Source organism: Schistocerca nitens, chromosome 6, assembly GCF_023898315.1.
Source record: "Schistocerca nitens isolate TAMUIC-IGC-003100 chromosome 6, iqSchNite1.1, whole genome shotgun sequence".
NCBI classification, from domain to species: Eukaryota; Metazoa; Arthropoda; class Insecta; order Orthoptera; family Acrididae; genus Schistocerca; species Schistocerca nitens.
Window position 1 is genome coordinate 742,428,212 of NC_064619.1, and position 121,896 is coordinate 742,550,107.

Consider the following 121,896-nt stretch of genomic DNA (forward strand, 5'->3'; position numbering starts at 1 on the left):
TTGTCAATTCTTCACCATGAATTACTGTTAATCTATCAATTAATTGATGAACATCATTCATCCAAATAAATTCAACCTGTTTTTTGAATATTATTTTACTAAACATAATCAACATTTTCAAATCGATCATCAAAATTTCTTTCTCAAAAATTTGGAAAATGTTCCTCAACAATTGTTTTTATTAAATAATTACATTTATGTAATTAATTTGATCTCATTTTATTTGAATTACTGTCAGAATATTCAGCATTTGAGCTGAACAAAATTCGAAAATTATTTTCTAAATCAAGAGAATAAAATTCTTTACTTAAATCATCCATAGGTAGTTTTTTTTGTTAAAAGATTCATTAATCCGTCAGTACCTTCATATTCTTTTTCACCAATTTCTAATTTATCACCACTGTATCCAACTGGATAGTTACTAACACGTTTGAATGTACCAACAGATCTTAATCCAGAAACAATGAGTTCACTATGATTGATAAAGTGTAACATTCTTTCACTCATATTTATTTTTTAATATATTTTTTAAATTTTCTTTCTTTTTCATAATTTGCTAACAAATTACTTATTTCTGATTCACTTAACCACCCTGGAGCTAGAATATAATTTTCAGTCTTTAATGATATTTGTCCACAAGCACACCTAGATCTACATATATAGTCCGCTAGCTACCATTTGGTGTGTGGCGGAGGGTACTACTTGCGCCAAAGTCATATTTTCCCCCATCTGTTCTACTCGCAGATTGTGTGAGGGAAAAACGACTGTCTGAATGCCTCTATACGAGCTCTTATTTCCCTTATCTTTGAATGGTGATCATTGCGTGATTTCAAAGTTGGTGGTAATAATATATACTCTACATCCTCGGCGTAGATCGGATTTTGGAATTTAGTGAGCAGCCCCTTCCGTTTAGCGGGTCATCTGTCTGCAAGTGCGTCCCACTTCAAACTTTCTATGACATTTGTAACGCTCTCGCGATGGGTAAATGTACCAGTCATGATTCTTGCCACTTTTCTTTGAACCTTCTCAATCTCTTGAATCAGACCCAAGTGGTAAGGGTCCCATACAGACGAACAATAATCTAAGACTAGACTAAAGAATTGTAAGCAATTTCCTTTGTTGAAGAACTGCATTGCTTCAGGATTCTACCAATAAACCACAATTTAAAGTTCACCTTACCCGTGACTTGTGTCATAAGATCGTTGCATTTGAGATCATTTCGAATAGTGACACCCAGATAATTAATGGATGTTACTACTTCCAAAGACTGGGCATTTATTTTGTACTCGTACCTTAATGGGGATTTTCGCCTTGTTATACGCAGTAGGTTACACTTACTAATACTGAGAGATAACTGCCAGTCCTTACACCACGCATTTTTTTTTTTTTTTTTTGCAAATCCTCCTTAATTTGTTCACAACTTTCGTGTGATACTACTTTGCTGCAGACTACAGCATCATCGGCAAACAGTCCAATGCCACTGTCAATACCATCAACCAGATCGTTTATGTAAATCGTAAAAAGCAGCGGACCTATTACGTTGCCGTGGGGCACACCTGATGTTACACTTGTTTCTGTTGAAGTCTGCCCATTCAGGACGACATACTGCTCTCTGTCTGTTAGAAAACATTTTATCCAACCGCATATGCCATCGGATAGACCGCAAGCGCACACTTTTAGCAGCAAGCGACAGTGCGGAACTGAGTCGAACGCCTTTCTAAAGTCGAGGAATATGGGATCCACCTGGGAGCCGGTATCTAGAGCGTGTTGTATATGATGTACAAAGAGGGCCAGCTGTGTCTCGCATGACCGCTGTTTCCTAAAACCGTGTTGGTTTCTGCAGATGAGCTTCTCAGAGTCTAGAAAGGTCATTATGCCAGAACACAAAATATGTTCCATGATTCTATAACAAATCAAGGTCAGTGCATCCGATTTTCTACCCTTCTTATAGATTTCTATGACGTGGGCCTTCTTCCAGTCCCGTGGAACTTTCCGCTGTTCCAGTTATCTCTGATAGATGATGGATAAGAATGATGCTGTATTTGTAGGATAGTCAACATAAAAACTTACTGGGATACCATCTGGGCCAGATGCCTTCCTGGTGTCTAAGGATCTTAACTGTTTTACAGTCCCCAGGTGCACTAAACACTATGTCAGCCATCCTTGCGTTTGTTCGATAATTGAAAGGGGGAATTGTGCTGCAGTCCTCTACCGTAAACTAGTTTTTGAAAGGTAGGTTTAGAATTTCGGTCTGCTGTTTAACATCATCCGTTACATTACCCATACTGTCAGCAAGAGAAGGTACTGAATTATTTGTAGTGTTGATAGATATTACATACAACCAAACTTTTTGGTAAGAATCTACAGATAAAATATTGCTTTCAAATTCGTTAAATAATCTCTCATTGACCTTTTGACAGCTGCTTTCATTTTGCATAATTTGTGTTTGTCAGCAGGACAGGGACTATGTGTAAAACGACTGTACAAAATTCTCTGCCTTCTCAGGAACTTCCCAATATGTTTGTTGAACCAAGGTCGCTAATACCTTCTTCTAGATTAAACGCTCAAAAAGATTAGGTCTGTTTGTCACCATAATATCTAATATGTTCCAATTTGGGGTTGGTTTTCTAACCATTTGCTCAAGGTTGTATGTTGAGAGCGCTCCTACGATCACTTCACACGAGTCTTTGCTTCTGCCGCCTGTGATAAACGTGTTTTCGCAATCAATGGACGCCAGATTAAAGTCTCCACTTATAACTAATGGATAATTTGGGTATTTATTTCCTATGTACTTAAGACTTTCCCTGAAACGTTCTGCGACGTTTGTTGCGGATGTTGGTGGTCTATAAAAACATCGTATAACAATGGTCACTCCTTGTATGGTTGACAGCTTTATCCTATTTCACAGTCTGACCCAGTATCGATCTCAACTGCGTTTAAACAGCTTTTAACTGCAATGAACACACCACCTCCCATACCATCAGTCCCATCCTCACTAAACACTGTCCACTCCGAGTTCCAAATTTCACTGCTGTTTATGTCTGGTTTCAAGCAGCTTTCAGTACCTAATACAATCTTGGAATTACTGATGTTTATTTCGGTGAGTAACTGGGCGATCTTGCTACAGACACTTCGACAATTTACTGACATCAGATTTAGCATATTTAAATCCTCTGGAATGACCTGTTTAGGCGAACTAACAATTTTTACAGTTGGCACACCCACATCAGTGTCATGAACTGGTAATTTTTCAATCCAACACTTTGTTTCCCGTTCGGAGGAACTTAATGTAATAAAAACCCATGTGCACACCACAAGTCTTGTGCTACCGATGTAGCTGCTTCCTGTGTGTAGTGCACCCCTGATCTATCGAGGGGCGCCCTACAACCTTCCACCCCATAGCCTGGGTCGAGGAATTTGCAACCATTTTCATCAAAGAGTCGATGTAGCCTCTGGTTTAGATTGTCCACTCGACTCCAGACCAGAGGACCTCGGTCCACCCTGGGTACGATGCTGCCAATTGTCAGCTTGGCAGCAATCGTCAGCTTGGCCGTCTTCGCCAATTTAGCCAGCTGTCGGACGGACCCAAGTATTACCTTGGAACCCCGATGACTGGCATCGTTGGTGCTGACATAATCTCAGCTGCCTGCGCCTAGCAGAAAAAGATTAACTCATCCAATAAAAGAAACCCATAAATGTGTTTCATTAGTTGCTTTCATTCAACTTCTCTAACTTCAAATATTACAACAAGAATAATAAATTATATACTAACGCCGAAACAATCGACACTCCTCTTCGTCAATACAGTTTGAAAAATGTAGCAAATTTTATGCAGTCGAAGAAACCTAATATACAGATTAAAGAAGATAAAGTGAAAAAGCATTTGCTAATAATGTTCCTAAACTTATCCCATTAGAGCTCATAAATATTAATTTCAATCTAGCTGATGGAATGTTTGTTAGACATAATGATCATTTTTATAGAGAAACTAATATTATTTCTTCATTTAAACAAAATGCTGAATTTGGAGGACCAATTTATCCAATAAATATTCAAATTTTTCATATCTTTCAAAATTGCTGCGTTTCAGTGACAGCATGGTGGACATGAATGACCAGTTACAATATTTGTGAGACTGCTTTCCTAAGGAGAGGAGACAACCGAATCAGATCTTGCTTCCAGGCGAAAGAGGGAGCAACGTTATACTGATGAGTAGATTGTACAGCCAAGTACATTTGCAGATTTGAATCGGTTTTGTACTCACTGAAACAAAATTACATACCCTCTCAGTCCCTGAAATTTCGTTTTGTTCCCTCCTCCTTCTCCAGTTGCCTGACTTCCTGTGTCATGCAGCGTATTTCAGGTGAGTATTAATTACTTCTACCAGTTTCTATTTTGTATTCTATTTCTCTTCGTCATCGTGGGTTATTTTGCTCTCAGATGACAAAAAATAAGTATTTTCCTAGTACCATATTCATTTCCTAATCTAATAACGTCACCGTTACGTAATATAATTTGTTTGCACCTTACTTCCGTAGTATTGCATTTGTTGATGTTAATATCGTAGGCTATTTCGAGGACACACTTAATTCTCTTATAAACTGACCTTCCAAGTCCTTTGCTACCTGCGAAGGAATTACAGTATCGTCGGAAGACGTCGAAGTTTTTATTTCTTCCTTAAAGTTTCGCTTTCCCTTTCCCCCTTTCCCTCTCCCCTTAGCTTCTTCATTGCTTGCACCATGTACAGATTAAACAACACGGGGGTTGACTGAACCGATATTCCCTTCTCTACTACGGCTTCCCTTTCATGTGCTACGACTCTTAAAACTGCAGCCTGCTTTGGCTTGTAGATGCTCTATGACTCTCTGTATTTTATCCCTGGTAACTTCAGGTGTTTAATTGGTGTCCGGACATTTGCCACACCGGACATTTGCCACGGTTTTACCTGCTCCGAAGGGTCGGGTCCCTTGTCCCCCCCCCCCCCCCCCCCCTGCTCCTCCTCCTCCTACTCCTCACCCGGCCGCCCAGTTTGCTTTCGAAGTTCCGAACATGACATCAGTATGGAAGATATTACAACAAACAAGGCAGACCTCCTGCTCATTACAAAGGTTACGCGTATCTTAAACAGAGGGAATCTAAAGAAGGTGTTGTTACACGGATGTGTTTACCCCGAAAAGCGGATCATTGCACGGGAAAGCTGCTTTCGAGGAACGCAGAAGTGTTGAGCGTATTAGAACATCTCTGTGGACCACCTGACGACGCAGCTCTGAAAGTGAGAAAGTAAGTGGAAAGGGCGAAGGTCTCGAGAAGAAACTACACAGTTATCGAAGATATACGCGGATGAAATGGGAAATCTACATAATACAGTTTGTGACTTTGTTACAGTGATGCCTAATTCAGAATCTATGAAGAGAACCATGCGTCGTCGACGGAGTCAAGATTCGTTTGATTTGTCACTCACCACAATTGGCTGAACACACAGAACTGAACACGTCCCGTTTTCCTTCTACGGACGCACACACGTTCCTTCGCCCCTCTAACTACGCAGACACAAAAACCTGTTCCCGGCCCTGACAAGCGCCACCGGTCGTGGTCGCCCAGATAGCGGCAGCCCCGCAGAAGGCGACGGCGCCCACTGTGCAGACAGGGGGCCCCTCACTGCACCAGCTCCCGCCTCACCCGCTGTCAACTCACCGTGACTACTGCGTTCCAAGTCCTTCCCCGTCACCTCCAGACACTTGTTACTGCTTCAACTAGTTATGGGACTTTTATAGAGTCCCAGGGTCTTACAGCACTCCGGACAGTTTACTTGAGGTTCCACTACAGTGCTTAGTTATACGATTAATACGACGTCACTACTTGGATTACGCTGCAGTGTCTGCATAGTAGCCTATCCTTGTCTGCGAGTGCTGAAATCGCAGCATGATCACAAATATCTGCACACCAATGTGTAATGCGGGAGTCACCACTACACGTCACGGGAGGCGGACCCGCCAGTATTAAAGGAGGCGGGCAGTACTGGGTTGTTAGTGGAGCAGCTGCAGCTCCAGAACGGGTCTGTCAAGAGATCTTATCGACTTCAAATGTGGACTAGGAATTCGGTGTCAGGCGAGTAACAGCTCCACCAGGGGCATCTCAACTCTTCTAAAGCTACCAAAGTCCACTCTTGGCGATACTGTTGTGAACTGGAAAAGCGTTTGAACAACCATCGTTCTGCCACCACCATCTCATGTACAGATGAGCAGGAACCGTAGAGGATAGGGGAAGCTGGCTAAAAAGAAATCTCATGAAATCAACAGAAAGATAATGTACATTCTTCGGGGCCTCCAGCGTGAAATGTGTAGCTGGTGACTTTACACATATATGAATCCAGGTCCGCTGCTTCAGTCGTATTTCCTTATTCTAATTGGCCTATTATGCCAACAGCTACCACCGTCAGTATATAGAATTGTATCATTAGTCCCTTCACATTTTTTAGTTATGTGTTATGGTTATGTATTGTGTGTATACGTTTGCCTTCATCTAGTTATTCTGGACTTCCATTTCACATCGGTGGGCGTTGTCGCTTGTTAAATTGCTATGATTTGGTGATCTATGTTTTTGACAACTTGTTTGTCATTTTTCACATCAATGGCTTCTGTCAAAAGTACTTTAGTTTATAGTTATATGTTAACAAATTCCTGACAACTGAACAAGAGATGATATTGGTTCACAAACTTGCTTTATATAGGCAAAGAACTAAGTTGGTTAATCGTTTAATCTTTGCTGCTAAATTTGTCTTTGACTATGAAGTGTCCGTGTTTATCCTACTTTAAGATTTCAATAAAATATTCTATACAGTTGTTACTTTTAAAATTTGTTTCTCGTTTTAGTACAGTCTATGGTTACTTAATGGTGGGCATATATATCACCATTTCTTTAAGAACGTTCACCATTAATCCCTTCCGTATTACGTAGAGGATTTTCGTCGCTTGTTCTATACGTTCTGCTTTGTGGTTCTCAGTCTGTAATGAGAAGGAAAAAATGGATACATTACGGTCGTAATTTCTCACGCACTCTCAATATATAATGTCAATATTTCCTCCTGTTCGACATATGTAACTATTTTTTACAAATTTTACATTCGATTTTATATATGTATGGGTTGTTGTGAACTCGTAAATGCGTTTTCCCTAAATAGATTCATTGTAATTTTTCGCTGGTTTCTTAAGAGATTTTTGCTGTTGTATTGTTTAGTAATGCATTCAATATATTAGATATGTTTCCTAGATATATAATTTTATGTGTGGGGTTTCCGTTTCGTTGGTGATTCTCTTACAAATTTTATGTTGTTATGGATTTCGTTGTGTGTGGTTTAGTGTTATTTCATAGATTTGAACTACTGTGTTTGGTATGAAATCGTTCTGTCGGGCAACATATTGGAGTACAGCAATTTCTTTGTGTATGGTTGATTTTTTGGCGGTAAATTGATCATTCTATTAATCATTGTGTGGAAATATGCATATTTATGCGCCTTATGACGACAGGATTTTGCATCTACTAATAGATAGTATCTTCTGCTCTCAAAATCCTTCATCAATAGTATCTTATGCTCCTGTTCTCCATTCGTAGTTCCAAGATCGGATTCCATATCTTCAGGTAGACGTGACAAAGCATCTGCTATTTGGTTGTGCTTGACCTTGAACATATACTACTGTGAAGTTTTACACTTGAAGTGCTAAGGTCCATCGAGAGAGTCTCGCATGAAGTAACTTGCATTGTTGAAGAAAGGACAACGCTTGGTGGTCGCAGTAAACAGTCGTTCTCCCTCTGTTGATGGTAGTGGAATTTACGGAATGCCTGCACCACCGCCGGTGCTTCTAATTCCGTTGTAATGTACGATCTCTCCCAACACGATGAAACTCTACTCGCAAACGCGATGGGGCAAGAGATTGGTTGTTCATCAATATTCTTGATACTGAACAAGCACGCTCCCAGTCCAGTGGTGGACGAGTCAGACAACAATCCAAATTCAAGGTTCATACCAGGGTGATGCAGTAGTCTTGCATTTACAAGAGCATTCTTGGCATTCTAAAAAGCAGTTTGACATTCTTGCGTCCATCTCCACGGTCCATTCTTCTTCAATAACTGATGCAGCACCTCCGCATTCATAGACTGATCTTCAGTGAAACGGCGAAAGAATGACGTCACACCGAGATAAGATTTCAGCTGTTTCATATTGCATGGAGCCGGAAAATTCTTTATTGCACTGATCTTAGCTGCGTCGGGTAATATTTCTTTGTCGTCAATCATGTGTCCGAGGAACTTGATCCAATCGAGTGCGAAGAGAGTTTTTTGTAGGTTCGCAGTGATTCTTGAGCTTTCAAAAGTTGTAAGGACTCTGGATAAGGGTTCTTTGTGGTCTTACCATGACGATGTAGCTATTAAAATATCATCAACAAAACAATGTCAGCTCACTTCCAGTTCCGGACCTAAAACAGCAGCTAATGATTGAATAAATACGCCGGAGCTGACATCCCGTCCAAAAGGTAAAACTTTGAAGTGACAGCTTCGTCCAGCATATACGAATGCAGTATATTGTCTTGAATCGGGATTTAGTTTGAGCTGCCAATTGGACATTTGGAGATCGATGGTGGTGAAGAACCTTTTCCTGTCAAACTTCTGAATGAGTTCGTCAATGTTTTCCGAATGGGTCCTAACTACCAATAATAAAAGGGAATAAAAGCTGGTAATAAGTTGAAGTAGACGACATTACAAATCTATATTGGATAGAGTCATAACTTATCCAAACAATCACGTGAAAGAGTATCTAGAAAATGATAGTCCTTAAATAATTCAGTTTAAATAATACAGACCTAATATTCAATTGCAACGAAGATCACGTAAATCTGCGTAATCACAATGGTAGAGGCATCCCTGAAATTGATAAATCATTTCTGTTTGTCAAAATAACAAAGTCCTGTGCTTTTAACAAGGCACAAATAGCCCCGGGACAGCAGGAATTCACGTCAAAGTTCCCTGAAGCCATTCTTATGGTGATCGCTCACAGGTATAGTTCGTACCAACTCAATGAGTCAAAGTCCCACTTCCCTCAGAAATCCATTAAATATGTAAAGTATTCGCGACCTTACACCTTTGCAATATCAACTCTCTCCTCTGTCACGTCTCGAAACGAAGCTCACTCTATAACCTCTCAACACCATTTCAACACTCTATTTCTTACAGAAAACCCACCTTGCTCCCAAGAGCCATTCCTAAAATCCTAATGTTCCAGAGCCACACCGATCGAGCCAATAACAAACATTCGCTCCCCTTCAAATAGCATGATCTGCTAAAAGCCGTCATGGACTGTGCGGCTGGTCCTGGTGGAGGTTCGAGTCCTCCCTCGGGCATGGGTGTGTGTTTGTCCTTAGGATATTTAAGGTTAAGTAGTGTGTAAGCTTAGGGACTGATGATCTTAGCACTTAAGTCCCATAAGATTTCAAACACATTTTCTACAGACAAGAGTACACATATAACCAAAACACATCTATTATTCACGGTGTAAGGAGAAGACTATAGTAAGAAGACTGAGTGTCACAGAGCCGGACTGGTTGCAGTTGCTTGCCTGTATTCCGTAGAGTTGACTGCAGTTTTCATTAATGGTATTAGTGAGCATATAGATTGGCCTCTCTGCATACAGTTGGCCGCACAACTCGTCCAGTAAATATGCATACAACAGAAGAAATACACAAAATGTTACAGTACAGATCACATAAATACAATACATACATTCATATTATCAAGGATATCCTGATAAGTTGGTCGCCAATTTTTCCCCCCGGGCCACTAGAACAAATATTAAGCATTCCTGATAAGAGTAAATGGAAAAGACAGGCAGCCTCGAAACTTTCTGCTGAAAAATTAATTGTAACTACTGTTCTCTACTATTACCTGCTCCTCTTTCCTTCCTAGTATTAAATGATTTAAATAAATCTGTCCTTTGTCGTTACGTTTTAGTGTGAAAATTGAAATTGACCTTTTCATGAAAAATAAAATATTTAATGCTGTGGATCTTAATTACTGTCTTCTTGGCTGAAAAAGAGAAAATTATCAATCTGTTCAGCAATGCGTGGCGTCTCCGGTGCAACCGAGCGCACTCAAGGTTAAAGTTTTTCTTAACAGTCGGAGTAAGAAACAGCTTTTCAAGATCTGCGTCGTAATGTAGCTCTGAAAAATTCTTGACGTTGTTATTGAAGAGCAATTCAGACAGATACCATTCTGAACAAATATGATTGTGTCGGTAGGGCAAGTTCCACAATTTTTCGCTTTTCACAAAAGAGAATCTGTTCATTCCAAAAGCCCGTGATATTAAACAGGGGTTGCACAGTACTACCTAGCATTCAAAATCCTAAGTCTGCTGCTTGCTTGCACTTTATATCGTAATTATTAGGAGAGGAAAGATGAGCATAATATTCACTTTTAAACTCAGAAAAATTTTACCTTTTAAGATAACAATTATTATATCATAAAACGTTCTTCTCAATGCACAGCTACCACGAGATTAATTTTCTTACAAAATCTTATACTGACAAAAATTAATATTATCTTATATCGCGCAGCAATGGCGGCTGTCCTTTCCTTTTTAACAAATAGAAGTACACCTCCTTTTAAAATACTTTCTTCTGTAGTCAGGTCTCAGCTTAGAGAAGAAAATCTTTAGTAAAATCACGGAATACACAAATGTGTTAAAAATCACGGAACGCTAACAAGCCAGCGCTATTATTTACAATGCTGCGCTCTCGCTAGCGAAAGCGATAATTCATTTTATGAACTGATACTATAGTCTTTGTTTGCTCGTCTAACTCTTCCATAACTTCCGTCGCCTCCTCAATAATACGAGCAAAATAGCCATCAGCATTAGCCCTCATGCCGTCGTACACCCTGAGCGTCGAATCTAATTTTGCTTTTGCCACCGTGACGTCCAAATGTTCAAATGTATGTGAAATCTTATGGGACTTGAGTGCCAAGGTCATCAATCCCTAAGCTTACACACTGCTTAACCAAAATTATCCTAAGGGCAAACACACACACCCATGCCCGAGGGAGGACTCGAACCTCCGCCGGGACCAGCCGCACAGTCCACGACTGCAGCGCCTTACACCACTCGGCTAATCCAGCGCGGTCGTGACGTCCAAGCAGTGGTCTTGTAAAATTTTGCTGACTGGGTGTGTTATAAAGTCACTCACTGTAAACAGAGTGATAACATACTCGCAATTAGAGAGAGAGCTCGAAGGAGAATATTGGCTTTGGCAGCCGTTGACTATCCCTCCAACACTGTATTTCTTTAAGAACTATGAAAACTGTCCCGAGATCAGCTGCGAATTGAGGAACAGAATCATGTCGCTCAACGCACCTCGTTTGACAATATGACTGCAGCGAGTGTTTTAGGTGGCTCTTCAGAGTTGCGAAACGCTTGCTGGACGCTGTAAAGTACGATACTACTTCTCCAGTAGTACCAGGTGAGTTATAACTTTGCAACTGCGAGACACAGCGAGGTTGAGCTGATGACTTCGACACGGTGCTACTTGCGCGTTGATGGTTTTCTTTTTTGTTGTAGCCACAGCTCCTTTCAATTCTGACATATTAACTGAGCAACCATCACAGCCTATACCCACACAGGGGTCCAGTGACACTGAAAGGCTTTCCATTCTCCTTAGAATCGTAGTACCTAATACTTCACCAGTAACGGTACGCTCTTCATCTTGACTCTCTTGAGGTTCATCGTCAATGTTTCCACTACAGTTATTGTCTTTATGGATGTCAACGAAACCCAAAAATCTTTCTTGTAATTTGCCGTGACCATCAACAGCTAAACTCAGTTGGGCGATGTGCTCTATTTCCGTAGTCTCATCGAAGATTATGCTGTAATAATATCTTTCATTTCCTCCAGTATTCTCGATAACATCACTGTTTGACAGTATAATTAGGTTCGTTACACGTTGTTTTACTTATATAAGTGGCGTTCGCTTTAGTGGTCTCAAGGTGATGTTTTAGTTTCGATCTCCAGCGTCAGTTCTAAATCTTAGAAGAACTCTGAAGTTTCCTCGTTACTCACTATACATTCACGATCATTTTCATTTTCTAATAGATTCCCATCATCTCTATGCCTCCGCAGAGGAATATTTTGCTTTCCATGAAGTATGATTGTTTTTATTATAGGTACAAGACGATTTCTGTTTTCCTTATGCTTTCCGTTCACAGTCTTGACAGTTGATTTACGACCTCAAGTTCGCGGTTGTCTCCCGTCGCCAAAAATAATTTTGCATCTGTTGACGAGGTACTTGAGCTGGAAGTGGGTCTCAAGGTCGCTATCTTTACCAGTAAGTCTGGCAAACTTTGTTAGTGGTTCAGTCACAAGTTTCTTGGCGACAACAGATTTCCTCCAATCGTTTTATTATTCACAAAAATTGAACAGTTAGTGCAAAGAAGTACCTGTTTAACTTGTGAGAACACTAGCTATGGAGACTGTTCAAAGTGATTATGGTGCACTTGTCTGCGTTCAACCCGTCCTCTCTTGTTGTGCTCGGAAGTAGGAAAGATATAACCTTTTTCAGGTTTCCTGTTTTATACCAACACTAATATTTCCTGACGCTAATATATCCAAATAATTGCCAATATCCGTGAGATTAAAGGAATTAGTCGATGAACTTTGTTGTGGATGTTTCGACGAAGTGCTAGGTACTGCCTGTACATCTGGTGGTGTTCTTGCGGCTAAATGGTGACCGGAATCTTCAGATATTTCTACTTTTCTTTTTCTTATTACATAACGATTTATTTCATTATATTGTTACGACGTAGGTAAATTAGATGCAAGTTATTCTCGAATGAACACTTTATTCGCACTGAAAAATGCAACAATAGCACTACTAGCACTAAAACACACACGGTCATATTCCGCGTATTTCTAACATCGCTAAGCACAACGCTGACTGAAGTCCGTGGTAATAGCCAATAGTTGCAGTTGTTTACCTTTTATCACTTCCAAGTTATCGCGACGATTGTAGCTTTCTAACTGACTACCTGGCAGCGACTCTGCTTCCCTTGTACAAAGGGCGTTCAAAAAGTTTTGCACAGTCGTCTCTGATTTTTTATTTTTTGCAGGAGGAGAATGAAATTTTTTGTGAACATACTTGGAACATTCAGCTATAAGTTGGTGTATAAAAGTATTTTCTTTTACTTACAGGTGAGCCATAATGGACCGTGAAGTAGATGTCAGCTTGCGATAACTGTCGGTGATGGAGTTCCAGACCGGTAATGACTCTGCCACCGATTCAGAGGAAGTTGCTCCCTGTTTATGGGTTGCAGAGGTTTAAAGAAGGTGATTTCTCTCTACTGGACAATTCACGACGCGGTAGACCATCGACGGCAGTGAGAGATCATCCAGTGGATTAGATCATCCAAAATCACAGATGAGTGATGACACGATCGCTTGCTGAAATGATTCGTTTGTCACTGGGTAGTGTGGTGTCACTGGTATAGTCAGTAGGGTACAGAAAAATCTGTGCAGGTTAGGTGCCTAGATTATTGAAAAGAGAAATGAAAACGGTGAGGAAGAATGCGTGCGATGGTCTTATAAGGACCTTTACTGAAGAGTGGAAACAGTGTTTTGACGGCGTCATTGCCCAGGATGGAACATGCTTTTTTTTTCCGAACATGAGAGCAAAACCCAAATCATGTCGTGGCGTCATACGGGTTCCCTCGGAAGAAGAAACCAAGACTTTCACGAACAGCAGGCCGAAAGCTGATGGCCTTCTTCCTCTGGGATCAGTGTGGCGTTATTTTCATTGACTTTTTGGAACCTGGCTCCACAGTTATCTGGGACCATTACTGTCTGTCTTTGGACAAGCTGCGACGTGCCATCAAGACCCACAGACCACAACTTCAGGGTCACCTCATCAGACTACACCATGAAAATACCAAATCCCATGAAGTATTCATGACGCAGGAGAAAATCAGGAAAATGGGTTTGAAAATTGTTCGTCATCCTCCCTACATTCCGGACTTGGTTCAAATGGCTCTGAGCACTATGGGACTTAACTTCTGAGGTCATTAGAGCCCTAGAACTTAGAACTACTTAAACCTAACTAACCTAAGGACATCACAAACATCCATGCCCGAGGCAGAATTCGAACCTGCAACCGTAGCGGTCGCGCGGTTCCAGACTGTAGCGCCTAGAACCGCTCGGCCACCCCGGCCGGCTTCCGGACTTGGCTCCATCTGATTTTTACCTCTTTGGTCGTCTGAAGACCCACCTGCGCGATAAATCATTTGATAGTGAGAAATACCTTATTTCTTGTGTCAAGCAATGGTGTAAAAGTCAATCCCCAGAATTTTACCAAAGTGCATTTGCATCATGGAAAGAACGTTGGGCCAGATGCGTCACAGCTGATGGAGGCTACATTGAGGACGCTCAACGTATAGCTAAATGTTCCAAGTATGTTCACAAAAAATTTCATTCTCCTCCTGCAAAAAATAAAAAAAATAGAGACGTCTGTGCAAAAGTTTCTGAACGCCCTTTGTATATACCGGGTGATCAAACAGTCAGTATAAATTTGAAAGCTGAATAAATCACGGAATTATGTAGATAGAGAGGTACAAATTGACACACATGCTTGGAATGACATGGGGTTTTGTTAGAACCAAAAAAATGCAAAAGTTCAAAAAATGTCCGACAGATGGCGCTTCATCTGATCAGAATAGCAATAATTAGCATAACAAAGAAAGACAAAGCAAAGATGATGTTCTTTACAGGAAATGCTCAATATGTCCACCATCATTCCTCAACAATAGCTGTAGTCGAGGAATAATGTTGTGAACAGCACTGTAAAGCATGTCCGGAGTTATGGTGAGGCATTGGCGTCGGATGTTGCCTTTCCACATCCCTAGAGATGTCGGTCGATCACGATACACTTGCGACTTCAAGTAACCCCAAAGCCAATAATCGCACGGTCTGAGATCTGGGGACCTGGGAGGCCAAGCGTGACGAAAGCGGCGGCTGAGCACACGATCATCACCAAACGACGCGCGCAAGAGATCTTTCATGCGTCTAGCAATATGGGGTGGTTCTAATAAAACTCCATGTCATTCCAAGCATGTGTGTCAGTTTTTACCTCTCTGTCTATATTATTCCGTGGTTTATTAAGTTTTCAAATTTACACTGACTTTTTGATCACCCGGTATGTCTTGATACTTTCGAGAACATTCGCTTCCAGAATGCTGCCATGCAGTCTTTTATGGAGTGTGAGTAAATACCTACTGTGAAAGCGACAAGCCAATATGTACCTTACGACGTTTTAATACAAGAGCGAGTTTCCACTGAGGACGTCATTCGGCAATTTAAATGTATGGAACTTTCATTGTCGATTCCGTTCCTTTCTACTGCATTCGACAGAGGGCATTAATAGTAACATTGCGCTTTTAGGAATCTTCTCGAAAGTCACTATTACCGGAGATATACGCATCAATGGTTTCCCATACCTAAGTCGTATTACGAATTAGGTATGGCTAAGTATTGTTACATTATTAGTAAAAATATTGTTACGAGTCCGTAACAATATTCTTGTACAGAGAACCTTCTTGTACAGAGAACCTTCGATACGTAGTGTTACTAAATACGGACTATTCGCCGTAGGAAGTTGGCTTACATTCAGAAGCAGAAATATGAAGACTGAAGAATGAATAAGTAAAATCTTCTAATTGTAGCAAGTGCAAGTGTGTAGTGTAGTCAAGAGTGTGATTGATCAGTTGATTGTGAAGTATTAATAACAGTAGTTCGCAGTAATTTCTCAGTAAAAATATTGTTACGAGTCTCGTAAGAAGACTACTGTTATTAATACTTCACAATCAACTGATCAATCACACTCTTGACTACACTACACACTTGCACTTGCTACAATTAGAAGATTTTACTTATTCATTCTTCAGTCTTCATATTTCTGCTTCTGAATGTAAGCCAACTTCCTACGGCGAATAGTCCGTATTTAGTAACACTACGCATCGAAGGTTCTCTGTACAAGAAAACAGCAGAATATTCGCGATTTTTCTCGAACAAACGCCAGACAGAATAACGTATTAATATCACTAGAATGGCCGCGACTTTTATCGTAGGTATGTGTTAGGTATCTGTGTGCCAGACAGAAACGTAGAAAATACGATGACGCGGACGTTCGTGCTACATAGGAAAGTACAACTACTCGATAACTCGATCCAGTCGAGTCGACTGAATAAAGAAACGAACGAATGGTGTGTAGGCTGAATGGCGGGGGCGGCGCGGGTGGCATAGCAGGCGGCCCCGCAAGGGTGGTCGCCCCCCCCCCCCCAAGTCTATCCGCCACTGCATAGTGTAAATAATTGTTTCCCTTTTAAACGTCCATCGACAGCAGAAAATGTTTTGACGTTTGAGAGACCAGTAATTGGGTATCTCCCGATGTTGACGACTTACCTCGTTGTTCTCTCGCAGACCCTATATCGTGCCTAAGCAATATCCTCCTTCCTGTTTTCGACGTGCTCAGCCATCGAAGCGTTACGAAGATAACGGGTTGCGTTGTTTACTGTCTCATATCTCACTACACGTCAGCATAGCGCATTTACAACGAGCAATTACGTCGCTTTCGCCTGACGTCAGCTGAGATAGGGCGGAATGAAGTTTCCATAAATGTAGCGTTAAAATTCACCACCTTCGCTGCTCTGAACTTCCGTGCATTTTACGACCAACATTCACATACTCCATTTCTTATTTGTTTTAGTCACAATTACGGAACAGTGATCGTTAATGTGTGTTAAATTGGAAAAAAGCTTGTAATGTGTCATTCACTTTTCTCTGGGCATTGAAGGTCAATTTTTCAAAAAATTTACTATGACAAACGTACACGGAAGTTCGTATTAATCTGCGAGTAAAATTAGGACATTGGTGTATGGATAACACTAATAAGAATTATTTTAACATTAATGACTAAGTATGCCAACGGCCTTGCGCCAGTGATAGCACCTGTTCCCGTCAGATCACCGAAGTTATGCACTTTCGGACTGGGCTAGTACTTAGATGGGTGACTATCCGGTCTGTGGAGCGCTGTTGGCAAGCAGGGTGCACTCAGCCCTTGTGACGCAAACTGAAGAGCTACTTAATTGAGAAATAGCGGCTATGGTCTCGTAAACTGACATACGGCCGGGAGAGCAGTGTGCTGACCACAAGACCTTCCATATCCACATCCAGTGAGGCCTGTTTGCAGAGAGTAACACGGTGGCTGGTGGGTACCGTTGGGCCTTCCCAGGACTGTTCGGTCGGAGTTTAGTTTTAATGACTAAGAATGAAAAGCTGTTGCTGTTAGTGTTCAGTCTAAAGATAGTAGGCTACCACGTGCAAGTCCATTCATTTTCCTATAGCTATTGCAGCCTACATCCATTTATTAACCTTCGGTGCTTCCAAATGTTACCAGATTGACTATTCCTTCATGCCCTAGCATGTGCATTATTGACTGAATTCTTTTTGTAGTTCAACTATTTACTTTTTTCCAACTCGGTGCAACACCTCCTCATCAGATATTAGACCTACCACTTAAGCCTTCTCTAGCATCACATTTCAGAACCTTCTATTTGTTTCGTGTCTGAACTGTTTTTTGAACAAATTCTACTTGGGCGTACAAGAGTATATTCCTTATAAATACTTAAAGACAAAAACTTCCTCATATTTAAACGTATTTTAATGTAAAAGTAGATCCTCTTTTTCAGAAAAGCTTTTCTTAATATTACCAGCCCATATTTTAAATCCTCTCTACTTCGACCATTATTACTTATTTGCTGTCAAAATAGTAAAATTCCTCTAAACTCATGAGTGATTCATCCCCAAAGCTAATTGCCTCAGCATTACGTCATTGGATTAGACTACGTTTCACTAACCTTCTTTCAGTTTTCTTGGTGGACATCTTCTAATCCCGTTCCTCTTCCCTGAACTTCATTTCCTTTCCAAAAATATCACTGGTTTCGGTTACCACTTTCTCAGTGTACACACTGAAGAACATAAGGGTAAGTTACAACCCGGACTGACTCTCTTCTCGACTTTTGCCTCCCTTTCATATTCAGCGACCTACAGCCGCAGGCTGGTTTCTATGCAAGTTGCAGATAACCTTCACTTTCCTATATTTTATCGCTCCTACCTTCAGGAAGAACTCCAACGAGTATCGTTCAGTAAACATTGTCAAAAAATTTCCCTATATCTATAAATACTATAACTTAAGTTTGCATTTTAGGAACCTATCTGTTAAGATGTGTCGTAGCGTCAGTATTGATTCTCATGTTCCTATGTTTCGCCAGAATCCAAACTAATGCTCCCCATCGTTGGCCTCTATTTATTTTGCTATTTTTCTGTAAACATTTCATGCCTTATTATGGAGCCATAACTTACTGAACTGATAGTTCAGTAATATTCACAGCTATCAACACCCTTTCTTGGCAATTTTAGTTATTTCATACTTCTTTATGTCGGAAGATGTTATACGTGTCCCATATCTCGCACAAAAGATGGAATATTTTTGTCACCACTGTGTCTCGTAACGATCTCAATATTTCTGAGGGCATATCTTCTGAGCCAGGGGCCTTGTTTGTGAAATATAAGATAGATTACCTGTGATTCGTGTCTAATACAATTGAAAGAAATGTGTAATATCCTTCACTTTCATCAATAGACAGGATGTCGTTTGCTGTAAAGAGTCAGTTCAACCATTCGGTTATAGCTTACACCTTTGACCACAGGGCTGATTTGTGCCAGGGAGAGAATAAATGATGTAATTATTTCATTTAAAAATTACTATGTTCTTACTTTTATTTCCTGGGTTTGAGAATGGTGGAGTTTAGTAAAGCATTGGTTTGTAATCACTTCTAAGTTGTGCAAATTATATTGTGACTCATCTATGTATGGCATCTCTGAAAACCAGCTGGCACATAACTGGACTGTTTAACACGTTGGCGCCTGGTGTCAATTCCGTACATAAATACCTGTGAAATTGTCTGCACCAAGAAGGATACACCAGAGAGGAATGAACTGCGTATTACAGAGTGCCTAAATGAGGGGAGTGGGGTTACAGATTCATACATATCGAACTCTAAGAATTAGATTCTGCTTGCAGCCACAACATCCTGCGCCCAGGGCTTCAAATCATTGTGTGGTGTGATCAGAGAGCACACAGGTACAATTCTGGAAAGTGATCGTCCATATTGTTCCCATAACAGTCTGAGGAGCGTCAACAGCTACTTGAGGACTCTAATAAAGTAGTTTCTGGCGAACCATTTCCATGACATGGCCCATAAACGATATGTTACGCAAACATTCTTGCCAGGGAAGTGATGATTCTTTTTAAAAGCGTCGGATGTACGTCACCATATGAGGACAGTAATTGGTCAGCTGAAATATGGTGTGCAAAAATACCTCAAGGACTGCTCAGTCATAAGCCTTCCTCGCGTTTCGACTGCTGTTGACATCGTCCTGAATATGTAGGAGTTGAGATAACATATTGTATTCCAGAGCGCCTCAAACCAGCACAGTAATGTACACGTTTGTTCACTTGTATTCTTTATCAACGCTGCATGCAGCATTACAGTCGTCATGGCAGCTCTATACGTGTCATAGGAACTGCATAGCTTCGATAATATAATTGGTAAGCGTTGCCCAGCAGCATTGACATCCGCACAACTTGCAGCCACATGCTCAGAAACACTGCTGGCAATGTTGGAGCAGTACACCTCTGAGCCAGAAGTTCTCACACAGGACACGGTATGATATCGAGCTGGACGTAACTGAGGTAGCAGAAGTAAGTGCAGCTCCCCAGCATTTGCATTCCACAGGGAAGAACGTTAGCAAGAAAAAGAGAACAACTGCTTTGTGGATGCTTTGTTTTTTGTGTAAGAGAATCGCTTCCGAAAATCTGGCTCATGAATTAATAGCCGATGCATACTTATTCCACAATTTGGTAAAATGATTTGAGTATTTCGTAAAAACAATACGTCCTACAAACTGCAAGGCCAATACCAATATGAAAAAAATGTATACCAGTTACAATCGGATAGGCGACAACCCTTTGGAGTTTGGCTACTGGTGATTCATAGAGAAGTTTGGTGTACATCTTTACTAGGCGTTTGCAGTTTCCGTTGGAAGGACTATAGAAAGTTATTAAGGTAATATAAACTAATAATAAGTAGTAAACGGGTATGTTGAACAAACTAGGGGATTATTTAATAAGCAAATCCACCCAACCTGCAAAAATAAATATAAAAATTAAATAAATAAAAATTTACTCAGATAATGAACTCCAGATTGTGAAATTCGTATCATTCCTTTATATTACTATCTTTAAAAAATTGGAAACCCCGTAAAATTTTTAATCTATGTAAATATGAGTAATGTGAGTGGTGAATTAAAATTAGTCATCTTTGTTGTTAGAAATTATAAACCAAGAGAGAGGCTAGTTGAATGTAATATTTGCAAAAAATGTTTCAAACCATCTTTAATTATAGAAAATTTGAGAAGTCAGGATCATAATGACAGTATTAATGTATTTAAGCAAATTTATAAATAAGAATACAAAATGAGATTCAGTAATTATGCTAACACAGATATAGAAATATGGGAGGATATAGGAAACTCAGATTCCCTCTTTTTTATGACTGTAAAAAAGCAGCAAATTATAATTTACTAATAAATAATTTACGAAAAATAATACAAAATTATATTAAAGCCTATTCCTTATTATTAATAGTTCCTCAGTCAATAATTAGAGAGTTAAAAGATAGAGAATGCAATCAAAATCAACCAATAAATGTACATCAGTGGTACAAAAATTACAATATGAATTTTATTCTTATATTAAAAGATATAGAAAAATTATTTTAATCTTATTAAAATACATTAAATAATAAATAATTTTTAATATCCACAAGACAGTGTATCATAATTTTCTAGAACTAATGTTTTATGATACTAAAATGTGAACTCTTTCTTAGCCTGATTGTTGACTAGATTTTTAATATCAACATCTCTACTGATTTGATTGTATTCTAATTCTGTCTTTTCCTTTATTTCACTTTCGATTACTCTTATCAAAGATGTGTCATTCAGCTTTATAATATTCTTATAATTTAAGATGACTCCCTTTACTATTATCCACGTTTTTTATCATTTATCTCATCATAATAACCTTTTGGGCCATTTGAAGTCCATTTCGTAACTCAGTTATTTCCTAATTCATCAGTTCACCTACCTAACATACAATCGGTTTACACAATATTTTCACCATTATCAAAATATACTACACTATCCATACCATAATATATAACAGATCCTCTTAGTTTATCTAAAGTATCACACAATCTAAGCCTTGCATTTGATGTAGTGAATGAAGCTATAAAAATATTTGCAGCTGTATTGTTTTCCACATAATAATTCCTGAAACTGGCTTTATCTAAACTATATCATTATTAATGAAAGTATCTATATTATCTAAACGATCATCCAATGATATCTTATAAAATGGCTGTAAATTTGTTATGTATTCTTTTTGACTCATACTTTGCCTTTTCCCAAATTTCCTATGTAATGAATTAAGACATATCTTAGCAACAGCTCATTTTCCTGGACTTTCCGTTATTCTACTTGGATCTAAGTCAATATCTAATTTCTCTTTAACTTTTTCGATATACTCACCATCAGTTTCAAAATCATGTGGACTGGTTTCTAATTTTATTTTCATAGAATTTTTCACGTAACTTTTAAACATGTTGCTTTTATTTCTGAAATCCCATACTTCATAGTCACCTGAAATTTTGTATCCTTTTTCTACAGCTTTTTTTATCAGTTGTCCAAATTCCAATAGAACTTCTTTCATCATCATTGTGATTGCATTTATTTATTTTTTCTTGAGTATATATGACACAGAGAGGAAGCTACAGCTTTCCATTTATGGTTACTCGTAAAACAGGATGATAAGAATCTTTTAGATGGCACTACATTACATTTTATTAAACCATACAAATTTTTACAATAATATCTTGGTCTATATGTTTTTCTTGGTTGCTGTTCAGGATAAAAATCACAAAATTGCACAGTAGGATAAAGACTGCAACGTCAATATATTTTATTTTGGTGTTAACACTGTCTGCTTTAGCTCTTAATTTTACTGCATTTGTTTGACCACCATAAAAAGTATCTCTTGGATTCAATGGTTGGATAACTTTTGGTAACTGTTTTTTTAAGCATCTTATACTCTGGAGAGATAAGCCAGTCACTTTCCCACATTTACACTAAATTATATCCTTCATTTTGTATTTCTGCACATCTTGTTAAAGTCTTTTGATAAAGATCATCCATTGTTTCTTTATTTCTATTGCAAATCGTCTCACTTTTCGAACATTTTTTACAAACATGTCAAAACCAACCATGGTATTGATAAAAAGTATTATTTTCTTCTTGAAATCTATGTATGTTTGCCCTGATTATTTTTACTCCCCCACCATTAAGACCATGCGATATATTATCATTATTGAAACCTGTTTAACCACCATATGGATTCTATACTATAATTTTCTTTTTGTTTTTAGCCAATACAGTGATTGTATTTTCAGGTAATTATGAGATCTGTAAATAGCTATACAAACACCTGAAATCGTCAAATAATGGAATGGACCAACATTAGTTATCTCTAGAAATTATTTTCATAATTCTGAACAACCTCTTCCCAATATATCTATTGCAGAATTACAGTACTCATTAATTTCTTTCTTCATATTTAATGCATAATTTTCTTAAATTCTGGACCTATGCCACTTCAGAAATGTTTCTCTATCTTTCGGTTTCATTATGTCAACACAATAATGTTGAGTACGTGGAATTGGTCGTATGTAATTTTCATTTGCTTGTGTATTGAATAAATGTGGAAAATATCCTTTCTTCAGTTCATGCAAATCAAATGTTTTTGGAAACTACTAATTGAATCTTGTCTAAAATTACTGCTGTCTATAATTTTTAGACCTAAGTGTTTTATCTCTAATAACATCAGGATAGTTCACATGTACATGGTATACGGTTTTATTGTATTTTCAACGCAGTAAAAAGTGTTCAAATGTGTGTGAATTCCTAAGGAACCAAACTGCTGAGGTTATTGGTCTCTAGACTTACACACCACTAGCTTAAACTAACTTATACTAAGAACGAAACACACACACACACATACACATGCATGCACACACACACACACACACATAGACATGCATGCACACACACACACACACACACACACACACACACACACACACACACACACCTATGCTTGAGGGAGGACCTGAACCTCTGGCAGGAGGGGCCACGCATTCCATGACATGGCGCCTCAAGCTGCATGACCACTCTACATGGCTTCAGTACTTGGCAATGAATTGTGAATCGTATTTTTAGCATAGTGAGCTATGGATGTATAATACTTGTTTTTTCAGATATTACCCATTTACAGAATTCACCACTTGTCTTAAATTTATAAACAGTATTTCTTTTAAAATTGTAAACTATTATGAGATTTAGAATATGTATACCAGTCATAATCAAACCACATATATCTTTCTGTATACGTATAATTCAATCTCTTAGAGAATCCATCTTCACAACACTTAAGCTATTTACCAGCAACCATTTTTTCACATTCCCAGCTTGGCAAACAAAAAAGTCTTTAAATTCTCCATTAATATAACAACCATCCTTATTACAACTTCGACAACCTTGTACTATAAAATCCTCATCGAATTTTCTTTCGCAAATACCACCTTTTTGCAATCTGTTTTGCATGCAACATACACGATTTTCAGTTCTTTACTACTTGATTACAGTTTCTGCAAAGTTATGATCATGTTCTTTAGATCTCAAAAAATCTTTTTACATCCTTCACATTTATGAGTGATATCACAAACTTCCTAGTGATTTTTAAGCGTTCTTCATTGTAACCGTATCTATTGCAAGTTTTTGTAGCTTATCTTGTTTTCCACAGTTTTGTGTTCTGGGCCATTGCATGGTATACAGATTTTTCATTCTATTTTGCAGTTATGTTTTACTTGTTGTTATATGGCTTATTACATTTACCACAGAACTTAGTGATCCAAAGAAAGCCTTAATGCTACTAATTTCATCAAACTGGTTGACATCTTTATACTGATAAGTCTTTATTTCTTTCTCAGGGCCATTATAGAAAGCTAATTGAAATTCCCAGCATGTGCAATATTTAGTTCAATATCCAATAATTCTTCAACATTATCTCCTTCTCTAATTTGTGTAGTTAGTTCTCAACCCCAAATATTATTTTATGGTATGTTAATGACACTATTATTGCTCTAGGACAGCACAAATTATCACTAATATTAATTCTTGTGCTACATATTTTAGTGCCTTCGTCTTCAACTAGATTATTATTTTTTTACCTCTACCACCTCTGCCTCTAGGACTTGCGATCATCTGAATAACAAATGAAGTACCTGCTATATCAATAGTCTCTGATTTTATCACACAAAACGTGACCAGCTTCTCAAGTATTATTTGATGTCTTATATACTAAGAAATTGTATAAGACATTTATGGATTTTCTGATGTTATATTCAGCTTATCTCCATTTCTAAAATTAATTAAGTTTTTTGCTACTTCAAATATAGAATCGAGTGCTTTCGTTATATAATCTTTTTTTCACTAACAGTATTGAGTTTAGCAATATCAGCATCAAAAACACAGTTTTATAATCAATAGCTTGAAATTTTTCATTACTTCTCGATTTTATTTCTTTAATCTCAAATAAATGCTTTTCAGTCTCTTTTATTAGCTCGGATAGTTTGCTACTCAGTGGATAAATTTGATCTAGTCTCACTATTTTTTGTTCTCTAGGTGGTCGAGTTTTTCCAATAACATCATGAAATTTGTAAAAATAATTTGTATTAGGTACACATTTTGTTCTTTACCTGGTCTTTCCGAATATTTCTGGATGAAAATGAAACTCCAGTAGCCCAATAGTACTAACTAACTCTGATTTCTTTAATGATATACTCATTTGCATCATTTATATAATCATTTATATTCATAATTCTTTTAACTTTAAAAACATTATAACTTCTAATTACTTTAAAAATGATCTTCAATTCCTTATGAATATTTTAATTACCTTAATTGTTTTTGAGTCTACAGATTATTGAATAGTTTTGATAAATGAAATAAATTCATTATCAGTTTTTGGTTCTAATGATGGAATCCTTTTCGAAATCATTATTGGGCTTATTTCCAAAAATGTCCATTTATTTAGTCAAAATATAATTAAACTTATATTTTTCTGGCTGCATACCGAAGCGTACTTCAGCTGCTGCTGTAAAGAGTTTTAAAACAAACATACATAAATGGCCACAAATTACTCCATTAAAATTTTGTATTCTCTCAGCATTGAGCAACAAATCATATTTTCCCAATTTATTAAGGCAATATTGTATCTTAAATAAGTAAACTATTATCTGTTGTGATCTCTATATTTAAGGCTTCTCTTTTACTTGCATAGGTTTCGTGAAAAGATAACTGTTCTAAAGTGCAACCCATTGGCATGGGTTTGTTTTCGTTATTGACCACAGTAAGTTATGTGATTATTCAGTAATTTCCAGGTAGTGTCTGTGTGGCTTCATTTTGAAGAGTATTGTGCATGTATAGTCTGCATTCGGTTCGTGTTTTCTGTGTCTCTATACTTCTGTATATTTAATTTTACATATTGTGCAGTAAAGTCGGTAAGTGGAGTTTCTGTTTTAATTAGAGTACTATACATATTTCAGTGTACCCCTATTCAAATTTGTCGTTAGAAAATATCGAGTCTCTTCAGTTTCTTACTCTTTTTGTGATTTCCGCCACTATAACCTACGCCACCAATTAGCGCTGTTTACATTCGCCTGCTGCTACAATAGCCTGACGCCCAGAAGTTCTCTGCTCATCTCACTGGAAGCTAATTTACTTTGTACTAATTATTAACTGGTATAGTGTAATTGTTTGCAGTGTAATTTGTATTGTTTAATCTGCCATCATGTGTGACAAATGTGGATGTTATCGTAGATTAGTGAGCATGGGAGTGAAATGTCAGGTTTGTGGGTTGGTGTTTCACTGGGGTGATCGTTGTGAGAAGCTGTTATAGTGCCAGAGGAGGCCCGCCAATGGAGTTGTAGATTATGTAGCCATGACAAGAAAATCGTAAAACAGGGTAAAAAGATATGTGCCCTTCAGGCTGAACTAGAAATGGCGTACTTAGAATTAGACAAGTTGAATGGGGAAAGAGACAGTGGGAGCTTGGAGCAGGTAACAAGTAGTAGTCAGAAGAAGAAAACCCCAGAAATCACTTTTCAGATTCCAGTGAGCAATCAGTTTGATTTGTTACCAGAAGTAGAAGAGCCTGCAAAAGTTTTTGAGCAAATTAGGGTGCAGCAGACTCATAGTAACAATTTTAATGCTAGGTCTGGAGTAAAGTCAAGCAGAAAGAAAAGAGTCCTGCTGTCAGGTAGCAGTCATGGGAGAGGTGTAGGCCAGTTGCTACAGGATAGGCTAGGAGTCGAGTGCCAGGTCACAAGCATTGTGAAACCCAGTGGTAAGGTTAACCAGGTTACAGAAAACCTAGGGGTCTTGTGCAGAGATTTTGATGGCGAGGACCATGTTCTTATAGTAGGAGGAGCAGGAAACAGCCTGGCTAGCAATTCGGAGTATAGTATTAGGTGTGACCTAGATGTAATAGGAGCAGCAACAGCTCACACTCGTGTAAGGTTTGCCGGCCGCGGTGGTCTAGCGGTTCTAGGCGCTCAGTCCGGAACTGTGCGACTGCTACAGTCGCAGGTTCGAATCCTGCCTCGGGCAGGCTTAAGGTAAGTTAGGTTTAAGTAGTTCTAAGTTCTAGGGGACTGATGACCACAGATGTTAAGTCCCATAGTGCTCAGAGCCATTTGAACCATTTGCACCATGTAAGGTTTGTGGATGATTTGCAGCGCCATGACCAGCCTTGGGGTAATACAGCTGTCAACCATGTTAACAGAGAGCTGTGGGGATGGGGGTGTTACTGTTAGCAGAAACTAAACCTCATATCTGTGCTTTGGCTGTTGATGCAATTGGGAAGTGGGGTTATGCTAGTCATGGCCTGCACTTGAACGGGAGGGGGTGGGATAGATTAGTTGACCTTCTTGCAGAAAATGTAAGGGGGGCCACATGCACATAAGACAAAATACCTGTGATTACTGGAGTCAGAGGGACACGTTTTTTAGGTTAGGGTCATGGTACAGACAGAGAGTATTGAAAGAAATTAAAACAGAACAGTGCTATAATGTCTGTAGCAGTATCCAAAGAAATGAAATTTGTGTGTTTCATTAGAACATTAGAGGATTGAAAAATAAGATCGATGAGCTTCTTGTATGCTTAGAAAAGGGGTACATTCTGTAGGTATATATATTTTGTGTCTCTCTGAACGCTATGTTATCGCAGGGATGGAGAAGTTAAACTTAAGGGATTACAGATTAGCATCTTATTCATGCAGACTCAACATGGAAAAAGGAGGAGTAGCTACTTATATAAAAACTGGACACAAAGTCAAATATATTGAAACAAATAGTTTTTGTGTAGGTCAGGTCCTTGAAGCATGTGCTTGTGAGTTGTTACTCCAATATACTTCTATAGTAATTGTAACAATCTACAGATCCCCTCAAGGTAACTTTCAGCTATTCATGCTACCTGTCAGACAAAAGGAAGCAGTTAGTGGTTTGTGGTGATTTTAATGTAGATTTCTTAAAAGATACAGATAGGGAAATTGAGCTAGAATCTTTGTTTGGTTGTTTCAATCTAGTAACTGTAGTCAATTTTCCAACTCATGTGCAGCAGGATAGTAGGTTACTTATCGATAACATTTTCATAAACATTGCTCATGCAGAAACTACTAATGTCTACCCAGTTGTTAATAGGCGATCTGATCATGATTAACAGTTAATGGAAATAACACATATAGCACCCTACAGGCTTGAGGAAGATTCATACAAGGCCGGGAGGCTTATTGATGCGAACCAGGATACAGAGCCTTAAGTGCAGCCTAGAAGAGGTAGTATGGGATGAAGTACACCAGAAAATGATGCTGATGCCAAATTCAGTTTATTCCACCCTAAATTTGTCTCAACATTTGAGAGTTGCTTTCTTGAAACATTATCCAAAAAAGCCATTACAAAGTCAAGTAAGCCATGGATTACTAGGGATTAAGACACAGAGTAAGAGGAAGGTGGAAATATATGTACCGACCAGAATAAGTGAGGATCCGACATTACTTGCTTACTACAAAACATACTGTAATATTTTAAGGAAAGTCATCATGAAGTCGAGAAGTTTATGTGTCCTGACAGAAATTAATAATGCAGATAACAAGATTAAAACTATATGGAATATTCTTAAATGCGAGACAGGGCAGCCTGACAGTGCACAGCATACCATAGAAATAAAGCTAAATGATAATGTTATGAGTGACAATTCACAAGTTGCAATTATTTTTAACAATCACTTTCCGAATGCAGCACCAAAATAGGATTAAGGGGTTCAGTTGAAGAACCAAAAAATATGTTAAAATGTCATTCCCCAGGACTTTACGTCTTTAGAAATAGCAACAACATCCCCCACTGAAATTAAGAGAATTATAAATATACTAAAAAACAAGAGCTCATTTGGCGTTGATGGAGTCTCTAACAGAATTTGAAGTGTTGTTCTAATTTAATAGGAGGAGTCCTTAGTGATATATGTAATGATTCGCTGGCACAGGGAATTGTTCCAGACAGATTCAAATACTCCATTGTCAAACCTCTTCATAAGAAAGGGGACAAGAGTGACTTAAATAATTACAGACCAATCTAGTGGCTGACTTCATTTTCTAATATATGCGAAAAAGGTATGTATTCAAGAGCAGTCTCACATTTAAGTGAAAATAATTTACTCAGCATGTCATAGTTCGGATCCTCAACTGAAAATGCCATCTTCACATTTACCCATCAAATAGTACTAGCACTAAATAACAAATTATCGCCAATTCGTATTTTCTGTGATCTTTCCAAGACTTTTGAATTTGTGGATCATAGAGAAACTCAAGTTTTATGGAATTGAAAGCTATACATACAGCTGGTTTGAATCATACTTAACAAACAGAAAGCAAAAAGTTGTGCTGAATAATACAAATAATGTTTCGAGGATGGTAAATTCTAGTGAACGGGGAGTTAGCACAAAGAGAGTCCCACAGGGTTCAATTTTGGGTCCTCTGCTGTTCCTTATCCTTGTGAATGACCTCTCACTTAACGTTCACCAAGCAGAACTAGTACGTCTTGCACATGATGTGAGTGTTACAATAAATCCCATTCCAGAAAAAGCAGCTGAAGGTATTGTTAAGGATGTCTTCGAAAGAATTAAATGCGGTCGGGCACTATCCCGCTGAAATATAGGGTTTCGCAGGGATCGAATGAAGGGTAGAGCCACGGGTCGTAACACATCTGAAACGTAACGTCCACTGTTCAAAGTTCCGTCAAAGCGAACCAGACGTGACCGAGACGTGTAACCAATGGCACCCTAAACCATCACGCTGGGTGAACGCCAGTATGGCGATGACGAACACACGCTTCCAATGCGCGTTCACCGCGATGACGCCAAACATGGATGCGACCATCATGATGCTGTAGACAGAACCTGGATCCATCGAAAAAATGACGTGTTTCCATTCGTGCACCCAGGTTCGCCCTTGAGTACGCCATCACAGGCGCTCCTGTCTGTGATTCAGCATCAAGGGTAACTGCAGCCATGGTATCCGAGCTGATAGTCCATGCTCCTGTGAACGTCGTGCAGATGGTTGTTGTCTTGGAAACATCCCCATCTGTTGACTCAGCACAGCGTTCCGTATTACACTCCTGAACCCACCGATTCCATATTCTGCTAACAGTCGTTGGATCCCGACCAACGCGAGCAGCAATGTCGCGATACGATAAACCGCAATCGCGACAGGCTAGAATCCGACCTTTGTCGAAGTCGGAAACATGATGGTACGCATTTCTCCTCCTCACATGAGGCATCACAACAACATTTCACCAAAAACAATAAACTGTATTTCACTGGAGAAACAAAACAAATTCCTATAGGTCGGTATGGTTTAAGAAGTTACAAAAATTTATTCATTCGAAAAATCAAAATATTATCACTGCAGCAGGTGAAATTTTAAATAGAATTACCAATGAAAGTAATGTAAAACTGCATATGAATATAAATTAAGATAGTATTGTGGGTGTTCTAGGTTTTAATAATCAAATTATTAATGCAAATTAAAAAAACTGTTGGTAACAGTGTTCCTAAAATTATTCCATATGATTAATTAATATAAATTTTAGTTAGCTGATGGAATGTTTGTAAAGCATACTGATCACTTCCATAGAGAAACTTATTATTCAAACCTAATGCAGAATTTGGTGGACCAATAATTCATGCACCACATTATTCTGTATATATTCACCTTTTTTGAAACTATTCAAGATTTAGAAATTACCGTAACTGATGAAAATGACAATTGTGATTGTGTAACATTAGTCTTAGAAATGTCTCGATAAATTTTATTCTTATTAAATCATGAACAGTATTGAGAGTTATCACTTGTACTCGTTCTTAGTGAATGAAAAGATTAAAAATAATCTAAATCACTTTGACAAAAATATATGGATAAATAAGGTAGATGTTGTCTTCATTCTAATCACGTTCAGTTGTACATGAGCTTTAGCATTATTGGAGCAGATGGTACTCATTTTCCATCATATGAAGGAAAATCAAATTAAAATTAATTGACAACTATGTGGCCAAGCTGTTCTAGGTCATTACTATAAAGAAATCACTAGAAAGAAAATATTTTGCCTAGAATGGAATATCCATTCATATCCTCATCTGTCCCTGTGTAATTGACTTCGACTACAGCTCATGAGTTAACCGTGGAAGGTCATATCGTTAATAAGGATAAGATAAAAAGTAAAAGAAATGAATTACTTTTTCCACTAGATTTGTCAGATGGATTTTTCGAAGATTACAAAGAAGTGATGTGGTAGGGTGATTTAACCATAACTTTTACCTGCAGTTCAAGTGCTGTAGATGCCATTCTTACATGGGCTCATAAAAAAGATACTGGAGTTCAACTAAAAGAAGGCAAAATTGTAGAAGAATCTATGGAAACTTTTGTTCCAGTCGTAAAATATGAGCCAAAATATTCACTAGAATTAGAAAAAGAAAGACTAACTATTGCAAAAATTCCCATTTCTTCCTTTCAGTCAGAAACAGTTGAATTAGTCAGATTGAATGGAAAAAGAAATTTTGAACTAGATATTACTGGAATGGAATTTTCACTCTGCATGGGAGTGTGCACTGATATCAAACTTCCTGGCAGGTTAAAACTGCGTGCCAGAATGAGAGCAGAACTCGGGACCTTCACCTTTCTTGGGCAAGTGCTCTGGAAGGTAGGAGACGAGGTACTGGCTGAAGTAAATCTGTGAGGACGGGTCATGAGTCGCTCTTGGGTACCTCAGTTGGTAGAGCACCTGCCTGCGAAAGGCAAAGGTCTCGATTTCGAATCTCGGTCTGCTACACAATTTTTCTCTGTCAGGAAATTTCAGATACTATAGATTATTATAATTATTCAGAATTTGATATCCCTCATGTTATTTGTTGTTGTGTTTGAAACTAATCGAAAAAGTAATCAGTTAATTGCTTCCTCTTCATTCGAAAATGTAAAATTACGGAACATCTGTATAAAGGATGGATGAAACGAGGTTTTTGCCTCAAGAAATGTGGAATCTAGACCTACCAAATAATTATCTGAAAGCATATGATGCCTCCCCAGGTTTTAAGAGAGTCACTCAATAGAATGATTATGTCAATGTAAATCTCTTCAGTTTTGTTGCAAATTATCCTGTTTTAGGTATAAATATATCTAGGAGAATGAATATGTTCACCACACAAAAAAACTACAATGAAATTAGTTGCCAGTTTCAATGATAAAATTCTGGAAGATAGATGTTTCCGACATAGTCATGTTGTGGTTTTTGTTGTTGTTGTTGTTGTCTTCAGTCCAAAGACTGATTTGATACAGCTCTCCAAACTACTCTATACTACTCTATCCTGTGCTAGCCTCTTCATCTCCGAGTAACTACTGCAGCCTACGTCCTTCTGAATCTGTTTAGTGTATTTATCTCTTGGTCTCCTTCTACAATTTTTACCCTTCTTGCTTCTCTCCAATACTAAACTGATGATCGCTTGATGCCTCAGAACGTATGCTACCAACCTCTAGTGAAGCTGTGCAACAAATTCCTCTTCTTCCCATATCTATTCAGTACCTCCTCATTAATTACATGATATACCCATCTAATCTTCAACATTCTTCTGTAGCACTACATTTCTAAATCTTTTATTCTCTTCTTGTCTAAACTGTTAATCATCTATGCTTTGCTTCAATACATGGCTACACTCCATACAAATACTTTCAGAAAAGGCTCCCCGACACATACTTCTATACTCGATGTTAACAAATCTCTCTTCTTATATCTTCTCTACTTCGACCATCAGTAATTTTGCTCTCAAAATAGCACAAATCATTTGCTGCTTTTAGCGTCTCATTTCCTACTCTAATTCCCTCATCATCAACTGATTTAATTCGACTACATTCCATTATACTCATTTGGCTTTTGTAGATGTTCATCTTATATCCGCCTTTCAAGACACTGTCCATTCCATTCAGTTGCTCATTCAGGTCATTTGCAGTTTCTGACTAAACTACAATGTCATCAGCATGTATGGTAAGGAAAATTTAACATATGATTCTCTGCACGTAGTTTTGAGTGAAAATTTTTATACTCTTAATTTTTGTTCTATATAAATGGAAACTCTACTGATGAAGCTTAATACTACAAGCAATTATAATTTGTTTAAAAAGACTAGTGAGCTAGAAGTGAATGCATTGTATTACGTTATGAGCTACGAATATTTAAAAGCTAGATATGGAGAGAAAATAAGTATGGAGCCAGATAGTAAATTTAAAATTATTTGCCAGACAGGTTGAACAAAGTAATTACTACCTGGGACATTCAGTTTTTTGAAGATGTTAAGATTAAGCTAAACTATAAAGGAATGATGAGAACTAAAAATAACGATTTCGAGTTTCATGATCTCGTGTTCATTATGAGAGTAAATTTTTATTGATTTAAATTTTATATTTATTGTTGTGGGCAGGTTTGGTTTGCTCATTAAATAATCTGCTGGTGCGCTCGACCTACCTACTTAATGCTATAGTTATAATAATAAAAAAACAATAACATACACAAAACATGAGATAAAGGAAAGCAATTGGCCCATTGCTCCCCATGAACATGGAAACACACGTCATGAAGCATCAGTAAAGTTTAGAAATGTTAAGAACCTATGTAGAATACAGTTATGACTTACTACTTTCTCACAGATGAGAAACAAGCTGAATGCAGTCTTTCGAAATGGACAGAAATACTTTGTCTGACAAAAAAATTAAGCATGTGAATGTGGAGGAGGAAACGAAAGTAAATGAAACGTCTATTACAGTTTTTCCTGTAGTAAAAATGCTGTTGAATTAATAAAATATAAAAACGTTGTTGTTGGTGTTGATCAGAAACTTTAAAATTTTGAATTTCCCAAAGTAGCTCATAATATTCAAAAAACTGAAAACAAAATTAATATGTTTATTAATGTTTATTTATTTGTTGGAAAATATCAAGTATATCCAATAAAACTAACAAAATGTAAAAGAGAGAATTATGTAAATCTTCTATATTTGAAGAATAAAAATAGTTCAGACTACTGTTACAGAAAAAATTATGTAGGCGTGTTTCAAGTCAAATTACAAAACATGAAGAAGTAAAATTTATTTGTGATATATATATTTACTCCACTTCAATAGTAAAGATAAATTAAATAGCCACACAAGATTGCTTAGTTAACAAACCATTAAAAATTGATTTCTTAAAGAAAGGTGAATGCATAAGTTTTAAAAATGTTTAGCACAAGCAGAAAGTTCCATTCATTGCTAATACTGATTTTGAGTTTTTTGTTAAAGATGGATAATATACAACCTAACTCAAAAAATTAAGATGCAGTAAAGTATCAAAAACATGACCCAAATCGTTTCTGTTATTATATTAAATAAATAAATGACACTATAAAGATTCTGTTGTTTATTTTGATCCAAATTGTTACAAGCATTTCTCAAATGTATGAACAAAGGAGTTGAAGTAATTGGAAGAATTTATTTTGAAGTTGAAGATATGAGATCAGTAACATCAAAAGAACAATCAAGACATGTAAGATAAAAAATTTGTTCATTATGTAAATGTCAATATTCACAAACAAAATGTTTGTCATCATGATCATATGACTGGAAAATATATAAATCCACTACATAATCTTTGTATTTTATAATTAAAACACCGAAATTTTGGGCTTACATATCTACATAATTTATCTGGACATTATAAAATAAATAAATAAATAAAATAAAATAAAATATTAATTATGTACATGTATGATAGTGATTGGTTGTAATTAATATTTGCTTATCTGGAACGTGGACGTTTAATTATTTGGTATCAGACGCTTGACAATGGCTTTTTCGTAAATGCAATGTTATTGGTAGTTGACCGTGAAATGTGATTCAGATAATCGAACTTCGTATTTAAATCGTTTCCAAAGACTGCTGCGGTAGGTGCGGACTCAAAATCGCAATATTTGAATTATTTGCCAGCCATGTCAATACGCTGTAAAGAGGTGACTGTCTACTAAACATAAAAAAAGTTCACACAGTTAGTTAAATCAGATATATTCAACGAATAAGCCTACAGTTAAATAATTCAACTTACTTTCATAAATATAGAATCTCTACAGGGTCGAGCGCCTAGTGAGATTGCAACTCACAGTGTACTTATGTAACATCAAATATGGCGGTGTGCTAGTTAATAAAATATAGTGCTTCCCGCACCAGCTATTCTACTCGACCTACTTCTTGTTAATGAAACATAAGAGTGTCATAATTGTATTTTGTTTCATCAGCGGCATAGCGCTGCAGTTGTGTGCCATAGGCTTTATTTATTTGTCAGAGATTAATTATTTAATTAAGATTTCGCGTTTCCGAGGAAACTCACGCACGGCATGCAAATGTGCCTTTATATTACACCCTGAATTGCGAGGCAAAAGGACACACCCGCAGGCGAGCAATTCACCTAAAGGCACAAGAAAATCTAAGTTTTCTACAACTATTTACATGACATACATTATACGGTATATTATATACAAAATTTGAATGACGTGCGTCCGCCGTAAAATTTCTTATGTTGGCAAAATAGAGGGCGCGCATGTGGAGAAGCGTCTATGTGACTCCGGCACTGCCGACATATCGTAAATTTAGGTCACACGGCACAGTATTACAATTCATATTGTTCGTGTGCACGCGCGTTTCTTAGTCGTTGCACAAAGAAAATATTCCACCAAGATGACATATGAAGAGTACATTCTATGACAGGTAACTTAATTTTAAAATTACAACATTTGTTATAATACAATACAACTTTAGATTGTTGAATGTTCTTAGTTACATAGTATTGCATTGAAATGCTTCAAAGAAAAATGTCTTTTTGTTTCAGGTGCGTTGACCTATACACATCGCGTCGTTATTACAGTTTATATTCATCTGCTGCCCAGTAATGTTTCACAGGTTAGTGTCGTCGTGGTAAAGTTTTTTGATCACAGTAAGATCGCTGTATAACAACGTAATTGATACATAAGCACGTCCATTTCCTATTTCCATTATAGTCGTTGTGATGCAGTTCGTTGTGACAACAAGCATTGTTTATTACAGATCGGACGTGACCCGTCGAGTAATTGGTCCATATGCAGTTCGTTTTCAATATTCTGTGGAAGCTCGGTTGCAGAACCTCGGACGGCACATAGCTGGCGTCGATTCTTGGAGAGTCCAGGTAAGTGTGTCTCACCTAAATGTTCGTAGTTACTTATCAAAGAAATCGTTCATCGCGTTTACAAAGGTACAATGCATGATGAATATCATTAACAGTTTCTTTCACATACGTTTCTGCGTAGTTGCAGACTTATTAATGTACGTTAATGTCCGTGAACAGTCGTTCACTATGCAATTTTTTAAAAGTTTTTCACATTTTGGCACTCGTTATCATTCAAATTTTCACATACATCATTTTTTCAAAAAACATAAGTAATCATACATATACAAGTCACATATTTTTTTTAGCATAAATATAATACAGTTACACATAAACATGTTTATATCATCATTACATAGCTACAAATTATTAGATTATGTCGCATTTGATTACATGAATTGCAGATATTTACATTCTGTTTTACGGTTTTACCGGGTTTTTATCGATGTTTTTTGTGATGTCATCTGAAATTAAGATAGGTCAGACACAACATTCATTACATCAGTAGGCAAGACCAGGCGTTTTCACTACTCAATAAATATTCAAAATAATAAGAGAAGGAAAACTGTTAGATTCCTCGCGTTTTGTGCGTGTGTGTATAGTGTCTGTGTGGCCTTGCTACTGGTAGATGCTTTTCTTGCTGAGAGATGTGCGTCTAATCTATTTGTTGAAGTAAAAGATCACTTCACAGATGACGTCTGTCGGTTCGTCAGGCGTCATACCAAGTCAGTGGTACCTACAGTCACATGTGTTCCGTGAAGAATTAATATATCATTCACTGCTACGTAATCAGAAATTTTACGTTAATATTCAATCTTCTTGGTAGTGCCGCGGCGTTGAAAGAAAAGTTCTTCTGTGTTCAACTGCGTCACTGGAACAGCTGAAATGAAAATTTCTATACTACTTATTATCTATGTTGTAGCAAACAGAGTTTTGCGAATTGCTTAGCAATGTTTTCATGGGTATGGCTTTGACATTATTTAGCATGAAATGCTCTAAGATCTCGGTGTGCGTACAGACCAATAATTTTGTTAGTTCTAGGATGTTGTAACAGATACGCACCAGGATGCGGTATGTTAACAATAATATAAGGTCCTTCATATAGCAGACGCCACTTAGCATTGCATCGCTTGAGTGCTACAGATTTATGATGAGTACGAAGTAGTACAAGCATTCCTTTTTATTATGTTTATGTGATGCTTGTTCCGTATCTGTGCGTGATGTGTCAGTGTAGTCAACACTTCACTTATTTTCTATTCAGGTGTGATTTCCTTGTCTGACAACTTAGGTAATGGTTCTATCCATTGATCGTTCTGTTTGGAATTGAACATGATCTCGTTAGGTGTGTAATTTGTATTGTAAATATTTAAGTTATTCTGTATGTCTTCGAAAGGATTTAGGTAGGACACCCAATTATTATGTTTTGATGAAATATAGGTCCTCATGAATCAATTTAGTTCTCAGAAACGTCTCTCAGTCCCGTTACATTGTGGAATAAATCTTGAAATAAATATACTTTTCATGTTATTGTCCTTCAAGAAATTTCTCCATTTGTACCCAGAGTAGTATGCTGCTTTATCTGACAGAATTGCTTTAGGTTTTCCCACGTGTGTCAGGTAATGACTTGAGAATTGGTGCAGTGGCGGATTTTAAAGCATAGAGTTTTACATGTTAAGAAAATATTTTGTAAAAGGAAAAGATATATTTGACGCCTCCAGAGCTTGCTGGATGCGGTCCACTTATGTCAATACACAGAATTTCCAGGGGTTTACTCGGTAAAATAGAATGTAAATCTGTTTTTGTGGATATATTCTGAGGTCTCTTTAATTTTCCAGTAGGCAGTATCTATCTTACCCCTAGTGAGACAAACCTCTACATCCTTACATTTGTCCTCTAGCCATCCCTGCTTAGCCATTTTGCACTTCCTGTCAATCTCATTTTTGAGACGTTTGTATTCCTTTTTGCCTGCTTCATTTACTGCATTTTTATATTTTCTCCTTTCATCAATTAAATTCAATATTTCTTCGTTACCCAAGGATTTCTATTAGCCCTCGTCTTTTTACCTTCTTGATCATCTGCTGCCTTCACTACTTCATCCCTCAGAGCTACCCATTCTTCTTCTACTGTATTTCTTTCCCCCATTCCTGTCAATTCTTCCCTTATGCTCTCCCTGAAAATCTGTACAACCTCTGGTTCTTTCAGTTTATCCAGGTCCCATCTCCTTAAATTCCCACCTTTTTGCAGTTTCTTCAGTTTCATTCTACAGTTCATAACCAATAGATTGTGGTCAGAGTCCACATCTGGCCCTGGAAATGTCTTACAATTTAAAACCTGGTTCCTAAATCTCTGTCTTACCATTATATAATCTATCTGATACCTTTTAGTATCTCCAGGATTCTTCCAGGTGTACAACTTTCTTTTATGATTCTTGAACCAAGTATTAGCTATGATTAAGTCATGCTCTGTGCAAAATTCTACAAGGCGGCTTCCTTTTTCATTTCTTCCCCCCAATCCATATTCACCTACTATGTTTCCTTCTCTCCCTTTTCCTACTCTCGAATTCCAGTCACCCATGACTATTAAATTTTCGTCTCCCTTCACTACCTGAATAATTTCTTTTATCTCGTCATACATTTCATCTATTTCTTCATCATCTGCAGAGCTAGTTGGCATATAAACTTGTACTACTGTAGTAGGCATGGGCTTTGTGTCTATCTTGGCCACAATAATGCGTTCACTACGCTGTTTGTAGTGGGTTACGTGCACTCCTATTTTTTTATTCATTATTAAATCTACTCCTGCATTACCCCTATTTGATTTTGTATTTATAATCCTGTATTCACCTGACCAAAAGTCTTGTTCCTCCTGCCACTGAACTTCACTAATTCCCACTATATCCAACTTCAACCTATCCATTTCCCTTTTTAAATTTTCTAACCTACCTGCCCGATTAAGGGATCTGACATTCCACGCTCCGATTTCTTTAATAACATGAAATTGATGATTGATAAATTTGATAGTAGTTACTACCCAATGGATGACAAATACAATATTCGCCAAGTATAGAAGAAAGCTTTAGGAAAATGAAAAATGAATGTAATACAAAAATAATGGAAGAATTTTTGTGTTTTGAGAGCAAAAATATATCTGTATTAAGTTGGAGACAAAATAGAGAAAAAACTGACAGTTGTAAGGAAATGTGTTATTAAAAATAAATAAGCTTAGAAGATTACAAGGTTGTTTGCTTAACAGTAGGAAACAGTACAGAACCATGAATTTAGTAAGAAGCATGAAACATGAAATTTATTTATTTGAGGTAAATAAAAAGGCACTGAGCCCACAAGAAAAAAGATCTATTTTGTAAAATAGACTAGATACACTACCATATGGACATTATACATCATTATCAACAGCATAAAAAAAAATTAAATATTAATGAAATTCTTATCTATAAAAGGAGTCTCTGCTCAAATGCTTAACAATGCTAGTAATACTAATTTGTTTTAAAAGATGAGTGTGCTGCAAGTAAATGTTTTATTTTATATTACAGACTGTGAATATTCTAATACTAGACAAGGAGAGAACATGTGTTTATAACTGAATAAGAAATTTAAAATTATGTTACTAGACAGATATTTGAAAATAATTAGTGTTTGGGATCTTCAATTTTTTGAAGATGGTAATACTGAATTGAGATACAAGGGAATGAACAAATATAAAAATAATGATAATGGCTTTAATGGTCTAGAATTTCTGGTTCGAAAAATTTTATTCATGATAATCTCTTGAGCAATGGTTAATCCCCACAACATTTGATACACCGAAATGGATAACATCTAAAATACTAATGGTAACAACAGAGCGCTGTATTCAATGTAAAGTACTTCTTTTTTACCTTGGGTATAATTTTAGGTAAATATGAATAATTTTATTTTGTTGATAAGATTAAACTGCCTATTATGTCATACTTCACTGTCATACAGTCACTGTATGTTCTTGTCCACGGAAAGTGATGCAGAAATTAGGAATGGGACAGGTTCAGGCTAACTAGGGTTAGTTAGCCACAAAGCCAAGTGATGCTTTGCCTACAAATTCTCTCTACTCCTAGTTTAAGAAGACTGTTGTAAATAGTGAAGGGGTATCTATTATTGTCAAATAAGTCTCTCTTACGAGTGTCTGTTGTGTTTATTAAACTTTTGGAAAAACGCTGAGAACTATATAGCAAAGGATAGAAAATGCGGCGATAGGGATGGGAGGCGGCGTAAATGTATGTGGTGGTTAGATTTAGTCAATTGAAATCTTCACGACTTGTATGTCATACGTATGTGCCATTCCTTGCCTTCACAATAAGCAGTTGAAATTAGCACATCGCTAAAAGCAGCTGACAGTGTAAAAGTAAGTGACTGTGATCACAAAACAAACAGGATGGAAGATGGAATTGTCGTTTGATAGGTTCTTGTCCGTGGCACCCAACATGGAGAAAAGTATGGAGAGATGTTAAAGGAAAATGAGGGAGCATGATGTGTAGAGGAAAAGGAATACTGTGTTGGTACATGTTTACACATCCCTTACAGTACACAAGAAAGTGTGCACTCAAGGGAACGTGAAAAATCAGATGCGAATAGTTGGGCCACAAAATGCACATTCTTTTCTGTAGACGTAGTGAACAAGATATCATGGCATAGTGCGCTCTAAGGAAATCAAACGCTCTTGCTTTATTTGCAGACTGTGCATTGCATGTCGTGGTGTGCGTACTGTAAGACCTTCGGTACACACACCATCAGATTATTTGACTTGACGCTCTAACGAAGTAGGCGAGTGTCAGCAATATGTCTCGTGGTCTTATCGTGGCGTGTTTATCTTCTACCGTTAGGTCAGACGATAGAACTGCCACTTGCACGCTTAGAGTAGCAGATTGGCGGTGACCAACTTTAAACAGAACTCGATTAATTTTCACACACATTTATTAAAATAATAAAAAGCATAGAAATAACTTAACTTGGTTCTGGATGCTATTTACAATTGACAATCTGAAGTTCCTTTGGTCTTGGTACGTTAATCTTATTCTCAGACATCTCTGACACTTGACAAAGTGTCTATTCATTTATCTTCATGGCTATGTACAGGACTATGATATCATATTAGGCGCAGACGGAAACTTGACTATAGACTGATGCAGACTAACGCAGACTGACTAATCGGAGGTCTGTACACTCGCTATAATACCTCGAGTGTTCAGGTATCACTGCGCGAGTGTGATCCGTGAGGAGAAAAGGTTCTACGTTAGCAGCAATCTCATTGGCTGCATTACATATTAATACGCGGATCGGCGGAAGCAGAATTTGGTCCGTCTTTATGGCACCGCCGTCTCGTAGTGCGGAGACGGACGAGCGCTGCGCCTGCGCTGTTGTGCTTAGCGGGGCGCGCTCTAGTGGGAAAGTTGTGTACGCGCTGGCTACGCGGAACTATGTACACAACACATGTCGTGAGAGTAAACACGAAAAGCGGAAAACAGTCATAATGGGTGGGAAGACGGGAACTGAGGGCAAGCTTGACATTTCTTCAAATTTCTTCAAGAGAATGAATACACACGTTCCGAAATTAATTGAAGGTGAGGTGGTAGAATTGTCTATTATTATGGGTAATTGTGCAACAGGCACTAACGAAGTGAGAAAAGTAATTACTTCCTTCGGGAAGATATCGACTATTCTAAGATTTTGTGCCAGAGTTGAATCGAATTCTGACAAAAGCTATATTTTTGGAATGTAAACATCGCTACTGCCGGCACTAATTGTCTTCTATGTCTCAATGACGCCCCTGTTTCGGCAGTATTGTGCACGTAGTGTGTTTACTTTCTTTTAGTTTGTCCACTGATTGCTTTTGCGTACAGCATTTTCCTTCTAATTCGGAATCACGTTTATTCCTGTTGTGGTAATCTGTATTTCTGAAGTCAAAAAGACACGGCTTCAGTTAATATTAATGAACTGAAACAACGTAAGGAACTGAAAATAAATATGTCGCCAGGTTCGGATGAAATCCCAGTTCGGTTTTAGAAAGAGTAATCAACAGCATTGGTTCCTTAGTTGCCTTGCACTCATCGCGAATCCCCCGCGCATTGCAAAGTCCCAAGCGCCTGGAAAAAAGTGCAAATGACTCTTCTATGTAAGAAAAGAATAACAAAGGACCCGCAAAGTTACAGACCAATACCCCTACTGTTGGCTTGCTGCACAATGCTTGAACATATTCTCCATTCGAGCATGATAAATTTTCTTGATACTGACAAGCTTATCTCCACGTTTCGGCGCGGCCTTAGAAACTATCGCTCGTCCGAAACTCAGCTTGCCCTTTTCCTGCTTGATATGCAGTGAACTACAAATGAATATTGGTATATTTCTGGAAAGCATTTAACACCGTGCCCCACTGTAAACTGTTAATATACATAAGAGCATATGCAATAGGTTCTCTGGTATATGTATGGCTCGAAAGTTCCTTAAGTAATAGAGCCTTTCATATTGTCCTGGACGGCGAGTGTTGATTAGAGCCAAGGGTATCGCAGGAGTGACCCAGAGAAGTGTGATAAGATCGTCATTATTGTTCATATGCATGAACGCTTCTCCCATGAACAGTGGACCTTGCCGTTGGTGGGGAGGCTTGCATGCCTCAGCGATACAGATGGCCGTACTGTAGGTGCAACCACAACGGAGGGGTATCTGTTGAGAGGCCAGACAAACATGTGGTTCCTGAAGAGGGGCAGCAGCCTTTTCAGTAGTTGCAGGGGCAACAGTCTGGATGATTGACGGATCTGGCCTTGTAACATTAACCAAAACGGCCTTGCTGTGCTGGTACTGCGAACGGCTGAAAGCAAGGGGAAACTACAGCCGTAATTTTTCCCGAGGACATGCAGATTTACTGTATGATTAAATGATGATGGCGTCCTCTTGGGTAAAACATTCCGGAGGTAAAATAGTCCCCCATTCGGATCTCCGGGCGGGGACTACTCAAGAGGATGTCGTTATCAGGAGAAAGAAATCTGGCATTCTACGGATCGGAGCGTGGAATGTCAGATCCCTTAATCGGGCAGGTAGGTTAGAAAATTTAAAAAGGGAAATGGATAGGTTAAAGTTAGATATAGTGGGAATTAGTGAAGTTCGGTGGCAGGAGGAACAAGACTTTTGGTCAGGTGATTACAGGGTTATAAATACAAAATCAAATAGGGGTAATGCAGGAGTAGGTTTAATAATGAATAAAAAAATAGGAGTGCGGGTTAGCTACTACAAACAGCATAGTGAACGCATTATTGTGGCCAAGATAGACATAAAGCGCATGCCTACTACAGTAGTACAAGTTTATATGCCAACTAGCTCTGCAGATGATGAAGAAATTGATGAAATGTATGACGAGATAAAAGAAATTATTCAGGTAGTGAAGGGAGACGAAAATTTAATAGTCATGGGTGACTGGAATTCGTCAGTAGGAAAAGGGAGAGAAGGAAACATAGTAGGTGAATATGGATTGGGGGGAAGAAATGAAAGAGGAAGCCGAGTTGTAGAATTTTGCACAGAGCATAACTTAATCATAGCTAACACATGGTTCAAGAATCATAAAAGAAGGTTGTATACCTGGAAGAATCCTGGAAATACTAATAGGTATCAGATAGATTATATAATGGTAAGACAGAGATTTAGGAACCAGGTTTTAAATTGTAAGACATTTCCAGGGGCAGATGTGGATTCTGACCACAATCTATTGGTTATGAACTGCAGATTGAAACTGAAGAAACTGCAAAAAGGTGGGAATTTAAGGAGATGGGACGTGGATAAACTGAAAGAACCAGAGGTTGTAGAGAGTTTCAGGGAGAGCATAAGGGAAGAATTGACAGGAATGGGGGAAAGAAATACAGTAGAAGAAGAATGGGTAGCTTTGAGGGATGAAGTAGTGAAGGCAGCAGAGGATCAAGTAAGTAAAAAGACGAGGGCTAATAGAAATCCTTGGGTAACAGAAGAAATATTGAATTTAATTGATGAAAGGAGAAAATATAAAAATGCAGTAAATGAAGCAGGCAAAAAGGAATACAAACGTCTCAAAAATGAGATCGACAGAAAGTGCAAAATGGCTAACGAGGGATGGCTAGAGGACAAATGTAAGGATGTAGAGGTTTGTCTCACTAGGGGTAAGATAGATACTGCCTACAGGAGAACCACTTGTATGAATATCAAGAGCTCAGATGGCAACCCAGTTCTAAGCAAAGAAGGGAAGGCAGAAAGGTGGAAGGAGTATATAGAGGGTTTATACAAGGGCGATGTGCTTGAGGACAGTATTATGGAAATGGAAGAGGATGTAGATGAAGATGAAATGGGAGATAAGATACTGCGTAAACAGTTTGACAGAGCACTGAAAGACCTGAGTCGAAACAAGGCCCCGGGAGTAGACAACATTCCATTAGAACTACTGATGGCCTTGGGAGAGCCAGTCATGACAAAACTCTACCATCTGGTGAGCAAGATGTATGAGACAGGCGAAATACCCACAGACTTCAAGAAGAACATAATAATTCCAATCCCAAAGAAAGCAGGTGTTGACAGATGTGAAAATTACCGAACTATCAGTTTAATAAGTCACAGCTGCAAAATACTAACGCGAATTCTTTACAGACGAATGGAAAAACTGGTAGAAGCGGACCTCGAGGAAGATCAGTTTGGATTCCGTAGAAATGTTGGAACACGTGAGGCAATACTAACCTTACGATTTATCTTAGAAGAAAGATTAAGAAAAGGCAAACCTACGTTTCTAGCATTTGTAGACTTAGAGAAAGCTTTTGACAATGTTAACTGGAATACTCTCTTTCAAATTCTGAAGGTGGCAGGGGTAAAATACAGGGAGCGAAAGGCTATTTACAATTTGTACAGAAACCAGACGGCAGTTATAAGAGTCGAGGGGCATGAAAGAGAAGCAGTGGTTGGGAAGGGAGTGAGACAGGGTTGTAGCCTCTCCCCGATGTTCCGATGTTATTCAATCTGTATATTGAGCAAGCAGTAAAGGAAACAAAAGAAAAATTCGGAGTAGGTATTAAAATTCATGGAGAAGAAGTAAAAACTTTGAGGTTCGCCGATGACATTGTAATTCTGTCAGAGACAGCAAAGGACTTGGAAGATCAGTTGAACGGAATGGACAGTGTCTTGAAAGGAGGATATAAGATGAACATCAACAAAAGCAAAACGAGGATAATGGAATGTAGTCAAATTAAATCGGGTGATGCTGAGGGGATTAGATTAGGAAATGAGACACTTAAAGTAGTAAAGGAGTTTTGCTATTTAGGGAGTAAAATAACTGAATGGCAAGGAAATCATTTCTGAAGTAGAGAAATTTGTTAACATCGAGTATAGATTTAAGTGTCAGGAAGTCATTTCTGAAAGTATTTGTATGGAGTGTAGCCATGTATGGAAGTGAAACATGGACGATAACCAGTTTGGACAAGAAGAGAATAGAAGCTTTCGAAATGTGGTGCTACAGAAGAATGCTGAAGATAAGGTGGGTAGATCACGTAACTAATGAGGAGGTATTGAATAGGATTGGGGAGAAGAGAAGTTTGTGGCACAACTTGACTAGAAGAAGGGATCGGTTGGTAGGACATGTTTTGAGGCATCAAGGGATCACAAATTTAGCATTGGAGGGCAGCGTGGAGGGTAAAAATCGTAGAGGGAGACCAAGAGATCAATACACTAAGCAGATTCAGAAGGATGTAGGTTGCAGTAGGTACTGGGAGATGAAGAAGCTTGCACAGGATAGAGTAGCATGGAGAGCTGCATCAAACCAGTCTCAGGACTGAAGACCACAACAACAATGCATGAACGATCTGGAGGACAATGTGGACAGCAATATCCGATTGTTGTTGTTATCACTGCGGTGTATGGGAAGGTGGGAAATGGAGTTACTGTAGGAGGATAAAACTCTGTTGTTGGCGTGAAGCATGCCAAATAGCTCTAAATGCAGAAAAATGTGAGTAAGGACGGATGTAGGAAAACTAATCGCATAATGTTCAGATTGCAACATTACTAGTGCCCTGCTTGACAAAGTGACATTTTTTAAATATCTGGGTGTAGAGATGAAAAGTGATATGAAGTGGAACAAGCATATGAAGATGTGGTAGGATGGATGAATGGTCCACTTCGGTTTACTGGAAGAATTTCTTAAAAGTGTGGTTCATGTGAAAACGAAACTGCATGTAGGTCGCTAGTGCGACCTATTCTTGAGTACTGATGGAGTATTTGGGACCATACCAGGTTGTATTAAAGAAAGACATCGCAGCAGTTCAAAGGCGGGGTGAGAGGTTGGCTACTGGTCGGTTCAGACGGCACATAAGTGTTATGGACGCGCTTTGCGAACTCGAATGGGAGGCAAGTCAATGCTCTTTTCGAGGAACACTATTGAGAAAATTTAGGGATCCGTAATTTGAAGCTGACTGCAGAACGATTCTACTGCTGCCATTTCGTCAAGAAAACATGAGAAAGTATCTGCTGATTGATGGGAAAGGAAATTATAGTAATGGTAAAGAGAACCCTCCGCCAAGCACAGTACGGTGGCTTGCGGAGGATGTATGTAGATTTAGATTTCCGCCCTGGAGCATACAATGGATTTAAACTCAGAGAGATGCTCTCTTTAGCGACATGTGACATTTTTCTGTATGTCTCACACATTTCAAACTATCGTCTTTTGATGTCACAGAGATACATACAAATAACTTTGTATACAAACGTTCAGTTCTCTGCAGCAAGCAGCAGCAAGATGGAGGAAGCGAGAGTAAGCAGTCTGCGCAATGAGTCGGAGTCTTGTTGTGCGCTAAAAGGAACTTGCAAATATTGAATGTGTGTTCAGTACCGGTAATACTTGCTTGCAGCCGGGCAGCTGGTACTACAGGCGCCACCACTCGTTACAGATGTCGCTGGCTCCATTCAACCCCGCCTTACTGTGCCTGGCGCTGGTCCTGCTACTGTGCCCTGCGGGCGCGCCGGTGGAGGGCGCGCGCATGTTAGTGGCGTTGCCGCTACGTGCAGTCAGCCACTTCTGGCTGCTGCAGCCGCTGTTGCGCGCGCTGGCCGCCAGGGGTCACCAGCTCACCGTCATCTCACATTTCCCACAGCAGTCGCCACTGCCCAACTACACCGACGTCAGCCTCAATCGCGGCGACTACCAAGGCCAAGTTCCACCGCCTTACGCAAGTTCTCTGCACGCAAGTCGTGTGAAAAGTCAGCCGTGACGCATACATTGCAGCATGTGACACTACAGGTCTTACAAGTTTCAGTACAGATTTCTGTGGGAAGCTGATCAGCCAGAACATTATGGCTGCAGACCAACCATCAATATAAACCCTTACTGGCGATAGTAGCGTTACCTGGTGAGGAACAACTGCTAGTCAGACACATGCACAGTAAATGTAGTATGCATGTGTCCGTGCTAGCATGGAGAAGAGGCGCCATCTATCTGAGATTGACTGAGGGCAACTGGCCTGGAGGCTTGGTAGGAGCATTTCAGAAACTACAACATTTTTCGTGTGTTCGAGGAGAGCTGTGGTGAGTATCTTCAACACACGGTGAAAGCAAAGTGAAACTATGTACAGACGTCGTACGGTTGGGCAACCACCTCTCATTACAGATGATGGGCGTCATAGGCTGTTCAGACCGGTAAAACAGGAGACCCATTTAACTGTCGCAGAATGAATATCAGAATTTAATACTCTGCTGGGTACAAGTGTGTCTGAACACAGAGTGTACTGAAAATTCCTGTTATCCATTCCAAAGATGGGCATTCTGGTTGTTAGGTAGGTGGTCATAATGTTTTGGATGATCATTGTATTTCAGCCGAATTTAATAGTTCATGACTACACATTTCAATGCATGCAAGATATCGGTAGCATATAACAAAGTTAACGCCTTTAGCGGGTACCTTGTCAATTGCATATTGATTTCTTGTGGGCCCTGCATGGAGCCGAGCATTCGCGATGTATGGGAGGCAGGCCAACTACTGTTTCAAAATTTCGTTGCGTGGACCGTCTTTCTCATTGACATACTCTCTCTAGCAGGGCGGCCTGCTGGACTGCCCCCCTTTGCACAGATCGGGCAAAATGACATGACACTAGTGCAGAAGCGCTTTCCCGTCGTGAATAGTGCCGCGTGAAAAATAAGCCGACTACTGTGACTTCAAAATTTCGTTGCGTGGACCGTCTTTGTCGGTAACACACTCTCTCTAGCAGGCCGGCCTGCTGGACTGCCCCCCTTTGCACAGATCGGGCAAAATGACGTGACACTAGTGCAGAAGCGCTTTCCCGTCGTGAATAGTGCCGCGTGAAAAGTAAGCCGACTACTGTGACTTCAAAATTTCGTTGCGTGGACCGTCTTTGTCGGTAACACACTCTCTCTAGCAGGCCGGCCTGCTGGACTGCCCCCCTTTGCACAGATCGGGCAAAATGACGTGACACTAGTGCAGAAGCGCTTTCCCGTCGTGAATAGTGCCGCGTGAAAAGTAAGCCGACTACTGTGACTTCAAAATTTCGTTGCGTGGACCGTCTTTGTCGGTAACACACTCTCTCTAGCAGGCCGGCCTGCTGGACTGTCCCACTTTGTGCAGATCGGGCAAAATGACGTGACACTAGCGCAGAAACGCTTTCCCGTCGTGAATAGTGCCGCGTGAAAAGTAAGCCGACTACTGTGACTTCAAAATTTCGTTGCGTGGACCGTCTTTGTCGGTAACACACTCTCTCTAGCAGGCCGGCCTGCTGGACTGCCCCACTTTGCACAGATCGGGCAAAATGACATGACACTAGTGCAGAAGCGCTTTCCCGTCGTGAATAGTGCCGCGTGAAAAGTAAGCCGACTACTGTGACTTCAAAATTTCGTTGCGTGGACCGTCTTTGTCGGTAACACACTCTCTCTAGCAGGCCGGCCTGCTGGACTGCCCCCCTTTGCACAGATCGGGCAAAATGACGTGACACTAGTGCAGAAGCGCTTTCCCGTCGTGAATAGTGCTGCGTGAAAAGTAAGCCGACTACTATGACTTCAAAATTTCGTTGCGTGGACCGTCTTTGTCGGTAACACACTCTCTCTAGCAGGCCGGCCTGCTGGACTGTCCCACTTTGTGCAGATCGGGCAAAATGACGTGACACTAGCGCAGAAACGCTTTCCCGTCGTGAATAGTGCCGCGTGAAAAGTAAGCCGACTACTGTGACTTCAAAATTTCGTTGCGTGGACCGTCTTTGTCGGTAACACACTCTCTCTAACAGGCCGGCCTGCTGGACTGCCCCACTTTGCACAGATCGGGCAAAATGACATGACACTAGTGCAGAAGCGCTTTCCCGTCGTGAATAGTGCCGCGTGAAAAGTAAGCCGACTACTGTGACTTCAAAATTTCGTTGCGTGGACCGTCTTTGTCGGTAACACACTCTCTCCAGCAGGCCGGCCTGCTGGACTGTCCCACTTTGTGCAGATCGGGCAAAATGACGTGACACTAGCGCAGAAACGCTTTCCCGTCGTGAGTAGTGGACCATCCTGTCGTCCCGAAGCTGTGGCTACCTCAGTTGACTCTGGCCTACTAGCCTGAAAACATCGAGCTTTCTCGTTGCTCTCTCTTTACTATGGAGCATGCCCTTGCAGCCTTAGTGCACTGTAGAGTGAGGGAAAGTTCTTCACAATCAAACACGTATGACTGTATGCAATGCTATTAAATTTTTGTTGGAAGAGACAGACCAGGAAGCCGAAATCTCATTAAAAATACTGTTATGAAGAGTTAAAGGAACTGCCAGCTACTCCAGTCAACAATATACGGAGTAAAGAGAAAGGGCGAAAATGTAGCTAATTGTATGAGTGTAAACCAAGGCTTCACTGCTGCAGAAAGATGAAGGAGAAGGAAAATTTAATTTTTATGTAATATTCCTGAAGAACTTATTACAGAACTTACGCAACTTCTACATGACACATGTTCTTTATTTTACGCTGTCAGTGCTGTAATAAGTGATATTGTCTGCTATGTATACCAAATTTTTATCCCTTTTTTGTTTTGTGAGATTTGCTTCTGGTAGTGCCTGGCCGATCTCTTCAGCCTTCGGTTGATCCTTTCTTTATGCACGTATTTCTTTTTCAATGCTCTTAGCGAGAAACTATATTGTATCGATTTCTCATAATACTGACATTACAAGTTAATACTGTTGTACTTGCACCTGCTAGCTCTAACTTAAAAGTTAGGAGAGATGTGCATTCATCGATAGGTTTCAGCTGTAGAACCACACCTCCCCTAACATGCAGTGGACCCTGAAGCTACCGTTCTGTTCCTCCCACCTTCTACCACATAAGTATCTCGCTGCCTGCACTGTTACAGTGCTAAGTAGTATGATGCAGTTACCAAAAATACTCGAAATAATCGACTTTGAGTTTTACAAATGCAGTTAAGAACAAAATGTTTCAGTCTATTCAGCCAAATTGTCCCTAACAAAATTATACAGCTGTGGAGACGAAATATGCTGTGGTATAGTCACTTTTTATCCCTTTAAATAAATATGTATTTGCTTATTGCATATAATTTCAAGGAGGTATTGACTGCAATTACATCTCATATCAACATTTGTACAAATTTGTAGTTTATTTATTTCAGTGGAATTAAATATTTCAGTAAAAAGATTAAGCATAAAGCTTTATAGTCTCATAATCAATAGTTCATTGTTCGATTTTCGCTACAGGAAGTTTTTGAAATTTTCATTAAAATTCGACATTTATATTATCTAATTCAAATGAAAATTCACAAATATTGTACCATAATTCAAAAATGCATTTTCTCAAGTTTCATCAGGAAACAAAGCTATTACACATAGCAGATCAGAATCTAGTACAAAAATGGGAAGCATCTTATAAGGAAATCACAAATAATTTACATAAAAAAACTTATCAGTTATGCTATTCTTTTATTTCATTATGTATTATTAGCTCATTATTAGGAATTCATGAGGCATATTTGTTGAATATTAATTATTGGTCTTAAATCTAATGTTAATTGTGAATAAAAGAAAGCTTATACAAAAGTAGAGGAAATGTGACTTCCAAGGGAACATAAGCTACTCAAAATTCTCATTTTGCTGTTCACTTTTGAATGTCATATTTATACTTTAAATGTAAGGTTCTTTAATTTGATGCTTCCCATCATTGTACCAAATTGTAATTTATCAAGAAAATACAATTTTTCATACAATTACTAACTAAAAAGGAAAATATATTTACATGACATGTGACTCTGATAATATTACTGAAGTAAAATAAAACTAAAAATCTAACTCTAACACATAATTTTTGTTCCTGACAGCACTTGAGAAATTTCAGCATACATCTTTTCCAGTCATTTTGAGAATTACATCTTATTTCTATACAATTCATCCTGAGAACTGAACTTCATATCCTATAAGCATGAAGGCAACTGGTCATCTCCTCGTAAGTGCAATGCAGTTATTATGAACTAGTATGTATAATATGTTCCGAGACAAAAAAAGAAAAGTTACATGTTGCCCATGGAAGTGACAAGGTGGCCTAACTCTCATTTAGATTATCTTGAAAGGAATATTATATACTGTGATTTAATATACTGAAACATGGCCAGTGGAGCAAAGACCATTTAATTATGTGGGAAAATGTACTGGACCATATAAAAAGATTTATAAGTCGAGGAGTATGTTGTGGCTTACTTCACATAAATACATCTCTTTCTAAAGCCTAACAAATCTCACATTCAACAGTTCACTAGGTTTCTTAGTTCATTTTTCCCACACAGATCGAAAAAGATCTTGAAAACCCCTTCTCATGCCAGTCACCAACTGCCCTGTCCATTCAAATATCTCTCTGGATGGTCAATTCTGGCATTTACACTACATTCCTTAATAATTCTGTAACAGGCATCAGTGTCCTGTGTCTCTGGAGATATAAATGCAAACAAGCATGAGTGCCATTCAGGACTCCCAAACAAGCTCCACTTGTATTCACTTCCAGTCAACTACCTCCTCCAATCTTTATTCTTTATGTTTTTATAACTAACCTTGCCCCCTGCATAACTAACTGCTATAGTCGTTCCTCAAGTTGGAATTTTATTGCTAGCGTGCATGAAGTTCCATTCCTTTGTTACTCCTTTATCGTTTAACACACAGTGGATGACCCAAGTCCATCTCTTCATCATGTACCTAATAAGATGACATCACCAATCCTTCTGACACCTATGCCTCATTCATGACTGAAATCATTTTTATGCAGTGGTCCTTCAGTCCTACCACACATATTTAACCAAGTCCAAGACGCCACCATCACAATTGTGGCTATCAGTTATAGATCGATGGGCATCATCACAACAGCAATAAAAGCGAGTACTTGTACCTGATGACAAGGGACGTGGAGGGTCACATCAACACATCTCAAAAATGATGGCTTTAATGTTTGAGACCTGTGATCTGAATAGCTTAATTACCTCTGAAAGTAAGAAGTAAAACACATTAAATAAAAAAAGGTTGTGTAAAGAAATGTTTAGAGAAATGCGATAAACACATTCCTGGAGCTGGTAATCGAAATCACTATGCACATGTTATAACAAACATATGGTTCAGCTGAACATTTCCAAGTAACCAGCAGCTTTCATTTTTTAAACATGCAGCTAAATGTATACTCTTAAGGTGCACAACAGTTGTCCTTTTTTCTTCTTTGATACATTATTAGGATAACAAGGAGAGAACGAGCACTGACTGTGTCATCGATGACATATGGTCTTAGCCACTCCCACCCTTTCCCCCTGACAAAGGTCAACTACCCTTCCTATTGAATTATTGGTGGGAAATTCAAATTCAAAAATAGCAGGCCAGTGTGTTTCCTAAGACAGTAGGGCTATTGTCCTAAGTATTAAATGGCGGCAAATTCTGAATGGTGCAGTGTCATGCTGACTAACTTGGAGTACAGGGTCTATGGCATCACAATCCAAGACTTGGATTGTCAGCACAAGCTGATCTATAGCGGCATTTTCCAAGATGGCTGACTTAGAATCCAAGGCAGCTATAGAAAATGGCGATTGGGCTTCACTGGCGCAGGTCTATGACGTCACAGCCCAGCTCAGACCTGTTAGGCCACTTATAAGTGTGGAAGCCTGGTGTGCTGTTCTGGACGTGAGATACTGGTATGGCTCTACCATGACCTCAGAAACTGAGATGGGTGCTCTGGAATAGAAAATGGCGATCGAATATACCGACCAGGGCGTACTGGGACAGGCTCTAAGTTGTCAGAATCTGAGTTCTGGAATACTGGCACTATGACAAAAGGGACTAATGGTATTTGTGCACATTAGGCCTGTCTGATGACCTATTTTACATGTTTCCCCTGGCCACTAATCACTAAAGGGTGTACAATCACGTCTCCAAATTTTAAGTTTGAATCTCTCCACAGGTGTCTTTATTCAGAGAAACACATCAAGTGGCAGACTTTTCAGACACGCCCCCAGACCTATTCCCTCCACGTTAAAGTGCACTGTACACTATGTAATTCAATAGAAACTTTTGCATCGTGATCTAAACAAATATTTCTTCATAGAAAGCCTCCTTTTCCCAGTCGTGAAGTCGGCCACTGTGCACCACTGACACTCAGTGGCTTGGGTGGAGCTGACAACTGCTGGGGTTGTTGTGTTGTCTAAGACATAAGGGTCCGGTAGTTGGTAGTCAGCCCACCATTCGTTTGTGACAGCTCCAGGGAGAGACGGACACTACCTGCATACTACCTAATCGATTTCCTAATGAGAACAATGTGAAATGAGTACAGAAGCCCCTATACCCAATGCTACAGTGGGCACTTGTGTGGTGGTGATGAAAAAAAAAGAGAGAATAATATGTCTTATTTCTAGTTTGTATGTTATTGTTCAGTTTCCAAAAAATGGGAATTCATGAAATTTCAAGTAAATATTTTGGAAAATGTTCGAAATTATGACCAAAAACAGGATTTTGCATGTTTTTCCCAGAATATCAGAAAATCACAACAAAAAGGCGTCAACAGAGTCATTGAATAAGACTAGGCGTTTCTTTGTTAATTTTCATCACATTTTCATTATTGTTTACGTACTTTCATTATTTTTTCGAATATTTTCCCTATTTTTCGAAACTGACTTCTAATGACAACTCTTTTACCTATCATTTCGTCAAATTGTCTACCACTTCCCATGATATTTACCTGAATTTTCATGATTTTTACATTTTCTTGAAAACTGAGTCAGAAAGTTCCAGCAGCTTGTTTAGTGCATGCCACATCAAGTAGCTGCACTCCCCAAACTGGGCAAAAGGAGGTTAGACAAAAAAGATTATATGTAGTTCAAAGCTAAAAATATAGTTCACATATTAGCATAGAAAAATACTCAAAATGCAATTATATAGCACTAAGATCAGGAACATAAAATTAAATTTAAATAATTTACAGAGGTCACAGATTGTGACCACTGAAATATTGATGTAAGAACTGTATTTATTACTGATTCTGGCCTATATTCTCTTATTCTATTATCTAGAAAAGAAGCAGCAATATAGTTTAAAATGCTAACAAAAGATAATTTACCATTTACCATTAAAATATGGTGAACATAAAGTACAGAAAGAAAGAAGAAAGACTTATGATCGAATTCAAAAATCAAATAAAAATTGAAGGAATGCAGAAACAACAACTTGCTGTAGAGCTCTAAGAAGAAAGTCATTGATTAAAAAATTCAGAATGATAAACTGTAAAAAGCTAAAGAGAATTGTAAGACATAATCTATATACTGACCTACTTAAAAAAGTTATTTTCTTTAAAGTTGCTGGTACAACTAAAAATTAATTAAATCAACATTATCTACACACAGTACTGGTGAGTATCCAAATAACAAATTTTATTCTCTATGTATCCAAGAATGTGTCAGCTATAAAGTAATCGAAGATAATGTGATGATACATTTGAAGCTGAAAATGGGACACTTCCAAAATAACTCTTTCTTTAATTAGTGTTAACATGAGAAATTAGAAAAGTACGAAACACTGTTGAAAACTAGCATTACAACTTCCAACTGTATTTTTTCTGATATCCATATTTTTTTCATTCTTGGAAAAACTCTTTCTATAGGTGCATTAGCACCTAGCAGTGATAATCCAAATTCTACTGTCTTAGAAAGGGTGCTGAATAATAACTTTTGAGAGGAGAAATACTGAAAATTTCAACACATCTGAAATGAAATTCTTTTCACACATTATTTCACTTAGCAATTTTATTTGCAGTAGCTCATTGCTTAACATAATAGATTCGTTGAACATTATCATCAATATTTTATTATTGATTCAACAAATGCAATTCTAACCACTGGCAAACATACTTCAACATCACTCCATTTTAGGACATTGTTGAGCAAGATCCATACAAATTACTCATAACTTCGAAACTACTAGTCCAAACCATTAGGCATTTAATACATGAAACATAGAAATCATATGCTGCTGTTTGGAATCCTCGACTGCACTTAACTTTCATCTTCTAATCCATCTAAAACACATTCTACAACATGTGGGGTGAAATTTCTCTCCTTTTTCTGAGTCATATTTTCCTTCGACTTGGAAAGGGACATAGCTGCTTCAACACTTGTTGTAAGCTAACCTTCTACCTGGAGAACTGCCTGGTGGAAAGTTATGGTTAGGTTTGGCAGAAAAAGGACAACTTTTGCCAACAGATTTTCAAAGATGGATTGTCTCATCACTGGACATTTTTCCTGACTAATAAAATAGGACTTCAGTATAAGTAAAAGTGTTCTTCCAAGTGCTGGCATTAATGCTAAACATATAGTGGTACTATAACCTAATTATTTTCTGTACTCAGTCACAAGAAAGCAGCATATATCCTTCAGTGATTTAATTCACTTGGTGCATGTGTGAAAATTAAATTTTCTCACTGTAACGTTCCCACACTATGTACAGGATACCTGAAGGTGGCAGCGCCGCTACCCAGCTGCCATGGCTACAAGCCAGTGTCCTGTAATGGGGTGATCGTTGTATTACTCAAAATCTCCAGAACGAAGGAAGCCGGATGGCTAAATTTAAGAGACTCTTGGCATACAACAGGAACAAATGACTAGAAATAGACAGTGCTTTCAAATTGGTCACATTATAAAAGATAAAGAAGCAGAAGTAGCAAATGAACTAAATTCACAAATAATGACATGGATATCATAACAGAAACCAAAAATAAATCGAAAAGTCCACAACAATAAAGAGACATAACTGAAAGACCTAAGTCGAAACAAGGCCCCGGGAGTAGAAAACATTCCATTAGAACTACTGACAGCCTTGGGAGAGCCAGTCCTGACAAAACTACCATCTGGTGAGCAAGATGTATGAGACAGGCGAAATTCCCTCAGACTTCAAGAAGAATATAATAATTCCAATCCCAAAGAAAGCAGGTGGTGACAGATGTGAAAATTACCGAACTATCAGTTTAGTAAGTCACAGCTCCAAAGTACTAACGCGAATTCTTTACGGACGAATGGAAAAATTGGTAGAAGCCTACCTCGGGGAAGATCAGTTTGGATTCCGTAGAAATGTCGGAACTCGTGAGGCAATACTGACCCTACGGTTTATCTTAGAGGAAAGATTGAGGAAAGGCAAACCTACGTTTCTAGCATTTGTAGACATAGAGAAAGCTTTTGACAATGTTGACTGGAATACTCTCTTTCAAATTCTGAAGGTGGCAGGGGTAAAATATAGGGAGCGAAAGGCTATTTACAATTTGTACAGAAACCAGATGGCAGTTCTAACAGTCGAGGCACATGAAATGGAAGCAGTGGTTGGGAAGGGAGTGAGACAGGGTTGTAGCCTCTCCGCGGTGCTCTTCAATCTGTATATTGAGCAAGCAGTAAAGGAAACAAAGGAAAAGTTCGGAGCAGGCATTAAAATCCAAGGGAAGAAGTAAAAACTTTGAGGTTCCCCGATGACATTGTAGTTCTGTCAGAGACAGGAAAGGACTTGGAAGAGCAGTTGAATGGAATGGATAGTACCTTGAAAGGAGGGTATAAGATGAACATCAACAAAAGCAAAACAAGGATAATGGAATGTAGTCGAATTAAGTCGGGTGATGCTGATGGAATTAGATTAGGAAATAAGACACTTAAAGCAGTAAAGGAGTTTTGCTATTTGGGGAGCAAAGTAACTGATGATGGTCGAAGTAGAGAGGATACAAAACGTAGACCGGCAATGGCAAGGAAAGCGTTTCTGAAGAAGAGAAATTTGTTAACATCGAGTATAGATTTAAATGTCAGGAAGTCGTTTCTGAAAGTATTTGTATGGAGTGTAGCTATGTATGGAAGTGAAACATGGACGATAAATAGTTTAGACAAGACGAGAATAGAAGCTCTCGAAATGTGGTGCCACAGAAGAATGCTGAAGATTAGATGGGTAGATCACATAATTAATGAGGAGGTATTGAACAGAATTGGGGAGAAGAGGAGTTTGTGGCAGAACTTCACCAGAAGAAGGGATCGGTTGGTAGAACATGTTCTGAGGCATCAAAGGATCACCAATTTAGTACTGGAGGACAGCGTGGAGGGTAAAAATCGTAGAGGGAGACCAAGAGATGAATACACTAAGCAGATTCAGAAGGATGTAGGCTGCAGTAAGTACTGGGAGATAAAGAAGCTTCCACAGGATAGAGTAGCATGGACAGCTGCATCAAACCAGTCTGGACTGAAGACCTCAACAACAACAACAATATTATCTACAGTGGGATCCCTCAAAGGAAAGATACCTGCGCTGGACTTGCTATTCTGTGGAGGAAGACTTTAAAATCAAAATACATTGTCACACCTTCATCAGTGAACGAATAATTATGGTCAGAATAATGATACCAAGAGGTTATCTATCGGTAATTGGAGTATTGTCCAATAAGAAGCAATAAGAGACTCCATGACATCTTGCAAAGAACCCTATATAAGATAAACAAAATCAACAAAAATGATTATCTGATAACAGCAGGTGATTCTAATATCCAGGTTGGTAACTCTTCCATGCCAAATGTTGCTGGTTCTGAAAGAGAAAATGTAATAAATAATAATAGACGGAGACTGAAGGCATTTTCATTGAATAATGAGTTAAGGATTTCATTCTACACGTATAAACTGATCTAAAAATATACCTAGTCAGCTAGAGGCTCCGCAACAATTATAGACTACGTAAATGCAAATAAGAAAACTTGGTCTTTAGTGCAAGACTCAAGCGACTTCAGGCGTCCAAGTGACTCTTCAAATCATTTCTTGTTAGTCTCAAAAATAAAAATACATAAAGGATGGTAATATCTTCCAAGCAGAAACACAATAATGCTGATACAACATTTGAAGGACATTTACTTCAAAAAGATAGCATTTACGTATATCAGAAAGGGCTTGAGGAACACATGTTTAAATACAAAATGGATAATATCAACTAGTCACCCAGGAATGATATAATATAAAGGAGGCACTAATTGACGTTGCGACAGGAGCACTTGGCACAAGAAAAAAATTTCAAAAGGAGCTAGCTATACTGGAGTGATGAAATACTTAGTCCAATTGAAGATAAGAAACATACATACTTCAAAATGTTGCATTCCCCAGACGAACAAGACCTGAGACAGGATTATGAAAGGAAATCAGTTCCAGTCAAAAGGGAAGACATGCATGTTTAAAACCCTAGAGGCGAAAAACATATTACAGATTTTGAAGATGATATGAGAGGAAGACAAGACAAAGATTACAAAGTAATGAAACGTTTAAACAAAGAATATAAGGAAAATCTGAAAATATACACAACATCTGAATGTAATTAGTTACACTACAATGAAACCCTCTGCACAGATGTGCAAGATTCACAGGTCGTTCTGTTTCAACCAGACAGGAACACACACTTAACAACGTTGGAGGCGCTACGGAATGCAGTAACGTACAGCAAGAACAGGAAGACTCCAGGATGTGACAGAATTAATAGAGAACCTATTAAATATGCACGAAATGTTGCAGAAGTAAGAACACTCAGTTTTATGAATATGTGCTGGCTAAGCGTCTATATGCTTTAAGACTGGAATAAGGCTCAGATACGCTCAATTTATAAGAAAGGAAACAGATGTGAATGCCAGAAGTACAGAGGTAATAGCCTTCTGAATTCATGTTATAAATTGTATGCTAGAATTTTAACAAAACGACTACCGCCAATCACTGAAACTGTGTTAGCTGACGCCCAGCATGGTCTTCGAAAAGGCAGGTCATTCTCGGACTATGTCTTCTCCATGACACAGCTAATAGGAAAACATTGTGAACTCAACTTACCATATTTTCTTCCCTTATTGATTACGAAAAAGTGTTTGACAATGTAAATCGAAACAAAGTAGCAGACATAATACGGCTGAAATAAACCAAGGAGTTCGCAAGGCTGTCCCCTCTGACACACTCTTCTCGATATGTCGATGATGTGACGTGGGTACATAGGTAAAACATTTTAAAACTAACTACTTGGATATTAGTACACTGTTTTCTGCTGACACCCAAGTAATTGTTAGGCAGAATCAATATGACTTACAATAAAAATGGCGAGACAAAAAGACCGCATGTCTCTATCACAAACACCAAACCAATTGGATTTTAAGGACGATAGCCCATGCCAGTTAAGACTGAAGTTGTCAAGTAGGTCATTGTATAAGTTAACCTATTTAAATATTTGGGGTATCTTACTGCAAGTCCGTATATTCTGCAATCCATATACTGAGTAAGCAGTAAATGAAACAAAAGAAAAATTTGGAGTACGAATTAAAATCCATGGAGAAGAAATAAAAACTTTGAGGTTTTCCGATGACATGGTAATTCTGTCAGAGTCAGCAAAGGACCTAGAAGAGCTGTTGAATGGAATGGGCAGTGTCTTCAAAGGAGGATATAAGATGAACATCAACAAAAGCAAAACGAGGGTAATGGAATGCAGTCTAATTAAATCAGGTGATTCTGAGGGTATTAGATTAGGAAATGAGAGACTTAAAGTAGTAGATGAGTTTTGCTATTTGGGGGGCAAAATAACTGATAATGGTCGAAGTAGGGAGGATATAAAAAGTAGACTGGCAATGACAAGGAAAGCGATTCTGGAAAAAGGAGATTTGCTAACTTTGAGTATAGATTTTAGTGTCAGAAAGTCTTTTCTAAAAGTATTTGTATGGAGTGTAGCTGTGTATGAATGTCAAACAAGGACGATAAATAGTTTAGAGAAGAAGAGAATAGAAGTTTTCAAAATGTGGTGCTACAGAAGAGTGCTGAAGGTTAGATGGGTAGATCACGTAACTAATGAGGAGGCACTGACTAGAACTGGGGAAAAGAGGAATATGTGGCACAACGAGACTAGAAGAAGGGATCGGTTGCTAGGACATGTTCTGAGGCATCAAGGGATCACCAATTTGGTCTTGGAGGGCAGCGTGGACGGTAAAAATCTTTGAGGTAGACCAAGAGATGAATACACTAAGCAGCTTCAGATGAATGTAGGGTGCAGTATTTACTTGGAGATGAAGAAGCTTGCACAGGATAGAGTAGTATGGGGAGCTGCATCAAACCTTTCTCTGTAGCGAAGAGCACAACAACACCACTACAAACAATTAAATACAAAATAAGTTAGACCTGTTTAACTATTTCTGTGGAACTTTACGCAGAACGCTGAGAAGAGATACTCTATTAAGTTTCTATAAGGTTTTGGCCATACCAGCCCCGCTCTATGGATGGGAAAACTGGACTAATAAGAAGAGAGATGAAAAGAGAACAGAAGCATGTGAAACCAATTTCCTCAGAGATTTGGCTAGATGTACTTGGATGGATAAAAACAGAAATGAGGAATTCTGAGTTGAACTGAATATACAAAACATAACTGACATTATAAAACAATGTAAGACCTGAGTTTCTCCTGGCGTATACGACTTTCAGATAATTTCTGGTAATTCAGCAAGGTAACACTTTCAGCGACCGCTGATTTTTCGGCGGCAGAACACCACGCCATTTTCAAAGCAAACTGCAGCGGACTGGCGGCGTACATACAAATTTAAAACCTCGGTTCTCGTACTGATTCAGGAAAGCTAACACACACACTGAACACTAGTGCCACCATTGATGACAACAGTCAGAGCCATCAATAGTGTGACTACGAACTCGCAGGTGAGGTAGCATTGACTCTGTGTTTTTTGACAAGGGAGAGAGCCGGATTCCAAACAGAGTTTAAACAAAACCCTCCAGCCCTGTTAACGAGGTTGCTCCCTAATTTAATCTCAACTGCCTCCTTAATGACACTGTCCTAATAGCTGGACGTGCATGCCAATATCTCAGTGTTATTATATAACATGGGGTGACCAGTATCCAAGCAATGTTCGGCAATAGCAGATCTACTTGGCTGCTGTAATCTGCCGTTTATGCTCAGTACATCGGTCCTCCACGGTCTGATTTCACTTGGGATTGGTTGGACGGTGCCTCATGGACTGAAGCTGACTGGGAACACAATTCGTTACTGCCCGGAATTTGGCAAAGTTTGAACGTTTTCATCGCGTGGAGTCTGATGTTACATCTCGACGTTCTGTGATAAACCTCACAGAGAAATCTTTTGACGATTCAACCTTATCCGTGCTTGCGAAAGGGTTTAAATTTTCACCCTCTCCGAAGAGTTTGCCGGTAGTTGATTTTACTAGTTCAATTGAACAGGCAGTTTGCAAACTATCTACTGACGCTGCAGAGGAGGTTAAGAGGGAGGCATGCCGTGTGTTGACTAGGGTTCGTCTACCCAAGGGTAATGTAACAGTAGCAGAGAGGGCTGCTTTACGCTCTCTGAAAGTTGATCCTGATATTGTTATTTTAGCTCTGAACAAGGGCAATGCCACCGTTGTTTTAAAGAAACAGCATTATGTACAAAATATGCAACGTTTACTATCTGATTTAGCGTATCGCAGAATCGATGCTGACCCCACAAAAAGTGTTGAGACAAAGACCAACAGCTTCCTGATGAAGAGGGGTTTGTCACAGGACACTATCAAGAGTCTTAACACCTACAGTGCTGTTCCCCCTAGGCTATATGGCCTTCCGAAGGTTCACAAGGAAGGGGTTCATTTCCGTCCTATAGTGAGTAACATCGGCGCTCCGACATATCGTGTAGCCAAGCATGTTGCTTCTCTGCTGAGTCCACAAGTAGGTCGGTGTAAACATCATATCAGGAACTCAGCTAATTTGTTAAGTCGCTTGGAGGGACTGCGGTAAATGACTGATATTTCAGTGAGTTTCGATGTGGTCTCTCTCTTCACTCGTGTTCGTCTGTCTGATTCGTTGCGGTTAATTGAGGCTGGGTTTGATGCTGAATTAACTAATCTCTTTCGGCATGTGTTGGCATCCACTTATTTTTTTATTCAGTGACCAGTATTACGACAGATGGAGTTGCGATGGGTAGTCCATTGTCTCCTGTGATCGCAAATTTGTTTATGGAAGACTTCGAGGAACGTGCATTGGAGTCGGCACCTTTGAAACCCACCAGTTTATTTAGCTATGTTGACAATAACTTTGTTGTTTGGCCTCGTGGTAGGGAGAATTTGAATGCCTTTCTGGAACATCTCGAGCCACCCGAACATTCGTTTTACGATGGAGGTGGAAGAGGATGGTTGCCTTCCCTTTCTTGACGTGTTGGTTGGGAGGAACGATGATGGCTCATTGGGACATGCAGTCTACAGGAAATGTACTCACACCAACTTGTACTTACAGGCTAATACTTGTCACCATCCGGCTCAGCGTGAAGGGGTACTTCGTACCTTGGTACACAGGGCGCATGTTTCTGACGCTGAGACTTTGCCAGCTGAGCTGTCCCATCTTGAAGTTACGTTTCGTCAAAATTGTTGTAGTGTTGACAGATTGAACTTGCGTTGCACTATCGACCAACTATACATCGGGTGATTGATGATAATTCTGACACCTAAGTCTACTGCCTTTTTGCCTTACGTAGGAAACACTTCCAACAAGATCGGTCGTATATTACGGAAATACGACATGAAATGTGTTTTCCGACCTCCATCTAAAATTATAGCGCTTTTGAGTTCTGTTAAGGAAGACCTTGGTCTGCGTAAGACGGGTGTATATCGCCTTCCTTGTAGCTGTGGCATGGCGTATATTGGTCAAACTATCAGGACCGTGGAGGACCGATGTACTGAGCATAAACGGCACACAAGATTACAGCAGCCAAGGAGATCTGCTATTGCCGAACATTGCTTGGATACTGGTCACCCCATGTTATATAATAACACTGAGATAGGCATGCGCGTCCAGCTATTGGGACAGTCTTATTAAGGAGGCAGTTGAGATTAAATTAGCGAGCAACCTCGTTAACAGGGATGGAGGTTTTTGTTTAAACTCTGTTTGGAATCCGGCTCTCTCCTTTGTCAATAGAGGAACAGAGTCAATGCTACCTCACCTGCGAGTTCGTAGTCTCACTATCGATAGCTCTGACTTTGGTCATCTTTGGTGGCACTTGTGTTCAGTGTGTGTGGTATCTTTCCTGCATCAGTCCGAGGTTTTAAATTTGCATGTACGTCTCCTGTCTGTTGCAGTTTACCTTGAAAATGCCGGTATGTTCCCCCGCCGAAATATCAGCGGTCGCTGAAAGTGTTACCAGGCTGAATTTCCGGAAGTTATTTGAAAATTATAAAACAATATCAGTTACGATGGAAAGAACATATAGACCGTTTGCTATATGCCAGGATCACTAAGGCAATAAAACAGTGTCAATCAAGAGGCGAAAGATCTTTAGGAAGACAAATGAGCCGGCCGCCTGGACGAGCGGTTCTAGGCGCCCCAGTCTGGAGCCGCGTGAGCGCTACGGTTGCAGGTTCGAATCCTGCCTCGGGTATGGATGTGTGTGATGTCCTTAGGTTAGTTAGGTTTAAGTAGTTCTAAGTTCTAGGGGACTGATAACCTCAGATGTTAAGTCCCATAGTGCTCACAGCCATTTGAACCATTTTTGAAGACAAATGAAGAGATAGCTGGAGCAGTCGTGAAGCACGCGTAATGGACCAAAAGGCCCAATTTTTGATGTAGATGGTGATGATACTCCTTGCGGCGAGATAAGAGCTCTGACAGCAGGCAGCGCAGTGGGCCAGTATTCGACCTGGAAGTGCAGCGGGGCAGCGACCGCGGGAGCGGGGGGCGGGCTGACACGCCTTCCCCTCCCACACTTCGACACGCGCGATTCATTGTAGCATTCTTGCTGGCAGCATTCTGCTGAATGTGTTCCCTGATCATTTTTTTTTTCTCAAGAGCTAAAAATGGTGGTGGTAAGTACCTATGGCACAAAACTGCTGAAGTCATCGGCCCCTAGGCCAACTTACTATTTATTCTAACTGTAACTTAAGCTAAGGACAATACACACACTCATGCCCGATGGAGGACTTCAACCTCCGATGGGGAGAGCCACCCGAACCGTGGCTATAGGACACAGACCACGCGGCTACCCCGCGCGACCGAGTTAGCAGTGTTTGCCTCCTTACATAAATGCAAGTAGATTCTCGATATTAACAAGGTACAACCAAATGCCCAAGTATTACGTGTAAAATATCAAATGAAGGCGTTAACTGTATTTTTAGTGCAGGAGAACGGAAACCCCAAGATCATCGTCATCTGATTGATCATCCGTTGGCTTCGGTGTCTTCGCTGCTGCAGTGCTCATCATCTGACAAAAAAATTTACAGTAGTTTGTATGGACTATTCTCTTGTGCCTTCTTCTATGTTGGAACTCGTAATGTCTGTCCACACACGGTTCACTACATTTTGCCAATTTGGTGGCGTTGTTTGTGTGACAGTTTCATTTACCAGCTTCTCTTAGCTCGTAACGTAAAGATTTTATTTCGCTCCATGGCATGTGTTTATCTGAGCCCACATCTATGTTGTAATGGCAGTGCTACTGTGGAAGTATAGCATTGTGGCCGTGGTTCTCTGCTAATGTACCAACAACATACTGCACGTTCTGAGGCTTTTATCGGTTTACTTTTCCCACACTTTCCGTTTTATGCATATTATGCTCAAATCCTGTTTTAACCAGCTGACAATTTCGTTTCTGCTTGCAGCAGCCGTTGGTGCCTTACTTAATTGTAGAGAATGGTATGGTGCGTTGTCATTACAAAACCACAACCAGAACTGACATTTTTTACCAAATTAGTAACAAACTGGTCTTCAAATGTATCTGCACGCACACACGCGCGCGCACACACACACACACACACACACACACACACACACACACACACACACACACATATATATATATATATATATATATATATATATATATATATATATCAGTGGGTATAAACCGTTTATAGAGCCAGCATGGACAACAACAAGTTGCCCCCTTTTCCAGTTACCACACTAAGTATCAAATGGGGCATGTAGCCTGTCCACACAATGGATAGTGCATGACGCACATTGACCCATGTTTCGTCAATCCCTCAAACCATATTACATTCTCTGGATTCATTGCTTGTTATTCACGCACGAAACGACGTCTTCATGGAGAAATGTCTCAATGCCCCATTAGCCTTTCTTTAAAAAAAATTGAGAGGTTCGTGGTTATGCCTGTGAACAAACCGCTGCCCAGCACCTATACCATCAACTTTCTAAGCATCGGGTGCTCCTTCCTGCTGGAGCATGTGTACATTTATTGCCAGGTTCGACTTCCGTCAAAGTTGTCTGTTTCGGTCACGTGGTAGAATCTCTTCCTTGACTTTCCAGGTGTCACAATAACTGGCCTCCCAGTCCCTTTATCGTTTGTAACTCTCTTGACTGTCGCTGTAGACGTGCTCAGTGCTCCTGCCACCCTGTCTATCACTTTACTCAGTGATATGCAAGGGCCACCATACCCCTTTCCCACTCAAAGTAAACATGCAATGTGTATTTCAGTTCGCATACTTGTGATTTCAGCGTATCACTTTCCCAAAAGCCCTCTTCTCTGCGCCACAGGAAATAGTTTTCCACAAAACATGTCCAGAAACTCACAGAATTAGTGGAATGCACATATCACACTCAAACTAAATGAAGCATGTGGCACCGCTAACTAAATGCGGGGATTGCCTAATACTACAGCACTTCTGAGGCATTGCCACGGCAAAGTAAACAAAATATCATGATCTGATTGGACATCGTGTACGCTCGAATCTCGTGCGCCAGGGCCACTTAAACTCTCAGGGCTTTTCTCTTGCCATACGAAGTACCATGGGGTTAGATCTGCACTCAAGATCCTATGTAATATGTCTCATTATATGAAGGGCTTATTTCAATAGTGGTACAAGTCCATTTTTGTTCATTTTTAGATACAGAGTCCTAAAGCGAAATGATCGTTGAAAAATCTGCAGTTGAGATACCAGAAAAATCCAAGCATATGGGTTAATGCTAGAGATGAAACTTTGTTTCTGTTTGTTTGGATCGTTAATTGCGGAAGCATTATAATCAGAAAAGTAAAGGTAATGGACTTGTACCACTATTTAAATAAGCCCTTCATATACAGGATGAAGAAAAAAATACTCCACTTGGAAGTGAGCATGCGATTCCTGAACCAGATTCGATACAGAAGTTTACCTAGGAAAATCAGATTAGATGCATCTTGAAACCACATGTAAGAAAATGACGAGCTGGGGACACAGTCACATCACACAGCACATCAGAGTATACAGAGGAACGTGTATCACCCAACACTAACGTACCATCCATTGTGGCTCATTGTGTAGACAGCTGGGACATCTAACTCACATCCACCATGGAGCTATGGTTCGAATCCTCATCAGGTTCCTTTTTTTATTTTTTAGATGTGGGTTTCCTTGTTCTCTTGTTTACAAGCAGGAAATCATTTTGTCATATGACAATAACCTATCACATTGGAGTTTGATCCATTAAACTGCATGCACATATCTGCTAACAATATTGTTCATGATCATAATTGGTCCTGTTAAGGACTTGTAGATTGGCGAACCACCAAGTGATACTTTCTCTTCACCCTGTACTGAGCTTTCGCTAGTTACTAAGAACAGCTTAAAACTTGCGCCTCATGCAGTTACAATATGATCAACTGTTGTTGTGGTCTTCAGTCCAGAGACTGGTTTGATGCAGCTCTTCATTCTACTCTATCCTGTGCAAGGTTCTTCATCTCCCAGTACCTACTACAACCTACATCCTTCTGAATCTGTTTAGTGCATTCATCTCTTGGTCTCCCTCTGCGATTTTTACCCTCCACGCTGTCCTCCAATACTAAATTGGTGATCCCTTGATGCCTCAGAATATTCCCTACCAACCGAACCCTTCTTCTAGTCAAGTAGTGCCACAAATTTCTCTTCTCTCCAATTTTATTCAATACCTCCTCATTAGTTATGTGATCTACCCATCTTATCTTCAGCATTCTTCTGTAGCGCCACATTTCGTATGTGTAATTAACTGGTACAGTGGATGCACATAGGAAGCTCTCAGTAGAGCATTGTTACGGCATCTTAGGGGACTGTCAATTGGTAACACCCACTCAATAGATTCAAGCGCCTAATAATATCAGAAATACAGACATGATACCACAACTGAAGAAGGCTGTGTTCAGAACCTGAAATGGAGCAGAATGTCTCCTTATCACAGTCATTTCAACCAATGCACATCGGAATGGAGCCCAGAAATGCCAGTACCGACTAAGAGCATTCACGGAATTGTGGCATCCTCATCAAATATAAAAAGAGCGCAACCTCTAGATAATATCTGTGATACTAAACGACACACAGCCGACCTAACAACCAACCGCAATGCTTAGGCAAAAGGAATATGAGCCCCTGAACAGGACAATATCAATACCGAAAGTGACTGCAGACAGTAAAGGTAGCGAAAACTCCACAAAGAGCACGTGCACAGATGCAAGAATTCACTATCACGTCACACAGCAGGAGTAGACACGTAACAATATCGAAAGATTTATAGTATGCTTCTGACATGCAATGCAGTTAAAAGAACAATGGGGTATGGAGACATGGTACATCTATCAAGAATGTTGTCAGAATTTCATCCGTAACAAAGATAAGAGAACTGAAGAATCAGTTATACTATACAGAGGACGATATACACCGATGAGTCAAATCCTTACGACGCTTAACAGCTTGTTTGTCCGCGTTATAACGAAATACATAACTGTGTCTGCGTATAAGGGTTCAAATGGTTCAGATGGCTCTGAGCACTTTGGGACTTAACAAAAAATGGTTCAAATGGCTCTGAGCACTATGGGACTTAACATTTGAGGTCATCGGTACCCTAGAACTTAGAACTACTTAAACCTAACTAACGTAAGGACATCACACACATCCATGCACCTGGCTGGATTCGAACGAGCGACCGCAGCAGTCGCGCGGTTCCGGACTGAAATGCCTAGAACCGCTCTTCCATCGCGGCCGGCGTTTAGAGATATGAGCGTGTCTTCTATTACTACCACAGGTCCCATGCAAGCACAGGAGAATGTCTCCTGCTCCAACCAGTCTGCGGCCGTGGCGAGCTGCGTGTTTCGAACCGCCGTTCACCTCGACGACAGCGTTTTTGGAGGCGACCATCGACCTAGTACAGGAAAAATGCGATTTCACTTGAAGAGCTGACTCATTTCCATTGATCGAGGGTCGTATATGGACGGTCCCATGCCCACTGCAATCATAACTTGTAAGTAGGCTGTTTATGTTTTCTTATTGGTAACGCCACGTAGCGCTCTATTTGAAAAATCGCTGGCTGTGCTGTGTGCAGTCTGTGGGTAGTTTGCATTGTTGTCTGCCATTGTAGTGTTGGGCAGCGGCAGCTGGATGTGAACAGCGCGTAGCGTTGCGCAGTTGGTGGTGAGCCGCCAGCAGTGGTGGATGTGGGGAGAGAGATGGCGGAGTTTGGAAATTTGTAAGATATACAATGATCTGTTATGTATATTATGAGTTTTCAACATTATTAAGGTAAATACATTGTTTGTTCTCTATTAAAATCTTTCATTTGCTAACTATGCCTATCAGTAGTTGGTGCTTTCAGTAGTTTGAATCTTTTGTTTAGCTGGCAGTAGTGGCGCTCGCTGTATTGCAGTAGCTTGAGTAGCGAAGATTTTTGTGAGGTAAGTGATTTGTGAAAGGTATAGTTTAATGTTAGTCAGGGCCATTCTTTTGTAGGAATTTTTGAAAGTCAGATTGCGTTGCGCTAAAAATATTGTATGTCAGTTTAAGCACAGTCTCGTGTATAATTGTTCAAAAGGGGATGTTTCAAACTGACGATGTCGTTGATCAGTGCATGAACACGTAGGGGAGGTCTGCTGTGGAGCTCCATGTTCAGCAACGTACGATGAACAGTGTGCTCTGAAACACTTGTGCTGTTTCGGCAGACATGTCACGGATCACTAGCTATCCTACTTTACAGAGGAGACCATCCTCCAAACACCATGTTCTGTGAAGAGTAGTGGACGTCCAGCCATTTGGTGCGTAGTGGTAGTTCCGCCGTCCTTCTACGTCCTTCCATAGATGCCCACGACATTAGCACATGATCATTGGACCATCTTCGCCGTTTTCGAGATACTCGTTCACAGGCTAGGCTTAATAATAATCTTCTCTTTGTCAAAGTTGCTTATGTCAATGGATTTGCTCATTTACAACCCTTATCTTTGCTAGGTTGATCCCGTCCGTGTCTGCCATGTTACCACATCATGGCCTGTAACACCACCAGGCTACATCGGACGTCTCATTGGACAGTGGTCATAATGTTTTGGTTGATCGGTGTAGCAATATTGCAAGAGTTGGCTTTTGCCATAGCTGTGAACATTATTGATTATGAACAAGTGATACATATAGGTGACACCGTGGACACTGCCGTTTTGCAATTCCGGGCTAGTCCGAGTTGATGAATTTTGTCTTTGTCACTGTACGCGCTGTTCGTCGAAAGTGCTACAGTAGCTGTGGTACCACACCGCGCTCTAGTACAGTGTCGTCACGGTTCCTGCGCAGCTGCCGGTGCAGGAGTCCCCCCTGGTGTCCGGGGTGCGGGACTGGACTAACCTGTGCTCCCTGACGGCCGACTACGCCTCCCCCGCGGTGCGCCGGCTGCTCGCCTCGGCCGCCCAGTTCGACCTGCTGCTGGTCGAGGTCTTCTCCGGGGACTGCATGGCCGGCCTCGGCCGCCGCTTCCGCGCCCCGCTGGTCGCCACGCCTCCTGCGTCGCCCCGCCATGGGCCCGCGACAGGGTGAGTAGCGCCGCGATGCGGGCCGCGCCGCCTCTGTCACGCCTCAGAGCGTTCCAAAGCGCCAGGGGCAGATCCGGAAGAGACAGAACTTTGCAGCGTCGTGAGGAACGTCGCCAGCGAGATCCGAGAGGCGTCACACCACAAACAGTTCAAAAGGCATATTTGGTCTTTTTTATAATACAACAGTCGCGATGTGAATATATGCTGTTCGAAAGCACCAGCACATTGGTTCAAATGGCTCTGAGCACTATGGGACTTAACTGCTGAGGTCATCAGTCCCCTAGAACTTAGAACTACTTAAACCTAACTAACCTAACGACATCACACGCATCCATACCCGAGGCAGGATTCGAACCTACGACCGTAGCAGTCCCAGCATATTGACAATAGCTCGAAAACGCGTCATTTTTGGTACGACTGGTGAAAGTTAACAATTGGTTAATGATATATCGCTCGTTAAATTATTCAGGACACGTTAAGGGAAGCACGAGGAGAAAATCCGTCGAAATAACGATTTTGTTATTGTGTTAACTTGTACTACAATCCTTTCTGAAACAGAATATGTGTGTTTTTTTGGATGTTTGGCGCGTAGTAATTGGAAAACAGCGTCACTCCCTTTTCTGTCTGATGTCAACTGAGCTTTTTATACCAGCTGGAAGAGACGTTCTATGTCTTCATTTATTATTTGAACACTGTTTTGCAAGTTGATCAACAAGGTGCTAAGCAGGCGCAGGCAACAGCTGAACATCGGTTCAGCATCGTGTTTTCCTTTCACTCATCGTAGTAATCTAAAACATTACTTGATTTTAGGAGATAATCTTATTGTGTTTATAGTTACATTTTATTCGTGAAGATCGTAAATATGTGCAGAATAAGGATGTCTAACAGTAGCAAAACGATTAAATGTAGCAGAAGATCCCTGTTCTTCACTTTGTCCAAAAAGTCCAGAGTCATGGTATAGATATCAGAGAGCTAGTGTTAGTGAATGTAGACATAACCATCCCCTACCCATGTCAATAGCACATAAAAGCTATCTACGGACACTTGCTTGCTTAATAAATCCATGGGAAAACTCAAAATCACAACGAAAGTTTCAGTAACCGTATGTAGGAACACTTGCGTAAAACAGGATTTTTCGGTCTCAAAATCCTAAAAGCTGGTGTCATGGTTGAAGTATTCTGTTTCAGTGATGGATCATCCAGCAAGCTAAAAGTTTTCAGTGATACGAGGGTGGTTTGAAAAGTTCTCGGAATCACCACGAGAAGTCAGCACTAGCGCAACGAATTGTTCACGTGATATTCATTGGACTGTTGCCCGTAAACAAGTGCCACGTCAGTGCTCTGTAACGGTGACGTAACTCTGTTATTGTTCCCGCGTAGTGATTTGCGAAGATGGAAACAATCGAGATTCGAGCAGTGATTAAGTACTTCGTAAAGAAAGGTGTGAAAGCAAAGGCCATTCATGCTGATTTCCAGAATACACTAGAGGACTCTGGTCCTTCATATTCAACTGTTGCCAAGTGGACAAATGAATTTAAATTTGGTGGGGAGAGCTTAGTAGATGATCCGCGCAGTGGTCGGCCAAGATGTGTCACTGCTCCAGAAATCATTGCAAAAGTGCACAAAATGTTCATGGAGGGTCGCCGATTGAAAGTGCGTGAAATTTCTCACGCTTGCCAGATGTCATCTGAAAGGTATATCACATTTTAGTTGAAGGATTAGAAACGAAAATATTATCTGCAAGATAGGTGCCGCAACTCATGCCACGCGCCCGCACAAATGTCCCGTCGTCATCGCAAAATTACACGAACAAAGGTATGAATTGTTGCCACACTCGCCCTATTCACCTGATACGGCTCCGTCAGACTTCCATCTCTTCCCAAAACTGAAAATATTTTTTTGGTGGACGAAGATTCACTTCAAACGAAGAATTGATAGCCGGAGTTGACAGCTATTTTGCAGGCCTGGAGGAAACTCATTTTCGACATGGGATCAAGGCACTGGATGATCGTTGGACCAAGTGCATTAATCTACAAGGAGACTACATCGAAAAATAAAAAAAAAGTGTCAGTGATGTAAGTACTTTTTTTCTATTCTGTTCCGAGAACTTTTCAAACCACCTCTTAACAACTGTCTCTGGAGAGCGGTATGGTCGCAAACCATGATGAGGAGCACTTTACGTTCCGAGTCACATGTCAGCTCGTTTCTGAGTGCGCAGTAGCCTTGTGTGCATCACGATGGAAAACACGTCCCGTGTGAGGACAGCTTTACCAGATAAACTTCCAGGGTATGAACGTGGCACATACGCGCTAGCCTAGTAGAAGCTAGAGAAATGCCGTTTTCCAGAACCCCACTGTCAGGTTTACCTTTCCATTCACTAGTAATTTAACATGTGGAGTTCAGGAACTTCTTGAAAGCTGTTCACATGCTTCCGTAAGAGTTGTTGGCTGACGAGTTGCACGGGGCACTTCTCGTCCCATCATATCGCGCAGGAGCTCGACTGAAGCGAAGTCCGTAGATCGTGCTGGCCAGGGAAGTTGCTGCACGTGTTGCAGAGCACGCTGAGTTTCAAGGGCAGTGTGTGTGGGTGAGCATTGCCCTGGTGGAACAACACACCACCTTCCCGTTGGAAGATCGGCAAAAGAACGGGCCTAACAACACACCGCGCGTACCGAACGCTCCTTAGCGTATCCTCCATAACACTAAAGTTTAACGAGAGTTGTAGCTTATCGTACAACAGACTATAAGACATGCGGTAGGGCCACAGAGTCTTGGACGAACGCAGCAGGCCTACGTCGCAGGCGCAAACGACGATCACCTGCGTGCAGGCAGAACCTGCTTTTGTAGCTGAAGAATGCGGCGCGCCTCACCATCTTCCAAGTGGTCCTCTGACGCCACCAGCCGAGCCGTGCGCGTCGACGCTGTGGCACGAGTGGTAGACGGGCTGGAGGGGTGTGTGACACTAGTCCCAGTACTAATAACCGGTTCGCAGCAGTTCGTGTTAACACGTCTGGGTTCACAAAGAATCTTAATTCTACACTACTGGCCATTAAAATTGCTACACCAAGAAGAAATGCAGATGATAAATGGGTATTCATTGGACAAATATATTATACTAGAACTGGCATACAATTACATTTTCACGCAATTTGGGTGCATTGATCCTGAGAAATCAGTAACCAGAACAACCACCTCTGGCTGTAATAACGGCCTTGATACGCTTGGGCATTGAGTCAAACAGAGCTTGGATGGCGTGTACAGGTACAGCTGCCCATGCAGCTTCAACACGATACCACAGTTCATCAAGAGTAGTGACTGGCGTATTCTGACGAGCCAGTTGCTCAATTGGTGAGAGATCTGGAGAATGTGCTGGCCAGGGCAGCATTCTAACATTTTCTGTATCCAGAAAGTCCCGTACAGGACATGCAACATGCGGTCGTGCATTATCCTGCTGAAATGTAGGGTTTCGCAGGGATCGAATGAAGGGTAGAGCCACGGGTCGTAACACATGTGAAATGTAACGTCCACTGTTCAAAGGGTCGTCAATGCGAATAAGAGGTGACCGAGACGTGTAACCAATGGCGCCCCATTCCATCACGCCAGGTGATACGCTAGTATGGCGATGACCAATGCACACTTCCAATGTGCGTTCACCGCGATGTCGCCAAACACGGATGCGACCATCATGATCCGGTAAACAGAACCTGGATTCATACGAAAAAATGACGTTTTGTCATTCGTGCACCCAGGTTCGTCGATGAGTATACCATCGCAGGCGCTCCTGTCTGTGATACAGCGTCAAGAGTAATCGCAGCCATGATCTCCGAGCTGATAGTCCATGCTGCTGCAAACGTCGTCGAGCTGTTCGTGCAGATGGTTGTCGTCTTGCAGACGTCTCCATCTGTTAACTCAGGGATTGAGACGTGGCTGCACGATCCGTTACAGCCCTGCGGATAAGATGCCTCTCATCTCGACTGCTAGTGATACGAGGCCGTTGGGATCCAGCACGGTCTCCTGAAGCCACCGATTCCATATTCTGCTAACAGTCATTGGATCTCGACCAACGTGAACAGCAATGTCGCGATACGATAAACCGCAATCGCGATAGGCTACAATCAGACCTTTATTAAAGTCGGAAACGTGATGGTACGGATTTATCCTCCTTATACGAGGCATCACAACAACGTTTCACCAGGCAACGCCGGTCAACGGCTGTTTGTGTATGAGAAATCGGTTGGAAACTTTCCTCATGTCAGTACGTAGTAGGTGTCGCCACCGGCGCGAGCCTTGTGTGAATGCTCTGAAAAGCTAATCATTTGCATATCACAGCATCTTCTTCCTGCCGGGTAAACTTCGCGCCTGTAGCACGTCATCTTCGTGGTGTAGCAATTTTAATGGCCAGTAGTGTTCTATGATAGCTGTGCGGTCTGCCGTTGCTACCCTAACAATACGTCTGTTCTGGCGGGCGTCCGTGCTGTGTAGGCGTCCAGAACCTCGTCTACGGGTGTGAGAATGTTCACGTGACCATACCAGCATCGTTGCACAACTGACATAGCATATCCAACTTACGCGGCAGTTCTCCGAAGAGACAATCAATCCCACCACTCAGAGGACCAGAGATGGTCGCATCGCTTCGAAACTCGCTCATTTGACTGTAGGAAGCACAAGTGCATCTCCGTGGCCTGGTTGCCCGTCTGCTGCACGCATCTGTCCCACACTGAGCCTTCTGGCTCTGGTGGGTGTGCAACCACGCTATCTGTCGGCGGACGACGCTGAAACCGTCATCAGTACATCTACTGTCCCCCAGGTGATGTACGCTGTCGTCGGATCAAAGTCGACATCGTCTTCCCAGGAGCACCATTTTTTTCCCGGAGATGTATTTTTTGCCTATTAATTATTAGACATTTCATTTCCATCTCTTATGTCATCGTCTCTCTTCTGTCACATCTTCGTGCCGAGAGACTAAAGTTATCGTTGAGACCCACGGCTCATAATGCTTTTGACATACACAGTCCCTTTACTTCAAGCTTCATTGCAAACAATTACAAATACACAGAACCCTTGAGTGTCAGGTCACAAAAGGCCAATAATATTTACGCCATTCGACAGCCCACGTACTGTCTGCCACGCAACCAAGACATTGGCTACTAATAGCAACAGGGGGCGAGTTTAGAGTTATCCAGTGGTGAGAGTGGCTGAGTTGCTTAACAGATGAGAAAACCACAAAAGTGCTGCAGTGCTAGTGGTGTCGGTGCAAAGCAGAGCAATGTCAGCGATAAACAAAGCAGGCATTGCATTAATCTACAACAACAGTTTCAGAAGTTGATATTTCGTCAGAACTTCGGAAGAGTGAGAAAGAAGTGACTGAAGAAGTATTAACGTTTCTCCAAGATGATACAGTGGAATATGTGGTGTCCCATAAGCTCTAATGTGCGGAAAAGTCCATGAGGAATACAATTATGATGATAAATGCTTAACAATTGAAAGTGATTCTGAAACAGGTATCGATGTAGTCCACCATCCTTGTCGGACGGGGAGTCACAAATCCCGTCTCCACTGAAACATAGTAATGATGATAGTAGTCCAAGGAGCGGGTACTTAACCGAATTACGCACTTGGAAAATCATCCGCAGCATAGTAAAAAAACAATTATGACCAAATTTCGAATAAGTTCGCAGCAATATCACCGTGTAATGTATAAGGAAAACAACGAATATTCAAGGTAGGACAAGGCTCACCTGTTACAAAACTTGTTTTACTGCGTTTCAAGGGTGCTCGACACAGTTCACAGCGTGTGCATGATAGAGACCTACTAGGTTATGCACATCAAATGGCGCGCGACATAGGTTACAGTGGTTTCCAGGAAAGTTGTGGATGGTTCCACAACTTAAAAAATTGCTACAGAATTGGAAGATGTGAGATAACGAAATTTCAAAGAAAGCGTCGACGTGGCGATGCACAGCAAACTGTGGATTCGGCCCGAAAATTCGTATATAAGATAAACAAACGTATCCCATTGTTCATGAAGGAATTTCTTTTCAACTCACGCCAGTCAGAATTTGCGGAGGAAATGCATATGAAAGGAACACTGGAAATTGGAGGTAGCAAGAGAGTTATATCAAGCTCAGCTAACATCAATATCTTAACGAATTCGTAAACAATTATGGCGATTGTTAATCTGGGTGGTAGATTGGCTGGAAAGTTATTTATAGTGGTGCGAGAAGCTGGAGATGCTCTGCTCCATACCATTCTTTCTAGTGTGCCTTATCTTGCAAGTACAGTAGAGAAGACTTACGTCTCAGCGAGCAAGAGTGGGAAAATGGGCGTAAGAGAACTACAACTATGGTATGAGCACTGATTTTGGCCAATAGATGCTCTAAATAACTTGCTTTTGCTTGATTACTGATCCGTGTAAGAAAATCCTTCAAACAAAATATCCCTCCTGAAAAGTGTGTGACGTTGCAGTTCACACCACATGCAAACACTGGACAAATCAGTCTTGGGATGTTTGTTTTTTCCGTGCCTATAAATCATATTATCCCACTGACTGCACCTACGCCTAAAGGTGGACAGTTTCACAATAAGCTCCAAGAGAGACTGTTTCGCATTTGGTTGCATGCAATCACATTTCATGAGTCTCATCACTCCTTTACACATGTATGAGTGAATATCTAGCTGAACGTTCTGCTCGGTTTGTAACACACAAGGAGTTTGCCTTCGATCTTGATGGTGCGAACCTTTGTGATCACTGTGGCACGCCATTTTTCGTCCGGTGTTCGTAGCGAAAGTTAACGGTTCGTTTCCATCATTTCTTGAATGTCGACGAGGTTCATTTTGTGAAGTGTAATACACACATCCCATAGAAGGTTGATCTCTGCACCTCCCGGATACTCATTTACCATCGCTCTCATGATGCACATGGTGAGTCATTAGCAACTAATATTTTTCCTGTCATAACTGTTAACACTAGACTCTCAGATAAACCTTACTACAGATTGAACTTGTGACCTCGCACTCAATGCGTTACTTGTTAGTAGCAACGAAGCACGTATTCATTACTCCTGCCCTTTTTACCTCAATGATTCCTCCCGTCCGGTGCATCGTCTTCATTTCTCTGTGTGCAGTATTTGTGCTCAGAGCTTTATCAGCGGCAATACATTCCTGTCTTCTCTGGCTCTGTGACTTAAAAATGTATCAAGGTTAAAAGAAAGCACGGTTTACTTCCAGTACAAAATCCATATATTTACCTATTTCTATTTTTCAGCTGTGAGCTAGAGAAAAGTCAGACTGTTTCTTTTTTGGCCAACATATATTTCTAACATTTTTCCGATCGTACTCCCGCTAAACCTCGAACGTTGATTTTAAAGGCATTTTCGTCACAAATCTGGTTTATTTTTGTGTTTATCTAGTTACTGTGTGAGTTGGAGGCTAAGCTTCAGTTATTCGGAAGTTGACATTGGCACTGGTGAGCCTCTGGATGGCACACAGTATGTTCGCTTGGAAGTAATAAAGGTTTCAAAGTACTACAATAATACAGAGAACTCCTAGCTCTGCACTTCAGTGATTTGGCGACTGTCGATTGCTGCTTCGTGCATTCATTTATTCTCTACGTGGCGATTACAGATCCACACTAGCTCTATATGGAGTTTCCGTTTTGTCCTTATTCGTGCAGTTCCTTGTTTAGGGTTTAGTATACGCAGCACTTGTCTCATACATTCGTTCGCCTCCCTGTCCAGTGCAGTGCAACGTTTCATGACCGAGCGTGAGTAGTTCCCACATGGACTGGAGCAGCACACTACTTGAATTTCAGTGAATTCGTAGTCTCCCAGACATTCACATCATCAGACTATAATTTTTAAAGGATAACATACAAGTTGTGCACATTAATATAAAAAATCTCAAAAGGAGCTTCAAGTGGTACATACCCTTGTTTTCTTATCAATCTCGTATCTAACTTCCTTGTGAGACATGACCCCGTGTGCTGACTGTAATGGTGTACCTTCGCCTGACAAGAAACACTAATTTTGCCAGAAGAAACAGAAGCGCCATTTCGCTGATACTGTTGGAATTGGCGATATAAAATTACTCAGAAGAAATTGAGCTTTATTACCCACCCACATCATGGCAGTCAAACTACTGCTCCTGAGACCACGTTTCTCCTCTTTACATATCTTCATCGAGAGAAAATGATTTTGACATAAATTTACTTTTGGTGGGTGCTGCTCCAACTTATTTAATCTTCTCAGCCACATAAAACAGCATAGTCAGAGAGCTGAAAATGTTGCGTAGAAGAGTCCTAGTGAGGTTTTAGTTAGCTGAAGAGTTGCAAACTCAATAACTCCCAACACTATTCTTCCTGTTTAAGAGTTTAAGTTCGTTCAGAGCACAGTTTAAACTCCAACTGATGGGTTTATTTTTAATGAATAGTCGCACACGTTCGTCAAGAAACTGAAACTTCGTGTTACTCAGAGATGCCTGAAAGTTTTTGTTAGATAATGTATGACAGCTTTAATTTTGAAAGCAACATCATCTGTGCATTGCATTGTTTGCAAAATCGTGATGTTTCCGAATGTCCTCATACCAATCAAGAGACATTACCAGTGCAAGGTAAGGAACAGCTACATCTGGTTCTGAAGACCAATTGCTTTTGAATGGTGGCAGAATGTGATACACCATAACAAGATTCATTCAAAGATAAACTTTCATGTCGGCTTCGTCAGTCGTGAACACAGTTTCTTTTCGTGCAGCACATAAGATTCTCTTAGGAATGGTCACACCAGTCACAACCATTTTGATGTTCCCTACAAAACAGAAAATGTCTATTGGCATTAGCACCTCTCCACTATATGCAATGTCGAACAAAAGGAGTTTGCTGAAATCATTCACCTCTTTCTAGATCCCATTGCGAAGTTGAAATATTCTAGTCTGTTTGCATTCTGGAAGTTCAGGGAATTCAAGTATATCATTATTATTATCCAGAGCTTTACTCATATCTCCCACAGCATTTTCTTCCTGCTCTTCCTTTACATCTATAAGCTATGATCATTTTTTTTTTCTTTTTGAGTCTGGAGAAACAATATTTCAGTATTTTCTGCCAAAAGTTTTGCTCAATAGTGGCTTGTTGTTCCTCCCTGCGTACTCTGCTTTCTTTCCTTTATGGCGCTGCACCATAAGTCTTTTCCCGTTCTTCTATCGCAGCATTTCTATTACCACTTTGGGCATTCTAGAAGTATGATACCTACTTCATCTGTCATTTTCATAGAGTACTAGAAGAATTTCTTTATAGTTAAGAAAGAACTCCCATTTTCGGTAAGATATAACGGATGTTGTGTTTCATATTCTAAAAGTATTTTGGTGCTCAAATTAATACTAATTTGAATGAGGATACTTCTTTATTCGTTTACCCTGCGTTCTAGTTTAAAAGAAATGAAAATACAAACAGCTAACATTTTATAAAGACTGTAGACTCTCTTTTTCGGCAGATCGGGGCCATTGCAAATCTTAGAGGGATGCATACTGTTAGCGTGGTGTGTGTGGTGTGAGATGGAGGGGCGGCTAATTTTAGGTCTAGTGTGCTTAAAATCCCCCACTTTTGTCAGCACCGTCATCGATTCTTTGCACTCATTACATCGTCGTATGTAATGTAAGCCAGTATCATTTAAGTTTATGATTGAGAAAGTAGTTAATGGCCATTAAAAGTATTTATGTTGGCAGCATCCTATCCAGTCAACGCAAAATCAATTAGAACAGTTTGTGTTTTGTAGTCTCTTACCAGATAGTTCCAAATGTTGCCCAGCAAAATAGTGCTTATAAATCAATAAGGTCTTACTAATTGAAAAAATCAGTCTTGGAGAAAAATCTTCTGAATCATGGCATAAAATTCAGTAAAGGAGTCTTGTTACAGCTCTATGGGTTTTTTAGCTATTGATATTAACAACAGTCACAGTTAGACCTAGATTAAAAATGTTGGCATTCATATAAATGTTGGTCGATAGTCGATGTCAGGAGACATACTGGTGTGTGTGGCGTTATCGGGTAGCACCCCTGACCATCCAGCCTACGTGGAGAACTTCTTCCTGCCGCTGGTGGCACCACTGGGTTTCTGGGAGAGGACGGCCAACACGGCGTTCTACCTGCTGGCGAGACTGTCCAACTGGTGGCTGTCGGAGCGGGTGATCGACGCCGTGGAGCGGGCTGCGCTGGGCAGCGGGGCGCCGCCCACCAGCCAGCTGGTCCACAGCACCAGCCTGCTGCTGCTCAACAGCCACTCCAGCGTCAACCAGCCCGTGACGCTCTCGCCTGGCGTGGTCGAGGTTGGGGGTCTCCACATACAAGAGGCTAAGCCCCTGCCAAAGGTCTGTGCCACTGTCTCACCTCCGGAGTAACAGGCTATTGTGCCACTCGATACGTGTGAGATTTCTTTTATCCATTATCGTCTTTACTTCATCACGACTGGTACTTCTATTACCATCGGCTGCTGGCTCACACACTCATACTGAGGTTTGTTCCTGTCGTTCTCTTCTGTCACCATCCCATTAATTACAGCTTTTAGCAATCTATTGTCTTAAAAGATGGAACAAGGAAAGACAAATATAAGCTATCAGTATTTTTAATTTTAGAGAAAAGTTTGATTGGAGTATTGTGTTTCAATTTATGAAAGTAGTAGGTTTAAACTACAGGAAGTGAAAGGTTATTCACAACAGACTGCAACTAGAGGAATCATATGATATGATAGAGGAGTTGCAGTTACAAATGAAGTGAGACGGATTGTAGTCTATCACTGATATTATCCAAAATTTATATTAAGGTACCAGTAAAGGAATCATAGAAAAAAGTAAAGGAAACAAATAAAAAGCTTTTGAATGAGAATTTTGGTATATGTCAACAAGTAAAATATTTAATATTGCCGCTAACATACTGTATATACAATTTTTATTTAAAATTGTGTATAAGGAGAAAGAATACATATGGGACAAATAATTCGTATAATGTTTAAATGTGCTGCTATAGTAGCTAAACTAGACACTGAGAAGGAAAAGGATATGACACTTATTTTTCAGCACAGCATTTTACTTTCTCACAATAGGTATTAACAGAAAACCTGTATGCTGTTGTTTACAAAATATGCAGCTGTCTGAACGTTTATCAGACCATCGTCTAAAAATGTGAAGTAAGTTGGTCAGAAAATTTGGATACTGTTGCCAACAGTTTTTCTCTGTTAACAGATTTTATATACACACATACACACACACATATATATTTCAAAAATTGGAGGTAAGTAGGTTTCTCCTTTGTATATTATGTAAATGTTTATACACTATATACATACTTCACGAATAAACATCCTATATGAGTCCAAACGTTTACTAGAGTATCAAGTAAAAATCTGAAGTGAATCCGTCCAGAACTGTTGAAGAGTTTCGGTAACAACGTTAGAGGTGGCAAAGAACTAGCAAGAAGATTATAAATGAGTGTGTATAGAAAGGAGATTATAAGATAAATACCAATAAGAGTAAAAAGTGGGTAATGGAATGTAGTCGAATTGAATCATGTGATGCCGATAAGATTGTACTGAAAAGCGAAACACTTAAAATTGTTAATGTGTTTAACTATTTGGGCAGCAAAATAAGTGACAATAGCTGATGTGGAGAGAGTACAAAAACAGCGTAGCAGTAGCAGGAATAGCTTTCCTGGTAAAGAGAAGTTTCTGACATGGAGTATAAACTTCATTGTTAGGAAGTATTTTCTAAAAATAATTGTATTCAATGTAGCCTTCTTCACAAGTAAAATATGGATGATAAAGAGAAGAAATAAGAAGAGAATAGAAGGTTCGGAGAAATTGGTGTTATAGAAGACTGTTGAAGATTAGATTGGTAGATCGAATAACCCAATAACTGGGGTAAATAGAAACTGATAGCACAACTTGACTAGACGAAGCGTTTGGATGATAGGACATATCAGTATGATGGCTGTGCAGGTATGAGTCCTATAATTTCTGACCCCCTCTCCGACCTATTAGCCTCTATGTCAACCCCTTCCTTCTCTCCATACCCTCCGGACAAAGCTGTGCATATAAATGGTCAGGGGTTTCCTATTGGCTATAGGGCAGATAAGAAGCTTATTTAGGATCCTTATCGCCATAATTTATTACGTAATTAACAAACCCAGCAACGCTTCACAATCGCCAAATGTACATGTGAGTGTGATGTAAGTCCTAATGTCTTCCTACACCCTCTGTCCGTCTCCTCCTCCTCCTAGCTCTGTCCACATCCTCGTTCATTTTGTATCTCTCCACCTCCCACTTCTCTCCACCTCCTCCAGAATCTTTCTACGCCCATTCTCCCCTTCCCTCCCTGGCCTTCTCTACTTCCCCCCCCCCTCTCCCCTCACCCCCTAGTTTATTATTATTGCCAACGAAACGTCGACTGGGAACTGAAGTAGCTTAAATTGAATATGGAGTATGCTGCTGGGTTTGTGAGCGTATTACCATCGATGACATTATTTCGCATAGTTTCGATCTACAAGTAGGTTAAATTAAACTTTCCTTTTTTCGGTTAAAACAGACTGCGAGGAAGAATACAAAACAGTAGATAGGTCTCTATACAAATTTTGTTTAAAATTGTACAGAAGTAGATAGAATATACATGGGAGAAACAATTTGCCTAATGTTTAAATGTGCTGCTGTCGTCGTTAAAACGTACTGTAAGGAAGAAAACAAAATCGGACGCTTTTTACAGTACAGCATAACACAGCGTTTTACTTTCTCACAGTCGGTTTTAACAGAAAACCTGTACGTGGTTTTTTAGTAAGACATACAGCTGTCTGATTGTTTATTAGATTATCACCCAAAAATTTGAAGGATGTCGATCGAGAATTTTCGAGGTTTTCGATCACAGTTTCTCTGTATTAATACGTTATATACATTTAAATAAGTAATATATGTAGGCAGGCATTGCTGCACACACGCACTGCGAGAGCTGTGCCAGCAACCAAGCCGCCCGCCTCAGTGCCAACCACACCACGCTGCTGCCTGGCTGTAGCCACCATTCCACACAGCACCCCAATTCCGGGACGCGCTTCTCGCCTCCATGGACAAGCACAGGTCGCGAGCGATGAATATTAACTGTACATTTCTCGTCAGAAAATTACTTCTAAATATTCAATTTTCCGATTCGTCATTATGTCTGAAGTTCAGTTCACGTTTGGCGCGTTTCTTAGGTCGTACACTAGCACATGTGGAATATTGGAAGCATACAGGAGCAGCTATGGCTTGCGAGTCGTGCCATCAACGTGGGGAATCTACAAGGTAGTGAAACAATCGCAGGCAGTCATGTACAGCAATATGTGTGCTACAGCGTTGTTCTGCCATCCGTCTGGTCTTGCTATAGCGCCCGTGGAAATAAAGTGGATGGATATTCTGTCTACACTTTACTTAAATTCTGAACGGTCTATACCAGTTGTCACAAGATTTGGTAGAACACCGATTGGTAGTTAGGATCAATATCATCTCTTTTTTCCCACAGATTCAGACATCTGTCAGAAGTATTTTTTTTCTATCTACCAGCTGAGTTATTATGGGTACAGTTTACGTTTGACAACTGGAATAAATTAATGACTTGCTCGTTTTACTAACCTCCTGACTCAGATAATACAGTTGCTGAACAGTTCAAAGGAAAACTTGTATTTCTTTTCAAATAGGCATCCCACCCATACAAATGTAGTTGGTGGTGACTTCAATCTGCCCTCGATAAGTTGGCGAAAAAACTTGTTTAAAGTCGGCGGTAGGCATGAAACGTCTTCCAAAATCGTAGTGAATATCTTCTCAGAAAATTGTTTTGAATAATTAGTTCAGGAGCTCAACCGTAGTGTAAATGGTTGCCAAAACACACGTGTGCTGTTAGCAATGAATAATCATGACCACACAGGGGGCACCATGACAGACACGGGGATTGTCGGGCGCAACGTTGCTGTACCTCGACTGACTACCGTAACATCCGAAACCACCAAAAATAAACGCGAAAAATTTGTACTTGAAAAAGCAAATGAAAATTCTTTTCACACCTCCCTAAGAGACACTCTCCCCTCCTTCCAGTCTATGTAAGGGTTTACATTTAAAGAAATAATATCGAAGGCAATCGAGAAATACTTAACAAATAAATTAAAAAGAAATGCTACTAGTCCGCCATGGTACACAAAACAGTTCAGAAGAGTGTTGCAGAAGCAACGAGAAAAGCATGCCAAATTTAAAAGAACATAAAATTCACAAGAACGGCGAAGTTTTACTGAAGTACCAAATTTAGTGCAAACTTCAGCGCGAGGTGCTTGTAATAATTCCCACAATGAAGCTCTGTCTTGAAATCTGGCAAAAAACCGAACGAGATGTTGCATGGAAACGCAATCAATACCTTCACTGCGGGACGACAATGGTGATGCTGTTCACGACAGTGCCACTAAAGTAGAGTCACTGAACACGGTTTTTGAAAATTCCTTCACAAAAAGGACGAAGTCAATATCCACAATTCGAATCAAGAACAACTGCCAACATAAGTAACTCAAAAATAACTTTCAAGGCAAGGTCTCAGGTCCAGAATGTACATCAGGAAGGTTCCTTTCAGAGAATGCTGATTCAATAGCTCCATACTTAGTAATCAAGACTGGAAAGTTGCAGAAGTAAGAGCAGTACACAAGAAAGGAAATAGGAGTAATCCGCTGAACTAAAGATATATATTACTAACGTCGATTTGTGGTAGGATTTTGGAAAATATATTGTGCTCGAACATTATGAATCACATAGAAGAAAACGATTCGTTGACAAATATCCAACACTGATTCAAAAATATCGTTGTTGTGGAACACAACTAGGTCTTCACCCTCACAAAGTAATGAGTGCTAACGACAGTGGAGGTCAAATTGAGGCCATATCTTTAGATTTCCTCGTGGCTTTTGACATCGTTCGTCACAAGTGACTTCTAATTAAACTGCGTGCTTGTTGAGTATCGTCTCAGTTGCGCGACTGGATTCGTGATTTCCTGTAAGAAAAGTCACAGTAGGAAATAACTGACAGAAAGTCATCGAGTAAAACAGAAGTAATATCTGGCTTTCCCCACGAAAGTGTTATAGGACCTCTGTTGTTCTTGGTCTACATAAACGATTTAGGAGACAATCTGAGCAGCCTTATTAGATTGTTTGCAGGCGATGCTGTCATTTATCGTCTTGTCAAGTCATCAGATGATCAAAAGCAGTTACAAAATGATATAGACAAGATATCTGTATGGTGGAAAAGTCACAGAGGACTCTAAATAATGCAAATTGTGAAGCCATCCAAACGAGTACTAAAAGGAGTCCGCAACATTTCAGCTACACGATAAACCATACAGATTTCTGCGCTGCAAACTCAACAAATTATTTACGGACTATAATTACCAAGGCCTTAAACTGAAACGATCACATAGATGAGGGTTTCCCAACCTTTTCAGCTGGCGGACCGCTTCTTCAGTCGAAAATCCATGGCGGGCCCTAGTCAGTCAAGACCACAGTAACTTTTAATTTCGGAGCGAAACTCATGGGAACTGAAAGCTTCTTGATGCAAGTGCCATGTTCCCAATGATACCCACCCCCCCTCCCCCGAAGCATCAGTAGTCTGTGGTTTAGAGATGAATGAAAACAACTTGAAATTAACGATCCAATTTGAATAACCACTGCGTCCAGACGCTTACTAGTGGATTTCCTCCCTTTGTTCAACACACTATAGCCTGATTAAAATTACTTGGTAATTGACATTTCACACATTGGAGCTGCCTTCCTCCAAGAGCAATCAACGTCACGCCCAAACTGTTCGCTGTTGACAAGCTGCCGCTTGTGGTCTGTTCACTTCCACTGTTTGGCTACTGTTGTGTAACGAGCATGCATATTTTGTAACAGTCGTGTGTGTGTGTGTGTGTGTGTCGTTTTTCGTGAAATTCGAAGAAAAATGTTCAAATATATGTAAAATCTATGGGACTTAACTGCTGAGGTCATCAGTCCCTAGTCTTACACACTATTAACCTAAATTTAACTTCCGATAAGGACAACACACACACACACACACACACACACACACACACACACACACACACTTGCCCGAGGGAGGACTGGAACCTCCGGCGGGAGCGGCCGCGCAATCCACGACGACATGGCGCCCTAGACTGCGCGACCATTCCGCACTGTTGTGAAGAAAATAGGCAGACCAATGATTCGGGATACAAACACATCACGAAAGAAAAGAGGCCAAGGAATTACCTTTAAAGGACTATTGTGACATCTGTTGTGCAATGTGTGGAAATACATTCACTCAGATTACATGCGTTTCCAAAACCGGATTTCGTAAGCCGATGTCCAAGTTCCGCTTTTGGTTGGTCAGGTAAACACTTCAAAATCGATTCTGGAAATCTTCTTTTATAAAGCCGTTTTCCTGTTCCACAATCGATTTTCGTGCCCATGTAAACAGCTCGGAAAGTCTAGTTATTTTTCTGTCTTTGCGTATCTACTGAACAGCAGCTGTCAGTCCATAGCCGGCAGCTAGCAGGCGGCGTTGAAACAATGTACTGTCAGTGGGTAGCTGGCAACTGGCAGGCGGCGTGCCAACAGTGTAGCCACAGCTGACAACTTCAGCCTCGACTGTCAACAAATTAGGAAAACAAACAGACTCTCCTATTTCTATATAAGAAGACAAAGCATTCCATAGAACGTAAGAACTTTTTTCTCAAAGGAAACAATTCTGGCAGAGGAGGTTTGCCTTTCACAGGTGGCACGTGAAAGTCCTCATTTGTTTACGCTCGCAGCCAGTTGCCACAATATAGTGTCAGAGTAATAGCAAGTAATTGTAATTGAAGTATGGGCAGGCCAATTTTTAACTGAGAGGACAGAATATATTATAAAGAAAGGAAATTAGGTTTAGAGATCATTTTAATTTTCGTAAAAAAAATATCAGTGCCAACAGAATTCAATTAATAATTATTTTGTAAATGACAGAAGACATAAACAAAATTTCTACAGAGTTATAGTTCAGGTACGTTCACTGAGCGTCTACGAAGAAAAACGCTTTCTTCTTTACTATAGATGAGTCTTGATGGAAACCTAATGTGATGGTTTAGGGTGCTTCTGCTGACACAGTTTTGAAAAGTTGGGTTCAATTCTTGACAACTGGAGACTGACGTCTGGTTCCGCATTTAGACAGCTTCGGTACTTAGTTTTGTGGGCAGCATAGATCGAGAATCCAGATTCACACATGTATGTTGTGGCAAACGGAAGAAGTACACGTTTTGCCTTTTCAACAAGGGGGTAGTATTTCTTGTTATCCAAACGGATCCAAAAGTGTGAGTAACCGTCAATCTCAAAAGTTGATTTCAAGGTAGGGTCTGTGACAAATGAATGGGTTGACCACCCATTCGTATTTCTGCAGCTTCGCATCTTCAGCTGTTGGGAAATAATGCCACAACAATGACATCAAGCTTCGGAGATGTTCCAGGATTTGATGAAACAGATTCTTCCCAAACACCAATGTATTGTTTTTCAAAAACTCCTTGAGAAGAGGAAAACACATGACGCCCCCCCCCCCTCCTCCTCGAAACTCTCTGCCCAAAAATTGATTTTCCTGTTGAATTCTCGAACTTTGTCGATAGCAGTGACCTTTTTCCACTTTGCCCTTGGAGTGAAATATTGATTTCGTTCATTTTGGAGAAAATATCTGACAAATAGGCAAGTATACACTGCCAATTATCGTCATTAATAAGGTCTGCTAATTTGGTGTTATGCTCCAAAAGGAAAACTATGACTTCCAATCTTAATTCGTACAACCGAGAGAGTACATTCCCACGTGAGAGCCATCTCACTTCTGTATGGAGAAGCAGGGAACGATGAAGGCTTCCCATATCTTCACACAGTATTGTGAAAAGTCTTGACTTCAACGGCCTTGATTTTATGTAGTTAATGATTTGAATGGATTGGGCTAAAACTTTCTTGGACGAAACAGGCATTTGTTTCGTAATTAAAGCGTATCTGTGGAGATCACAATGACTACTGCTGCAGTTCTTGGCGTTTTCTTTTATTTTCGTTATTGCTCCGACTGTAGGACCTGTCATAGCTTTTGCACCATCTGTGCACACATCTACGCAATTAGACCATGAAATTTCGTTAGTCCTAAAAAAAATGATCGAATAGACAGAATATTTCAGCACCTGTTGTATTGGCAGGTAGTGGTCTGCACAATAAGAGGTCCTCCTCAAAACATCCACAATATTCGTAACGGACAAAAGCCAATCAAATCGCTAATTCTGCAACATCAGTGGATTCATCTACCTGCAGAGAAAATGCATTGTGTTGGATGCTGGAAACAAGATTGTCTTTCACATCATTTGACATGTCAACAATGCGTCTCTTGACAGTATTGTTTGATAATGGCACCGAAGATACAAGATTTACTGCCTTTTCGTCTAGCGTGCAAGAAACAATATAATTAACACACGGATTTATGAGATTTTCTGTAATGGTATGAGCTTTGCCTGTTTTTGCCACTCGATAACTGACCAAGAAAGAAGCTTTTAATGAATTTTCATTAATTGTTTTTGCATGAGTTTTCATGCAATGCTGAGAAGCAGCTAGTTCAGCACTCTTCCTTTTGAAAAAAATTGATGTTTTAGCCTGGAAATCCGGGTGAGTACCTTCAAAATGAAGGCGCAACTTAACTAGAACCATTGAACTATTCGGAAGGACTCGCGCACAAATTACACACTGTGCTATACCCTCCTTTGTCTTCATAAAGGCCATTTCTAAATAGCTTTCGTTGTACTTACGCTTTTTGGTTATTCCACTTCCAGAGGATATTGGAACCAATGGAGTACTTGCAGCGTTTTCACATAATAAAGCCGGCTGCGGAGCTTCTTGTGATTGTTCTTCCTTTGTCCCTCCTCATTCATTTCAACTGGAAACTTCTCTTGTTGTGATGGCGATGGAGAAACTGCACCCTTCTTCAATGATCCTGACTTCAGCCACCGATGGATGTTAGAAGCAATAAACTGGACAAAAATCATGAAGTAGGTAGTGCACTGACAAAGCAAGTTTAACAATAATTAATGTTGCCTGGGGCCGCATACGTGCCAGCGAGCGCTGTGATTGGTCGACAAAGCTCGCTCCGCTCACGCGTAAAAGGTTTCAGCGCATCTAGCGCCGTGAGCCGGCTCACAAACGACCCCCGTATTGTTGCTAAACAGTCGATCAGAAAAGCCGCATTGTCCGGCACTAAACTGTGTATGCGTTCTGACTTAAGGAACGGCAAAGGCTGCTTGGTAATACGACCTGAAGTAAAAGTACACATGTTTTTCACACAAAAAAATAGTGATGAATTTGATTTCCACATTTGATTCAATAATTTTACTCATTATTTCACACGATTTGGTGAAAGGTGGCCGCGGACCCCCTACAAAGAGCCGGCGGACCGCTAAGGGTCCACGGACCACACGCTGGGAAGCCCTGACATAGATAATGCTATGGGGAAAGCAATCCAAACACAGCGATTTACTCGCAAAACACTTAGAAAATGTAACAGGTCTATTAAAGAGACTGCTTATACCACGTTTGTCCGGCCTCTTCGGGGGTATTGCTGTACGGTAGGGAATCCACATCAGATAGAATTGACGGAGTACATCGAAAATGTTTGAGAAAGGGAAGCTCGTTTTATATTATGGCTAAATAAGGGAGAGAGTACCACGGATTTGATACCTGAATTAGGGTAACAGGCATTAAAACGAAGATATTAAGCTCTGTGGCTGTACCTTCTCGTGAAATTTCAATCACTCTCCGCAGAGTGTGAAAATATTTTTTTAGCGTCCATCTACAAAGGGAGAAATGATCATCATAATAAAATAAGAGAAATCGGAGCTCGCAGGGAAAGATCTAAGTGTTAGTTTTCTCGTGCACTGTTTGAGAGTGAAACGGTAGAGAAGTAGCTTAAAAGTGGCTCGATGAACCCTCAGCCAGGCACTCAATTGTGAATTGTAGATTAATCGTCTGGTTGTAGATGTAGTTGACTGATGGTTCCTCAGAGAATGATGTCCAATTCTCCTCAGCAACCTTACCAAACCCGCTCTTCTGCTCCTTCTGCTCTTTACAACAGACAACTTCGTGTACTAAATAAAACTTTTCTTAGACGATTGTATTGTCTGTATGTAGACTGTATTGAGAATGAGATGTGTAATAACTAATTATCACCTTATGGTGTGTGATGGGGAGTAAGTCGGTACCCCCAACATTTAATGCTCATCCCTCCTGCATATCAGAAAGGCGCGGGGAATGAAAGATTGTCGGAAGTTCTAATTTCTCGGATTTTGAGTGATCTATGTCCAGAACATACTCTCTCGGATTTTCAACGGTTAACCTCTCCGTGATGCACATCGACTCTGTTGCAGCGTTTACCATTCGAGCTGTGTAATATCTCTGTGACACTATCATCCCAAACTGAACGACCGCATGCTTGGTACTGTGTCGTGGATCTAGTGCACTTACTGTATAAGCGCCGTCTAGTAAGTATCTGATATTCATGAGCAATATTAAAAAGTCGATAAAAATATTTTGCAAGCCACTTCTTTCGTGGATGAATTTCCTCAAGAGTGTGGCACTGAATCTTTGCTGATATCTGTTTTTTCCTACGTTTTGGTTTATGTGGTCATTCTACTTTAGGTCACTTCATATGGTTACTTCCACTTATTTTTACAGTGAGATCGTACAGAACTGCATTTCTCAGTATCCTTATGTACACTAGGTACACTACAGTGAGTTACATTCGGTGTCAACCCGCAGTTCGTGCATGGAAACGTTTGTTTTGCTAGGTTTGATAGTATTAACTTAAATCTACATCACGATGCACACGTAAAATGTATGTTCTCGACTGCTGATATGTACCTAATTTTTTCCTGTAAACTATCCACCTTATCCCCTTAACAGTTATCTCTGTTTCTTCTTGCAATTATTCAAGCCGACAGTGTTCGGGAATTTTAATTTTATCTTTTATTTCCTACACTACGTTCTTGTTTAAGCATGCCACATTCTCTTGGGTGTACGTTGGCAACTCTCCTACTTCACATTTCTGTGTAATTTCCATATACAACGTTAAGTTTACGACTTCTGCAAATGGACTATCATTAAATGTATTCATTCCCTCAGTTATACGTTCCACAAACGAATTTCCTGTTGCTAGATGCACAACATCCAGTACACCACATTTAGAGACAATGTAGCCAGCCATATAGACAGTTGTTTCTCCCTCGCTGTATTTGCGATTTTAAGAGGAAAGGAAATGACTATTAGTTGTACAGGGTACTCTTTGCCACACAACATACGATACCTTGTGGAGTGTGAAGGTGGATACAGATGCTGTTAAGCAGAATCAGATAGGAATGGAGGTTTATAAATAGATTTTTCATGTATCCTTTAACATAAACTTCATCGAATTCATTATTTAACTACATAAACCGCTTCCCATTCCTATTTACTGTAAATACAGATGTCTCGTATTCCCCAGTTGTGTCTAAATTTCTTCATGTAAGGTACTCAAAGTAATTTGTAGCCCTTCCTCGCACATCTGCAGTGACCTGCCTTTTATCTAATAGCGGATTATTTCTTTCCTTCATGGCTGTCTTTAACATATACTCCAGTTTTCGTTTTTTGACTTGACCTGTTTTTTTCTAGTTTTCGTTTCCATACACATGATACACGAACTGTACTCTAGAGAATAATTTATTTGGTTGGTAACGGGTTTTAATCCGTTCAGTATGTTGCTTCTGTTTCTTAATGCGCTTGGAGTGACATTATTCATGGACACTAGACCTAATTCGGTAACATAAATATTTCACAGTACTGTGGAGAAAAGTACCCTAGGTTGAGAAACATATTTCTTCAACTTCAGTGTAATGCTTACATTGTCTTTTTCAGAGTCTGTATTAACAATCTCCGTTTAGTTTACAGGTAAATAATTAAAACTATAGCCAGACGGAACATAACGGTATTTATAATCTTTTCTCGATCTTGATTGTCCAGAAGCTTTACTCGCTCACCAGCCAGCTTCTATGTGCTCTTATTGCCATGGTAGACAAGTTGCTTAACACTACTTAATACAACGCAGTATGTGTTTTGTAAGCTATGTGCTAATTTACACAACGTAGAAGTCACTGGAATACAGTACAATAGAGCATACTATTCAATACAATGCAATAGGTGTTTGGTAAGCTCTCTGATAATTTACACAGCATAGAAGTCAGTGGAACAGACTACAGTGGTGAATACTGTAAAGACTGCTTGTTAACATTTGATACACTTATGTATTTTTCCACAGGGTCAAACACATAATTCACACCATAGTCATAAATAAGCTTCTGTCTGGTAATACCACGCACTTTAGCTAAGGAAGATGACAAATACTTTCATATCAGAACACTCTATAAGATAGTTGAAGTGGTTACTGATAACTTTGTTCACTCCTGGGTCTGTGATATGGTACATAAAGTTGTTATACGTGTGTACTTTATAATTGGAGCTCATTCACATCGAACATTTTATTTCATCTTTCTTATCGTTGTTTTGTGCGGCAATCTTTTGGGTAGTCTTCTAGCACACAGAATTCGTGAGTTGATGTTAGATTGCCACACAAATCCATTTTCTTAAAAAATCCAATTAAAAAATATTGCGTAATATTCAGGTCCATTAGGTACACGATTCTGTTACAATATGTCTGTCTTTTGATCTGTTAGAACACCTGCTTTAATACTGGCCAATTTGATGTTGTACGGTGTAGCGACAGGATTATTATATTTCCTCGTAATGGTATCTAGTGCTTCCTTGCCAATTTTTTCCAGTGCGCCACTTTATGTCATATTACTGGTCCCATGCAGAAGAAATTGTGGTTTTGCCTTGACACCCTATCTCACCGATATACACTTGGAGTATTTGCCACATATATAACTGTTAAACACACCACAAATATCCTCCTTTAAGATTAAACATCTTCCCTTCTTTAATTGTTCTTGACAGTGCACGTGATCACATATTTTAACCTCCATAATGTTGTCACACAGCAGTTCTGTAATGGATGGAAACATATTTAAATTTTACTTGCTAAGAAGCGCACTATTTTCTGTGTAATTTACGTAACCAGCGTCTGTACGAAGATTGTTCAGGTTCTCTAATTATAGACACAAACCAAAGCTTACGTCAGTTGGTCTTACCTAATTCTCTGATACCTGAGGGATGCTTAGCACTTTAGACAGAAACGTGTTGAACTTCCTGTTACCACAAATGAGTGAACAGTTGTGGCTATCGTAGTTTATGATACAATGTAAACATGAACTTCCAGACACATGAATATGTCACCAGTTCCAGTGTAGCTCATACGTTTAGAGCATGGATTCTGTCGTGTACTTCCATAAAGCTGGAAAGTCGTAAATGCGTAGGCAATAATTTAAAAAAAAAATCATTTTTATGTGAAGCTTGGTATTTACACAATCTTAAAATTTTCCTTAAGTAGATATTTTAGAGTACAGCATAATAGTATGCATACAAAACACGTAAAGGTTGTTTATCATAATACACGAGTGTGTCTATAGGTTACTGATTTAGGAAGGAAAACGTGTATTTTAGCCTTGTACCAAAGAAAAATGTGTTGTTTTCACATCTAAATTGTCTGTATTATTTTGTCAAAAACACCCGCCTTCTGCTCAAACCGGTATCAAAGTCGCCCCCACATTACATTGAGCCAAACACTAGAGTAACGTCTGACATTAACACTCCAGCGGGCGCGCCTGTGTATAAAGTGAGCCAACCACAAATATCTCTGTCTTCTACCATTCTATTATTGTTTTTGAATTGTGAATTCATAACTATTTCTTCATTACTGCTTCAGCTAACACGGTGGTAATTTGTGTCGTCATATGTCGAAGTCAGCAGCAGTAATATAAAATAAACAGCAAGCTAGGAGAGAAAAAATAAGTTGTTGTTTGGGATCTGATGCAACTGTGTTGTTAAAGCTTCTAGTGGCTCATTACTATAGGGTAACACTTGTCTTTTGCAGCAGAGACATATAATTAAAGTCTATTTTATTATTTTCATTTTCATTTTCCTCTATACAAAAGTTTTTCTCCAACATAACAAATACCCGAAAATTATTACGTTTAATACACGATATCTTAACTCATCTCCTCAGGAAATATATCTCGCTCCATGTGTTTCGATCTTGCATATTTTCTTCCTCTGCACTAGGTATTCTCATTGTTAAACGCACATTTTGGAGCCAGGTGGTCATAACGTGACCTCTTCTCGTCTTTCCCTCCGGTTTCCATTCCAGGACTATTTTCGGTATTCTGGGTTCCTCCATTCTTTTTACATGCGCGCACCGTAGTAACTTCTTTCTTTCCATCGTGTCATATATTCTTTCTCTTGCTTCCATTCTCTTCATTATTTCGCCGTTATTCATTTCTTTTCTATAAATTCTTGCTGATCTTCTCCAGAAATGTATTTCTACTGCTTGTAGCCTTTTTACATGTTCCAGATTAGTAATGCAAGTCTCCACTCCACAAACAATTATGTTCTTTAGTATCGATTTAAATATAATTCTTTTAGTTCGGTTTATTATATTTCTGCTCCATAAGACTGAGTTGAGCAACCCAATGACCTTTCTTCCACTGCTAATTCTTTTATTAATTTCTACCTCTGATTTTCTCTCCAGCTCTAGAATGGATCCCAAATAACAGAAAGTACTGTCCTTATTTTTCTTCCCCCCTATGTATAGGTCATCTGGATCATTAGTGAGGTATTCGAGTTTCTGATAGTTAATCTTCAATCCCCAGTTTCTGTATTCCATTGCTAACTGGCTACATATATAATTTGCATGCTTCCCGTCTTGTGATATAGCTACTTGATCATCGTTGAGACGATTCCCTGACAACCATCGCCTTTTCGCTGTATGTTCGTCCCATTTCTCGTCTACGTGAACAGCAAGTTTACATGCAGGACGTCTAAATCGTCGCAGAACACGAACAGCCGAAGCTGCTGAGGTCGCCGTGCTCGATGCCCCAGCCGTGTATCCTCTAGTCAGCTCACGGCGAACTTAACGTGAAGTTGATGTCTCGAAAACATGTGCACAGCGCGTTCTGAAACGTCATAAATTACATCCTTACCATGTTCATTTGCACCATGAACTTCATGGAAATGACTTCAAGAATACGGTTCGATTTTGTCAGTGGGCTTGGCAACAAATTCCGACTCATCCTAATTTCTTCTCAAATGTTCTTTTTACAGATAAGGCTTCAGTCTCCACCAAAGGGACTGTCAATATGAGAAATATGCATTATTGGTCCACTAACATGTGGCGACGGCTCCGACAGGTAGAGCATCAGCGTCCATGGGACGTTAATGTTTGGCGCTGAATAATCGGAGATACCATTATCGTACGTTTCTTTGTGAGTGGCAAACAGTATGACCAGTTTTTAAGACACACTCTTCCCTTCGACGCCGTAGCTCCTAATCAGAGGATAGAGGATGGTCATATGGTATTAGCATGATGGATGTCCTGCACATAACCCCTTACGAGCACGACAAATTCTGGACCTTAAATACCCTGGTATGTGGATTGGACGTGGTGGTCTTGCCCGATCTCCGGATCTTACACTATTGGATTCAGCGTTGGATCTTTTTTCTGTGGGGAGTAGTCAAGAATGCTGTTTACCAAAAATGTTCCAACAACACCAGAGACCATGCAGCAACGCGTTATTGAAGCTTGTGCAGGTGTCACGGAGGAAGAAGTAGCCGGACGTGGAGCGTCTTTCATTCACAGATTGATCCTATGTATGAAAGCCAAAGGTCACCAGCTTGGGCATGTGATGTAAATGCTCTTTTTTTCATGTAGTGGTAGTATCTCAGTAGAAGGTACTATAAAGGGTCACATTTCTCCTGCATTGTCATAAGTACTGTAATACGGTACTATAAAGTAACAAGATTAAGTTACTGTACGGTGCAGTACTTTACATTCAGTGTTTATTGGCAACATGTTAAATATTCAGACGCGCCTTGACGTGTTAATTGATTTAGTTAATGAAATGCACTGAAGTGATATTTAAACTAGAGAAGTTGTGTATTATTTATCATTTCCATAGGCACTAGTTTCGCGGACAAAATATCAGCCGCGCGGGATTAGCCGAGCAGACTAAGGCGCTGCAGTCATGGACTGTGCGGCTGGTCCCGGTGGAGGTTCGAGACCTCCCTTGGGCATGGGTGTGTGTGTTTGTCCTTAGTATAATTTAGGTTAAGTAATGTGTAAGCTTAGGGACTGATGACCTTAGCAGTTAAGTCCCATAAGGTTTCACAAACATTTGAACATTTCTGAACAAAATATGTGAGTGTGACACATTTCTGAATAGCTCTTGGAGAAGGTGAGTGTATTGTTGAATAAAATGTGCCTGGTCCATGTGAAAAATTTAAACTCTATCCTAGTAAACCCTACATCTGTGAGGATGAATAAAACGTGCACTGACGAACGAAAACTTTATGACCACTGCCCCCCGCGACGTTAGACGCCGTGTGGTGTCGTTGGGGGCGCTTGACGCGGAAACAAAAGTATCTGAGTGTAGCGGACAAGGGCAGGGGATCACGCTAGCGAGGATACGGGCTCCAGGTGTGAAAAACCACTGAGATAAGGGCAGATTATTATTGTAAGAGACTGTAAACGAGTATCTCGAAAACGGTGTAGCTGGTAGAATATATGCAATGCCACCCATGTCAACAGTATTTAGTTTAATTCTCAGGAAGAGACTGGTTTAGACCTCATGTCAGTCTGTGTTAGCGCTCGTAAAAGTGTAGGGCAAACTTTGGAATGTGTCTTAGCAAGGCAGATTGACCACCAATAGGAGGCTTAACCCGTGGTCTAGAGGAAGCCGGCACGGTAGCTCAGCGTGTTCGGTCAGAGGGTTAACAGCCCTCTGTAATAAAAAAAACTGAGCTAATCGATCAACAACGAACTTAAACAGATGTCTTACGACGTCCGCCCCGAACAGATGCAACGAACAAAAGTGAACAAAATGAGATTGAAAAAAAAAAAAAAAAAAAAAAAAAAAAGAGGTGGCGTCTTTGATTCATAATCAACACGTCTTCGGTCCCGGGTTCGATCCCCGCCACTGCCTAAATTTTGATAAATAATCAGCATTGGCGGCCGAAGACTTCCGGCATGAAAAGGCAGCCTCATTCTGCCAACGGCCTTGTCAAAGAGGGCGGAGGAGCGGATAGAGGTTCAGGGCACTCTCTTGTCCTAGGGGCGGGAAATTGCCCCTAAAGGCGGAAGAATCAGCAATGATCAATGACATGAGGATGCAGAAGGCAATGGAAACCACTGCATTAAAGACACGTAACGTGTATCCACAGGACATGTGGCCTGTAATTGAAGAAGTGTCATGATGATCTCTCCATTGGCAAAAGAATCCGGAATAGTCCCCCATTCGGATCTCCGGGAGGGGACTGCCAAGGGGGAGGTTACCATGAGAAAAAGATTGAATAATCAACGAAAGGATAACGTTCTACGAGTCGGGGCGTGGAATGTCAGAAGCTTGAACGTGGTAGGGAAACTAGAAAATCTGAAAAGGGAATGCAAAGGCTCAATGTAGATATAGTAGGGGTCAGTGAAGTGAAGTGGAAGGAAGACAAGGATTTCTGGTCAGATGAGTATCGGGTAATATCAACAGCAGCAGAAAATGGTATAACAGGTGTAGGATTCGTTATGAATAGGAAGGTAGGGCAGAGGGTATGTTACTGTGAACAGTTCAGTGACCGGGTTGTTCTAATCAGAATCGACAGCAGACCAACACCGACAACGATAGTTCAGCTATACATGCCAACGTCGCAAGCTGAAGATGAACAGATAGAGAAAGTGTATTGAGGATATTGAAAGGGTAATGCAGTATGTAAAGGGGGACGAAAATCTAATAGTCATGGGCGGCTGGAATGCAGTTGTAGGGGAAGGAGTAGAAGAAAATGTTACAGGAGAATATGGGCTTGGGGCGAGGAATGAAAGAGGAGAAAGACTAATTGAGTTCTGTAACAAGTTTCAGCTAGTAATAGCGAATACCCTGTTCAAGAATCACAAGAGGAGGAGGTATACTTGGAAAAGGCCGGGAGATACGGGAAGATTTCAATTAGATTACATCATGGTCAGACAGAGATTCCGAAATCAGATACTGGATTGTAAGGCGTACCCAGGAGCAGATATAGACTCAGATCACAATATAGTAGTGATGACGAGTAGGCTGAAGTTCAAGACATTAGTCAGGAAGAATCAATACGCAAAGAAGTCGGATACGGAAGTACTAAGGAATGACGAGATACGTTTGAAGTTCTCTAACGCTATAGATCCAGCAATAAGGAATAGCGCAGTAGGCAGTACAGTTGAAGAGGAATGGACTTCTCTAAAAAAGGGCCACCACAGAAGTTGGGATGGAAAACATAGGTAGAAAGAAGGTAGCTGCGAAGAAACCATGGGTAACAGAAGAAATACTTCAGTTGATTGATGAAAGGAGGAAGTACAAACATGTTCCGGGAAAATCAGGAATACAGAAATACAAGTCGCTGAGGGATGGAATAAATAGGAAGTGCAGGGAAGCTAAGACGAAATGGCTGCAGGAAAAGTGTGAAGACATCGAAAAAGATATGATTGTCGGAAGGACAGACTCAGCATACAGGAAAGTCAAAACAACCTTTGGTGACATTAAAAGCAACGGTGGTAACATTAAGAGTGTAAAGGAAATTCTACTGTTAAATGCAGAGGAGAGAGCAGATAGGTGGAAAGAATACATTGAAAGCCTCTATGAGGGTGAAGATTTGTCTGATGTGATAGAAGAAGAAACAGGAGTCGATTTAGAAGAGATAGGGGATCCAGCATTAGAATCGGAATTTAAAAGAGCTTTGGAGGACTTACGGTCAAATAAGGCAGAAGGGATAGATAACATTCCATCAGAATTTCTAAAATCATTGGGGGAAGTGGCAACAAAATGACTATTCACGTTGGCGTGTAGAATATATGAGTCTGGCGACATACCATCTGACTTTCGGAAAAGCATCATCCACACAATTCCGAAGACGGCTTCCCGGCGGGGTCAGGGATTTTCTCTGCCTCGTGATGACTGGGTGTTGTGTGATGTCCTTAGGTTAGTTAGGTTTAAGTAGTTCTAAGTTCTAGGGGACTGATGACCATAGCTGTTAAGTCCCATAGTGCTCAGGGCCATTTGAACCATTTGAACCGAAGACGGCAAGAGCTGACAAGTGCGAGAATTATCGCACAATCAGCTTAACAGCTCATGCATCAAAGCTGCTTACAAGAATAATATACAGAAGAATGGAAAAGAAAATTGAGAATGCGCTAGGTGACGATCAGTTTGGCTTTAGGAAAAGCAAAGGGACGAGAGAGGCAATTCTGACGTTACGGCCAATAATGGAAGCAAGGCTACAGAAAAATCAAGACACTTTCATAGGATTTGTCGACCTGGAAAAAGCGTTCGACAATATAAAATGGTGCAAGCTGTTCGAGATTCTGAAAAAAGTAGGGGTAAGCTATAGGGAGAGACGGGTCATATACAATATGTACAACAACCAAGAGGGAATAACAAGAGTGGATGATCAAGAACGAAGTGCTCGTATTAAGATGGGTGTAAGACAAGGCTGTAACCTTTCGCCCCTACTCTTCAATCTGTACATCGAGGAAGCAATGATGGAAATAAAAGAAAGGTTCAGGAGTCGAATTAAAATACAAGGTGAAAGGATATCAATGATACGATTCGCTGGTGACATTGCTATCCTGAGTGAAAGTGAAGAAGAATTAAATGATCTGCTGAACGGAATGAACAGTCTAATGAGTACACAGTATTGTTTGATTGTAAATCGGAGAAAGACGAAGGTAATGAGAAGTAGTAGAAATGAGAACAGCGAGAAACTTAACATCAGGATTGATGGTCACGAAGTCAATGAAGTTAAGGAATTCTGCTACCTAGGTAGTAAAATAACCAATGACGGACGGAGCAAGGAGGACATCAAAAGCAGACTCGCTATGGCAAAAAAGGCATTTCTGGCCAAGAGAAGTCTACTAATATCAAATACCGGCCTTAATTTGAGGAAGAAATTTCTGAGGATGTACGTCTGGAGTACAGCACTATACGGTAGTGAAACATGGACTGTGGGAAAACCGGAACAGAAGAGAATCGAAGCATTTGAGATGTGGTGCTATAGACGAATGTTGGAAATTAGGTGGACTGATAAGGTAAGGAATGAGGAGGTTCTACGCAGAATCGGAGAGGAGAGGAATATGTGGAAAACACTGATAAGGTGAAGGGACAGGATGATAGGACATCTGCTAAGACATGAGGGAATGACTTCCATGGTACTAGAGGGAGCTGTAGAGGTCAAAAACTGTAGAGGAAGACAGAGATTGGAATACGTCAAGCAAATAATTGAGGACGTAGGTTATAAGTACTACTCTGAGATGAAGAGGTTAGCACAGGAAAGGAATTCGTGGCGGGCCGCATCAAACCAGTCAGTAGACTGATCACTAAAAAAAAAAAAAAAGGAAATGCTTTCTATTAACGACGATTATTCACTGTAGTAGCGAAGAACAATCGAGTAGAGATCACAATGACAATACTTGCAGTCCCCTAATCTTCTAAATGTAATTGAAGTTGCACTGTATTGTGTGCACTGTTACGTGGGTATCCCAGAGTTATGGAGTGGGGGCGAGGAGTCCAACTATGACGAGCAACCTACGTATTGCTACCCAGAAAACCAAATACGCATACTTTATTGTGTATATTTATTAAATTATTAGTACTGATGTCTGAGATACAACTTCCAAGCCCGAGAAACACGTGGAGGAACATAATAATGCTACCATAGCATGGGGGTCGCCATAATATATTGCATCATTTTAAGTAGAACTAAATTAAGACGTCTGTATCGATAAAATAACAGGCATAATGTAGTCTTAGGTCCTCAGTTCACAGATTATGCACTCTCTGTTGGAGGAAACGGCTCAGAACGTATTTTTTTATATTTGCACACACGACCAACGTTTTTGAATAATCGATTTCCACATTAAATAATTAAAATTCTAGACGGGTAGGAAGTATTTTCCACATGCCAGACCCAATTAGTAGAAGATCCGTATAAAAATCTGGGTAAAGGCTTAAAACCCGTTCGGTTATGACTTCTAAAATATGTTTGTAATTACTCTATTTTATGTACATTCTGTGATGTGGATACCCTAGAGCTCATGGAGAGGATTGATGTCATTTTTCTTTCTGTATACATGACGTTACTGATGGAGCAAATTCACTTTGAAGGCACCCATACCATTTTGTAAAAGATGAGTAATTTTTTATTTAAACTGTAATAACGCACGACGGCACAATGTAAATCAGAGGATGGACAAAGGAGGCCGAAGGCAGGAAGATGTAGCTGCCTGGACGACCCGGGCGTTTCAGCTCACACTAACCTACCGCACAGCGCCGCAGCGAGGAGATATGAAGAAGAATCAGCGCTGATGGCTTCTTAGACGACCCATCGCTAATGTGCATTCACGCCCCACCTAAACACTCCAATATACATATGTCGGAATCTGTAAATTTTCCACAGCTCATACCACCAGAAAGAACAATCGAACATATTGGTTTAAAAATTAGACAAATGCCAAGAAGTAGTGTCTGGAGCTAATGTAAGTCATATAGATAAAAATTATGTCATCTGTATTTTCAACACAGCACCTTTTGATCCTCTATCACCAAACTCCGTCGTTAATTTCTAGCCCTATCGCATTACATTTGTGAGACCATGTCTTAAGACTTCTGTCTACACAGATTTTAAATAATGTTAGTTACATGGGGAAGCTTTGTAACAGACTCTTGCCCGTTCTAAATTTCTTTGAAAGTGTGCTACCAATTTTCATTTGACGTATGTTATCTTTATACATTTCTTGTATTATTTTAATGTTCACAGTATGTAATGTTTTCCAAAGTAGTTTTCTCAGGACAGTATCATAGGTCTTTTCTAAATCTATGAAAATTAATCCTATGTTTTTAGATTTTTTCTCTACGTTTCTCTAAGATCTGTCGTAATATGAAAATATTGATCTACCACTTGTGAAGCCACTTTGTTCTTCTTGGGCTTTAAATTTATTTCCAGCTTATTTTTAATTATTTCCTCAAAAATTCTCAAAAAAAAAAAAAGGTTCAAATGGCTCTGAGCACTATGGGACTCAACTGCTGTGGTCATAAGTCCCCTAGAACTTAGAACTACTTAAACCTAACTAACCTAAGGACAGCACACAACACCCAGCCATCACGAGGCAGAGAAAATCCCTGACCCCGCCGGGAATCGAACCCGGGAACCCGGACGTGGGAAGCGAGAACGCTACCGCACAACCACGAGATGCGGGCAAAAATTCTCATTAATGTGTTTATAAAACAAATTTCTCGACAGTTTGAGCAGCTTTTGCGATCCCCTTTCTTAAATATAGTACTCTACATCTACATTTACATGGATACTCTGCAAATGACATTTAAGTGCCTGGCAGAGGGGTCATCGAACCACTTTCACAATTGTCTATTATTCCAATCTCGTATAGCGCGCGGAAAGAACGAACACCCATATCTTTCCGTACGAGCTCTGATTTCCCGTATTTTATCGTGGTGATCGCTCCCTTTGTAGGCCGGTGTCAAAATATTTTTTCATTCGGAGGACAAAGTTGGTGATTGTAATTTCGGGAGAAGATTCCGTCGCAACGAAAAACGCCTATCTTTTAATGATGTCCAACCCAGATCCTGTATCATTTCTGTGACACTCTCTCCCATATTTCGCGATAATACAAAAAGTGCTGCCTTTCTTTGACTTTTTTCGCTGTATTCCGTCAGTCCTATCTGGTAAGGATCCCACACCGTGTAGCAGTATTCTAAAAGAGGACGGACAAGCTTAGTGTAGGCAGTCTCCTTAGCAGGCCTGTTACATTTTCTAAATGTCCTGCCAATAAAACGTCTTTGGTTAGCGTTCCCCACAACTATACAAATATAGCCTAGCTTTATTTTCGACGGCATTGAATCTCCATGCAACATTATATTGGAAAACTGTGTTATTAGTTTCACAATTTTGTCATCACCACATTTTAAGAAATCTAGATTGATACTGCTTGATCTAGATGATTTATCATTCTTCCCTGTTCCTAATACCTCACTCACCTCACTTTCTAACATTTGGATGTCCTCCTCTTGCTGTTCCTTTTCTTGCACTGTTCCTTCCTCCAGATACTCTTCTCTAGTCTCATTTACTAACTCCTGGAAACATTATTCCTTTTCGTTTGGTGTTAACAGTTGAAGATTGATTTTGGCTTCGTCTCTTGTCGATGTCCTAATACTGACCACGTTTCTTTCGCTCTAACAAATCAAATTTTCTATTGACATTGGCACATGTCTGTTTTCATGCTTCATTCTTTGCTATCCTGTTTTTTATCACTTTATTCTTCGTTTCTTTATAGATTGTTCTTTTATTTTGGATTTACCATTCAACCACTATTTCAATTCGTGCCTCTTTTCTTTAACTGCCACCTCCATTTCTTCCGACCACCATTCTGTCGATGGCTGTGGTTGTTTCCCTATATGCCCACCACCTCTGTTGCTATATTTACAACAACGGATTTTATGTTTTCATATATTTCCTCTATACTTCTTTCAAATGTTGCTTCCAAAGTTCTTTTTATTGTGGTAGCAAAGAATGTTCGTATACTTTCGTCTTGCGGACTGTCAATTTTGATGTGTATGTTTTGAGCTTTCTCAGCAGAATTCGTTTTAATGTTGTTAGAATCACTTTTTGCATTCTTCCATGGCCAAAAACTCTTCATTTTTAGTAGATAATGGTCTGATCGACACTCGGCTCCTCTATAAGTTCTAACATCTGTTGCCTTGAAACTACTTGTTTGTCTAATTAAATTACAGAACGAAGTTCTCTAGTATTCTGTTGCCAAGTATATTACGAATATCCTTGTGTTGGAATTTTCAGATCAAACTGTTCACAAATTTCAGTCAGTCGTTCTCCATTGTCACTATATTCTGTCTCTCTATGTTTTCCCATTGTCGGGCATGATTCTCTAATTCCTCCTTATCCGTTCATATGCCCTATGATCATCAGTTCATTCCTCCTTGGGATCTTTCCGTAGTCTCCCTAAGGATTGTTCAGAAAGTACCTTTCTCGTGGTCTTTTGCATCATTCGTGGGTGCACATACACCAATAATTACAACTACCCTGGGATATAGAGTCACTTCTATCACAATAATACGTTCATTAACAAATTTCCAATTTATGATTCTCTTTTTCCATGCTTTCTTTGTCATAATGGAGAGTCCTGCTTTGGCTCTTACCGCTTTGGACATCCCTCTCCAAATATGTACGTAATTACCAAGTTCTCCTTTGCCTGTTCTCTTGCTCTCAGAGAGTATGACAATATACGCTTTGAACCTGGAAAGTTATGTGGATAATATATTCAGTTTTATGGAGATACCGTGCACATTCCAGCATCCAAATGTCATTTTTCTTTTTTCCTCGCCGTTTCGTCGTCTAAGATTCAACTTTTTCCGAGGCATATTATTAGGTTTTTTAGCATTTTAATGTTTTCATATTAGTGAGGAGCTGGTCCGTGCACATCCCCAACCTGGGGGACCAGGTAATTTATTCTCATGCCCTTGATTTGCCAATATCACGCTACAAGGTAGCAGCCACTAGTTTTGGTCCACCCCGGGTATTTTATTTCCCCAGTACCTACCACACCTTGTGAGCATTCCCCTATCCGCCACTTGCGGAGGCGCCTGATGGGAGACCAGAAACTCCACACGGGAAGTTTACGTTATTATTGTTTAATTGAACAGTGCTTTAGCTCATGTTATATGAGTTTGTTTAAGCACTGATTAATTAAACTAAGATTAAACTGTGATTTTCCTCATACATAGCTACCTTGGTAACATAAAGGCAGCTACTCTTTACGTGTGTATAAAGTACGCAGTGTGCCCACTCGTCCTATGAAAGTCAGCGCACCTTCTCGACGGTTAACAGTTGTTTGGTGTTTCCTAGATTTTTACTCAGTTATTCTATACAGTTGCCTGGGTGGGACATGTTGAATTAAAAATACACTTAGGCTGATACTTCCATAAACATACATCACTGAATTTTCTTCCTGTGTAGATGCTTTGATGTGTCGAATATTACTATACTAAGCATATAAAAAACACATTTGATTGTCATAATATACATATGTGATAACAGTTCACTGATGGTAGATCACAACAATTAGCAACTTTGCAAATAGACTTGAGCTTTTAACATTTTACTACACAAGGATGCAATGTAGCTGTCAAGCTTCTGCCATGAAGCAGATAACACCAATGAAGTGTTTTACAGCTGATTCTGATAAATATGGCAGGGTTTCACATGGTGATACCATATAATATGGCAAATCACAATCATCAAAAAAGTTTGCAAATACGAGGGCTATTCGGAAAGTAAGTTCCGATACATCGCGAAGTGGAAACCACTGTGAAAATTGAATATGTTTTATTTGCAACTTCTCCACGTAGTAGCTGCTCTGACTTAGACATCTGTCGTAACATTGTACCAACCTTCCAGTACCCTCATCGTAGAATGCAGCTACCTGTGCTTGCCACCAATGCTTATCTACGGCTCGTTATCTGTGCCAGAATTTTGCCTTCATAGGCAGCGGTTCATGTGAGCAGAGATGAAACTCAGGACAAACCAGTTACGATCCGTGTTGTGAGTCATCATCAATGCCCCTGCAGTAAGCGGACGAGAATTGTCGTAAAGGACGAAACGCATGACAGTTATGTTATGTGGGCTGCACGACATCAGGCGTAATGTCTCACCAGGCCCTCATATTTGTCGAGAGACACTATTCTGTAGGCATTTTTACGTGTTCATTGATCGCTCAGCATTGGAAAGAGCAACGTGTCGCGATCGACAGCCATGGTAGAGACTCTACCCAACACATTTGCGGAAAATACATCAGATTTTTCACAGTGGTTTCCATTTAGTGACTGATCGGAACATACTTCCCGAAGAGGCCTCGTACATGCAGTTTTGCAGTAGGAATCACTTTACTGTGCGATGATGCAAAGTGGCTATCAAGCTACAATACAGAGTGTACTTTTAAACTTCCCAAATTTCAAAGGCGCAGGAAAAAATTGCACTGTATGCTAGAGCATCTCAAAGAATTTATTTAATAATCAGCAGTAAATTTTAACATGTGTATGATTTGTAGCACAAAATATGCTGAGTTTATGTTAAATTTCTTGCCATATTCCTCGTTTCATGTCCTTGGTCACTGTTGCATTCGCATCAGTGATACAGTATCTTAACATAGGAATGTCGTCCACTTTTGTCTCATACATACAGTTCTTCACGAATCCCCACAAGAAAAGCTCTAGTGTGGTAACGTCGAAGGAACGTGGTGACTAAACAGTGGGTCTGATCTAGCGAATGGGAAATTTCGTATGCAGTACTTTCCATTAGCGGTTTATCAATATTGCGGAGCCGAAAGAAGACGTTGGGACGAAATTCTTAATCTGAGGATATGCAGAATGTTCCAACATGTCCATTCAGTGTGTTTCCTGCAAAGAAGAACGGTCCAACAATCCTATCGTGCCTTAATGCACACCAGATGTTCAGTTTAGGCCTATCACAAACATGTTCGATAACAGTGTGTGGACGTTGCAAGAACACAATAGGAACCTTATGCCGATTAACCGTTCTTGATACATGAAAGATTGCTCTATCTGAGAATAAACATATTTGCAAGGAGCTGGCATTCATTTCAATACGCTGCAGCATTTCTGTAGCAAATAGTTGTCAGCATGGTTTGTCATTCGGCATCAGATGTTGCAGAATTTGCACTTTGTAACCATACAGTCGAAGACGCTGGGGTGCATTAAATTGTCTAGATGCCTGCCGAATCTACTTACGTGAATTTCTGTAAACCTCTTGTCCATTGTGTCTTCTGTAGCTCTACGATGTGCACTGCTAGTGATTTAATCACCACGAGAGCAATATTGAGAGGTTAAAGGATCTCCATTGATAGACGCTATGTGAGAAGCATTGTACGTCACGCTGAGGTTTACTGTTGAAAAAAAGGGAGAACGTTCCAGGAAGGGTTCGGCAACGTATTACTTTATCCAACATGCGAGTTGCAAAATGACCACAACGAGAAATTAGAGTCGATACTGGTAGGTGTTATATCTCAGCCTGTTAGGAAACTGCTGTAGACTGTACAGTGTTTAAGTAAACTCAAAACGTAACGCCATCCTCATTATGTAAAGGCACACTGTAACAAGACAATAATCGCATCGCAGTCTACATCACATGGTGCGTGATTTCCTACGATGTCATATCTCCCGAAGACTGTGTCGTGATGCCTCACAAACTCTGCCGAGCGGTATGTGTGCCGTGATCTGGTTGCAAGTGGTGTGGTGTGAACTGTGATGGGCTCAACACCTCCTGCAACACTTGCACTGCCAACATATAGTGTCAGTCGTAATGACCACAGCATGGGAGAGGACAGTCCTGCCAGTGTGTACACTCGCTGGTCGCGAGTGGCAGGTAAGACCCAGTGAATATTCGTATAATAAAAAGGTTGTAATCGTACTCTTCCTTCCTACTACATTTAGTGTAACGCCACGACCACATAAAAAGCACCTATGGTAGTTCTTAAACATGAAGTTTGGTATTATCACTGTGATAAGTTTAAACGTAATTAAGCCTGCAACCTATCAATATGGTTGTTAAATAGCAAAATTGTACTTGGCTTAAAACAAATAATTCCCTACATTTACACAGTGTAATTTTTACATAGCAAAAGTGTGCGTTGCTACATCTCCACAGAGCAGTTTCTAAATTAGCAAGAGTGTAATTTCAATAAAAAACGAACCACATCTCGGCAGCGTAATTGTTATGTAGTGTACTTTATTTAAAAAAGTTTCTTGCATATTCAAGTGAGGCAACCAACAAAGTAACTGGCCCTATAGGGTACAGGTGAGGGGTGGGGGTGAAAAGAGGAGGGGTAGTGTGTAAGAGCGAAGTAATAAATTATAGTGATATCTATCCTCCATCAACCAACGCGTTAACAGTCCCCCTAACTGGTAAACAAATTATACAAATAATGGTAATAAATTGGGCAATAAATTATATCGATGAAGATTCTAAATAAAAACCTTATTTCTTCTCCAGCCAGCAAGATAACAGTTCTCCATTTATGTGTAACGCAATTGGTCTAGACGGGTCGGTGAGAGGGATGAGGTTGATCTTGGCGGTGACAAGGTGGGATGGGGGACCCAAAACACTGGATTCGCACCAGCACAGCCCTGTACACGCATCCTGAGGCATGGAGACGTCGTCACTTTGGTAATGGAGGTATAGGTGGGTGCGGTAAAACCTATAGAGTATGACGAAGGCTGAGTTACAGTAAGCAGTTTCGTATGGAAGGAGTTCACAGCATATATGAAGAGATGAAGAGGCTTGTACAGAATAAATTCTCATGTAGAGATCCTTCAAACCAGTTTTAAGACTCAAAACCAATATAACAACAGCGGATACATGTCACCATATGTGCCAAACCGAACTATCTCTTCCTGTTTCGTTAGAGCAATGTTTTTTCTCCCAGAGAGACCCCAGATAGTTTCCTGATATTTGCTTTGTGTTTTTGTGTGGACCGTACCACCCTTTACAATGCAGCCAATGAATTTATGAATTAATTTGACGGGTGCTGTGTGACTATTTGTTGAAGACCCGAAACATTGGAGTCCACGTCCAGAATGTCTCACTCCACCATCTGCTATGCGGTGCTCTTGTGTGCTATCGTAACTATTTTCTGAAGATTCGAGACTTTGGAGTACATATGCAGAGTTCCTGACGTCAACAACCTCTATGTCCTCCATTTAACAGATGCACCACACTTCCTCACAAGTTTTCCAATGAACCTAATTCTTTGATTCTTCATTCTTCATACTGGTTGTACGTACTCGTCACATATCATTATGCATCGTTGTGTTAACCCAGATTATTGAAATGACGAGACGGGCTCTGGAATCTTACCACTGTAGATGTGATAATACGCTCTCTGGATCTTTCTCTTTGACATGGACGTTATATTCCATTTATGCACATTCAAAGAGAACTGACATTTAGCTCACTAAGCAAGAGTACAATCTGAGCAGCACTGCATTTCCTTATGACCTTCCAGCGACGATTCTTCCCAGCCCACAACAATACTGTCAACGTGGGTGTGATAGCGATGCTGATACTACATGATAAATCAGTTATGTATAGTAAGAACAAAATTCTTAAGCGTTTACTGACCACTTGTTGACAAGCTGCTTGTTGGCTTCTGTCTCGGGTTCTTCGGCCGACGTTTGTTTGATGTTTTTCTAAAGTTTTTCCAGCACAAGTATCTGGAATTGTTAAAGTTTCACCTGCCATTCATGGTCAGTCCACCACCAGCTGTGGGCGATGAGCCTTGAGAACGCCAGCCACTTGTGCTGGGGAAACGTGGGCAAAATCATCGAACCAACGGCGGCCGAAGAACGCGAGACAGAAGCATATATACTGCGAACATTAGCAGTTATCATGCTTTTCTTTGGGAACAAAAAACAGAATGTACTTTCATTTGTTGTGATCATTCACTATGTACTATGTGGTATGAGTCATAAATTATTCCAAATATTTTTGAAGATACTTTAAATGATAGTATATCTGTGGGAAATGTATAAGGTGGTACAGTTTCGAAGCCCTTTCAGCCATCTCCGAAGATGAAATTTTTACCAGCATATACTATTTCAAGGAATCGTACGAGGAAAAAGAAGAAAAAGAAAACGAAGCGTTAATGATTCTCTAAGAGAAGTATCCTCTCCTTCAAGAATACTGTAAAGCCAAGCGTGCAACGTACTCAAAAGTCGTAGAAACGTACGAAAGCTTTTGATACTACACTGAATTCCTGTACATGCGTTAACATACCTTACTTCGGAGAGAGGAGACGTGCACTCTTTTCCAGTAATACCAATGTTTTCCGTGCCTGAGATACTCTTGACGAATATGAGCTAAGTACGAGAGTAGTCTATAGCGTTGTATGGATTCAACAGGTTCTTCTGCAGAGTTTAATTTAAGAAGGCTTAACTATGTTTCAGTGGAAAGAATTGTTCATTGTCTCTTATTTGTGAGTGTGTAAGGTAAAATTTAGTACTTCGACATTCTGTCAGTTGTCTTCAGTATCAACGCCGGACTGAACTGTGATAGACTGAACTCAAGAGTTGAGTTCCGTTCATTGAATTTACGGAAGACCAGAATTCCCAGGTAAATATTCCGTTAAGATCTGAGTGTGGAACTTTTACTGCAGAATTCACCCATTTTCCTTTTTACTGATGCACGAGTTACCATTAATTTTGATGTTTTAACTCCCCTGAATTCTCTTTTAGAGTGGTAGTGTAACAATCTGCATATTCGCAACATCCTTGGACTAGTTCCATTAAACGAATGTGGATGTTTGAGACCCTTTTGTTCTTTGTCGTCAAATATTTGTGTAGAACTCTTGTATCGAGTGTTTTAGCCTTAAACGTAACTATTTCACGTTCATCAAATTTGTTCGAAATCTTCTTGCTATGACTCTTATGTAGCATGTTAATACCGTCTATCGCTTACTCGTAACTCTTCGGATGAGCTTCTTGCGTTTGGTGCCTCTGATAGTTGTAACAAAGTTGTTGTTGTTTGGGTCACCAGTTTCGAATACTAGTTTAATGCAGCTGACCATGCTAGTCCATCCTGAGTAAATTTCTTCATATCTGTGTATCTACTACCACTTACACCATATGAGCGTATTTACTGTAGTGGAGTGTTGGTCTCCTAAAATTCTTCGCCCCTTTCTCGTCTCTCCATAATCAAATTATTTGTTTCCTTGTACCTCAACACAGGTTCTACTATTCAGTTTTTGCCGTAAAGGTCTTTTCCCCTGTACATCGATTCAGTTTCAAAAGTTGTCTATGTTTCATTCCAGCACAAGACGACACTGGAGACAAATGCTTCCAGAGAACTATGTCACACTTCTTCGCCGTTCGTCATTCACTTTTATGTAATATATTATCGTAAATGTGTTATATATTCTGAGGAAAGTTTTTCTTTCTTTTGACTTGTCCCATTTTTAGGTAGTTTTCTTCCACAAAACAAAAATGATCTACCAGTTTTAGTGACCCATTTCCGAATCTGATTTCGTCAACACCACCCGATTTAGTTGAACTACACTCTTACACTCTTGTTTAACTTTTGCTGCCATCCATCTTCTAATCTCTTTCCAGGCCATTTGTGTTCCACTGAACTTATCTTGCAAGTGCTTTGCAATCTCTGACAGAATTACGATTTCATCGGCAAACCTGAAAGGTTTTACTTCTCCTATCTGAACTTTAGTGATGTTTCCATATTCCTGGCTGGTTGTTTTCTCTCTTTAACCTCTGGCTGCTATACAGAAACATTTGAGATAGCCTGCGAGCCTTTCACACTTCATTCCCAGTTATTGCGTCCCGTTCATGTACTTGCACTGTACTGTAATTGAATGTGTCACGAAAGAGTAACAAATTCTCGAAATTTTCGCCGCCTCAGTTCCAGGTGAACAGAAAGTTTCGACATTACGTTGCGTCATGTGTCCCAAGAGAAACAATGCTAATGTAGATAATTGTTGTATCTTCGTTACGTGGGGTGTGGTTGGTGCAGTCTCAGTGTCGTGGTGGTGACAGGAGCTGCAGCAGTTCTTCGACTCGAGCGATCGCGGCGTGGTGTACTTCAGCATGGGCACGCTGCTGCGCGTGGACAGCCTGCCCGGGGAGCAGCTGCGCGGAATACTGCGGGCGTTCGCGTCGCTGCCGCAGCAGGTGCTCTGGAGGGCCGACCACGCGCTGCTGCCGCCGCTGCCGCCCAACGTGCGCACTTCCGACTGGCTGCCGCAGACCGACGTCCTCCGTGAGTCCGACAGCTGCGCTGCGCGTGTGCCGGCCCTGCTCACAGGGCTGTACAGACGTATAGGATACTGTTGTGTGTGACCAGGCGAAACTACTTTCGACCGGACACAAGTGTGGGTTCTTTGATTTCTCTGGGACAATGGTCGTCACACGAGAACACGTGAAATATTAGATCACTTTATTACACAAGTAAATAAATGATTTACTTAACTTTGACACACTTCTCTGCCACACGAGTGCTGCATTATTTATATCTGTAACAGAGTAGTAAACCATCACTTCACCCACCAAATTAACAAACTGTTCTACAATATTCGCCATTACCATCACTACAAGTTCATCTGAAGCTTTAACTACTTCTTCTTCGTAGACGACGATGTTGTTGCTTTAGCTCACATCTAGAACTGGGCAGTGCTCTTGCTAGCTCGGCACTATATTGACTTCATTGTGAGGGCGCGGCTATGCTAAGAGTGGACGCGTGGTCCTCACCAGCACTTCCCGTACATCGCTACAGACTCGCTGCTGTCTGTCGCATCCATTTACATTGCCAGCTTCGGTGTGGCGACGCGATCTCCTTATGATACCACAGGTATAGCCCAGTTTTCAGCATCAGATTTTTTATCACCCCCGTCAATCTGTGCCAACAGGCGCCAATCAGCCCAGAGCAGCATGGTTTACAAGGTCTATTTAAAAATCGATGAACATATATCGATGAGCGAAAACATTGTGACCGCGATTCTGCTTGATACGGATTATACAAGTCCTCGACAGCACTCCAGGAGCATGTAGGAGCAGATGTGTTAACAGAGGTAAAGCAATTCCTGAAAATTATGGGATGGTGATTTACAGGCACACAGCTCGTACACGATATGTGTTCCAGTGGGTAACGATCAGGCACATTTGTTGACAAGAGATCAATGTGAGTTCTTTATAATCCCCATGAAATCAGTGTAGCAGAATACCGACCTTGCAACACGCACAGCTGTCCTACTAGAAGTGATCATCGTAAGGGAAGACGTCAGGAGGTCAGCAGTAATCTTCAGGTAGTTCACTGGTGTTACGACGCCTTCAGTTATCACCACAGATCTCTTGGATGCCCCACTCAATGTATCGCACAACTCGATTCAGCCCTCACCAGACTGTGACACTGTGCATGTTTCGTGCAGCCATTCGCCTGGGCAACAGCGTGTAAGGACCCAACCATCGATCTGGTGTAACGAGAAATGCGATTCGTTCGCCAGGTGGAAACTTAGTGATGCCCACTGAAATCATAACTGACAATATCGTTGGGTCGATACAGGAACAAGTTGGGGTCGTGTGGTGTGGAGCCCCATGTTCAACAACGGCCTTAGATGGGTGCGCTCTGCAACACTTGAGCCTGCACCAGCAATGTACCCTGTCGTCAGATCTGCCACAAATCGCTGCCTATCCTGGATTACACGGTGGGGGATCTGCCCATTCGTCTCTCCTCCGCTTGCATTGTTTCCTTACTGCGTCACGTTCCCACACCACCACCAGCAGGCATCAACCTCGTGGTGCGCTGTGCTCATTATGTTTTGCCTTATCTCTGCATATGTTATGTGTGTATCTTGCTACGTAGCTGTGGACTATGTGGGTAAATTTAAAACAAACTTCATACATATAAAGCTCAGTGGCCAAGAAAAATGCTTTTGCGTAAGAAAATCCTAGCACCCTCATAGGAGTAATGGCGTGACATGCAAAAGTTACCGAAACGGAGTGTTATTAGTGCTCAAGTATATGATATTAACAACGCAGCATTGTTAGAGAAAGTAGACACCCACAAAAATGCTTGTAGATTCATTTAGTAAGCCCGAAAGCGTCTCTGAGATCCTCGTACAATTCCATTCGCGCCTTTTACGAGAAAGGCATTCCACGCCACGGCGTGGGTTACTACTGAAATTCCAAAAGTGAACTTTCCTAGAAGAGTCGGTTTACGGTGCTTCCTCATATGTACATCTCGCGAGAGGAGCTTATATGTAGCCTACATTTCGACAGCCTTGTGCCAATAAGAGAGCTAGCAACTGTCGCTCTTCCCATTCGTGTGAGCGAAGCAGTTGGTGGAACTGGCAGTGGTACATGCAGAATCCTTCACGAGGAGGCATAAGCGGGTTGTGAAATTTTGATGGAAACATCAGGGTTTGCAGGACCATTCGTGACAGTCCAGAAGACAGTCTGGCGGTAGGAGCAGGTGACATGAGGTGTAGAGCTGCAGCTGGCCTCGACAGTGGTGAGGGAACATGGAAACATCGCGAGAAACGCATCCTACAACATAAATGCAGATGATAGCCAAGGCGTCTGGTTCTTATGTTGTATATGACTGTGAACCACACCTGTCCAATGTGTCAACCATGATCAGAACAGTCTTCTGTGCAGTTGTGAGTGCATTACGTCGAAGCTAAGAGAAATGGAATACGAGCAAATTATCGGTGCTCTATGGTTTGTATGTCCGTGGCCAAGATAGCTGGCGTGTTTGTTACTTCAAGAATCATCTGACGAAGATTTATACCACATACAGGGGAAGACGAGAAAACATCTTCCTCTATGTCACGAAACGGACGAAAGTGCAAAATGGGTGATCGTGACAGACAATCACTGAGGGGGAGAACGACAAAAAATTAAGGGATTGGAGAACTGGACGCTGCACTCGCGAACCCTGTCAGCACCAAAATAACATGAAGGGCGTTCCATAAGCAGGGAATTGCAGGGCGAGCTCCTATTCCAAAACCACAGATCAGAGATGCAAATGCCTGTAATACGAAAATTTGGTTCTGAAGCCATAAGAAGTGGTCTATGGACCTATGCATGCAATTCGTTTGGTCAGATGTGTCTTGTTGCACGCTGTTTTCAACTTATGGCTGAGTTTACGTCACAAGAATGGAACATGAAGATGGGGGTGGCAGTTCGATGACGAGTTGAACACCCATATCGTGGTATTCTATGGGCTCCACGGAAACCCCGCAAGGTCACATTACCCATACGGAATGTCCAATGGACAACATTCGTTCCCCAATACTGATGCTGTGTTCCCAGACAACTGAGACCTGTTCATACGGCTTGCATCATCCAGGACTGGTTTCACGAGCTCAAGCACAAACTGTCACCTCTCTCCTGGCCACTGAGTCAACACATACAGCCATTATCGTCACCTGAACATGCCACAATTTTGAGGGAAGAAACCTATAAGATTCCCCTGAAAAGTATACAGAACCTGTATTTACCCACGACTGGAATCTGTTTCGAATGTTACGGTTCTCCTACACTGTATTTGATCTGGTAATGTGTTTTGTTTTTGGTATTTCAACATTTTAGTCCAACATCTGTATGTCTAAGCATTTAATAGTGCGATTCGCATGAAACTATTTTTACCTTTCCATTACACAGTGCCGGCCGCGGTGGTCTCGCGGTTCTAGGCGCGCAGTCCGGAACCGCGCGACTGCTACGGTCGCAGGTTCGAATCCTGCCTTGGGCATGGATGTGTGTGATGTCCTTAGGTTAGTTAGGTTTAAGTAGTTCTAAGTTCTAGGGGACTGATGACCACAGCTGTTAAGTCCCATAGTGCTCAGAGCCATTTGAACCATTTTGAGCCATTACACAGTAAAATCGTAATATACATTCCATAGCTCAGCAATTAATATGTCTGGCGTTATGCAGCGCTTTTTTTTCATGAACAGTCTCATTATGTATGTAAAATCATAAATCAGTTGGAATCATTAATATGCACTGAGAAATGGGATCCTTAACAGTACTAGTGATTGCCGGTAGCTGACTAATCTAACTCACAATTCATTTACTACTTTATTCCAATTTTGATGCCTTACATAAATAAGTGGACGTTGAAAGCAGATTGGGATGAGGGGGCGGAGTTGTGGGGTCAAGTAGGCCACTACCCTAGGAGCAGTTGTCTGTTCTCTGAAGGGAGAGCTGGGAGGTACGCAGGTCAATGGTTCGCAGGCCACTGGACAGTGTGCTGCAGTGCCGCTGTTGGGTGCCAAAGCAACACTGGCGAACACAGACCATATCTTCTGTGGGTGGCGCAAGGCACCGTACCGTGACCGTTATTACAGCCAAAAAGTGGAATGGAAAGAAATGCCGTTTTTGGCAAATACCAAGAAGGCACTATTGTGCACAAAACGTAGAAAGCTGTGTTTTTTGGGACGTGCCAGATGCTACAGAAGCTATCTGGAAAATATTTTACACGTGTGAGATGTTGCGGAAACTGACTTCACAAAAACCAAATTTTATGCTACGTAAGAACTGCCAGGGTTGGCTAATGTGAATGAAGTGGAGGTCAGATAGAGAAACGCGATTGTGCAGATAGCAGCAGCCTCCTTAGCCACAGAGAGAGGCGCCTTTGTTCATTGTTGAATGGTGGGTCACGTGTTACTGGTTTACTGCCTAAGAAATGCTTTTACCGGTTCGCATTTGGAGGATACACTGCGCAGCCAATCCGAGTAGAGTAAATGTTAAAAACGCGGAAAAGCGAGATTTTCCTTTAGCGGACACTCGGAACAAAACCTCTTCTTACTTCTCTTCCATAGAGAGTTGTCATAGCTTCACCTCTGAGAGTCTTGACCACTAAGGTCCACCACCAAAGCAGGTGTACCCAGGGACGTGGAGAGATTCCTGGCAGATTTGCACTTATCCATTGGCAAGAGTCGTTGGTGTGGTGCCAGATTCAATGATCAGCTTCCTTTCAATTCCGACTATAGGTCCAATGCATTTTCTTCTTTAGTACTATTCCCTAACATCATGGTAATGGTGGTACAACTTCACGTTTCCAGTTGAACGGTTTACGCGATTATTAGAATCTTACTCCAGACACTTTTATCAGATGTCCGAAATTTTACTAGGATAATATTTTCATTGCTTGGCGAATGTTTTCTCTAACATAAAAAAGCCAATTAATTGTATTTCTTGTTTCATTTCACAGTCGTTCAATTCCTAATTCATTATTCTGGACGGTGTTTCATTAAAGGATGACAGAGCTACAGGGCTCAATTTCCACACTTCCAACTTTGAATCACACGAGCGTAGGCTAGCACAGGGTGTCATGTGGAGGACCAGAATTGAATCTGTGGTACTTCCAGAGACTTTTCCGTGGTGCAACGACTGGAATAGGGTACACTTACTTCCGTGAAGCCAATTGATGAGCTAGACGAACGTGAAGAATTGCCACAAGATCTGGAAAGCTTATAAGAGCTGGTAAGGGAATGAGTACACTTACCACATCCAGCTGACGCCATGCGGCACTGGATGACTCGGCGGCCAAAGTGCGCCACTCGTTCAACAGAATGAGGACGTCGAGTTCGTAAAACTTCGTACTGTTCATGCAGACTCGGCACAACTTCTATATTGCGGCTTGATTCGCAGTAAGTCTTGTTACTAATTGTCTCACCTGGCAGTACTATTGCACGCCAGCTCTCTCTCCCACATCTACGCAGGTGTCCTTGATAAGTCAATATGAAATAGGCACAGTAAATTAGCAACTTATAGTCAAAATGATAATTAATTGTAATAGCAGTAACAGTATGTACAATAACGTGTATGTAGGATTTAAGAAATTTCTGTCTTACTTCCTGATTACTTTCGTGTGGAATATGAGCAGCAATGTCTAACAGAAATGTGAGGTAACAATGCAGAAGAGATAAATGCTGGAGAGTTGACAGGTCAGACGAAGGGCGAGAAATAATAGTATAAGATTGGCGGATGAAATGGAGAAAATAAAACAGAAATAGATATGGCTGAGAAAAGCATAGATAGTGTGTAGTGCGAGGAGGAGACTGGTTCCATGTTTGACAGAAGGAAAGCAGCCGCAATAAGCATAAAGAGAAGCTATGGCGATGACGAGAGGGAAAGCTCCAATCTCCTCTTGAATGCAGGGTGGTTTCAGGCACGATGTATGTTACAGGGTGGTTGGTTCTATTAGTTGTATGGATGAAATGGACAAGAATATGAAGAAATATTTGATGTTATGCAAAGTACAGCTAAGATTCCTTCTGTATCCATTACGACACTGCATGCGAAAATCATATTGCTTATCCAGTCGCATCGAAGCTACGTTTAAGAAGGACTGATGTGATCAAACTACGAATGTTGCAGGCATATCCTACCCTAGCATTTCCAGCTAGCTCTACAAGTGCCGTGTTGAGCTACATCACGGTAGTAAAAATTTGACAGGAGTAAATATTGGATTGCTTTTTGTTTAATTTGAGATGTAAATACTTTTCCAAAACTTGGATGGCATAAAAGCAGGAGGGATATATCGTGTGTCCTGTAACAGTGAAAAGAAATCTAAAATGTCTGTAAAGAAGTAATCTTTAGTTTGCGACACTATTGGTAGGGATACTTCCCTTAAGACACTGTCGATATAATGTTTAGTAGTGGTTGTTTTTTGAATCATCAATCTTCTGATTGGTTTGATGCCGCTCCCCCACATATCTCGTGTGCCATCCTCTTCATCTCAGCGTAGCACTGGCAACATACATCCTCAATTATTTGTTGCATTAATTCCAATATCTTTCTCCCACTACAGTTTTTAGCCTCTACAGCTTACCTAGTACTATGAAAGTTACTCTGTGTTGTCTTAACACACGTCCGATCATCCTTCCCCTTCTCGTTGTCAGTGTTTTCAAATAGTGCTCTCTTCGTGGATTCTGAAGAGAACCTCCCACTTCTTACAGGTCCTCCTAAGTTTCAACATCTTTCAATACCACTACATAACAAAAGCTTTTTTTTTCTTTTTCAAGTTTTCCCACAGTCCATTCTTCACTACCACACAATGTTGTATTCCAGGAATACATTCTCAGAAATATTGAAATACTGCAGATCCTTTGGATTCGCCTTTCCTTTCACTTTTGTAGCAGGCTATGTTACATTATTCCAGAGGCCAGTAATACAACGTTGCACAACTGCTTTCGCAGACTCACGACGGCCCGACACCCGGACAGCTGTTCTCGACCAAGGAGAGTACATTCCTCCGATTCTTTGGGTGTTTTCGTGATGTCTTCTGTGGATCTTCCTGTAATATCAGTATCACCTAGGCGTGTGAAAACATTTCGCCTCAGTGGCCGAAATGGGCCAGCACTGCACGATTCCCAACATTATGTCGCCGGGACAGCTGTTGCGTTTTTTTGGGGTGACTTAGGCACCCAAGCTGTGCTACTTCCCTAGCGGGAGAGCAGCAGCGTTTTAATTGTGACGCTGCCTGTGATGTCAGAAAGCATATGGTGGCTGCCTGTTCAGCGACGTGAGATGTGTTAGGATTGGAGGAACAAATTTTGCACGTCTTCTGGAGGGAAGCAGCTTGGTACACAGAGACGTCCGGGACTGGTACATGAATGCCGTACCGTTTTGGACTGGCGATTTTTAGCTCTTGGTGCATGCCCCATGTGGAGTATTTTACGGATTTGAGAGGAGTGTGCGGATACTGTTATTGGTGTGATGGATGTGAAGGAGAGAGGAGTGTTGGAGAGCAGTTTTCCATGGACGCACTGAAGGAGAGATTAGTGTTGGAGAGTGGATTCTTGCAGTGGCCTTGAACAAGGAGGTGGATTCGGACGACAGTAAGAAATGGAGACCTACATTGGAGCCGACGCAGAGGCTCACTGATCACCACATTCTAGAAATCTACATGCACGTGGTGAGCAGTTCGGAGCAGCGGCAATAGGAATCTTTAAGGTGAATTTCACCAACTGCACTGTGCTCTTACAAAAGCAGGAATCACTGATTTAAATATATGGTTCTAGCTTTGGTATTATCAGCTACAATGAATTAGTTACAGTAATAGCGCATAATTCACAATTAAAGTGAGAAGCAGAGTCGCTTTTCCACCCTCTTTGCAATTTTGTCAACTGTGCATCTGTACACTCTTAATTTTATTAAACAGGAGCATGAATATAACTGACATGTTTTGCTGTTCTGTGTCCCATGTCTTCTGGAAGTAAATATGTCGTTATCTTGAATGTCATCTGTTTTTCAACTAGGTAAATTTGGTAAATTTTATAAATTACGTTAACCTATGTTTGGAGTAGTACGAGTAATCTTGAAGTAGAGTACATGATGCCTACCTCAGTTTCACTGCTCATGGCAGAAGACTTTTTTCATTCGTGTTTAGATTATGTTGGGTTTAATTTTACAATAATGTGACCGAGGGGTAGTTCTGTTTCGTAGAAATCATCTGATGAAGAGGCTCATTGGCCGTAGGCATATACCTGCCCACCAGATGGGTAATTTCTTCTTTAAATTAAGGCCAATGCTTGTTACTAATATATTTTTCCAACCAATAATTCCCTTTTTGCTCTTCTAGCCAGTTTTCTATGTCCTCCTTGCTGCATACATCACGTTATTTTGCTTCTTGCTTCTAATGTAGCAGAATCCCTTCACTTCTTGTACTTCATGGTCCCATAAGTAGATGTGAAGTTTACCACTAGAGTAATAATCTTGTTTCTACTACTCCTCATTTCTTGCTCTTTCTTCATTTTCTCTCAACCTGTACTCTACATTCATTAACCTATCCAGTCCATTCACAAGTCCTGTAGCTCGACTTTCACTGATGATAGCAATGTTATCAGCGAGTCGTATTGTTATTTTTTCACCATCAGTTTTAAACACACTTTTGAAATTCTCTTTTATTCCCGTTAATCTTCTTTTATGTCATGATTGAACAGTAGGGAAAAATAATGCGTTTGAAGTCTTACATCCTTTTCAATCCGCGCACTTTGTTCTCAGTCTCGATGGTGTCTATCACAAATATCACTTGAGTCCAGCGTTGAAATGCTAGTACGCATGTCGACAGTATCCTGTATCTTCGAGTTAAGAGTGAGAGACGGTGCCCTGTGACTGTACTTGTGTGGCAGACCACCCCAAGACGGTGGCGTTCATCACGCACGGCGGGCATCTGGGCCTGCAGGAGGCGGCACAACGCCGCCGCCGTGAGCCGCCGCGGCGTCGCCCTCACCCTGACCGTGGGCCAGCTGACGGAGCACAGCCTGCGCGACGCTCTGGACAGCCTCATCAACGACACCAGGTGAGCACGCGTGACGGGCTGCAGGTTTCTACCAAACCCGACCACGTGACACGTGACAGGGCACAATGTGCGTGAAGCTCCGGGCTGTCTCGCCAATGGCACTATGTGCTGGCACCATGAACGGCCTCGACCCTGCCCTCGTGACATCTGGCCGAGCACAGAGTGCATCAAACTCTGGACAGGTTCGACAACAACCCCAGATTTCCTCACTTGGTGCTTGGGGCACCATCGCCAACTCGTAAGGCTGCAATCACATCCGATAATTTGGTCGATTGTTGATATGGTACTACGAACTTGTTGATAGTTTCATGGCCACTTGTTAATGTATTGCCTTTTAGCTTCAATCTCAGGATATTCTGCCAACGTTTGTTTAACAATTTTCCTGAAGTTTAG

The 121,896-nt window shown here is 40.4% G+C and overlaps 1 protein-coding gene across 1 annotated transcript; it reads left to right on the plus strand.

The window, feature by feature from the left end:
• Window positions 1-47,011: 47,011 nt before the first annotated feature.
• On the plus strand, window positions 47,012-121,578 carry LOC126263615 (UDP-glucosyltransferase 2-like). Its single transcript, XM_049960702.1, has 5 exons — window positions 47,012-47,290; window positions 70,131-70,366; window positions 80,405-80,720; window positions 112,236-112,458; window positions 121,334-121,578. Exons 1-5 carry the CDS (start codon window positions 47,012-47,014, stop codon window positions 121,576-121,578), a joined length of 1,299 nt encoding a protein of 432 aa, XP_049816659.1.
• Window positions 121,579-121,896: the final 318 nt, after the last annotated feature.

What these genes read in the sequence shown, in the direction of transcription:
- LOC126263615 (XM_049960702.1), top strand. Translation starts at nt 47,012, where the DNA reads ATGTCGCTGGCTCCATTCAACCCCGCCTTACTGTGCCTGGCGCTGGTC. An exon ending in GCCAAGTTCCACCGCCTTAC is followed by an intron (nt 47,291 to 70,130) that starts GCAAGTTCTCTG and finishes GTTCCTGCGCAG; the next exon opens with CTGCCGGTGCAGGAGTCCCC. An exon ending in AGGCTAAGCCCCTGCCAAAG is followed by an intron (nt 80,721 to 112,235) that starts GTCTGTGCCACT and finishes TGGTGGTGACAG; the next exon opens with GAGCTGCAGCAGTTCTTCGA.